General features: G+C 41.5%; 4 protein-coding genes across 4 annotated transcripts; all 4 read right to left on the bottom strand.

Annotated features, from left to right (window-relative positions):
• Positions 1-3,735: 3,735 nt before the first annotated feature.
• On the bottom strand, positions 3,736-18,051 carry LOC132230215 (histidine-rich glycoprotein-like). Its single transcript, XM_059687324.1, has 7 exons — positions 17,780-18,051; positions 15,616-15,732; positions 11,892-11,982; positions 10,596-10,762; positions 7,914-7,994; positions 6,061-6,162; positions 3,736-4,865 (listed from the first exon to the last, which is right to left on the bottom strand). The coding sequence occupies exons 1-7, from the start codon at positions 17,969-17,971 to the stop codon at positions 4,059-4,061; spliced, it is 1,557 nt and encodes a 518-aa protein (XP_059543307.1). The 5' UTR covers positions 17,972-18,051; the 3' UTR covers positions 3,736-4,058.
• A 10,889-nt stretch (positions 18,052-28,940) lies between these two features.
• LOC132230207 (fetuin-B-like) lies at positions 28,941-45,152 on the bottom strand. Its single transcript, XM_059687306.1, has 7 exons — positions 44,840-45,152; positions 44,403-44,513; positions 42,089-42,176; positions 40,067-40,230; positions 39,231-39,332; positions 30,225-30,308; positions 28,941-29,288 (listed from the first exon to the last, which is right to left on the bottom strand). The coding sequence occupies exons 1-7, from the start codon at positions 45,062-45,064 to the stop codon at positions 29,001-29,003; spliced, it is 1,062 nt and encodes a 353-aa protein (XP_059543289.1). The 5' UTR covers positions 45,065-45,152; the 3' UTR covers positions 28,941-29,000.
• A 12,328-nt stretch (positions 45,153-57,480) lies between these two features.
• Positions 57,481-83,066, bottom strand: LOC132230205 (fetuin-B-like). The gene is made up of 8 exons (XM_059687304.1): positions 82,867-83,066; positions 77,010-77,235; positions 76,578-76,688; positions 74,256-74,343; positions 72,234-72,397; positions 71,397-71,498; positions 58,833-58,916; positions 57,481-57,896 (listed from the first exon to the last, which is right to left on the bottom strand). The coding sequence occupies exons 2-8, from the start codon at positions 77,232-77,234 to the stop codon at positions 57,609-57,611; spliced, it is 1,062 nt and encodes a 353-aa protein (XP_059543287.1). The 5' UTR covers position 77,235; positions 82,867-83,066; the 3' UTR covers positions 57,481-57,608.
• Positions 83,067-88,875: 5,809 nt separating this feature from the next.
• Positions 88,876-118,569, bottom strand: LOC132230206 (fetuin-B-like). Its single transcript, XM_059687305.1, has 7 exons — positions 118,278-118,569; positions 117,841-117,951; positions 115,210-115,297; positions 112,924-113,087; positions 112,090-112,191; positions 90,215-90,298; positions 88,876-89,336 (listed from the first exon to the last, which is right to left on the bottom strand). Exons 1-7 carry the CDS (start codon positions 118,500-118,502, stop codon positions 89,007-89,009), a joined length of 1,104 nt encoding a protein of 367 aa, XP_059543288.1. The 5' UTR covers positions 118,503-118,569; the 3' UTR covers positions 88,876-89,006.
• Positions 118,570-124,951: the final 6,382 nt, after the last annotated feature.

The following is a 124,951-nucleotide window of genomic DNA, read 5'->3' as shown; positions in this document are numbered from 1 at the left end:
TATGAAGGTCACTGCATGTGACAACAATGCAACCATGAGCAGACACCTTTCAATAAAATTTCTTTGCACTTGGAGAGCACATGCACAGGGACATAGTGAATGCAGGGAGTCTCACACTGGACATTGGCATGACTGAAAATAAAAAATGGGCATCCTATCTGGTCTCTGGCCAAGCCAGCCTCCCTCCACTCAACTGGATCCATTGTAGAAAGGAAAATGTTCCCAGGGTGGAGGAGACAGGAGAGAAACTTAAGGAGAAAGGGTTTGAGTGAAGCCTGTTTACTCTGTCCTTCCTTCTTGTTTCTGGTTTGGTGGACTTTATAGGGGTCTTTCATTCGCCAAGCCTAACTGACCTTTCAGATAAAGTTAGACTATTCAGGGAGAGGAAGTCTAGCGATAGGTTGAAGAGATGGGCTAGTAGATGTTTGCCTCAAGTCTTACCCTCTTCCCCCCAAGAAGATGTTTGGCTTCTTTGTTGTTGGTGATCAGGTACCTAGCTTGGCAAGCAAATCTCCCTGAGAACCCCTGGAAAAGAGGGATCAATGGAAGCTGAATGATGGCCTTGTAGCAGAGTGGCAGGAACATGAGCTTGGCAGTAGGCCCAACCTTGATTCCCATCCAGCTCTGTTACTTAACTGCTATGTGATCCTGAGCAAATCAGGGTCATATAGCCTTTCTGAAGCTCCATTTCTCATCTGGAAAAGTGAGATATCATAATATCTTATGAGGTTTTCTGAGGAGTAATGAGATAATATATGTGCAGAGCCTAATAATTACTTCATATAAATTATATCTAATATTAAGGCTGTTTGCTTAAGAATCCCTGACTTACTGAAGCAGTTTCAGATGTGTGATGATGGCAGAAGGTAGGTTCTAGTGTGTGTGTGGCAGGAGATGTAGGAAATGAAACTAAGGTTGAAAAAGACTTGGATAAGTTCTTAGACTTGGAAGAAAGAGGGACCTGCAAAGATGGAGAAGCTGAGGGTGGGAGAGGGAGGTGATGACTGATGTGCAAGATCCAGGAGAGTTGGAAAGGAGCACAGGGCTGATCAGGGTGGGTGTTTCAAGTTAAGATTCAGAAACAGGACTTGCCAGTGTATACAGGTGACATAATAAACAGGAAAGCATGTGACTTTGGAGGAGGCTGATTTGGGTTCTAATCCCAGGCTCAATTTACTGACTATAACAAACACTTTTTAGCTATCATGTAATAAAACAAATCTAGAAAAGGAGCAATCAAGGGTATCTGTCTAAATCTCGAGTACAATGTAAGCTCCCTAGAGTAGGGATTGTTTCTTACCCCATTATTCAGCTGCAGCAACTGTGTTTGCATATTATAAATGCATTTAGTGGACATGAATTAAGAACATTCAATCCCATTTTTTTACAGGTACTATTTTCAATAACTCAAGCAATATTTGTGAAAGTACTTTATAAATTAAAAAAAAACACTAGTGAAATGCTTCTGTGAGTTATTGAGCTATGTATTTTTTTTTTTTTTGGTCTTCTTGGATTTCACCTTTCTTTACTCTCTTATGAGGTTTTCTGAGGAGTAGTGAGATAATATATGTGCAGAGCCTAATAATTACTCTCTGTCTTACTCTCTGTCTAAGCAGCCAACCCTGTGTTCACGCCTCTGGAGGAACGTGATTCTGCAGAGCAAACATTTGGCTGGAGACTCCCTGATTGTTTACACCTGGTGACCATTCTGACTGACTGTTGTACCTGCTCTGTTGGTCAGCGCTGGTGTCATTTGGGTTATTAAATATTTTGGGTATCATTGTGTGATTTCAAGAAATGACATCTAGTTTTACTCTATGGAGAAAAGGGAAATGGGCTGTCACCGTCACCCTTTTTTACAAAAGGAAAATGTGGCCCAAAGAGGTTTAATGACTTTCTTAGTATCTCATAATCAATAAATTGTAGGACTGGGATTATAACCCAAATGGGCCTTCTTCAAAGTCACATGATTTTCTATTTATTATACTGCCTGAATCCATTGCCACATTCCAGTTTTATTAAGAAACTAGAGGCCCAATGCATGAAAATTCATGCACTGGAGGGGGTCCCTCAGCCAAGCCTGCCCCCTTTCACAGTCCGGGAATCCTCAGGGGCAGGAGGTGACCCGGCAATCAGGGGAAGGTGATGCCCCCATCACACATCTGCTGATGCCACTGCCGGCAGCACAAGCCTCAGCTGATCCTGGTTACCTGAGCCTCAGGCAGCCCTGGGCAGCTGGGAGGCTGCCATCTGAGGCTTGCCTGTGCCTCAGGCTGGCCCTGGGCAGCTGAGGGGCTGAGAGGACTGGGCACTGCCATCTTGTGGCTGTGAGCACCACCATCTTTGCAACAGTGTGAGGGTCAATTAGCATATTCCCTCTTTATTAGATAGGATAATTGACATTCATCACTGTATAAGGTTAAGGTGTTCCACATGATGCTTTGATTTATATATCTTTTGAAGTGATTACAATAGGTTTAGTTAACATTGTCTCATATAGATATGATAAAAACAAAAGTTTTCTTCTTGTGATGAGAACTCTTAGGATCTACTATCTGAGCATCTTTCCTGTATATCATGCAGCAGTGTTAACTATAGCCACCATTCTGTAAATTTCACCTTAGTCCTCACTTCTCTTAACACTGGAAGTTTGCATCTTTTGATCACCTATTTGATCACCTCCAGGTCCTGTTTCTGAGTCTTCACTTGAAGCATGCACTGTAATCAGCCTTGGACTCCTTTCCACTCCTCCTGGACCATGCACATCAGTCATCTCCCACCCTCAGCTGCATCTTGTGGGTCCCTCTTTCTTCCCAGCCCAATACCTTAACCAAGCCTCTTTCACCCTTAGTTTTTTCTTTCTTTCTCTGCCTTCCCCCATTAAAATCTACCTGCTCCCACCACCAAACACCTGAACTGCTTCAATAAGTCAGATAGAGACAATCCAAAGTTTTATTAGCTCGAGTCTAAATGCTTGAATCTGGTTTGCGAAGAAGGGAAAAGAAAGAAAATTCAAATGTGACAAGAGTCCTCTGGCATCAAAAATGAATAAAGAAAACTTTCTGAGACTAGAAAAGCCCCTAACATGGGAGAAGATATGAGAAGAACAAAGGAGTCTGGGGGTCTAAGGGCAGAGGACACCTCTGCCATGCTTTCTAGACATGTAGCCTAAAAGACAGCAAGATACCAGAGGGAGATGAATATGGTGTTCTTTGCAGTCATGTTCATCAGTAGTCTTAGAGAGACTCCTGCATCCCCAGTTTGATTCAGAAGAAGCAGATACACTAGACCCAAAGAGTGATGTGAGCAGGGTAGTAAGCATCCCTTAGTAGAGGGACCTGGGGAACCAGTGAGGAAGAATCAGACCATCTCATGCCCACCACCCAAACACCTGGGACTATGTGAGAATCTTGAGCTGTGGCATAACTTTGTGTGGGGAGGAGCAGGGTGGGGAAACTCTAAGAGGACTGAGGTTAAGTTTTCTATTATCCCAGCAGGATGGCAACTTGAAATATAAATTAATGTTTTGAAATTAAAGTGATATTTTTGGGGCACTTGAATTTATGGTCATGATTCATGCCTATAAACTTCTTCAAAAATTATATCCTGAGCTTTGTTTGCTTTATAATTAAATTTAGAACTTATTTCTCCAAAATAAAGAGGATTTAGAGAACTAGAAATAAGAAGTAGGAGAGAATTTGGATCACTTTTATAAGAACAATCCTTTATATGATAATACATACTTTCTTAGTGTGCCCAGCTACAGCATAAGTACTAGAGAGGAATGATGCTAAAATTAAAGGAGTTTAGCCCAGAAAGTAAAGAAATTCTGAGGATCAAAAATTTGTCTTGAGTGGTATAGTAGCCAGTGAGAGAATTAACTTTTGACTTGGGAAACTGAGATTTTGTCCTCTCCTCTCCATTTTTCTTGTTCTTCTCACGTCATCTCCTTCCCTACCCACATTTTGTCCTATTCTGAATATGAAAGTTAAGATTACAATAACATAATGTTGCACTTATCATTGGTTACATTTTATTTATGGTTATAATTCAGAACATTACTCATTTTTCAAGGATTTCAGATTTCTTTCTGGAAATGTCTCTCCAAAAAACTTTGAAACATGTGAAAATTCACTGTTGAACATCCCTGGACATAATTCAGAGGCTGATTGAGGGAAGGGCTGAATTTTTGGCTTTAGAGGATGGTTGTGGTTTGGCAATGAGAAGCTGGGAAAATTGGCCTCAGGAAGAGGAAGAACTTCACCTTTCTTTAATGGAGGGAGTCGGTAAACATATCCAATTTGTCTCCATTTTAAGGGAAAGTGTCCTTTGCCTGGACCTTTTTCTTCTGAGTTCCTATGTGGTGGGCCATGGCCCCAGTGATGGTGATCTTGGGGACCTTGCCTATGGGGCGGTGGGTCACAAGGTCCATGGTCATGAAAACCATGGTCATCAGGATGCTGTCCATGGGGATGGTGTCCGTGGGGATGGTGTCCATGGTGACGATGTCTATGGTGTTGGTGTCCATGAGGATGATGATCATGAGGATGGTGTCCATGGGATTGGTGCTCACTGGAACTATGATTATGAGGGGGTGCATGTGTGTCATTGATGTGAAAATGGAGGTGATGACATCTTGAAGGAGGCAGTTGTAAAGGAGCTCCTGCTTGAAGTGGTGGTCTGTCTGAGTGATTTTTGTCGTCCAGAGGAGGTGGGCATCGAGGTTTATGTGGCTTATGGGGATGGAGGTTATCCCTGGATCTACTGTGTGTAAATGGAGGCTTGCCACCAGATGAATGCCCGTGGCCTCCAGAATGGAGGAGATGGTCCAAATGGGGTTGTACATCACTGATGTTTCTATGTTCCTGGTGAAGGACAGAGAAAAGTGAATATCATCATGTAAAGAAGAAATTAGATGTTTAACTTGATTTAATTCAACTAAATCCATACTTTTGGATTGCAGAAATAAATTTTAAAAGTAGTATATAAAAAAGGGTTCTCAAATTTTTATCGAGGCAAGTTGGCATTTAAAGTACAAACAAAAATCATCATCTACCTCCATCATTTCACAATAGCAATAATATTTTATAACAACAGTCAGAAAGATAATCTCAAAGTAAAGGATGGTTCTTTTATATGTAATATGTTATACCACAAACAATTTTCTTATTATCTTTATTTTTCTCATTTCCATTTAAAGTGATAAAATTGTATTACTGAATGGTACTTATCTATAGATCAACATTTGGAAAAGTAGTGCCTTATAATTTAGGCTCTCAACAGAGTTCTGTGACTCTACGTTATAAGTATCTCTTACTCCTAAAAGATGAGCACTTCACCTCTTCACTATCCTCATTCAGATTTAATATTTTTAAAAAAATCTGTGCAGCCATGCCCATGGTGATAAACCTGCCCACCCTTTTTGGTTTGTCACATGGATGTTTGAATTATCTTTTTCTGATACAAAAAATACTGTGAAGAATATTTGTGTGTAGAATAAAAGTTTCTACACACTGATATTCTCATAAAATATTGTTTTATATTTTATTTTACATATCTTTATATAATAAATTTGACACTAATTCATTCCCCTTAGATTCTGTGCCTAATAATAAAACTAGATTATTAAGTCAGCACTGGAGTCCTTGCTACAAGAATCATTTTCAAATTCAGTAAAGGTTCATTAAATTGGTCATGATTTTACTTTTATGCCAAATCTTACACTTTCCCAATTTTTGGAAAAAGTGTCACACTTCTGGTGTCTTACCAGGAATTGCACTCCTATCCCCAAGGGATATTCTCTACTCCCCCCTCAAACTATCTTATCTTTCTCTCTCTCTCTCTCTCTCTCTCTCTCTCTCTCTCTCTCTCTCTCTCTCTTTCTCTCTCACACACACACACACACACACACACACACACACACACACACACACACACCCACGCACATGCACACGCACACGCACACGCGCACACAGAGCCATAAGAATAAAATACACTATGTGTATGAAAACATTACTTAGTCTGGCACTGCTCATGACAAAGGTTGCTTAGGCAACCCACCTTACGGTCAAAGACTTCACAGTTTGTATCAACCTCTATTGGGGTTTCCAAGTCAGAGGCTCCTACATCATAGGACAAAACTGATCTGCAGAATCCAAAGACCTGTAAATAAGAGAGACACCTGTTAGTATATGTGTATTTGTGTGTATGTGTGCAGGGGGTGTGAAGATGTCCAGCAAGAGTTGTGAACTTCCAGACATTCTGGAAAGGAAGGAGAGCTCTAGAAAAATCAAGTTAATATCATCAATATCTCCACCAGTTATTTAACAGTATTTCCTAATCAACATTTTGGGAAAATTACAAGTTCCTAAGATTTTCATTACTGCTGTGGTTCTCTTCCATGACTGGAAACTATCACTGGGTTTCCCCATGTGTGGTAGTTGGGAATATTATGTCATTGATACCTTCATGTTAGACCAACTCTACTGCACTGAAGACATGAATGAGTTGCCTGTGTCTAGAGAAAAAGAAGAGTGGTGTAGATGAGAGATTTGTACAACTTTAACCAAGCACCTTGGAGGAAAGTCTTGGAAAGAAGGGAGCCATTATAAAAACGGGTTTGCACAGACCCTGTCATAGAGACTGTCTTCTGGCCCTACCCTAAGTTCAGAGGCTACACTTGGCTGGCACCCCTCTGCCCCAGAGATCCTTAAACCCAGCTGTCAAAGTTACAAGAAGAAAACTCATTTTTTTGAGGAGACTGTTAAGCAGTAAGATTTTGAGTACAACCCTTTCCAGTTTGGTTCAGTGGATAGAGCATTGGCCTGTGGACCAAAGGGTCCCAGGTGCAATTCTGGTCGAGAGCACTATCTTGGTTGCAGACTCCTCCCCAGCCCCAAGCCCTGGTCGGGGCTTGTTCAAGAGGCAGCCAATCAATGTGTTTCTCTCACATCAACGTCTCTCTCCGTCTTTCTCTCTCTTTCACTCTCCCTAAAAATCAAAGGAAAAATATCCTTGAGCAAGGATTAACAAAAAACAACAACAACAAAAAGGTTTTGAGTATAGGTTTAGAGTCAGAAACCCTATGCTAGTCCTAGCTTCATCATGTACTAGTTCTATGAGATTTAGGTAAGTTGCATAAAATTTCTGAAACTTAGTCTTTATTTCTAAAATGAGTTCAGTACTATCTACCCTCAGGTTGTGGGAGGGCTCAATTAAATGAGATTATGCTATAAAACATGTAGCATTAAGCTCCTCTTCTCCAGCCTCCATGTTTCTGCACTGAGTTTGTGTTCTCCACACCACTATAGTTAAGGGTTTGTTGGGGTCAATGGGATTATCACAGGGATCCAATAAAGCAATAATATATGGAAGTGGTTTGTAAACTATAGGTTGCTATACAAATGCTGCATATCATTCATAACACTTCCTGCAGGCACATGAGTATCAGTTTATACATGAGTACAGGGAAATCCCATTGGACTGAGCATCTTGGTTGTGAACATTAGGCAAGACCCTTACTTTACTGAGTCCATTACCTTCACAATTGTCAAATATGCTCACTGTGAAGAGTGAATGAGATGAAGTGAATGAAAGCACCCATGAGTATATGTTCTTAATACATTCTAGTTATTAGTTTTAGCTAAGTCTTTAATCTTAATGAGTTAAAAAAAAAAAAACCTCATTTTTAAGTTTAGGTATATATCATGTATATTTTTAAAATAATATTCTCAGTTTTATCGCCATGCCTCAGTTTCCCCATAGGTAAATCTGGAATAAAATGCTATCTAGTTCATAGGGTGGTGGTGGGGGTAATAGGCTAACATATGGGTAAAGCCCTTACAAGGGTATCTGGCACATAGTAAGTAGCCTGCAAATGTTACTAGTGTTTCACACTAATCTATTATACTCACATTATAGTGCCTGTGAAAATGGTGACTGGAGCAGTTCCTCACAGAGAAATCAATATAGTAATTGGTTCTTCTCCCTCCTCTCTAGAACAAATAAGAACAAAGTAGTGTCAGGAACATATTTTTAAAAGCCAGTAGATACCTGCTATCCATAATACTGTAAAGGCACTATCAGGATTCACCAATATGTGCCATTTTTCTTATTGTCTCTGCCTTTTTAAAATTTATCAAGTGATAAGATGAATATTATTTGATTGAAAAGGCTCAGATAATGCAGACACAATCAAGCATAGTGTGAAAAGTCATTCTTCCTGCATCTCAGCGTCTTCCTCTCAGAGGTACCACCATCATTCATTTGATGTGTTTTTCCTTCTAGCCTTTTCCTAAATATGTTGTGTATATACACATATATCTAATTGTTTAATATAAAGGGGATCATAGTCTAAGTATTGGTCCATAACCTGCTTTTTCCCTTGGCAATATATCTTGAAACTCTTCCCAAAGCGTATAGGTCCAAAACATTCTGTTTAGTACGTAATTGCATTGTATTTATCCCATTGCTTGTATTCACCACAATCTATTTCACTTTGTGGTTTCAAAATACAAGACAACATAAACTAGCTGTTCCATAAGACTGCTATGGGTGGGAGGCACTTGAGAGCCTGGATGGGGAAGGACTGTCTGGCTCTAGCCATACTACTGGGTGTGGTGAGGTAGTTTCTCTAAGCCTCAGTTTTCCATCATAATACAAGGAGGTTAGGACTAGATGATTTTAATGACTCATAACCCTACCATGCTCTTCTGCATTTTGCTCTTTTTTTGTTTTGGTTTCCCCCTTCTCTGATGATATCACACTCCCCACAACTCCAAAAATTAAAAAAAAAAATGCAGGAGGGCAGTTTCATGGTATCTGCTGCCTGTCTCTTAAAACTGCAACAGGGATCTCAATTTAAAAAAGCAGCTGGCGGAATATCAAGGTGTGGGGGAGAGGGAGGAGACATATGTAATACTCTTTGTAATACTTTAATTAATAAAACAAAAATTTTTTTTTAAAAAGCAGCTGGCGGCTGGCACCAGCAGCCCAAGGGAGGAGGCAAGAAGGGTTGGTCAAGAGGGAAGGATAACAAAGGGGTTCAAGAAATTATTTGGGGTGATGGATATGTTCACTATCTTAAGTGTGGTGTTGTATTCATTGGCATATACATGTGTTAGAATTGTCAAATGTTATACTATAACTAAATATGTGCTGTTTGTTGCATGTCAATTACACCTCAGTAAAGTTGCTGTTGTATTAAAATAAACAAATAAACAAACAAAGCAGCTTGTTTTTGTCTTTCTCTGTCTGGCTTCTTTCACTTAGCTTTGTACCCTCTACATTGTCACAAATAGTAAGATTTAATTCCTTTTTATGCTGAGTAACATTTTTTAATCTGTATATATAAAGAGCCAGGGGCCATCGCAACCGAACGAATGACCGAACGGACAACCGACCAGGCTGTGTGGGGTGACAAGGCCGGCAGGGCGGGCAGTGAGGGAAGACCAAACAACTGAACAAGCAGGCTGCATGGGGCAACCAGGCCAGAAGGGGGGTTAGTGAGGGATGACCAAATGACTGAACACCAGGCTGCGTGCAGTGACCAGGCCGGTAGGGGGTTAGTGAGAAACGTCCAAATGACTGAACAGCAGTCTGGGTGGGGTGACCAGGCTGGCAGGGGGGATAGTGAGGGGTGACCAGGCTGGCAGAGGGGGGCAGTAAGGGGCGACCCAGCTGGCAGGGGGCACAGTTGGCAGCAACCAGGCCAGCAAGGGGGGGGTGGACAGTGAGGGATGACCAGGCCGGCAGAGGGGGGCTATTTGGGGGCAACCAGGCCAGCGGGGGGTGGGGGGAACAGTTGGAAGCGATCAGGTTGGCAGGGGGGTGCAGTTAAGGGCATCTAGACCAGCAGAGGGGGGCAGTGGGTGAGACCAGTTAGGAAGGAGGGCAGTTGAGAGTGACCAGGACAGTAGGGGGAGGCAGTTGGGGGTGACAAGGCCTGCAAGTGGGGCAGTTAGGGTTGACCAGGCCAGTGGTGGGAGGCAGTTGGTGGTGACCAGGTTGGCAAGGGGGCCAGTTGGGGGTGACCAGGCCAGCAGGCAGAGGTGGATAGGGGTGATCAGGCTGGCAGGGGGGCCAGTAAGGGTAATCAGGCAGGCAGGCAGGAGAGAAATAAGGAGCCAGCGGTCCTGGATTGTGAGAGAAATGTTTGACTTCTGGTTTAGGATCCTCAGGATCGGGTCTAAACCAGCAGTCAGACATCCCCCGAGGGGTCCCGAATTGGAGAGAGTGCAGGCTGGGCTGAGGGGACCACCCCCCCCCCATGCAAAAATTTCGTGCACTGGGCCTCTAGTAAATATACAATACATATTCTTTATCTAATCATCTATTGATAGGCACTTAGATTGCTTCCATATCTTGTCTATTGTAAATAATGCTGCAGTGAATTTAAGGATGCATGTATCTTCTTAAATTTGTGTACACTTGAAACTAATATTATATTGAATGTTACCTATAAGTTAAAAATTATAATAATAAAAATCATCTGGCTCAAGGAGGCCAGTGGGGAGAGAGTCAATGCAACTGAATTTGTGCCTATGAGATTGGAGACTGGGCCCTCAGACTCCAGCTGGATATTAGTGGAAACTCACGCCTCTGCCGACTCTCTCCACTTGGTCCACTCTGAAAGAGCCAAAGTCACCATTCTCCTTTTTGTACATCTCAAGGACTTTCTCTGCTTGTTTTCTGTAGACCTCAGTCTCCTCAAAGAAATCCAAGAGTACAGGGCTGTCTTTAGTATTGGCCAATGCAGAAAAGACTGGAGAAAGAAGATGGTAGTTTTGTGGCTAAATAGCATTGTCAATGCTGTGACATAATACATATATGCATGATGGAATCAATAACAATAGCTCCTGTATTACAGATGGGTGAATTGAGGGTTGGAGAGGCCAAGAAACTTGTTCCAGCAAATCAGCTAATCAACAGAAGAGCTAAACTTAATCCAGATCCTTCTGATGCTCAAGTCTCGGTTGTTACCCTATTCAGATGCCCTGACCCCATCATTCATAAAGTGTGAATATTTTAATGAACTCTTCCTACCTCTGCCAAGGAGAGAGAGTATCATTAAAGTGAAGTCTTGCCCAGAAATAGAAGATACAGCTCAGTCTTCTTTAAGGCAAACTCCTGAAGTTGCTGGCTGCTGAATTTTTGTATATTGAATTATGAGGAAATTTGTTATTTTTAAAGGAACTCTGTGATAATTCTCTTGGGGAAAGTACATAATAAGAACATAAACTTTAGATTTAACACTGGTAGGGCAGGTTGAGGTTCACCATATTTGGGGTGTTTTATGAGGCCAAGTAATTTAATCTCTTTGAACATCTTTTAACTCTAAAATAGAAAGTCTCATAATCTTCATAGTCTTGTAATGAGATTAAATGAGACTTCTGTGTAAACTGTAGCATTAATACATAAGTTTTACATGTTGAAGTAAATATATTGCTAAATTCTTTGAAAGTGTACTACACAGAGCATCATATTTAATTCTAACAAAGACCCAAAGAGCTAATACTATTATTAGTTTTATTTTACACATTCCTCATGTTAAGTAACTTTCCCTCAAGACCATGCAACTAGTAAATTATGAGACTGGGATTCAAATTCAAGCCAATCTGACCCCAGACAGAGCCCATGTTCTCTATAATGATGCTCTACTGCCTTATGTAGCTTTCTATTTTTTATATATTTAATTTTTTGTAAAGTGTATCAATAACAGGGGGAAACCCTCTTGTGACTCTTTACAGGAGAGTGAGTAATAATGAAGTCCTTGAGCATAGGTAGGGACCATTTTTTAATATGTATATCATAGTATTATATGTTAAATACCACTGTATGATTGAATTCTATATCAATCTAGAATTAAGTAGTATTTTAACAGATTATCATACCAGAGCTTGTGGTGCAGTTGAAGTCATTCACTCTAAGGTCCTGAAATTCACTCAAATGTGTTGTAGCTATTACCTTACACTGTCCAATCACCTGTAAGAAAGAGAAGTTTATCATTGTGTACTGCTTTCTTCAGGTTGAATATGAAGACACAAAAAAGTGATGCAACATACGTTATTATCCTTTAAAATTTATTTGTGGTTTCTCAACAAATCCTCTCTCTTTTTTTTAATAAGTCTTTATTGTTCAGATTATTACAGTTGTTCCTCTTTGTTCTCCCCATAGCTCCCCTCCACCCGGTTCCCACCACACCCCATGCCCTTAACCCCCCACACTTATCCTTATCCATAGGTGTTCGATTTTTGTCCAGTCTCTTCCTGCCCCCCTCACACCCCCGTACCCCCGAGAATTGTCAGTCCACTACCTTTCTATGCCCCTGATTCTATTCTATTCACCAGTTTATTCTCTTCATCATATTTTTTATTCTCTTGATTTTTAGATTCACTTGTTGATAGATATGTATTTGTTGTCACTTTGTTGTTCATAATTTTTATCTTTGCCTTTTTCTTCTTCTTTCTATTCTTAAAGAATACCCTTCAGCATTTCATATAATACTGGTTTGGCGGTGATGATCTCCTTTAGCTTTTTCTTATCTGTGAAGCTCTTTATCTGACCTTCAATTCTAAATGACATATTTGCTGGGTAGATTAATTTTGGTTGTAGGTTCTTGCTATTCATCACTTTGAATATTTCTTGCCACTCCCTACTGGCCTGCATAGTTTCTGTTGAGAAATCAGCTGACAATCATATGGGTACTCCCTTGTAGGTAACTAACTGTTTTTCTCTTGCTGCTTTTAAGATTCTCTCTTTGTCTTTAGCCTTTGGCATTTTAATTATGATGTGTCTTGGTGTGGTCCTCTTTGGATTCCTTTTGTTTGGGGTTCTCTGCGCTTCCTGAATTTGTAAATCTATGTCTTTCACCAGGTAGGGGAAGTTTTCTGTCATTATTTCTTCAAATAGATTTTCAATATCTTACTCTCACTCTTCTTCTGGCACCCCCATAATTTGGATATTGGTATGCTTGAAGTTGTCCCAGAGGCTCCTTACACTATCTTCATATTTTTGGATTCTTTTTTCTTTTAGCTTTTCTGGTTGGGTGTTTTTTTGCTTCTTCATATTTCAAATCTTTGACTTGATTCTTGGGATCCTCTTGTCTGCTGTTGGATCTCTGTATATTATTTTTTATTTCAGTAAAAGTGTATGCTTAATTTCTAATTGGTGCTTTTTCATATCCTTGAGGGTCTCACTAAATTTCTCCAAGGTTTCTAGAAGATTCTTGAGTAACCTGATAACCGTGGTTTTGAACTCTGTATGCAGTAGTTTGCTTTCCTCCATTTCTTTCATTTGTGACATGTTTCTTTGTCTCCGCCTTTTGGCTGCTTCCCTGTGTTAATAGAGTGGCTTTGTGTGCTAGGTGTCCTATAGGGCCCATTGGCCCAGCCTCCCTAGTCACCTGACATAGATGCTCTTGGTGCACCCCTTTGTGGGTCGTGTGCACAGTCTTGTTGTATTTAAGCCTTGATTGCTGTTGGTATCACTGGGAGGAATTGACCTCCAGACCAATTGCCTGTGAGAACCAGTTGTGTCTACAATAGGAAAACTGCTGTGCTGGAAACACCCTTATGGGGCTGGACTTGCTTCAGTGGGGCTTTGGTGCTCACTGAGTCTGCCCCCTGAGTGTGTCTCTTATGGTTCTGAAGAGTTGTAATCTGGATGGTCTCACTCTGACCACTGGGTAGACTGGCTCTTAGATTTCCAAGGAGTTGCAAAGGAAGCCACTGCCTGAGGCCACCCACCAGGAGCTACAGAGAGATCTGCAGATTCCTCCTCTTTGTTTGGGGTTTGGAGGTGCCCAGATGAGCAGCTGTGAAGCAATGCAGGCTGCTGACAAGCCCTAGGCCTTATTTTGGAAGCTCTTGTGTTCTTTGACCCAGCTTCAGTTTGTTAGGTTTTAGGTTGCAAAAGGCCAGGCCATTTATATGCAAAATCCTCTGTACACAGCTTGGGTGGGGTTGTAAATTGGGTGGGGCAGGGTCTCAGGGAATCCTGGGGCAGTGCAAACAGCAATGGTTGCTCATCGCCCCTGCCCCAGATAGGTCCCTGGGTCTCTGTGTCCCATGGCCTGGTGCAGGAACAATGAACGCTGTGAGCACCTCTGAGAGAAAGCCACCCTTGAGTTCTGGCCCAATGCCAGACAGTCCAGTTTCTCCCCGTATGAGTCTGGGTCCACAGAGTCTCACCCGGAACTGGAGTTCAGAGCAGTTGGGGACTTGTATCTCCCTCCCAATTGAAAAAGACCACAGCATACCCAGTTGCCATCCCATTTCTCAGCCTCCGTACCTCTGCTATTCCGCACCTCTACACTCCTACCAGTCTAGATGCGCTTTTCTCTTTCCCTCTAGTTGTAGGACTTCCACTCAGCCAGCCTCCCCATGGTTCTGGATGATACCCATTTTGTCTTTTAGTTGTAGTTTTGATGTGGTTGTGCGAGGCAGCAAGTTCAGGTGTTTACCTATGCTGCCATCTTGGTTCCTCCCCAATCTTTCTATTCCTGTAGCACAATCATGGAATGTTATTGCAACTGCTCTTGAAGAATAACAAGGAATGATGCCTTAGTTGCCCAGCAAGGTGGTACTCTGCCCTGAAGAATTGTTGAAGTTAGAAATGCGAGCAGAGGCAGTTGAAAGCAGAGCTTCTAAGTGTTGTCATTTTCTAGTTGTGTGGCGTTGAACAAGTTATTTAACGTCTCTTAACCTCAAGTTACTCCTCTGTAAAATGTGACTAGTAATAACCTCCCTGCAGGGTTGTTGTGAAAATTAGTGCCTGGAACCTGGATGATGCTCAATAATGCCAGTGTGAATTAATGGAGGCTGTCCAGGCAGCATGGCACGCTGGTGGAAATGCGTCATTCAGGTACTAAGAGGCACGGCCGCTGCTCATCCCCCTCAACAATTCCTCCTTCAAACCTATGTTTTCTTAATCTCTTTCTGTGAGTTAATAACATAGGCACCCAAAACCCTCATGGGAACCACAGAGAAACTGTTTAAACAGATCATGGCCATATCTCAAACATTTTTCAAGAAGCAATAAATGCTAAAATTTCTAGGTATGTAAGTACCTTATTTTCTGGAACTAAAATCTTAGATCTGTGCTTTTTCATCTTTGTGTTCTCCTCTAGTGGCAGACAGCCTGGGATCAGATTACCCATGTGTAAAGCAGCACAAGATCCCATTCCTCATGATAATTGCAATTAATCCCTTTTGGCCACTCCTGGTCATGGGACCAGTCTTCATAGGACACAATTACAAGTTCATAGGTTCTAGACCCATAAACTATCAGGGCCAGATAGGACCTTATAGTTTATCTACTCCAAACTCCTCCTCTTATTTTACAGCTGAGGAGATGGACATTTAGCAACATTTGGTGATTTGCACAAGGTTATAGCTGATCATGCTATAACAAGCCCCACTGAGATATCTTGAACTGGGTTTCTAGGTATGGCTCTCAAGAAAATATTACTCAAAGTCGACATACTCTTCATGAGTCAAAAGACAAAAACTGGTCTTCGTCTTCCTCTTTTGCTGTGGCATATAGCTACCCTCAGAAAACAGAGTAGACAGAAGTCAAGAATAATAAAATGAGGAGAAAGGTATCATGTTTACTTACTATATCAAATAGATATCTAGAAATATTTGGCTCACAGACATCCCAGTGTTTTCTGGATTGGACTGGACAGTCAGATTCTTTCACATCTAAGACTAGATAATAGACATCTGTGGATTCCTGAAAAATTCCAAGAAAGCAACAGTTGAGTAACACATGGAAGCCCAGTATGTTTTCATTAGAAACAATCTCTTGATTTCTTAAACAGAATTTCTGTTCCTTCCCAAATAATTGCAGATGTCTACTTTTGTGTCATTTCATCTGTTTATTTGAATAAATAGCTTGAAAAAGTTACTTCCAAATGTTCTTTTTAACTGGTCATGATGTTGCTTCTGTTAATGAGTTTTAAAAAACAATCACTAAATAGCACCATTTGTTTGGGCAGAGATTTTGAAGAAATTATAACTGATGACAGCCACATCATGAGCTCCAATCTGTGTGCACAATTGTGTCCTCTCACCCAGCTCTTTCCTGAACTTGGACTTCTTGCCTTAATTTCAACTTGCCCAAACCTAAAATCAGCTCTTCTCTTAAAAACCAGCTACCTCTCTCAATTTAACTTGCCTTTTGTCAATGACACCATTAATTATTTCTTGCCTTAGTCGGCTTTAAAAAAATGTGACATCAGCTTTGATTTCTTCCTTTGCTTTTGCTATACAATCACCAGGCCTTGAATGGTCTTTCTTTAAAATATCTCATGTTTTTTTCATTCTCATTGCCATAAATTCCACCACCTTGGTCTCTCTTCATTTCCTCATTCCTGAACACATCATATAGCTTTCTAGTTCAAGCCCATGCCACTTGCATCCATCTCTCCAGGTACACTGTGCTCCCTGCTCCCACCCATAGGTAGTCCTGGGCCAATTCATCCTGTGTCCTATAATGTGGCAGAGATCCTGGACTGGGACTAGTAGTCACTAAGTTGCTAGTTGAATCCCGAGTCCCTGCACTCATTCTCTGCAACCTGTAGAGCCTCCATATCTAATACTTTAAGAAGCATCAAGTTATCTGTTTGTCCTCTGTGATGCTCTATTGTCTGACCTCCCTGATTTTAGTGGTTCCTCCAAAGGGTAGGTTATTTTGGGGAGTGGTGAAGAGAGGCCTCCCTCCTTAATCTCTATCAAGCCCTCAAATCTATTCAAAGTAAGTATATAATCTATGTCAGTAATTTTCAATATTTTCATCTCATGGCACATATACACTAATTACTGAAATTCTGTGGCATATATATATATATATATATATATATATATATATATATATATATTTGCTGATCTGACAAAAAAGAAAATAGGTATAATTTTGATTCATTCACATTGTATGGCTTTGGTATGTGGGCTGTTGCCCTTTTTCCATTTGACAATCTAAGGAATAAGAGGTCAGTGCCCTTGACTAAATAATCAGGCATTTCATGTTTTAAAAATTCCTGTGGCACACTGGTTGAAAATTGCTGATCAAAGTGAGGACAGTAGGCTTGCTTTGCATCAGGATAAGTCTACATTATTTCTTCCACCCTGCTTGCTGTGCAAATCTCACATAGAACTTCCGGAATTCCCCTGCTTGTGTCTAATTACTCTCTAATACTCTCCTGCCTGATTTCTTACCCACATAGAGGTGGTATTCCTGGAATTTCCCTGGAATCCCTTTAATCCAGCCCATCTTCCTGTTCAAATCCTGCTTCATTTGGATTTTCCAAATGAAGCAGTCTTTCATTCAATGGTAATAGATCTCCTTTCATTAGATTGTCCAGCATCTATAATACTCGGTCACTTAAATATATCCTACCTTACACAGTGTGTGTGTGTGTGTGTGTGTGCGTGCGTGTGTGTGTGTGTGTGTGTGTGTGTGTATGAGCTGATTCTTATTTTCTTAAGGGCAAGGCTTACAGTTCATTCTGATTTTTCTCTTATAACACTTTGCATTTGATTGCACTCAACGTCAGTGCTTGTAAGTATTCACAGATTGATTCATAGTTAAGAACATACTAATAACAGACATTAGTTTTTTTTAAAAAAAATAAGTACATTCTAGAGCAGCAGAAGAAACCAAACAGAAAACCCTGACCAAGGCCATTCCATTGTGCAAAGCAGTAGGTTTAGTGGCTAGCGCCACACTTGCCCCAGGTGCATGGTTTCCCAACTTAGCTATGCCATTGGCAATTCCTTACCGCTTTGTCCAGGTGGGCATCAGCGACCCGCAGCAACTGAAAAAGGTAGCCATTCGAACGTTCTTTATTGATCAGGTCTAGAGCTTTCCCAGCCAGGAGCTCAGTAGCATTGCAGTCTATGGGACTCACAGCATAGGAATACCTAAGTGTGATCCAAAGGATGGAAAGCTGAGCTGCAGTAAATGTCTTCATTTTGTTAAAATGGGAAAACCATCCTTTGCTATGGTATACCACAGCAGAGAATTTTATACAGACTTTTTAAACACACACAGACACACACACATACTATTGATTAATCAGTCTTTATAGATTTTTGTTGTGTAAACTGTTTGTTCACCTTGACCCCCAGGTTAAAATCTCAATCAACATGCTGTAAATGATTAATGGGTCCTGGGAACAGAAAGTTGAGACATGCCTCTGATGAGTGGGTGAAACTGTGAGCTGCAAAAAACTGGATATTTCTAGTAGGTACCAGGTCCAAAGTGTTTTTGCCCATAAGCACTGCCTCATTCATTGTTGTGGGGGGGTAGGGTAAGCAGTAAAGTAACTTTCCTCCATCTGGTGGTCTATCTCAGCCAGGGATTGCCACCATCGGTCTCCTTGTTGGATTATAGCACTAGAAGTCTTTAGCAGAAAACAGCCATATTATTTAAGGGAGGACCTGAGTTCAGGTAGAATAAAATGATTAAGAGGCTGTTGCTTTGTAGTCAGAACTGAATTTCAACTCTGTTGTTACCCTCTTCCTGTGTGATGCTGGGTAAGCTATGAAATGGCTGAGTTTTTGTTTCCTCCTGTATAAAATGGGGATTAATGCCTCCTGGCAAGATTGTTTTGATAATTTAATAAGAAAACATATGAACTAAATAATGCAATTCTTGACACAGATTCAGGTGCTGAATAAATGATGCTATTGACAATTTTTTTTGTTATTATTATTATTACTAGGGGCCCGGTGCACGAAATTCGTGCACTGGGTGTGTGTGGGGGGGGGGGAGTGTCCCTCAGCCCAGCCTGCCCCCTCTCACATACTGGGAGCCCTCAGGCGTTGACCCCCATCACCCTCCAATGGCAGGATCGGCCCCTTGCCCAGGCCTGATGCCTCCGCCAGAGGTGTCAGGCTTGGACAGGGGACCCCCATCTCCCCCTGATCACTGGCTCTGGCCCCGGCCCAGGCCTGAGGCCTCTGGCCCAGGAATCATGCCTGGGCAGGGGACCCCCATCTCCCTCTGATCGCTTGCTCCACCCCCCGCCCAAGCCTGACGCCTCTGACCCAGGCTTCAGGCCTGGGCAAGGGGACCATCATATCCCCCCAGTCCCCGGCTCAGCCCCCCGCCCAGGCCTGATGCCTCGGCCAGAGGAGTTGACCCTCATCGCCCTCCGATCACCAATCACCAGAGCGGCCCCTTGACCAGGCCTGAGGCCTCCGGCAGAGGTGTCAGGCCTGGGCAGGTGACCCCCAGCTCCCCGCGGTTGCAGGCTCCACCCCTGCCCAGGCCTAACGCCTCTGGCCTAGGCGTCCGGCCCAGGCAGCGGGGACCCACAGCTGCAGCAGCCCCGCGATCGTGGGCTTCGCTTTAGGCCCAGGCAAGGGACCCCTAGCTCCCGGGACTGCCAGCTTCGACCGTGCCCAGCTCCCATCGCTGGCTCCACCCTACTTCCTGCTATCACTGGCCAGGGCGGCAAAGGCGCCTGATTCTCCGATCATGGCTGGGGGGCAGGGCAAAGGCGGCCCCAGGGCCGCCTTTACCCTGCCCCCCAGCTCTTAGCTCCCCCCTGGGTTTCCGATCACTGTCAGTGGCAGGGGGCTTCTTCCTGCTTTCCCTTTCGCCTCCCTGCATTGTGCCTACATATGCAAATTAACCGCCATCTTGCCTATCTTAGTTGGCAGTTAATTTGCATATAGCCCTGATTAGCCAATGAAAAGGGTATCGTCGTACGCCAATTACCATTTTTCTCTTTTATTAGATAGGACTAGAAGCCCCATGCACAAAAAATTGTGCACTGGCGGGTGTGGGGGCAGGGGGGGTCTCAGCCCAATCTGTGCCCTCTCACAGTCTGGGACCCCTCAGGAGATAACCACCTGCTGGCTTAGGCCCGCTCCCCTGGTGGCAGATGGCAGGCCCAATCCCGCGGTGTCTGCCCCATCTCCCCCGGTCACAGATGGCAGGCCCCATCCCACGCTGGGGCTGGCGGCGGCTCGGCGTCGAGCTGAGGTCTCTGTGGATGTTCAGGCTCCAAAAGCGTAGGTTTTCTTTCTTGGTTTTGTTTTTACTTCTTGAAATTGAAATGTGTTAAAAAAAAATTTCTGCACCTTTTCGGGCCCAGGGACCCTGCCATGCACCAGCTGTCCTTTCCCAGCTCGGTGCTCCTCCGAGCTTTTCACAGAGGGGCAACCATTTAGGTTGCAGGGTGCATTGAGAGAAGCCCAGCTTTCTGAAAGCGAGTGTTTGATTTGGGGATTTGTGGTCTGGCTGAGGAGACCCCAGGGCCCACTCAGAACAGTGGGGGCAGCCACAGTGAGTGACCAAAGAAACCAGAGAAAAGTTAGGAGACAATAAATGGTTTGATTTCTAATTCCGCACGTGGCAGGAGCCGAGGTGCTCCCTGGATTTTCCAGGGAGAGAGTGAGCGAGTGAGTGTCCACTGCCCCTCACACAGCTGGCCACTTGGAGTGTGACTTTCGCCAGCAAGGGCGTGGACTCGGCCACCTGGGCCTTGTTCCCGCCTTTGCAGATGCATGTGTGTGTGTGTGTGTGGAGTGGAGAGAGGCAATTAGGACCAGGAGGCGGGTGCGTGCTCTGGGGGTCACGAAGTCAGTGAGGCCTAGGTGCACCAGATACGCAGGGGCCGCCACCCAGCTCTTGGGGCCAGCAGGGAGCCGCGGTGGCCACCTGCCCTCGGGGTAGCTGGGAGCCAGTGCTGCTCCGCAGCACTCTGCTTTCTCCACCCCAGGAGGCGCTATTTGTCAAACTTGGCCGCCTTGGCAGGAGGCGCCTGCCTGCATGTTCTCACCAGGAGAATTGTTCCTTTTGCAGTCCTTGGATCTGGGCTCAGGAACCTTAGCCTCACAGAATGATGGGAAGGGGGCGGGGCGGGTTGTGTGTGTGTGTAAAGAAAAGGGGTCTGGGACCCATCAGTGTCTGCGTTTTACCTGTGATTCCCGCCAGGCCTCCCACCTTCCAGGGCAGGAGAAAGGAGGCCGCTGGTGCTCCCCACGCATTTGGGGCACATTGCCCAGTTACTTGCCTCTCAGTGCGAGCAGGACTCCGGCCTGGCTTGGGTTCAGTCACCACATGTCTCCGGAGGGCCTCTTGGCCATCATCTTGGTGCAGAGAGTGAAGGTGCCTTCCCTGGGCCTGACAAACCCACTGGAACCTGGCCTCCCCACCTTTGTGCGAAACTTCACAGGTTGGGGTGGCCCTTGCTTGCCCGGCCCACAGGCAGTATGACCCCGCGATGCAAGGCAAAGCCCAGGAGCACTTGGGGCCCGCGTCACTGACCCAGGGCGGGCAGGGTTTGCCAGTGTGTGGCTGTTCCACCTTCTCCTGCGATTCACTGCACTTTCCAGGTGCCTCCTCCTGGGATTTCCCTATTCTCAGGCTCTTCTGGCACCTACGGCCTCCTTCCCTCCAGGGCCCGAGGTCGGTCCGGCTAAGGGTTTGGGGTTCTTCCTCTGGCCTCCGCCTGTGCTTGGCGCCTACCCGGACCCCAGGCGGGAGCCAGGCTGGAGGCCGGTAGCCACGGGGTATGAGCGTGACCCCAGTACGGAGGACATGGGGGCGGGCCGAGCCTGCAGCTCCGCACTGGCCAGAAGAGCATGAACTGCCAGCCTTAGGCGCATTGGCTTGCACCGGTTCTGAGCACTCCCAGTGGCCTGGCCACGCAGCCTGGGCCTGAAGCCACCAGCCCTTGGAGGGCCCCGTGCCTGTCCGCGCACCCCTGGCCCGGGCTTCTCCTCACAGTAAATGCACTTTATTACACTTTGGAAGGCTGGTAGGACGCTCGCAGATTCCTCGGGCTCTGCTGTAAGCAGAAAGGGGTGCCCAGGAGTGGGCCCCCTGTCTCTGGTGGGTGGGCGAGGCTCGGGCGAGGGGATGGACACTGCTTGCCTTCGCCCCAGCCCCGCCTGCCCCCAGGTCACACACAGGAGTGGGCCCGGTGTCTCCGGTGGGCGGGTGAGGGCTCCAGCAGGCAATCAGCAATTGCTTTGCCTGAGCCTCTGCCCCCAGGTCGCACATGGGGGCCTGGATGGCGGCTTGCACTGTCCTGCCCTGCCTGCAGTGTACAAATTAGCTGCCATCTTTGTTGGCGGTTAACCGCCATCTTAGTTGGCAGTTAATTTGCATATCTCGCTGATTAGCCAATGGGAAGCATATCAGAGGTACGGTTAATTATCCTTTTTGTCTTTTATTAGATAGGATTGTGCCTGAGAAGAAGTTGAGGACACCAGCTATCATTCCAGTTCTCCATGGCTCTTAAAACATGCCAAAAATATTGGTTCCTGTGGAAGAGAACTGTGGTGAGGGTAGAAGTCAAGCCATTTGATGCCCACCCATCCCAGAGAAGGAGTGAGAGGTATTAATACACCATTGGGAGAGGAGCTCAGCATTGGGGCACAGAGCTGGGATTAAACTGATCCCTCAGCCCTATTCCTCCAAAGAAACCAATATACCTATATGGATCCTTTATACCAGGAGAATTCAGGAACATCAGGCCAGAGAGAATCAGCCCAGATTCCCTTCCCACTTAGACAGCATCTCCCTCCCTGCTCTCTCCTCTGTAGTGAGTGTCTATAAGTGTCCACAGCAATGGTGCTCAGCCTTAGCTACAATCACCTGAGGAGTTTTGAAAAGTCCTTATGTCCAGGCCTCCCCTGAGAGCAATTCAACCAGGATCTCTGGGTATTAAGCCCAGACATTGGTAGTTTTGAAACTCTAATATGATTCAAATGTGCAGTCAAGGTTGAGAACTACAGGGGCTCCAGACAGAACCTGGAAGGAGTTCAAAGAAAGAGAGAAAGGGCTGGGTTTACCATACAAAAAGCAGACCACACTTCCCCAGAGTCACAGATTGGCTTAGGGAGTCCTAAAAGTGGAAGAGACACATTTTAACTGTTGTTTGATATCAAACTTTTAATATTAACAACACTACTGTTTAAATACCCAAACAGTACCACCCCAGCACAACTTACAATGACAGGAATAGTATGAAATCTGGCCAAGGTGTTATTAAGGGGCTCTCACAAAGGTGAGTTGGGGGAATGTTATTGATTAAAACAAAAACTGTTTTATGCTTCAATGAATTGAGTTCCTTCATTAAGTCTTTCAATTATTGCTGAATTGGTTATGTTCAATATGGAGAGCCCTGGTAAAACCAAATGCTGGTGAAGGGAAAGGGATGGGACAGGGGAAAGCCACCAAGGATGAGAATAAGCTTTTCCTGCAGTACTGTTTTGCTAAGACTTAGGTGTACTCATGAGAGCCATGCCTTGTCTTCCCCTTGCTTTATTGAATCTTAGATACAGACATAATGCTAGTGATGCCATCCAGTTTCTGGGGTAGCTTCAAATGAGACAGACATCTCAGGGAGCCGGTGAGAGTGCTAGGGTGTCAATGGTCAGAAGGAGACAGAATGATGGTGAGTGGGAGAGATAGTCTGTCCTGGTGAACTGTCTGATCTAGTGTTGTGGCAGAATGCCCTGGACACCAATCAGCCAGCACTCCGAGGGAGGAAAGTATACACTTTATTTCACAGATCTGCTACTCCAGGGTTATTCTGCACCCAAAGTCTGAACTGAACTTGTGGGGAGACTCTGACCTATATATCTCCTCCTGTGACAGGAACCTGAGTGTCCCCGCAGCTCTGCCCAAATCAGTCTTGGCAGGGCCTTGGGATCATGCTCCACAGCTCTACCCAAGTCAGCCAGAGTGGGGAAGTAAGACTACAGTTTTAACCAGATGCTAAAATGGGTTGCAAGCCCCCCTCCACTATATTCCTTTTCACTAGGAAGTGACGTTTAGCCTTGGTGAAGCTTCTTACTGGCTTTGGGAAAGCTTCCTGGCAGTCCTGAGCCAGAGAATGGCCAATGATGTGGAATGGAGAGGGGACTAGTGACTTTTCACAAGATGGTTATCAGGGCAGCTGGGGGTAGATAAATCTTCACCTCCATGTATTCTTTCTGGCATGCAGGGTTTTCCTGGGTGTCCTGGCTATAGGATCAGAAAAGTCAGGAACAGAATTTTTATTCTTTTTATTGTTGTTAATCCTCATCCAAGGATATTTTTCCATTGAGTTTTAGAGAGTGTGGAAGGGAGGGGGAGAGAGAGAAACATCGATGTCAGAAAGACATATAAATTGGTTGCCTCCCACACTCCCACATGAGCCCTGGATTGAGCCTGCAACCAAGGTACATGCCCTTGACCGGAATTGAACCCAGGACCCTTCAGTCCATGGGCCAATGCTCTATCCACTGACCAAAACCTGCCAGGGCCAGAATTTTTATTCTTTAAAGCTTGCTTCCCCCCCTTCCCACTATGGTTGAGTGTTTACTTACAACCTCTATTTTTGAAGGGTATTACTAGAAGCCACTTAAGGTTTATAAATGTGGAAAATACAAAAGTATAAAGAAAAACTCACTTCTAATTCTACTATGATGAGAAAAATCATGAACAATTATATATTGCTTTATGGACTTTTTCTATTTAAATATCTATAATATATGTGCTTTTACATTATTGGGATTATTCTGAACATACAGGTATTGTTTTCCTCGACTGGATTGAATGCTTATTACAACCTCTATTTTTGAGGGGTATTACTAGAAGCCATATAAGCTTTATAAATGTTGAGGTTTGTTTGGATTTTTTAAATAAGGTTTTATTTTCAAATTTGAGTTATTTCAATTGTACAATTTTTAGTTGTAAATATAATCTCTATACAAAGTTAAAAGAACACAGGATATTATAAAATATGTAAAATAAATCTTTGTTATCCCTCATTCTTTTTTAAAAATATTTTTATTTATTCATGAGAGAGAGAGAGAGAGAGAGAGAGAGAGAGAGAGAGAGAGAGAGAAACATTGATTTGTTGTTCCATTTAGTTATGTATCCATCGGTTGCTTTTTGTGTGTACCCTGATCTGGGATTGAACTCACAACCTTGGTGTATTGGGACAATGCTCTAATCAACAGAACTACCTGTCCAGGGATTATCCTACCTATCATTCTTCAAACCTTTTCCCAAGGGAAACACTTTTTTTAAAAAGTTAAGGAACATTTCTGAAAGCACGTTTTTATTGATTTTAGAGAGAGAGGAAGGGAGAGGGAGAGAGAGATAGAAACTTCAACTTTAAACAATAAAGAATTTTTAAAAAGAAAGAAAAGAAACATCAACATTGATTGACTGCAGAAATAAATAGCATAGAGACTAAAAAACAATACAAAAAAATCAATGAAACCAAGAGTTGGTTCTTTGAAAGGATAAACAAAATTGATGAACCATTAGCTAGACTCATCAAGAAACAAAGACAGAGGACCCAAATAAATAAAATCAGAAACAAAACTGGAGAAGTAACCACTGACACCACAGAAATACAAAGGATTGTAAGAAAATACTATGAATAACTATATGCCAACAAACTGGACATAGGGGACAAAATGGACAACTTCCTAGAAAAATATAATCTCCCAAAACTGAATCAGAAGGAATCAGAAAACCTGAATAGGGCAATAACAACTGATGAAATGGGAACAGTAATCAAAAAACTCCCACCAAAAAAAACCCAGGTCCACATGTCTTCACAGGGAAGTTTTACCAAACATTCAAAGAACTATCACCTATACTCCTCAAACTATTTCAGAAAATCCAAGACGAAGGAACACTTCCAAACTCTTTTTATGAGGCCAGAATTATCCTAATTCTAAAACCAGATAAAGACACTACAAAGAAAGCAAATTACAGGCCAATATCCCCAATGAACATAGATACTGAAACCCTCAACAAAATATTATCAAATCGCATCCAGCAATGTATTAAAAAGATCATACACCATGATAAAGTGGGGTTTATTCCAGGGAGGCAAGGCTGGTACAATATTCGCAAATCAATAAATGTGAAACATCACATAAACAAATTGAAAGACAAAAATCATATGATATATCAATAGACGCAGAAAAAGCATTCGACAAAATCCAACACCCATTTTTGATAAAAAACTCTTAGCAAAGTGGGAATAAATGGAGCATATCTACATGATAAAGGCCATATATGAAAAGCCTACAGCCAACATCATATTCAATGGGCAAAAACTAAAACTGTTTCCCTAAGAACAGGAACAAGACAGGGATGCCCACTTTTACCACTGCTGTTTGACATAGTATTAGAAGTACTAGCCATAGCAATCAGACAAAAAGAAGAAATAAAAGGCATCCAAATTAGAAAAGAAGTAAAACTGTCATTATTAACAGATGACATAATATTGTTCATAGAAAACTCTAAAGACTCTATCAAAAACTACTAGACTTAATAAATGACTTCGGCAATGTAGCAGGATACAAAATTAACACCCATAAATCTATGGCTTTTTTATACACCAATAATGAACTCACAGAAAGAGAAACTAAAAAAGAAATCCCATTTACCATTGCAACAAAAAAACTAAGATACCTACAAATAAACTTAACTAAGGAGGTAAAAGACCTGTACTTGGAAAACTACAGGACACTGAAAAAAAAGATAGAGGAAGACATAAACAAATGAAAGAATATACCGTGTTGTTGGATTGGTAGAATCAACATCATTAAAATGTCCATACTACCCAAAACAATCTACAAATTCAATGCAATCCCCATTAAAAAACCAAAGGCATATTTCACAGGCCTAGAAAAAACTCTCCAAAAATTCATCTGGAATAATAAAAAATCCCCAATAGCTGCAGCAATCCTGAGAAAGAAGAACAAAGTTGGAGGGATCACAATGCCAGATATCAAGTTATATTACAAAGCCACTGTTTTCAAAACTGTGTGGTGCTGGCATAAGAGCAGACATATAGACCAATGGAACAGAACAGAGAACCCAGAAATTGACCCGAGCTATTACCTAGTATGCTCAATTAATATTTGACAAAAGAGGCAAGAGCATACAATGGAATCAAGACAGTCTCTTCAATAAATGATGTTGGGGAAATTGGACAGATACATACAAAAAAAATGAAACTAGACCACCAACTTATACCATACACAAAAATAAACTCAAAATGGATTAAGGACTTAAACAAAAAACAGGAATCCATAAAAATCTTAGAAGAATCCATAGGCAAAAAAAATAGCAGACATATGTCATAGCAATATCTTTTACCGATACAGCTCCTAGGATAACGGAAACTAAGGAGAAAATAAACAAATGGGACTACATCAAAATTAAAAGCTCTTCACAGCAAAAGAAACCAACAAGAAAGCCCACTGCATGGGAGAACATATTTGCCAATGTTATCTTTGATAAATTACAGGGAACTTATACAACTTAACAAAAGGAAGACAAACAATCCAATCAAAAAATGGGCAAAGGACCTAAATAGACATTTTTCAAAAGAGGACATACAGAAGGCCAAGAGACATATGGAAACATGTGCAAAGTCACTAATCATTGAGAGCTATAACACAAAACAACAATGAGGTACCATCTCACACCTGTCAGAATGGCTATCATCAATAAAACAAAAAGTGCTGGCAAGGATGTGGAGAAAAAAGAACCCTTATGCACTTCTGGTGGGAATGCAGACTGGTGCAGCCACTGTGGAAAACAGTATGGAGTTTCCTCAAAAAAAAAAAAGGAACTGCCATTTGACCCAGTAATCCCACTTCTAGGAATATATCCCAAGGAATCAGAAACACTATCAGAAAGGATATATGCACCCCTACATATGTTCATAGCAGCACAATTTATAATAGCTAAGATTTTACACACAGCCTAAGTGCCCATCAGCAGATGAGTGGATTAAAAAACAGTGGTACATCTACACAATGGAATACTATGCTGTGGTAAAAAAAAAGAAGGAAGTCCTACCATTTGCAACAGCATGGATGGAGCTAGAGAGCATTATGCTAAGTGAAATAAGCCAGTTGGAGAAAGATAAATATGACATGATCTCACTCATTTGTGGAATATAATGAACAACATAAACTGATGCACAAAACTAGAGACATAGATGAATCAAACTGATTGTCCAACCTCAGAGGGAAGGTTGGGGAGGGGGTGGTTAGAGATCAACCAAAGGACTTGTATGCATGCATATGAGCATAACCAATGGACACAGACAGTAAGGGAATGGGGGCATGTGCTGGGGGATGGAAGCAGCCAGGGAGAAGGCAATGGGGGGAAAAGGAGACTTATGTAATACTTTAAACAATAAAGAATTTAAATTTAAAAAAAGGTATATGTGTGTGCCTATCTGTATCATATAAACACAAAATACATATACATAATATTATATGTTGTCTACATCTCTTTATATATTTTTAAGGGGGGAAATTGGGAATGAATGTTATTTGGGCTCTTAATTTATTCTCTGAGCAAAACTATTAAATAAGCTAGAAAACTCCCGAACTTGGGAACACTATGTGATTCTCTCCAGGTTTAGCCACAGGCAACTGTTTCTTCCTTCTACCCCCATTGCTAAGTGACTTTATCAAGTTCTGGGCTCAGAGACTATTTATACAGGTAAGAAAAAGAAAGTCCACCTTCAGGGTGAAGGCTGTGCAGACAATATCTGACCAATATTTAGTGTTGAAATAATTATGGAGTAGAAGGAGCATGAAACTATGTGATGAAACTCAGTCTCTTGGTGTCCTTCAATTTTTATCTCATTTTGATCAAAAGAATAACACTATGTTCTTGCTCAGATAGAGGAGGGCATTCCTAAGTATGACAGGTCCTGCATCAGAGACACTTGGCTAAAAGTCAGTAATCATTACAAAGGGAAAGGTGGAGGACATACGAGGCAAGTATTCATGGATTGATATCTTGGATGTCTCAGAAGACATGCAGCTCAGTGTACAAGTGGAGGGTGTGGTCTCATTTCCACTTCCAGTCAAAATGATGAGTCCAAGAAGAGTCAAAAAGACACACTTTATTAGCTATTCTCTATTTCCAAATCCTGTCTTCCTTCCCCACTACCTCTCACCCCCTCAGGGCACCACATTCCCATGGAATCCTCTATGTGGTTCTCATGGTGGGAGAAGAATAGGGTCACTCCTGGAGGCTTTTCCAGGACACTCAGCAGAGCGTTGTTCTTCTTTGGGAAAAGGTAGGACAAACAGCTTCTTAATCATAGGCCCATGGAAGAGGAAGGAAACATTGAGGGGTTCTCCCTGGGGATTTGTGGTTAGATCCAGGTGCACAGGGAAGGCCTCAGCAGGATCCGTTTCCTGAGATTCTTCATCATCCAGCTCAGGAAGGTACTGGACAGATCCGCTTAGCACATCTTTGGAGGGTGAGTGCGTGGATTCGTTTTTCTGGTAAAACAAAAATTTTCTGGTAAACAGCAAATTTTCTCCTTCTAGGGGTGGGAGCCTTAAATAAAAATGCTTTTAATAAGGGAATGTTCTCTAGGGAAATCTCTTCTGTGGCTGGTTTGTTTTATGCCTTTCTGATGGAATGTTTCAAGGGGAGTCAGCTAAAGGGATGGGCCTCTGATTAAAGGGTTATAAAGCAAAACAGATAAAGGCCAGGAGGAACCAGGAGTGGTAGAAGCTTGATAGCAAGCTTGATCCAGAGGACTTAAATGGCTTATTCAAAGTCCCTAGTGGGCTGTCTCCCTGCTCCTAGTGTGACAGCAATAGCACCATTACTAATTGTTTATGCTTTGCCAGGCCCAATACAGCACCCTTTATCCAGGTCTTCTCACTAATTTCTCACAAGAAACTGAATGAGGTAAGCATTGAAAGCCCATTCATAGATGAGGCAACCATGACTCAGAGAGGTAAGAATTTTCCCATGGTCACCTAGCTCATAGGTAGCAGAGCAGGACTGGAACCCAGGTGGCCTCTCTCAACCACCCTTTCAACTATATCAGGCTGTCTCATATTAAGTGCTCAATAAATACTTCTGGAATGGGACCAACTATTTCCATGGAAACAACTTCTTCCATCAGTTCAGGGTAAGGGTCTTTGGGACATTGAATTTAAGTTCTTAGGGCCTGCGCCATCTAAGCTCAGAGGTCCCTATTTATGAAAGTCTTAATTATTCTGCAGGAACTCATTGGGACTAAAACAAAGAGTGACAGGTCTTTAACTAGCTAGCCTATAGGTGTGACCTCAGGGCAGCCTAAATAAAAGGGTGATCATGGATCTTAGGAAAATAAAATGAGAGGATGAGGTAGGGAGAATTAAAACATAGATATTCGGCTTTTTTTCTTCCGAGAAAGATAAACAATTAGAATGAAAAAATACCTGTGATTGAAAGAAGTCACAATTTATTTTGACAAGCTTTTCGTGAAGTCTTCGAATCAGAGAACCTCTGCAAATACCAACAGGCTTAAAATTTAAAAAAAGAGAGAGAGAAGATACAAAATTGTTTAAGTTTTACAATTATCAATGATCATAAATGGAAATCAACTTGCTTTCTGCCTGTGTGGACAAACAGCCAAACAACATTTATATGCTACTACCATGCAATAGGTAGGTTCTGAGCCAATTATCTCTAGACTAGTCACATGGTGCATGGATTTGTGCACACTGAAAGAAAATTAATTAGAAGGTAGCTGGCAGGGTGGGACTGAATAAGATGGGCCGAACACACCCTGGAGCCAACTTCCTGTGGTTCTTCCCTGGCCAGCTGCAGCTGGGTTGGCACCATGGTTTGAAAGTCTGCGGAGTGAGTGGGGTCCCTCTCTGCCAGCTGGGGTCCCTTGGCCTGGCCTGTGGGGATTGGGCCAAAACTGGCTCTTTAACTTCCCCTGAGGGGTTCTGGAGTACAAGAGGGCACTCTGCAAAGTTGCTGTTGTACAGGGTGTGGAACGCAATAGCAAGTGTGCAATAAACCAGATTTGGGGCTGACAGTTCCCCAGCAACAACATAACCCACAGCCAAAGGTGGAATCATGCAGCCCCACGAGGAATTGGGTTCCCTCCTCTTTGGTTTCAGAGTGCATCACCCAAGAACCACTGCTGCCAAGTCACTGCAGCTTGGCAACTCCTGCATACAGTGTCTGCCCCCTGGTGGTCAGTGAGCATCATAGCAACCAGTTGGATGGAGTGAGGAACAGTTAGCATATTAGCCTTTTATATATATAGACTAGAGGCCCGGTGCACAAAAATTTGTGCACTTCTGGGGGGGTGTCCCTCAGCCCCACTTGTGCCCTCTCACAGTCTGGGACCATTCAGGAGATAAAGACTTGCTGGCTTAGGCCCGCTCCCGGGTGGCAGAGGGCAGGCTCAATTCCTAGGTGCAGCCCCTGGTCAGGCTCAAAGCAGGGCCGATTGGGGAGTTGGAGCACCGTCTCCTGTCATGCACAGAGCAGGGAAGATTGGGAGGTTGTAATGCCACCCTCAGTCACGCTCAGGTAGGGCCGATTGGGGGATTGGGGCACTGCCCCCTGTCACACTCATGGCAGGGTCGATGGGGAGGTTGCGGCACCACCCCCTTTCATGCACAGAGTAGGGCCGATAGGGGAGTTGGGGCACTGCCCCCTGTCACCCACAGAGCAGGGCCAATCAGGGGTTCGGGCACTCCCCTCTGTCACACTCAGGGCAGGGCCGATGGGGAGGTTGTGGCTCCACCCCATCACACACAGAGCAGGGCCCATGGGGGGTTGGGATGCCGCACCCTGTCACACACAGAGCAGGGCTGATCAGGGGGGTTGGGGAGCTCCCCCATCAGGCACAGAGCAGGGCCAATCAGGGTGTTGGGGCACCTTCCCCGTCACAAACAGAGCAGAGTGGATAGGGAGGTTGTGGCCCCACCCCCTGTCACACACAGTGCTGCGGGGCGATCAGGGGGTTTGGGTGCTGCGCCCTGTCACACTGCTCCAGGGGCCAGGAGGCCTCACAGCTCCACTGATCCCAGTACTGGGAGGCCTCATGGCTCCGCTTGACACTGGTGCAGTGAGGCCACGCTGCTAAGCTGATCCTGGTGCTAGGAGGCCTCGCTGCTCCACTGATCCCAGTGCTGGGAGGCTCCGCTGATCCTAGTGCCAGGAGGCCTCGCGGCTCCGCTGATCCCAGGTGTAAACACAAATAAAGGAGTCTAAGAAACAAAGAAGTACTGCCTGCTTGAAAATCAGGACTATGGCTTACAACACAGAGGAGCAGTGGAACGCAGGGAACTTCAATACTGTCCTGACTATCTGATAGGAAACTGGTGTGCCAAACAGGACAGTAGAGGAAGTGAATGACCTTCACTATTGCACATTTTTATTGTAACATCTTTTCCTTAGAAAACTATTTTTTTCTTTTTTTCTCACTTGATTTTACCCTTTAAATTATTATATTTTTATTTTTAATCAGTATTATTACTACTACTATTTTACTTTTTTTAAAAGTGTCATTTTATTTTCTCTTTATTTTATTTTATTTTGGCACTAGGGGCCCGGTGCACGAAATTCGTGCGCTGGGTGTGTGTGGCGGGGGAGTGTCCCTCAGCCCAGCCTGCCCCCTCTCACATACTGGGAGCCCTCAGGCATTGACCCCCATCACCCTCCAATCGCAGGATCAGCCCCTTGCCCAGGCCTGACGCTGCTGGCCTAGGCATCCGGCCCGGGCAGCGGGGACCTGCAGTGGCAGCGGGGGGTGCCACAATAGCATGGGCTCTGCCCCTGCCCCTGCAGGATGCCTCTGGCTGAGGCGTCTGGCCCGGGCAGTGGGGACCCACAGCTGCAGCTGCCCCGCGATCGTGGGCTTCGCTTTAGGCCCAGGCAAGGGACCCCTAGCTCCTGGGACTGCCAGCTTCGACCGTGCCCAGCTCCCATTGCTGGCTCCACCCCTACTTTCTGCTATCACTGGCCAGGGCGGCAAAGGCACCTAATTCTCCGATCATGGCTTGGGGGCAGGGCAAAGGCGGCCCCAGGGCCGCCTTTGCCCTGCCCCCCAGCTCTTAGCTCCCCCCTGGGTTTCTGATCACTGTCAGTGGCAGGGGGCTTCTTCCTGCTTTCCCTTTCGCCTCCCTGCATTGTGCCTACATATGCAAATTAACCGCCATCTCGTTGGCAGTTAACTGCCAATCTTAGTTGGCAGTTAACTGCCAATCTTAGTTGGCAGTTAATTTGCATATAACCCTGATTAGCCAATGAAAACAGTAGCGTCATACACCAATTACCATTTTTCTCTTTTATTAGTGTAGATTAGTGTTGTGCATTCTATTTTCATTTTTTCTTTAGCATCATTTTGCTCTATCTTTATGCCAACACTCTCTTCCTCACTTTTCCCTTTTTGTTGTCCTGTTTCTCTTACCCTATTCCTGCTTTAGATTATCCCTATTCCTTCTCTTTTCCCTGTTTTTTCACGCTACTTATATATCTAATGTTTGATCCCCTGCTCTACGTCCATACATACCTCTCTCTTTTCTTCACTAACCAATTTTTTTTCTCTCTTCCCTTTTTTTGTGTGTTTTATGTTGTTGTTATTGTTTTTTGTCTTGTTTTGTTCTAGGTTTTTTGTTTTATTTTGTTTTGTTTTGCCTTGCTTTCTCTCTGTCCTATTGTTGTTGTTTGCTTGATTGTTGATTAGATTGGTTTTTTTGGTGCTTGTTTGTGAGATTGTTTCTCTTTTTTGTGTTTTTTGTTTTTGTTTTTGTTTGTTTTTTGCTTCCGTTTTTCCTTTCCTTGCTTGTTATTAGTTGTTGTTTGTAGTTTGCATTCATCTCTTGGTGTTTGTTGTTTACATTTTTTTAGGATTAATGGTTGTTCTATTGGAGTTTTCTCCCCACATAAATAGTTTTTTCCCCTCCTTCTTTATTATTCTCTTTCTTTTTCTCTCTTACTTTTTTCCTTTTCTCAATATAATTTTTGCCCTTTTTTTTCTTATCCCCTAATTCTCTTTACTCTGGTGGTCACCTTTATTTGGGGTTAGTACTATCGTGAATACATTTGTGTTCAGTGCCTTGTGAATTATGCGTTGTTGTGTTGTATTTTGTGCCTTTCAATCAATGCTGGAGAGAGAGATCTACATAACCAGATACCCAGAGAAGAGAGATCATGGGGCGACAAAGAAACAGCCCACATATGAAAGAAAAGGTGACATAACCAGAAAAAGAGGTAAACGAAATGGAGGCAACGGAGGCAAGCAACCTGTCAGAGAAAGAATTCAGAGAAATGTTCATAAGGTCACTGAAAAGAATGGAAGACAAATTCAACAATATGTTTAAGGACCAAGAAGAAATAAAGAACCAAGAAGAAATGAAAAATGACATCGCTGCTATAAAGAACTCAATAGAAAGCATCAACAGTAGACTAGAAGAAGCAGAGAACAAAATCAGTGAGGTAGAAGACAAGGTAGAAAAAAATATCCAAACAGAGCAGCATCTAGAAAACAAAACTTAAAAACAGGAGGAGAGCCTAAGGGAACTTTGGGACAACAGGAAACAAAACAACATCGCATAATAGGGGTACCAGAAGGAGAGGAAACTGAGCAAGGAATAGAAAACCTGTTTGAAGAAATAATGACAGAAAACTTCCCTGATATCAGGAAGAAAAAACTCATACAAATCCAAGAAGCTCACAGAGTCCCAAACAAAAGATTAACAAAACCAAGAGCTGGTTCTTTGAAAGGGTAAACAAGATTGATGAACTTCTAGCCACACTCACCAAGAAGCAAAGAGAGAGGAGCCAAATAAACAAAATCAGAAATGAAAGAGGTGAAATAACAACCAATCCCACAGAAATACAAACAATTATGAAAAAATACTATGAACAACACTATTTCAACAAAAAGGACAACCTAGATGAAATGGACATATTCTTAGAAAAATAGAAGCTCCCAAAACTCAACCAAGAAGAATCAAAAAACCTGAATAGGCTGGTAACTACTGAAGAAATTGAAACAGTGATCAAAAGTCTTCCAGCAAACAAAAGCCCTGGTCTGGACAGCATTAGAGGAGAGTTCTAAGAAGCATTCAAAGAAGAACTAAAACCTATCCTCCTCAGACTATTCCAAAAAATTTAAGAGGAAGGAATACTTCCAAATTCTTTCTATGAAGCCAGAATTACCCTAATCTCAAAACCAGATCAAGACACCACAAGAAAAGAGAACTACAGGCCAATATCCTTGATGAACATAGATGCTAAAATCCTCAACAAAATTCTAGCAAATTGGATTCAGCAATACATTAGAAAGATCATACACCATGATCAAGTGGGATTTATTCCAGGGATGCAAGAATGGTACAATATCTGCAAATCAATAAATGTGATATATCGCATAAACAAACTGAGAGACAAAAATCACATAATCATATCAATTGATGAAGAAAAAGCATTTGACAAAATCCAATACCCTTTCTTGATAAAAACTCTTAGCAAAGTGAAATAGAGGGATCACACCTCAACATAATAAAAGCCCTATATGAGAACCAAGATGGCGGCATAAGGTACAAACCTGTACGTGCTGCCCCCCACAACAACATTTAAACCACAACTATAAGACAAAACAGCTATCATCCAGAACCACGGGAAAGCTGACCAAGTGGAAGTTCTACAACTAGAAGGAAAGAAAAAAGCACATTGAGACCGAGTAGGAGGTAGAGGCACCAAGAACACAGGTACGGAGGTGCACGCGAGGCTGCTGCACCTGTGTGCGGGGTTTCTTTCAATCGGAAGGGGATACAAGCTCTTGAATGCACTGAACTCATTTATGGCGAGACTCTGGGGTCCCAGGTTCCTACGGGGAGAAACAGGATTGTCTTGCAGCTGGTCCGAGGGCGACCATAAATTCTTTCATTGTTATTGTTATCATGTTAATTGTTAACTGTAAACTATCCTGTACCCACCTAAGTAAAAAGAGTATAATTGTTGACATTAACTATCTTGTACCCAACTAAGTAAAAGAAGTATGTATCTATAAATTTACTTTTACTTTTTTTCAGTCTCAGAGGTTCCCTCCCCCACAGCTTTGCTTTCTCCCACCTCCCTAATCTAACAGCAATGGATTTTATGTAACCCACTTACATCTCCTCCTTTGATTGTAATGTATAAAACAAAGTGAAAAACTGCCATTCTCCTGAGCATTATCCAAATCTCTTGAGACTCTGCTTCTCAGGAATTGTGGACAGTTTGACTTAAATAAACTCACAAAAATTCTTTACAGGTTTGAATGCTTTCACGTTAACACTCTTCTCAGAAAAAAATCACTCTCGGCTCCTTCACCTTTTCTTTATTTAAAAAATAAAATAATTTTGTTTTTTATTTCACATGTAATAGTTATTTAGAATATGGATAAACAGAATGAAAATAAAAAGACCTATAATTGCACAGAAAGATACGATTTCTTTTCTTCTAATCTTTTTTCATGTGCATATATATCCTTTTTCTTCTAGAAAATAGGATTATAACTTATATATTATTTATAACCCCCTGTTGTCAGTTAATAATATGTTGTGAAAATCCTTTTATGGCATTGAATAGTCTTCTATGATCTTTTTAAAAATATGTTTTTATTGATTTTAGAGAGAGAGGAAGGGAGAGGAAGAGATAGAAACATAGATGAGAGAGAAACTTCATCATCATTTGGCTACCTCCTACACACCCCCTGCTGGGGTTTGAGCCTGCAATTGGGCATGTGCCCTGATCAGAAATCAAACCCACCATCTTCTGGTTCATGGATTGACGCTCAACCACTGAGCCACAACGGCCAGGCTTCTATGATCTTTATAATGATTACCTAGTATTCCTCTGTTATTTAACAAGCTCTCTTTTGTTAGAAACTAAATTGTATCTCATTTGTTTTGTTTAAACATTGAAGCTATATCTTTTTATATATACCTAGTTAACTTCTTAAGATAAGTTACTGGAAGAGAAATTTTAGAGTCACAGAGGATAGACATTTTCAAGTGTAAATAGAATATGATAATAAAATGTTGCCTCAATTTTTAAAGAATTTTAAGAATACAGTATTCACATTGAATTTACTAAAATGTGTCTGAAGAGAGTGCCTGAATATTATTCTATCACCCATCTCCAGACTATATGAAGAGAAGATTAGAAATTCTTCAGAGCAGGAAAAATCCATTAATGTGGAAAGTTCTTGGAGAATGGTGCTTCAACCCTTCCCTTCTCCTCTTCATCACCAAATCACATAGGGAAAGGGCTCTGAGAGAACCTTCTGGAGAGACTGCAGGTACTGGTACCAAGTAGAGCCAGGCCCCTCCCACTCAGCCTGGGATTTGCTGAGCTATCATATTTCCTAGGCCTATTTGGAAACCCAAATATCCATCAACTGATGAATTAATAATATGTGGTATATCCCTACAATTAAATATTATTTGATAATTAAAATAAATGAAGCACTGATACATTCTACAAAATGGGTAAACCTTAAAAATGTTATGTTATTAATGTTTATTGCATTTAACATTATTATATTTAAGATTGTTTTTCTTGAAATATTAACATTTATTGCATGTAAAACAGTAATAAAAATAAAATAAAATTAAACTTAAATTAAAAAATAAAAATTGTTATGTTAAGTGAAAGAAGACAGATTCAAAAGGTCATACAGTATGTTTCCAATATATGAAATGTTCAGATAAAGGTAAAGACAGAGAGATAGAAATAGATTAGTGGCTTCCATGAGCGTGAGTAAAGGCCTAAGGAGACTGATTGCTAATGGGTATGGAGTTTCTTTGGAAACTGATGAAAATATTCTAAAATTAGATACTGATGGTGCTGGCACAACTCTGAGAATACACTAAAATGTCACTAAATTGTATAGGTTAAAAGGGTGAATTTAATGGTGTGTGAATTATGTCTTAACAAAGCTGTTATCCTATCTAATAAAAGACAAAATGGGTAATTGACCATACCTTCGCTATGCTTCCCATTGGCTAATCAGGGTGATATGCAAATTAACCGCCAACAAAGATGGGGGCCGGCAGCCACGCAGCTGAAGCGAGCAGGAGGCTTGTTTGCTCCAGTGATGGAGGAAGTCAAGGTTCCCTGCCAGCTGTGGCCCAGCTTGGAGCTCCAAAAGCAACAAAGTTTCAATTATAGAAGCTAAACAAACCCCAGATACCTGCTTTCAGCAGGCTGTGGCCACAGCGCTGGAGCGAGCATTAGCTCAGTGACGGCAACAATGTTTCAATTATAAACGTAAATAAATCCCAGAATTAAAAAAAAAGAAAACGGCCCTCAGCCCCTCACCCAGACTGGCCAGGCACCCCAGTGGGGACCCCCACCCTAAAGGGGGTGTGGCCAGCCTGACAACAGCCATCAGCCCCTCACCCAGGCTGACCAGACACCCAAGCGGGACCCCCACCCTGATCCAGGACACCCTTCAGGGCAAACCAGCCGGCCCCCACCTGTGCACCAGGCCTCTATCCTATATAGTAAAAGGGTAATATGCAAACTGACCCTAACAGCAGAAAGACTGGGAATGACTGGTCACTATGACACACACTGACCACCAGGGGGCACTCAATGCAAGAGCTGCTCTCTGGTGGTCAGTGCGCTCCCACATGGGAGAGCTCTGCTCAGCCAAACCAGGCTGATGGCTGCCAGTACAGCAGTGGTGGTGGGAGCCTCTCCTGCCTCCTCAGCAGCGCTAAGGATGTCTGACTGCAGCTTAGGTCTGCTCCCCGCTGGCAAGTAGACATCCCCGAGGGCTGCCAGGATGCCAGAGGGATGTCTGATTGCCAGCTTAGGCCCAATCCCCTGGGGAGCAGGCCTCAGCCAACAGATGGTCATCTCCTGAGAGGTCCCAGACTGTGAGAGGGCACAGGCCGGGCACAGGTTTTTATGCACTGGGCCTCTAGTTATAAATAAGTAAATAAATGGAGAAAAGACTTTGAGGCATTTTGTCCAATTGTGTTACAACACATTGTGCCAACTGGCATTCCCACCAGGTATGTCAGATGGCTTCAAGTCACCCTCATCATCTTAGATGCATTCTTTCAAAGACATCCTGTTTGACTTTTTCCTTCTTAAAGAGTGGCCTAAGGAATAAAACTGTATTCTAAATGTAACTGGATTTGTTCAGATATAAGTAGGACCACAATCAACCACTGAGAAGGTTTCTCTATATTTTACAGCATCTATGATCTTTTACTGCAAAGGCATAACAATGCTGATGAAGATTGTATTTGCAATAAAATATTATTGCATCTGAGCCACCAAAACCTCTAATTACTCAGTTACTCCTTGAGGAGAAGAAAAGTGTCTTTGACAGCTCATACATCATTTGTGCTCAATCATACTTATAGATGATCTGGGAACACAAATCTTAAATTAGGAAAACATTCAGGAATACTCACCCCAGAGTCAGTGGGCTGATATCCAGAACTGTTGGCTTCCGTTTTGATATATGGTGACTCTTTGATTAAATATTCCACAAAGTAAAAGGGGCCAAACATCCACTGGTATGACACAAGAGTTGAGAAATAAAAATCAAACCTCTCTATGTAGAGAAACAACTGAGGTTTGGCAGCATTATATTTATAGAAATCATACATTCTCCGAGTCATTGTCAACACAGGTCTCCTGTTGTCCCTGTAATTCCCACCATGATCAAATCCCCTATTATGATTTTGTTATTTAGAAAACATCATAATCAGCATTCCTTTCTTCCCTTTTAGGGATTTGAATGGGTTCTAAAAACCTTCCCTTGGGTGAGCTTAATTTCTTAAAGCAGTTTTGTTTTTCAATTAGTATTTCTTTATATGATAGATATCAACATAATTCAAATACAGATGAGCCTCCATTTCTCCTAATCCACAAAACTCAACATCCACTCCAGACCTTAACATGGAGCAGAAGCTGACCTGCTAAATGAGATCCATGGTCAATCAGATATGAGAATGTAGCAGAAAATAGTGAACCTGGGTAGAATAAACCAAGGAGACTCTGAGTCCATTTCCATTCATACCTTAAAGGCATTGAGGTAAAATCAAATCCCACAACTCTTGTGGAAATTTCATGGAATAACTTAGAAACTGAAACATAATTGATTGAATGTGCTTCAGGTCTACCAAAGCAGGGAGTAAAGATTGGATTATAACCAAAGAAGTGCCTTAATATTCTCCTCTCAGTTTAGAAATCGATAGCAACAGTCATGAGACATTGTTGGTGTAACTGGGAATTTCCACCTCACCTGGCTAGAAGCCCAGGTGACTTTGACAAGAGAATATTGCCCTGATTTGCTGTCCTCATTGAATTTTGCAAGCGTCTCAGTGGCAGTTTCCAGAACATTGGGATCTGACAAGCTATTGGGGGATGGGCAGTCGGGACACATTCTCCAAACCTTTCTTCGAGAAACTGTTGATGACAAAGAGAGTAGTTTAAAAATAAAGCTCCTTAATGGTTTTTAATCCTATAAATCATATGACCACAGCAGAAGCAGAGATTAAATAAAAAAAGATATTCAGGTTCGGCAAGGAAAAAGCATTATCTGGAATGAAAATTAGTTATCAGCAGTGAGTTTTCTGCAATGAGCATGCATTCCTTTAATAATGTATTAAAAAATCTAAGCAAAATTTTTTTTTACCTAACACAAATGTATTTATGCTAGGAATTTTGTTCAAAACACATATGTGTTTATATTGACACAAAAAACGTCCCCCCTATTAGTAGCTCAATACCTTCTATCATTATTGCCTCTGTAAACCAGCTGAGTATCTTAAAAGGTTGGGATCTTATTATTGGTATGTCTTATTCATTTCTTAGTCTCCAACACCTAAGATAATGTAAGTGCTTTGCAAATGCTTACTGAGTGACTGAATGAGTGACATGTTAAAGGTGCAAGCACTCTCTCTCTCTGATTCAAAAATGCAAGTCACCCAGAAATTGGCCAACTTATTGTATGATTGGCAAGAATAATCATTCTAATGGTACAGCCAAAATTTCTGACTGGGGGTTACAAAACTAGTGTGAAAGTCAGGGTAGGAATTTCTCTGCAAGTTATTACAGAGCAAAACAGTTGATCAGTCATGTATTTATATGAGTGTATTTGGCTATTCTTAGGGGGAGTTACATCCACAGTTTGTCACTCATGGAACCAACCCTATGTGTCACTTTCTGACCTCCCATACCTCTGGTACCTGTGACTTTTGAGTCCTGATCTGCTTTACTAGTTGTTGTTTTCTAATTTAAGTAAGTCTCATCTTCTCAACCAGGAAGCTTCAACTGTGGCTAATACAACATTTGTTCTGTTGCCTTGTCCCTCAAAGGAACCAACAGCAGTGTTATGACCTGGAGCTTGTTAGAAATGCAGACTCTCGGGCCCCACCACAGACCTGTGGAATGAGAGTCTGTACTCGAACAAGATCCACCAGGGGAGTCACATGCACATAGTAGTGTGACAAGTAGCCATATCCAATTTCCCTATGCCTTAGATGCTTGCCTTCCAAAGAGAAGGATCCAGAATGAATACATATACATATTTGAAATGTCATTAGTTTCATCCTCATTCTTAGTTCATTTGCTCAACAATATTATGGACTCCTTACACTTGTTAGGAACTTGGGGAAGGCTGTAGCAGGAAGAACGAAGGTATAAAATATTCTGCATGAAATAAGATAGAAGACTTCAAATCAAGGCAGTGCATGGTCTGTGCTCCATGAGTAGTTAGGTTAAAGTTTCATAGGAATGAGAGCAGGAGAGTTTGTTCCTTTCCTGAATAGAGAACATTATAGAGAACATTGGCAGTGGACCTTAAACAATAAATATGAGTTACAAGGGTGTGGGTACCAGGGAAGGGCAACTTCAGCGAGGGAAAGGTACAAGCAAGATGCAGAGATTGGAAAGTGCAATGTGTATTCAGAAAAGAGTGGGATTTTCAGTTGAATGAAGTACAAAGGTGATATCGTCAGGGAAGTAATGGCAGAGATAGCTAGAAAGATAGCCTGGGGATCAGTGTAGAGATGATCCCATTTATGTCAGACTAAAAATTTAGGATTTAATTCAATATTCATGAATAAAACTATTGCAGGTAATTTAGGAAGGCTAATTATGGGAAGAAGAGCAGCGCAAATTAAATTTTACAGGGGAGGCAAGTATCAGATACATTAAGAACCTGGCCTTGGTATGAATAGGAAATAAGAACAGGAGCATAGCCCTGCTTAATTCACTTTTTTCATCTTTCATTGAAATAAACAAAATAAGAGCACTCTCTTACCTGGGCGAAGAGTACAGTTATAAGCAGGTAAATAAAGAATTCTTAGTGGCCTGTTCACATAATATAATGCTTTGCATTTGCCATAAACCTGGAACCAACAAACATATTTTATGACATCATGGTACAAACTCTGACTTTTTAAAATACCCCCCAAAATGAAATTGGACTTTTTATTTTTAAATATATTTTTATTTCTTTCAGAGAGGAAGGGAGAGGGAGAGAGAGCTAGAAACATTGATTGACTGCCTCCTGCATGCCCCATACTGGGGATCGAGCCTGCAACCCTTGACATCTGCCCTGACCAGGAGTTAAACCATGACCTCCTGGTTCATAAGTCGATGCTCAAGCACTGAGCTATACCAGCCAGGCTGCACATTTTCTTTTTAAATAATAAAAATTTAAGGTCAATTTTGGTGGCTTTGAGAGTGAGAAACTGCCAGGGGGTAGTTTCAAACAATTTAAACTTCTCCTGGGACACAGCTATACTATATTTCCCAGCTTCCCTCCCAATTAGGTGTGTGTGTATAACTGAGTTCTAACCATGAAAAGGTGAGCAGAAGTGGCTGCAATCACTTCCAGGATGGCTCATGAAGATCTCCTATGTGCCATCTGTCCACCATGCTTTTTCTATTTCTATAGCTTGATGTAGATGAGCATGCTGACCACAGAAGCCGTTAGTTGAATGTGGCAGAGTCTAGAGCCACAATGTGGAAGGAATCTGGGTCTCCAAATCATTCCTGGAGGAAAGCCTCCTCTTGAATATGAATTTCTGTTTGAATTTATATGAATAAGAAATAAACTTCTATCATGTTGGAATCAGTATATACTTTTTGGGCATGTGTTTTAGCAGTTAGTGTCATCTTAATAACTATAATTTATAACAGGGTAAATGAGACTCCCAGAAACACCTCTTTAAAATTATATAGATGCAATTTTACAAATTTGGTTACATGATTAGAAAAGATATATTGATCAAATAGTTTACTTCTAAACACAATCATGTACTCAAAAGTGTCATATCAATAAATGGAAATGACTCAGGATAATTGAGAACAAATAAAAATTATTATTTCCAAGCCTCTTCAATGGTCATCTTTAAAAGGATCAATTCTCAGGCCCTTTAGGTCCTATGATTCCAGAAAATTCTTCCACAGCACCTCTGAGAGCTTCAACTGTAAGCCTTTCCATTCCCCAGCCTCAAACTTCATATTTGTATTCATTAAAACAAAAAAAGCAAAAAACAAACAAAAAACCCAAACAAATAAAAAGCTCTTCCTTTACTGCTTCCACAGTCTTCCTTAAACACACATCCAGAGCACTACAGCTCAGACCTTCTTCTCACAAGTTAAACACAGGCTTTCAGCCTACAGAAGGGTCCTGGAAGTAGGAAACAATTTGGGGATCACGACCCCAATGGGATTCTCAGAAATTCCCTCAAATTAAACTCTGTTTTTTCTAATAGAATTGGAATAACCACAGGGTCACCATTGTCAAGAGATTATAAAAAAGGATATTTAAAAGATGGCCAGGGCCCCCCGGCCCACAAGGCTCAGTGGTTGAGCGTTGTTGACCTATGAACCAGGAGGTCCCGGTTCAATTCCCAGACAGGGCACATGCCCAGGATTTTGGCTCTAACCCCAGTGTGGAATATGCAGGAGGAACCCAGTGTCAGATGTGCAGGAGGCAGCCAATCAATGATTTTCTCTAATCACTGATGTTCCTATTTCTTTCTCACTCTCCCTTCCTCTCTGAAATCAATAAACATACACTGAGTGGCCCGATTATTATGACCACCCCTCAGTACAATGAATTGAATTAGATATGCAAATAATAATAAAACCTTGAGAGTATTTGCTTAGAAAGTTTTCAATATTCAGTATTTTTGGAAGTGTCAATGAAGTACTGATGGGATGGTGATAATAATCTGGCTGGTCATAATAATCTGGCCACTCAGTGTATATTTTTAAAAAAATAAAATATGGCCAGAGACATAGAAACATAGAACAAACTGATGAATCTCAGAGGGAAGGCAGGGCTAGGTAGGTGGTGGGAAGAGATTAACCAAAGAACTTATATGCATATATGCATAACCCATGGACACAGACAATAGTATGGAAAAGGCCTTGAGCAGGGGGCAGGGGCAGACTAGAGTGGGTAAATGGGGCGGGGGGTGGGGGGAATGAGACATCTGTAATACTTTCAACAATAAAGATAAATTTTAAAAATAAAAGATGGCACACAATGAGCAATCTTCACCCTGTAGACAGAGGACACCCTGTTTCTCCCCTAAAGTTCCTGGGATACAAACACTTACCTGTTGATGCAGGAGCCTCTCCTCACAGTCCCTCCACGGCTTCTTGCTGAGCACATGGCAGGTAGTATGCAGTACGTCCAGTGTGAAATAGAACAGAGATCCCAGACCCTCCTGTGGGAAGGGGTGAAAAAATGTACCACAGACCACATGAAGCAGAAACCCCTAAAGACAGGTCAAAAATGTTTCTGATTTATGGCGGAACCAGTGGCTATCATATTTTTGATGATGTCTTATAGACTATGGGACACTGGACAAGTGTCAGAGTAAGATACTATTAGCACTTGTTCCTGTTAACAGTAAAAGCATGTAGTACAACCCAGCAGAGGGGAGCAGAGACTTCTCAGCAGGTCTCCAAGTTGGAAAGCATCTGCCAATATTTGTCCCTGGCCTATGCAGCTTGTGCAAACACCTGTCCCAGGTAGGGGATTGTCACTTGCCTGTCTGTGTTCTTGGACAGCGCTCACTCGGTTGAGGCTCAGCACATAGCCTTCCTTTAGGTCGTTATTGATGTCCTGCAGGACAGATGCGGCCATAGCCAGCACATCTGCATCATTGCAGCCACGAAGGAGGAAAGGCAAGTGGCTGGGGACCTTCAGGGGCACAGATGTAGTGGTGCAGCTCACGGCCAAGGTGCAGAGCACCAGGAGTAGGAGTAGACCCATTCTGTGGGGAACAAGACCAGGATGGTTCAGTATGTGGAGCTGCAAGGATGGGATACTTATAGGTCTCTGTAAGGCCAATTTGAGTTGTTTTGTAATCACAATCTGAACCTTGGACCAGAATTTAATACACAATGTCCCATTTTATCTCCTTGAACTCTAAATGTGGATTTCCATGAGTCAGCACTTTGGATGGGATTTGCCAATGACTTAATCTTAGACAGCTGAGCAAACTCATATTCATGGGTACACATAAGCAAAATTACGTAACCTAAACCTTTCCCTAGAAATCATAATAAACACTCAGGTCAAGGCTCCTAAGAGGTCATGATTGGATTCTGGTTTGCCTCCTTGGTTCCAAATGAATCAGAATATACAAACTGTTTTATTCTCCCATTTCTCCTAGCACCTTCCCTCCAGCTGATGTCTTTGGCCACACCAATAATTACCCCAGGCTTGGAGCCTGGGGTCACTGTCCATGATACCAATTGTATTAGTTGAATTCACACTTACTGCCTGGCCTTCCATGTTCACCATTCTTTTTAGATCAGGAAAAAAGGCTCTAACCCCACATCACCTATATGAAAGACCAATGAGATTCCTAAATCCCTTTGAAGATCTGGCTAGAAAGTGGTCTATGTAGATATTTTAAAACAAAGACTTCATTTAAGTAAAAAGAAAATAAAAAAGGGAGAGTGCCGGGGTCCAACCCCAGCAGGTCCAGGGGTCCCCAAAGGTGTGGATGGAGTCGGCAAAGAAGGAAGGACACGGAGACAGTTTTCAGTTGATCAGCAGCCTAGCCAGGATCTCCAGCCAGGATCTCCAGCCAAGTTCTGGTCTGGATCTCCAGAGTGGTTCTGCTGGTTCTCCAGCCAGGTTCTGTAGCCAAGTTCCCTCGCTAGGTTCTCCAGCCAGGTTCAGTCACCAGGTTCTAGTCAGGTTCTCTTGCCATATTTCTGTAGTCAGGTTCAGTCCAGGATCTTTTGCCATGTTCTCTCCAGCTAAGTTCTTCTGTCTCTAGAGAACATTCTGTGTAGGTTCTGTGCCTAGGTTCTGTCTCCTAAGTTCTGTGTTCTAAGTTCTGTGTCTTGCTGTCTTGTTACATCTGTATTTATACCAGTTGATTCAATCCTGTCAATCTCTATTACAAAGGTTAGGGCGTTTCTTATCTCCATTCCAGGGAGTAAAGATTATGTAGCTTAAGCATGATTGTTCGTAGTTAAAGTGATAAATTACCCGCCTGGCACTTAGTTGAGGGGTTTTATTCCCTCCCTAACTTCAGGGGAAAATCCCTACCTGGGGAAACAACCTTTCTCAGAGAGGAGACCTTGGTTAAAACACATAGTGCCAAGAAGGTGAGCAAACACTTTAAGAACAGTATGCCATATATGCCAGGTCCTTTGAAACAGCAAGGATGGATCGGCTCCCGGCAGGAGAGGAATGGTATATCAATAGTTCCTGCATCATATGGCAAACTTTTTCTTCCTTTTATGGAGCTGTGTGGAAGCAAACTCATAAGGAAACTGAAACCTAATAGTATTGTTAAGAGATAGACAATGATTGACAGATAGGCTGAAATGTAAATTCCCCAAGGTTGGGACTCTTGCTTTTCTCTTTTAGCTTCTGCTTGGGGTTCAGGAAGTTTCTACTGATTGGAACTGTACAAAGCACAAATATCTTTTAAAACCCTATTAAAAAAAACCCACAGGGAGCCACTGAGAACTCTGGGATCTAATCCTGAAGCTGGGCTCCCCAACAAAGAACACCAGTGGAGGAGGGTACCCACATAACATCTATCTGTGAAAAGCAGTGGGAGTGGAAGCTGAAAGTTTGGGCACCCTCTTAAAGGGTCAATGCACAAAAATTCCCTGTGGAGCCACCCACCTGGTGTTCTGACAGAGGGAGGGTGAAGCAGACTGGAGCTGTGAGAGCAGAACCCAGGACTGGGGACTCAGGGATAGAGCTCAGAAGGCAGACACCCCAAGTTTCCTGGGATGAGTCATTCCCTCACACAGCAGAGGATATCTTTCCCACATAGACATCTGCCTTGCCTGGATGGAAGACAGTCAACTCACCCTATTGGAAAACGCCTTGCCCTGAGGCCACTTAAGAGATTAAAAGTAACCATTAGCCTCCAGGCAGAAGCAACTGCCCCACCCTGTTGAAAAAAAACTCTTGCCACACCTTAGCACAATTGCCAAGGGGCAATTCACTTCAGAATCTTATTAGTCTGTAGACCAGTGGTTCTCAACCTTGGCTGCACAGTAGAATCACCTGGGAATCTTTTCTTTATTATGGGGTGGGGCCACAACATTAGTAACCAAAAAACAGAATTTCCAGAGGATGAGGCCCAGAAATCAGGATTTTAAAAAGATTCCCAGGTGATTCTAATGTGCATCCAGGGTTGAGAACCACTGCTGTAGACAGAGGCGATCTCTAGAGGCTTTGCATCTTTGCCTGATCCAATTTGTCAGAAACAGCCTTTAACAGTGTCCTACACTAGAGATTGAGAGGTGTAGAGGCTCTACCTAATACACAGTCACAAACCCAAACAGACAACCAAAATGAGGAAACAAAGAAACAACCCAAAATGAAAGAACTAGCAAATTCTCCAGCAGAAAAGATAAATGAAGCAGAGATAAGAAATTTATCTGAAACAGAGTTCAGAGTAATGATGTTAAAAATGCTCAACAGTATGAAAAAATATATAGTAACTATGAAAAAAGAACAGTCGGAGATAAATAATGACATAACAAATAAAGAACACGGTGGAAGGAATACACAGCAGATTAAGGGAGGTTGGGGATTCAATCAGCGAATTAGAAGACAGAGTTGGAAATATCACTCAATTAGAGAACCAAAAAGAAGAAGAAAAAACAACTAAAAAACAGGAGGACAGCTTAAGGGAGTTGTGGGACAATGTGAAACGTAGCAATATCAGAATGGCAGGTGTGCCAGAAGAAGCAGAAAGGGAGAAAGGAATAGGGAAGGTGTTTGAAGAAATAATGGTAGAAAACTTCCCTAACCTGGTAAAGGAAACATCACACAAGTTCAGGAGGCACAGAGAACCCCAAACGAGAAGAACCAAAATAGACCCATGCCCAGACACATCATAATTAAAATACCAAAAATTAAAGACAAAGAGAGAATCTTAAAGGCAGCAAGAGAAAACTGTTACCTACAAAGGAGTTCCCATAAGGCTGACACCTGGTTTCGCATCAGAAACTCTACAGGCCAGAGGGAATGGCATAAAGTACTCAAGGTAATGGAAAGCAAGGATCTGAGAACAAGATTACTATATCCAGCAAGGCTATCATTCAAAATAGATGGTCAAATAAAGAGCTTCCCAGACAAAAAAAAAAAAAAAAAGGCTAGAGGAGTTCATCACCACCAAGCCAGCATTATAAGAAATGCTAAAGAGATTGCTGTAAGGGATTGCTGAGAAGAAAAAACTGAGAGAGAAACCTAGCCATACAGAATTAAAATGGCTATACTAGTAAATAAGTACCTCTCAATAATAACCCTAAAAGTAAGTGGTTTAAATGCTCTAATCAAAATTTGTAGGGTAGCAGAATGGATGCAAAAACATGACCCAACTATAGGCTGTCTATAAGAGACCCACCTCAAAGCAAAAGACATGCACAGGATGAAAGTTAAGGGATGGAAAAAAATTTTTCCATGCAAATGGAAAAGAAAAAAAAGCTGGAGTAGCAATACTCATATCTGACAAAATAGGCTTTGAAAGAATCATGCTAAGTGCAATAAGCCAGTCGGAGAAAGATAAATATCATATGATCTCTCTCAATTGTGGAATTTAATGAACAACATAAACTGATGAACAAAAATAGAGCCAGAGGTGTAAAAATATCCTAGAATATAATAGAAGTAATCCTGTTACTTGCAGATTTTTAATATTTACTACACTTGGGTATGCTATAACATTTAGCTTCCTATCCATAAAACAGCAGTACTCCCAATATACGTACACATACACACACAGAGTTACACTCACTTGTAGAAAGAAGGGGACATATTTCGTCTTTCCCTGTGGTTTCCAACCACATTCAAAAAGTGAAAAGCAACAGATGAAATTAATTGTAATATTTTGCTTAACCTGATGTACTGAAAACATTATCATTTCAATCTGTAATTAATATAAAAATATGAATAAGCCTTAGCCGGTTGGGCTCAGTGGATAGAGTATCAGCCTGCAGACTGAAGTGTCCCAGGTTTGATTCCAGTCAGGGCCACCTACCTTGTTTGCAGGCTCAATTCCCAGCCCCAGTTGGGGTGCATAGGAGAGGCAACCAATAAATGTGTCTCTCTCACATTGCTGTTTCCCTTTGTCTCTCCTCCTTCTTTCCACTCTCTCCAAACATTAACGAGAAAATATCCTCAGGTGAGGATTAACAACAACTATATATATATATATGAGAAAGTTTACATTCTTTGTTTCATACTACCACATACCACAATTTGTTCTAGTCTCATTTATGGTGGTCCATAGTCACAGGTGGCCACCCGATGAGACTGCAGAGGCTCCTCCCTGTCAAAGGAAGGCAGCAGGAGCCCCTTCTCCTGAGGCTGCTTGCTATAAGGACTGGCCATGGAAAAAACAATGCCAGGTGCTTGGCACAGCCCTGGCACACAGGACACCTGGAGACGATGTCTGCCATCACTGCTCTGACTGCTCCTGTGGTCCTTACCTTGTCTCCCACAGTGCAGATCCCAAGTGGCTCTGCTGGCCGCCTTTCCCCAGTCTACCTGAATGGAGTCAGAGTAGGAAAAGCAGGGATTTGATTTTCCTCCTGTCTGGTGTGATTCAGGCAAGCGATTTAGGATTGGTTTCAGAACAGCACAGGTCAGCCATGTGAGGCATTGTTTGCTGCAGAGCTGGGTGGGTGTGGTACTTGGGATTAGGTCTCTGGGGAGTTAGAAATATAGGAATGAAGTCTTGACCTGAGATGGTGGGGTGTGTACTTAGGAAAGTTGTGCAGCAGCCACAGCTCCAAAATATCAGGCTGGCTCTGACCTGGTTAGAAATGATCTCTGCAGCTGGTTTGTTTTTCTCTCTCTTTCCCTTTCTCCTTTATCTTTCTTCCTTCCACATCCTGAATGAACATCTATTCACTATGCTGCCAAGGCCCAGTGTTCCAAATATAATAAATAACACTGATGAATTCTCAGTATGTGCCCAGCCTAGTGCTAAAGCCTGTCTTCCTTCTCTCATTTAAGGTCCACAACCAACCCAGAGCTGTAGGGTACCACTGTTGTTCCCATTTTATAGATGAGGAAAACTGAGGAGCAGTGAGGTTAAGTAGCTTGCCCAAGGTCTTATAGCCAGGGTTAGTGTCTAGCCTATATGGCTTCTGAGAGGAAGGCCTAGTTCTTGCCCTCAATGAGTGAGTACCAAGAAAGCAACAGGGGGAGAAACTAGCTATGCTGTGGAAGTCAGTTCTCAGAAGAACTGGAGCTTGAGGGATGAATAGGAGTATGCCTGATGAGCAAGGCAGGGAGGGTAAACAGGGATGTGGGAGCAGGAGAAATAAAATCAATAAATGTGAATTACATAGTTTACCTTCTGTCCTGTCAATCCTTCTCACTGTCTCCTATATAAACTGGATGGTATTTGTCATTGCCAATCCACCCAGTAGCCTCAGGCCTCTTTTGGCAGTCTGTCTCCTAAAGTATCCTACATCTGGATACTCTTACTTTTATCAATCATATTTAGGTAATGTATGAAAAATATGAGAATATTTAGAGTGCATTTTTTAGTGTCAACAATATTCCTAGGATGCCATGGATGCATGGCTTAGTTGGTTGGAGCTTTGTTCTGTAAATCAGAGGGTTGCAGGTTTGATTTCCAGTCAGGGCATGTGCAGTAGGCAACCCATTAATCTCTCTCTCTCTCTCTCTCTTTCTCTCTCTCTCTCTCTCTCTCTCTCTCTCTCTCTCTCTCTCTCAATAAAAACATATCCTCAGTGAGGAGATATATATATATAATTTTTTTTTCTTTTTCCTTCAGGAAAATCTACCTTATAACATCAAAAGTGGGATTTGTTCCAAGAATCCCTGTGGTGGTGTGGTCTAAAGTGGAGACTATGGGCTCAAATAAACCTGGGTTAGAATTCCAGCTCTACCACTCATCAGCTGTGTGACAAAAAGGCTTCTCACTCTCTCTGAATCTCAGCTTCCTCATTGATAAATTGAGGCCACAGAGAATCCATAGGATGGATGTGAGGGTAAGATGGGATCCCACACAAAAGTTCCTGGAACACAGTTTGCCTTCAGCATCTCACCAAAGAGAATCTAATAGAAAGAATCTAAAAGATAAGAGGAGATGGAAAGACAGGTAGGATCTCCACAGATATGTCTCATACTCACATTCGTGAAGGAGGGTGGAGGCCACAGTCCTGGTTTATGAAGAGATGCCCAGGATGTCAGGCTTTCCTGAGAATGCAGGGTCACTCAGACTAACCCTATGCACAAGCAACTTATGTATAAACCAGAAGCTTGGTGACTTATTTACACTGGGGAGGGAATGCCTCTCCAGTGTCTCCGCAGCCAGGCTGGACAAGTTCTTCCTCTCAGATCACCCTTTTATATCCAGCAATCAGGCTTCATGGTCACTTCAGAACACCAGGCAACAATGCACTTGACTGAGCCGCAACCTTCATTAGTGGCTTCCATTGCCAGGCATACACCCTGGTTTCTGCATGACAGGTGGGGTCCTCAGCAGAGGTCGGAGCTTTAATCAGGGGCAGTCTCTTTCTGAAGAGCTGCCCAGCACCTGGATCAGACCTGGGCACTTCCCAAGTTACCTCATCAGCACCTTCAGAAGCCAACTCAGAGGGTGTGGCCTCCCTTCAGATGGCTTCCTTCACCCAGAGGTACTGGTTCTCATGGGTTTCACTCCCAATGGGCGGATTTATTGTTAAATTCTACTCTAACCGATACTGCCCATACATGAGAAAGGGAAGCAGCAGTGCCAAGAGTCTACTGCGTGCCAGCACTGCTGAGTCCAGGTACCTACACTTAATCCCCATGATGTCTTGTTGGGAGGTATCTTCATTCCCATTTGATGACTGTGGCACACAAATCAATGTGTGCTTTCTAATACCCCCAGTGTGGCAAAATCTGCCAAACTAACAACCAGAACGTGATGGTATGACCTGTTCTCATGGAGGGCTGCAGCCCTGGCACATTTTCTTTCAGGGGAAGCTCAGCTATGAGCACAAAGAGACAATTATCAACTCAGCCTGTCTGCAGTGCATTAGAGGCAGGAATGAGGGCTCTGTCCTCCAAGATGTAACACCTCAATTATGCCTGTTGCTGGTAATTTCCACTTATCAACTGAACTGAGCAATTCCAGAATACCTAGCATAGAAATAATAATTATATAGCCCAGGCTGCAAGGCTCAGTGATTGAGCAAGGTTTGATTCCTGGTCAGGGCATATGCCCAGGTTGCAGGCTTGATCCCTAGTGTGGGTTCTGCAGGAGACATATCAATTGTTCTCTCACTCATTGATGTTACTATCTCTCTTGCCCTTTCCTTTCCTTTCTTAAATCAATAAAAATATTTTTTACAAATAACATATTTGAATGGGTAAAATTTCTTTTAGAAAGACAAAGAATTCCAGACCAGCCCCTGTGGCTCAGTGGTTGAGTGTCAACCCATGAAACAAGAGGTCACATTTAGATTCCTGGTCAGGGCACAAGGCCTGGGTTTCGGGCTGGATCCCCAGATTTGGGTATGCAGGAGGCAGCTGGTCAATGATGTTCCTCTCTCATTGATATTTCTAACTCTCACTCTCCCATCTTCTCTTGCTAAAAATCAACAAAAACATTGTTAAAATGAGAAAGGCAAAGACTTCCGTATTAACTTAAAAACAAAATTAATGTATTACATTTTCAAGAATAATGTCTTGTAATATAAAAGATAAAGTTAGATTACACATAACCGATGATCAAAACTATATAAAGCAAATATAAACAGAAAAAGGATCTAGAGTATTAATATTGGACAAAGAAAAATTCAGGGTAACAAAAAATCTCATGATGGTAGTAAAGAAGATAATTTTATTTTTATAAAGATATAGTCTAGAACAGCCGTGGGCAAACTACGGCCCGCGGGCTGGATCCGGCCCGTTTGAAATGAATAAAACTAAAAAAAAAAGGACCATACCCTTGTATGTAATTATGTTTACTTTGAATTTATATTAGTTCACACAAACACTCCATCCATGCTTTTGTTCCGGCCCTCCGGTCCAGTTTAAGAACCCATTGTGGCCCTCGAGTCAAAAAGTTTGCCCACCCCTGGTCTAGAAGCAAGAAGTTAAAATACATAAAGCAGAAATTAGATATATATGTGTAGAAATAGATTAAAATAATGGTGGTGGAATATTTTTATATACAGCTATAAATTTAAGATAGACCAGCCCTACTTTGGGAGGAAAAACCAAGATGGCGGCATAGGTAAACACCGGAGATTGCTGCTTAGCACAACCACTTCAAGAATACAACTAAAAGACGGAACAGACATCATCCAGAACCACAGGAAGACTGGCTGAGTGGAAATTCTACAACTAGAAGGAAAGAGAAAAGCATACAAAGACTCAGAGGAAGCGCAGTGCGGAAGTAAAATACTAAGGTGCAGAAGTGCATGCGGAGTGGGCTGGCGGCTGAGGGCACGGTTGTCGTTTTCAATCGGGAGGGAGTCTCAGGCTCTAGCGACCCAGACTCATACGGGAGAAGCGGGACTGTCTGGCATCAGTTGGAACTCGAGGACAGCTTTCTCACCGAGGGGCTTACAGCAATTACCGGGACATTGAGAAACAAAGCCTCTGAGGGCAGGACTGAGAGTAGCCATAACTGTTAGCCCCACCCTGTTGATCCCCTGGGACCCACCCTGCCTAAGCCCTGCAGGGAGGCTTTTGCTGGATAGCCTCAGGCAAAGGCTAGATTAGCACCTACCTAGATATCCAGGAGCCAGGAAGCCCAGAGGTCAGAGTGGGACATTCCAGTTTGCAGCTCCATGGAAACATAAAGGACACACTCAGGGGGCAGACTCAGTGAGCACCAAAGCCCCAATGAAGCAAGTCTTGCCCAAATGGATGTCTCCAGCACAGTTCTCCCACTGCAGACACAGCTGATTCTCACAGCCAATTGGCCTGGAGGCCAATTCCTCCCAGTGATACCTACAACAATCAAGGCTTAACTACAACAAGGCTGTGCACAAAGACCACAAGGGGGTGCACCAAGAGTGTCCTCCTCAGGTAATTGGGGAGGCTGAACCACTGGGCCCTAGAGGACACTTAGCACAGAAAACCACTGTATCAACACAGGGAAGCATAAAAAATGCAGAGACAAAGAAAAATGACACAAATCACAGAAATGGAGGAAAGCAAACTACTGGATATAGAGTTCAAAACCACACTTTTAAGGTCTTTCAATAATTCTCTAGAAACTGCCGATAAACTTAATTAGATCTACAAGAAAACTAATGAGACCCTCAAGGTTGTGATAAAGAACCAACTAGAAATTAAGCATACACTGACTGAAATAAAGGATATTATACAGACTCCCAGCAGCAGACTAGAGGATTGCAAGAATGAAGTCAACAATTTGAAATACGAAGAAGCAAAAAACACCCAACCAGAAAAGCAAAATGAAAAAAGAATCCGAAAATACGAAGATAGCATAAGGAGCCTCTGGGACAGCTTCAAGTGTACCAACATCCAAATTATTTGGGTGCCAGAAGAAGAGAGAGAGCAAGATATTGAAAACCTATTTGAAGAAATAATGACAGAAAACTTCCCCCAAATGGTGAAAGAAATAGACTTACAAGTCCAGGAAGCACAGAGAACTCCAAACAAAAGGAATCCAAAGAGGACCACACCAAGACACATCATAATTAAAATGCCAAGAGCAAAAGACAAAGAGAGAATCTTAAAAGCAGCAAGAGAAAGAAAGTTAGTTACCTACAAGGGAGTACCCATACAAATGTCAGCTGATTTCTCAACAGAAACTTTGCAGGCCAGAAGGGAGTGGCAAGAGACATTCAAAGTGATGAATGCCAAGAACCTACAACCAAGATTACTTTATCCAGCAAAGCTATCATTCAGAATTGAAGGTCAGAAAAAGAGCTTCACAGATAAGAAAAAGCTAAAGGAGTTCATCACCACCAAACCAGTATTATATGAAATGCTAAAAGGTATCCTTTAAGAAGAGGAAGAAGAAAAAAAAGGTAAAGATACAAATTTTGAACAATAAATACACATCTATCAACAAGTGAATCTGAAAATCAAGTGAACAATCTGATGAACAGAATGAACTGGTGATTATAATAGAATCAGGGGCATAGAAAGGGAGTGGACTGACTATTCTTGCGGGGAAAAGGGGTGCTGGGGATGCAGGAAGAGACTGGACAAAAATCATTCACCTATGGTTGAGGACAGCAGATGGGGAGTGAGGGAGGAGGGTTGGGTGGGAACTGGGTGGAGGGGAGTGATGGGGGGAAAAAAGAGGAACAAATGTAATAATCTGAACAATAAAGATTTGATTAAAAAAATTTTTAAAAAAGAATTTTCTAGAAACCTCTGATAAATTTAGTGAGACCCTCAAGAAATCTAGTGAGACTCTCGAGGATATGAAAAAGGACCAACTAGAAATTAAGCATACACTGACTGAAATAAAGAATATTATACAGAGTTCCATCAGCAGACTGGAGGATCGCAAGAATCAAGCCAAAGATTTGAAATATGAAGAAGCAAAAAAACACCCAACCGGAAAAACAAAAAGAAAATAGAATCCAAAAATATGAAGATAGTGTAAGGAGCCACTGGGACAACTTCAAGGGTACCAACATCCGAATTGTGGGGGTGCCAGAAGAAGAGAGAGAGCAAGATATTGAAAACCTATTTGAAGAAATAATGACAGAAAACTTCCCCTACCTGGTGAAAGAAATAGACTTACAAGTCCAGGAAGCACAGAGAACCCCAAACAAAAGGAATCCAAAGAGGACCACACCAAGACACATCATAATTAAAATGCCAAGAGCAAAGGACAAAGAGAGAATCTTAAAAGCAGCAAGAGAAAAACATTCCGTTATCTACAAGGGCATACCCATATGACTGTCAGCTGATTTCTCAACAGAAACTATGCAGGCCAGAAGGGAGTGGCAAGAAACATTCAAAGTGATGAAAGCAAGAACCTACAACCAAGATTACATTACACAGCAAAGCTATCATTCAGAATTGAAGGTCAGATAAAGAGCTTCACAGATAAGAAAAAGCTAAAGGAGTTCATCACCACCAAACCAGTATTATATGAAATGCTGAAAGGTATCCTTTAAGAAGAGGAAGAAGAAGAAAAAGGTAAAGAAACAAATTATGAACAACAAATACACATCTATCAACAAGTGAATCTAAAAATCAAGTGAATAAATAATCTGATGAACAGAATAAACTGGTGAATATAATAGAATCAGGGGCATAGAAAGGGAGTGGACTGGCTATTCTTGGAGGGGGAGGGAATGGGGTGTGTGGGTGCGGGAAGAGACTGGACAAAAATCTTACACCTATGGATGAGGACAGTGGAGAGGGGGGGTGGGCAGAGGGTGCGGTAGGAACTGGGTGGAGGGGAGCTATGAGGGAAAAAAAGAGGAACAACTGTAATAATCTGAACACTAAAGATTTAATTTTAAAAAAAGAATTTAAATTAAAAAAAAGTATATGTGTATGCCTATCTGTATCATATATAAACACAATATACATATACATATACATGTACATAATATTATATGTTTTCTACATCTCTTTATATATTTTTAAGGGGGAAAATTGGGAATGAATGTTATTTGGGCTCTTAATTTATTCTCTGATCAAAACTATTAAATAAGCTAGAAAACTCCCAAACTTGGGAACACTATGTGATTCTCTCCAGGCTTAGCCACAGGCAACTGTTTCTTCCTTCTACCCCCATTGCTAAGTGACTTTATCAAGTTCTGGGCTAGGAGACTATTTATACAGGTAAGAAAAAGAAAGTCCACCTTTAGGTTGAAGGCTGTGCAGACAATATCTGACCAATATTTAGTGTTGAAATAATTATGGAGTAGAAGGAGCATGAAACTATGTGATGAATCTCAGTCTCTCGGTGTCCTTCAATTTTTATCTCATTTTGATCAAAAGAATAACAATATGTTCTTGCTCAGATAGAGGAGGGCATTCCTAAGTATGACAGGTCCTGCATCAGAGACACTTGGCTAAAAGTCAGTAATCGTTACAAAGGGAAAGGTGGAGGACATACGAGGCAAGTATTCGTGGATTGATATCTTGGATGGCTCAGAAGGCATGCAGCTCAGTGTACAAGCGGAGGGTGTGGTCTCATTTCCAATTCTAGCAAAAATGATGAGTCCAAGAAGAGTCAAAAAGACACACTTTATTAGCTATTCTCTATGTTCAAATCCTCTGTCTCTCTGTCTCCCTTCCCCACTACCACTCATCTCCTGCAGGGCAGAACATCCTCATGGAATCCTCTATGTGGTTCTCATGGTGGGAGAAGAATAGGGTCGCTCCTGGAGGCTTTTCCAGGACACTGAGCAGAGCGTTGTTCTTCTTTGGGGAAAGGTAGGACAAACAGCTTCTTAATCATAGGCCCATGGAAGAGGAAGGAAACATTGAGGGGTTCTCCCTGGGGATTTGTGGTTAGATCCAGGTGCACAGGGAAGGCCTCAGCAGGATCTGTTTCCTGAGATTCTTCATCATCCAGCTCAGGAAGGTACTGGACAGATCCGCTTAGCACATCTTTGGAGGGTGAGTGCATGGATTTGTTTTTCTGGTAAAACAAAAATTTTCTGGTAAACAGCAAATTTTCTCCTTCTAGGGGTGGGAGCCTTAAATAAAAATGCTTTCAATAAGGGAATGTTCTCTAGGGAAATCTCTTCTGTGGCTGGTTTATTTTATGCCTTTCTGATGGAATGTTTCAAGGGGAGTCAGCTAGAGGGATGGGCCTCTGGTTAAAGGGTTATAAAGCAAAACAGATAAGGGCCAGGAGGAACCAGGAGTGGTAGAAGCTTGATAGCAAGCTTGATCCAGAGGACTTAAATGGCTTATTCAAAGTCCCTAGTGGGCTGTCTCCCTGCTCCTAGTGTGACAGCAATAGCACCATTACTAATTGTTTAGGCTCTGCCAGGCCCAATACAGCACCCTTTATCCAGGTCTTCTCACTAATTTCTCACAAGAAACTGAATGAGGTAAGCATTGGAAGCCCATTCATAGATGAGGCAACCATGACTCAGAGAGGTAAGAATTTTCCCATGGTCACCTAGCTCATAGGTAGCAGAGCAGGACTGGAACCCAGGTGGCCTCTCTCAACCACCCTTTCAACTATATCAGGCTGTCTCATATTAAGTGCTCAATAAATACTTCTGGAATGGGACCAACTATTTCCATGGAAACAACTTCTTCCATCAGTTCAGGGTAAGGGTCTTTGGGACATTGAATTTAAGTTCTCAAGGCCTGCGCCACCTAAGCTCAGAGCTCCCTATTTATGAAAGTCTTAATTATTCTGCAGGAACTCATTGGGACTAAAACAAAGAGTGACAGGTCTTTAACTAGCTAGCCTATGGGTGTGACCTCAGGGCAGCCTAAATAAAAGGATGATCATGGATCTTGGGAAAATAAAATGAGAGGATGAGGTAGGGAGAATTAAAACATAGATATTCTGCTTTTTTTCTTCCGAGAAAGATAAACAATTAGAATGAAAAAATACCTGTGATTGAAAGAAGTCACAATTTATATCAACAAGCTTTTCGTTAAATCTTCGACTCAGAGAACCTCTGCAAATACCAACAGGCTAAAAAAAGAGAGAGAGAGAGAGAGAGAAGATACAAAATTGTTTGAGTTTTACAATTATCAATGATCGTAAATGGAAATCAACTTGCTTTCTGCCTGTGTGGACAAACAGCCAAACAACATTTATATGCTACTACCATGCAATAGGTAGGTTCTGAGCCAATTATGTCTAGACTAGTCACATGGTGCATGGATTCGTGCACACTGAAAGAAAATTAATTAGAAGGTAGCTGGCAGGGTGGAACTGAACAAGATGGGCCAGACATGACCTGGAGCCAACTTCCTGTGGTTCTTCCCTGGCCAGCTGCAGCTGGGGTGGCACCATGGCTTGAAAGTCTGAATAATGAGTGGGGTCCCTCTGCCAGCTGGGGTCCCTTGGCCTGACCTGTGGGGATTGGGCCAAAACTGGCTCTCTAACTTCCCCTGAGGGGTTCTGGAGTACAAGAGGGCACTCTGCAAAGTTGCTGTTGTACAGGGTGTGGAACGCAATAGCAAGTGTGCAGTAAACCAGGTTTGGGGCTGACAGTTCCCCAGCAACAACATAACCCACAGCCAAAGGTGGAATCATGCAGCCCCACGAGGAATTGTGCTCCCTCCTCTTTGGTTTCAGAGTGCATCACCCAAGAACCACTGCTGCCAAGTCACTGCAGCTTGGCAGCTCCTGCATACAGTGTCTGCCCCCTGGTGGTCAGTGAGCATCATAGCAACCAGTTGGATGGAGTGAGGAACAGTTAGCCTATTAGCCTTTTATATATATAGACTAGAGGCCCGGTACACAAAAATTTGTGCACTTCTGGGGTGGGGGGGTGTCCCTCAGCCCCACTTGTGCCCTCTCACAGTCTGGGACCACTCGGGAGATAACGACCTGCTGGCTTCGGCCCGCTTCCGGGTGGCAGAGGGCAGGCTCAATCCCTAGGTGCAGCCCCTGGTCAGGCTCAGAGCAGGGCCGATTGGGGAGTTGGAGCACCGTCGCCTGTCATGCACAGAGCAGGGAAGATTGGGAGGTTGTAATGCCACCCTCAGTCATGCTCAGGATAGGGCCGATTGGGGGCTTGGGGCACCACCCCCTGTCACACTCATGGCAGGGTCGATGGGGAGGTTGCGGCACCACCCCCTGTCATGCACAGAGTAGGGCCGATAGGGTAGTTGATGCACTGCCCCCTGTCATGCACAGAGCAGGGCCGATAAGGGGGTTGGGGAGCTCCCCCCTGTCATGCACAGAGCAGAGCCAATCAGGGGGTTGGGGAGCTCCCCCCTGTCATGCACAGAGTAGGGCCGATAGGGGAGTTGGGGCACTGCCCCCTGTCACCCACAGAGCAGGGCCGGTCAGGGGGTTCAGGCACTCCCCCCGGTCACACTCAGGGCAGGGCCAATGGGGAGGTTGTGGCTTCACCCCATCACACACAGAGCAGGGCCCATGGGGGGTTGGGATGCCGCACCCTGTCACACACAGAGCAGGGCTGATCAGGGGGGTTGGGGAGCTCCCCCCATCAGGCACAGAGCAGGGCCAATCAGGGTGTTGGGGCACCTTCCCCGTCACAAACAGAGCAGGGCGGATAGGGAGGTTGTGGCCCCGCCCTCTGTCACACACAGAGCCGCAGGGCGATCAGGGGGTTTGGGCGCTGCCCCCTGTCACACTGTTCCAGGGGCCAGAAGGCCTCGCGGCTCCACTGATCCCAGTGCTGGGAGTCTCCGCTGATCCCGGTGCCGGGAGGCCTCACGGCTCCACTGATCTCAGGTGTAAACACAAATAAAGGAGTCTAAGAAACAAAGAAGTACTGCCTGCTTAAAAATCAGGACTATGGCTTACAACACAGAGGAGCAGTGGAATGCAGGGAATGTCAATACTGTCCTGACTACCTGACAGGAAACTGGTGTGCCAAACAGGACAGTAGAGGAAGTGAATGACCTTCACTATTGCACATTTTTATTTTAACATCTTTTCCTTAGAAAACTATTTTTTTCTTTTTTTCCTCACTTGATTTTACCCTTTTAATTATTATATTTTTATTTTTAATCAGTATTATTACTACTACTATTTTACTTTTTTTTAAGTGTCATTTTATTTTCTCTTTATTTTATTTTATTTTGGCATTAGTGTTGTGCATTCTTTTTTCATTTTTTCTTTAGCATCATTTTGCTCATTCTTTATGCCAACACTCTCTTCCTCACTTTTCCCTTTTTGTTGTCCTGTTTCTCTGACCCTATTCCTGCTTTAGATTATCCCTATTCCTTCTCTTTTCCCTGTTTTTTCACCCTACTTATATATCTAATGTTTGATCCCCTGCTCTAAGTCCATACATACCTCTCTCTTTACTTCACTAACCAATTATTTTTCTCTCTTCCCTTTTTTTGTGTGGTTTATGTTGTTGTTATTGTTTTTTTGTCTTGTTTTGTTCTAGGTTTTTTGTTTTATTTTGTTTTGTTTTGCCTTGCTTTCTCTCTGTCCTATTGTTGTTATTTGCTTGATTGTTGATTAGATTGGTTTTTTTGGTGCTTGTTTGTGAGATTGTTTCTCTTTTTTGTGTTTTTTATTTTTGTTTTTGTTTGTCTTTTGCTTCCGTTTTTCCTTTCCTCGCTTGTTATTAGTTGTTGTTTGTAGTTTGTATTCATCTCTTGGTGTTTGTTGTTTACATTTTTTTAGGATTAATGGTTGTTCTATTGGAGTTTTCTCCCCACATAAATAGTTTTTTCCCCTCCTTCTTTATTATTCTCTTTCTTTTTCTCTCTTACTTTTTTCCTCTTCTCAATATAATTTTTGCACTCCTTTTTTTTTTTCTTATCCCCTAATTCTCTTTACTCTAGCGGTCACCTTTATTTGGGGTTAGTACTATCGTGAATACATTTGTGTTCAGTGCCTTGTGAATTATGTGTTGTTGTGTTGTATTTTGTGCCTTTCAATCAATGCTGGAGAGAGAGATCTACATAACCAGATACCCAGAGAAGAGAGATCATGTGGCGACAAAGAAACAGCCCGCTGCTCCAACCAAAAGACATCAACTGGCTGAATGGATAAAAAAACATGACTCATACATCTGCTCTCTACAAGAGACCCACCTCATTAGAAGGGACTCACACAGACTGAAAGTGAAGGGATGGAAAAATATCTTTCAGGCAAATGGAAAGGAAAAGAAAGCTGGGGTATCAATACTTATATTGGACAAAATAGACCTCAAAGTGAAGGCCATAACAAGAGATAAGGAAGGCCACTTCATAATACTAAAGGGATCAATACAACAAGAAGATATAACTCTGGTAAACATATATGCACCCAATGCAGGAGCACCCAAATTTATAAGAAAAACTCCTGGAAGATATCAAAGGAGAGATTGACAACAATACAATCATAGTAGGGGACTTTAATACACCACTGACATCACTGGATAAGTCCTCTAGAAAAACAATCAGCAAAGAAACAGCAATCCTAAATGACTCACTAGATCAGATGGACTTAATAGACATCTTCAGAACACTTCACCCCAAAGCCACGGAATATACATTCCACTCTGATGCTCATGAGACATATTCAAAAATAGACCACATATTGGGTAACAAGCAAAGTCTCCCCAAATTCAAGAAGATAGAAATCATAAAAAGCATCTTCTCAGACCACAAGGGCATAATATCAGAAATAAACTACAATAAAAACAACCCCAAATACTCAAACACTTGGAAGCTGAATAGCATGTTATTAAATATTGATTGGGTTAACGATGAGATCAAAGAAGAAATTAAAAACATCCTGGAAACTAATGACAATGAAAACACAACAATCCAAAACCTATGGGACACAATGAAAGCAGTCCTGAGAGGGAAGTTTATAGCTCTACAGGCCTATCTCAAAACACAAGAAAAAATGGTAGTAAATCATCTAACTCTACAACTCAAAGAATTAGAAAGACAGCAACAAGAAAACCCCAGAGTGAGCAGAAGGAAGGAGATAATAAAGATTAGAGCAGAAATAAATGACATAGAGACCAAAAAAAACAATACAGAAAATCAATGAAACCAAGAGCTGGTTCTTTGAAAGGATAAACAAGATTGACAAACCTCTAGCCAGACTCACCAAGAAGCAAAGAGAGAGGACCCAAATAAACAAAATCAGAAACGATAGAGGCAAAATAACAACAGATCCCACAGAAATACAAACGATTGTTAAAAAATACTATGGACAGCTCTACTCCAACAAACTAGACAACCTGGAGGAAATGGACAAATTCCTAGAAAAATACAACATTCCAAAACTCAATCAGGAAGAATCTAAAAATCTCAATAGGCCAATAAATATGGAAGAAATTGAAGCAGTCATCAAAAAGCTTCCAGCAAACAAAAGCCCAGGACCAGACGGCTTCACAGGGGAGTTTTACCAAACATTCAAGGAAGAACTAAAACCTATCCTCCTCAGACTACTACAAAAAATTCAAGAGGAAGGAACACTTCCAAGCTCATTCTATGAAGCCAGCATCACCCTAATACCAAAACCAGGTAAAGACAACACAATGAAAGAGAATTACAGGCCAATATCCCTCATGAACATAGATGCCAAAATCCTCAACAAAATCTTAGCAAATCGGATCCAGCAGTACATCAGAAAGATCATACACCATGACCAAGTAGGATTTATCCCAGGGATGCAAGGATGGTACAATATCCGCAAATCGATAAATGTGATACATCACATAAACAAACTGAAAAAATAAAACCACATGGTCATATCAATTGATGCAGAAAAAGCATTTGACAAAATTCAACACCCATTTTTGATAAAAACTCTCAGCAAGGCGAGAGTAGAAGGATCATACTTCAACATAATAAAAGCCATATATGACAGGCCCACAGCCAACATCATACTCAATAGACAAAAACTAACACCATTTCCCCTAAGAACAGGAACAAGACAGGGATGCCCACTATCACCACTCCTGTTCAACATAGTACTGGAAGTATTAGCCATCGCAATTAGGCAAGAAGAAGAAATAAAAGGCATCCAAATTGGAAAAGAGGAAGTAAAACTGTCCTTATTTGCGGATGATATGATATTATACATACAAAACCCTAGAGACTCCATCAAAAAGCTACTAGACTTAATACATGAATTTGGCAATGTAGCAGGATACAAAATTAACCCCAAGAAATCTGAGGCATTTCTATACACCAATAGTGAACTTTCAGAAAGAGAGATTATAAAAACAATCCCATTCAGCATCGCACCAAAAAAATTAAGCTACCTAGGAATAAACTTAACTAAAGAGGTAAAAGACCTCTACTCAGAAAACTACAGGACATTGAAAAAAGAGATAGAGGAAGACATAAACAGATGGAAGAACATACCGTGTTCATGGATTGGTAGAATCAACATCATTAAAATGTCCATACTACCCAAAGCAATCTATAAATTCAATGCACTTCCCATTAAAATATCAACAGCATACTTCACAGATCTAGAACGAACTCTCCAAAAATTCATCTGGAATAAAAAAAAGTCCCCAAATAGCTGCAGAAATCCTGAGAAAGAACCAAGTAGGGGGGATCTCAATACCAGATATCAAGATGTATTACAAAGCCACTGTTCTCAAAACTGCCTGGTACTGGCACAAGAACAGGCATATAGATCAATGGAATAGAATAGAGAGCTCAGAAATCGGCCCGAACCAATATGCTCAATTAATATTTGACAAAGGAGGCAAGAACATACAATGGAGCCAAGATAGTCTCTTCAATAAATGGTGTTGGGAAAATTGGACAGATATATGCAAGAAAATGAAACTAGATCACCAACTTACACCATACATAAAAATAAACTCAAAATGGATAAAGGACTTAAATGTACGACAGGAAACCATAAAAATTCTAGAAGAATCCAAAGGCAACAAAATCTCAGACATATGCCAAAGCAATTTCTTCACTGATACAGCTCCTAGGGCACTTGAAACTAAAGAGAAACTGAACAAATGGGACTACATCAAAATAAAAAGCTTCTGCACAGCAAAAGAAACCATCAACAAAACAACATGAAAACCCACTGCGTGGGAAAACATATTTGCCAATGTCATATCTGATAAGGGCCTAATCTCCAAAATTTATAGGGAACTCATACAACTTAACAAAAGGAAAATAAACAATCCAATCAAAAAATGGGCAAAGGACTTAAATAGACACCTTTCAAAAGAGGACATTCAGAAAGCCAACAGACATATGAAAACATGCTCAAAGTCACTAATCATCTGAGAGATGCAAATCAAAACAGCAATGAGGTACCATCTCACATCTGTCAGATTGGCTATCACCAAAAAATCAACAAACAACAAGTGCTGGAGAGGATGTGGAGAAAAAGGAACACTTGTGCACTGCTGGTGGGAATGCAGACTCGTGCAGCCACTATGGAAGACAGTACGGAGTTTCCTCAAAAAACTACAAATGGAACTCCCATTTGACCCTGTGATCCCACTTCTAGGAATATATCCCAAGAAACCAGAAACGCCAACCAGAAAGGATATATGCACCCATATGTTCATAGCAGCACAATTCACCATAGCTAGGATCTGGAAACAGCCTAAGTGCCCATCAGTAGATGAATGGATTAGAAAACCGTGGTACATCTACACAATGGAATACTATGCTGCTGTAAAAAAGAAGGAACTCTTACCATTTGCAACGGCATGGATGGAACTGGAGAGCATTATGCTAAGTGAAATAAGCCAGTCAATGAAGGAAAAATACCACATGATCTCACTCATTCATGGATAATAGAGACCATTATAAACTTTTGAACAATAATAGATACAGAGGCAGAGCTGCCTCAAACAGATTGTCAAACTGCAGCGGGAAGGCCGGGGAGGGGTGGGGGGCAGGAGGGAGGGGGTAAGAGATCAACCAAAGGACTTGTATGCATGCATATAAGCATAACCAATGGACATAAGACACTGGGGGGTAGGGGAGGCCAGGGGATTGTCAAGGGCAGGGGAAAAAAAGGGACACATATGTAATACCCTTTGTAATACTGTAAGCAATAAAAAAATAAAAAGAAAAAAAGAACTGTAGAACTCTCCAAGCCCAGAGAAGTTGCTACTAATTGGAGAGTTGAATGTGCATTAGGTTGAATGAATCTGGGTGCAAAAAAAAAAAAAGTTATAATTTGATAATATAATCTTGCCTAATAAAGCAAATTAACATCAAAAAAAAAAGAAACATCCCGCATATGAAAGAAAAGGAGACATCACCAGAAAAAGAGGTAAACGAAATGGAGGCAATGGAGGCCAGCAACCTGTCAGAGAAAGAATTCAGAGAAATGTTCATTAGGTCACTGAAAAGAATGGAAGACAAATTCAACAGTATGTGTAAGGACCAAGAAGAAATGAAGAACCAAGAAGAAATGAAAAATGACATCGCTGCTATAAAGAACTCAATAGAAAGCATCAACAGTAGACTAGAAGAAGCAGAGGACAAAATCAGTGAGGTAGAAGACAAGGTAGAAAAAAATATCCAAACAGAGCAGCATCTAGAAAACAAAACTTAAAAACAGGAGGAGAGCCTAAGGGAACTTTGGGACAACAGGAAACAAAACAACATCACATAATAGGGGTACCAGAAGGAGAGGAAACTGAGCAAGGAATAGAAAACCTGTTTGAAGAAATAATGACAGAAAACTTCCCTGATATCAGGAAGAAAAAACTCATACAAATCCAAGAAGCTCACAGAGTCCCAAACAAAAGATTAACAAAACCAAGAGCTGGTTCTTTGAAAGGGTAAACAAGATTGATGAACTTCCAGCCAGGCTCACCAAGAAGCAAAGAGAGAGGAGCCAAATAAACAGAATCAAAAATGAAAGAGTTGAAATAACAACAAATCCCACTGAAATACAAACAATTATGAAAAAATACTATGAACAACTCTATTTCAACAAAAAGGACAACCTAGACGAAATGGACATATTCTTAGAAAAATAGAAGCTCCCAAAACTCAACCAAGAAGAATCAAAAAACCTGAATAGGCCGATAACTACTGAAGAAATTGAAACAGTGATCAAAATGCTTCCAGCAAACAAAAGCCCTGGTCTGGACAGCTTTACAGGAGAGTTCTAAGAAGCATTCAAAGAAGAACTAAAACCTATCCTCCTCAGACTATTCGAAAAAATTTAAGAGGAAGGCATACTTCCAAATTCTTTCTATGAAGCCAGCATTACCCTAATCTCAAAACCAGATCAAGACACCACAAGAAAAGAGAACTGCAGGCCAATATCCTTGATGAACATAGATGCTAAAATCCTCAACAAAATTCTAGCAAATTGGATTCAGCAATACATTAGAAAGATCATACACCATGATCAAGTGGAATTTATTCCAGGGATGCAAGAATGGTACAATATCTGCAAATCAATAAATGTGATATATCGCATAAACAAACTGAGAGACAAAAATCACATAATCATATCAATTGATGCAGAAAAAGCATTTGACAAAATCCAATAACCTTTCTTGATAAAAACTCTTAGCAAAGTGAAATAGAGGGATCACACCTCAACATAATAAAAGCCCTATATGAAAACCAAGATGGTGGCATAAGGTACAAACCTGTACGTCTGCCCCCCACAACAACATTTAAACCACAACTATAAGACAAAACAGCTATCATCCAGAACCACGGGAAAGCTGACTGAGTGGAAGTTCTACAACTAGAAGGAAAGAAAAAAGCACATTGAGACCAATTAGGAGGTAGAGGCACCAAGAACACAGGTACGGAGGTGCACGCAAGGCTGCTGCACCTGTGTGCGGGGTTTCTTTCAATCGGAAGGGGATACAAGCTCTTGAATGCACTGAACTCATTTACAGCGAGACTCTGGGGTCCCAGGTTCCTACCAGGAGAAACAGGACTGTCTTGCAGCTGGTCAGAAAGCGACCATAAATTCTTTCATTGTTATTGTTATCATGTTAATTATTAACTGTTAACTATCCTGTACCCACCTAAGTAAAAAAAAGTATAATTGTTGACATTAACTATCTTGTACCCAACTAAGTAAAAGAAGTATTATCTATCAATTTACTTTTACTTTTTATTCAGTCTCAGAGGTTCCCTCCCCCACAGCTTTGCTTTCTCCCACCTCCCTAATCTATCACCAATGGATTTTATGTAAACCACTTACATCTCCTCCTTTGATTGTAATGTATAAAACAAAGTGAAAAACTGCCATTCTCCTGAGCATTATCCAAATCTCTTGAGACTCTGCTTCTCAGGAATTGTGGACAGTTTGGCTTAAATAAACTCACAAAAATTCTTTACAGGTTTGAATGCTTTCACGTTAACACTCTTCTCAGAAAAAAATCACTCTTGGCTCCTTCACCTTTTCTTTATTTAAAAGATAAAATAAGTTTGTTTTCTTATTACACATGTAATAGTTATTTAGAATATGGATAAACAGAATGAAAATAAAAAGACCTATAATTGCACAGAAAGATATGATTTCTTTTCTTCTAATCTTTTTTTCCTGTGCATATATATATATAGTTTTTCTTCTAGAAAATAGGATTATAACTTACATATTATTTATAACCCCCTTTTGTCAGTTAATAATATGTTGTGAAAATCCTTTTATGGCATTGAATAGTCTTCTATGATCTTTTTAAAAATATGTTTTTATTGATTTAAGAGAGAGAGAGGAAGGGAGAGGAAGAGATAGAAACATAGATGAGAGAGAAACTTCATCATCATTTGGCTACCTCCTACACACCCCCTGCTGGGGTTTGAGCCTGCAATTGGGCATGTGCCCTGATCAGAAATCAAACCCACCATCTTCTGGTTCATGGATTGATGCTCAACCACTGAGCCACACCGACCAGGCTTCTATGATCTTTATAATGATTACCTAGTATTTCTCTGTTATTTAACAAGCTCTATTTTGTTAGAAACTAAATTGTATCTCATTTGTTTTGTTTAAACATTGAAGCTATATCTTTTTATATATACCTAGTTAACTTCTTAAGATAAGTTACTGGAAGAGAAATTTTAGAGTCACAGAGGATAGACATTTTCAAGTATAAATAGAATATTATAATAAAATGTTGCCTCAATTTCTAAAGAATTTTAAGAATACAGTATTCACATTGAATTTACTAAAATGTGTCTAAAGAGAGTGCCTGAATATTATTCTATCACCCATCTTCCAGACTATATGAAGAGAAGATTAGAAATTCTTCAGAGCGGGAAAAATCCATTAATGTGGAAAGTACTTGGGGAATGGTGCTTCAGCCCTTCCCTTCTCCTCTTCATCACCAAATCACACAGAGAAAGGGCTCTGTGTGAACCTGCTGGAGAGACTGCAGGTACTGGTACCCAGTAGAGCCAGGCCCCTCCCACTCAGCCTGGGATTTGCTGAGCTATCATATTTCCTAGGCCTATTTGGAAACCCAAATATCCATCAACTGATGAATTAATAATATGTGGTATATCCCTACAATTAAATATTATTTGATAATTAAAAGAAATGAAGCAGTGATACATTCTACAAAATGGGTAAACCTTAAAAATGTTATGTTATTAATGTTTATTGCATTTAACATTATTATATTTAAGATTGTTTTTCTTGAAATATTAACATTTATTGCATGTAAAACAGTAATAAAAATAAAATAAAATTAAACTTAAATTAAAAAAATGAAAATTGTTATGTTAAGTGAAAGAAGACAGATTCAAAAGGCCATACAGTATGTTTCCAATATATGAAATGTTCAGATAAAGGTAAAGTCACAGAGATAGAAATAGATTAGTGGCTTCCATGAGCGTGGGTAAAGGACTAAGGAGACTGATTACTAATGGGTATGGAGTTTCTTTGGAAACTGATGAAAATATTCTAAAATTAGATACTGATGGTGCTGGCACAACTCTGAGAATACACTAAAATGTCACTAAATTGTATAGGTTAAAAGGGTGAATTTAATGGTGTGTGAATTATGTCTTAACAAAGCTGTTATCCTACCTAATAAAAGACAAAATGGGTAATTGACCATACCTTCGCTATGCTTCCCATTGGCTAATCAGGATGATATGCAAATTAACCGCCAACAAAGATGGGAGCCGGTAGCCACGCAGCTGAAGCGAGCAGGAGGCTTGCTTGCTCCAGTGATGGAGGAAGTCAAGGTTCCCCGCCAGCTGCGGCCCAGCTTGGAGCTCCGAAAGCAACAAAGTTTCAATTATAGAAGCTAAACAAACCCCAGATACCTGCTTTCAGCAGGCTGTAGCCACAGCGCTGGAGCGAGCATTAGCTCAGTGACGGCAACAAAGTTTCAATTATAAACGTAAATAAATCCCAGAATAAAAAATAGAAAACGGCCCTAAGCCCCTCACCCAGACTGGCCAGGCACCCCAGTGGGGACCCCCACCCTAAAGGGGGTGTGGCCAGCCTGACAACAGCCATCAGTCCCTCACCCAGGCTGGCCAGACACCCAAGCGGGACCCCCACCCTGATCCAGGACACCCTTCAGGGCAAACCAGCCGGCCCCCACCTGTGGACCAGGCCTCTATCCTATATAGTAAAAGGGTAATATGCAAACTGACCCTAACAGCAGAAAGACTGGGAATGACTGGTCACTATGACACACACTGACCACCAGGGGGCAGACACTCAATGCAAGAGCTGCTCTCTGGTGGTCAGTGCGCTCCCACATGGGGGAGCTCTGCTCAGCCAAGCCAGGCTGATGGCTGCCAGTACAGCAGTGGTGGTGGGAGCCTCTCCTGCCTCCTCGGCAGCACTAAGGATGTCTGACTGCAGCTTGGGTCTGCTCCCCGCTGGCAAGTGGACATCGCCGAGGGCTGCCAGGCTGCCAGAGGGATGTATGATTGCCAGCTTAGGCCCAATCCCCTAGGGAACAGGCCAAAGCCAGCAGGTGGTCATCCCCCGAGGGGTCCCAGACTGCGAGAGGGCACAGGCCGGGCTGAAGGATGCCCCCCCGCCCCGAGTGCAAAGATTTTTATGCACTGGGCCTCTAGTTATAAATTAATAAATAAATAAATGGAGAAAAGACTTTGAGGCATTTTGTCCAATTGTGTTGCAACACATTGTGCCAACTGGCATTCCCACCAGGTATGTCAGATGGCTTCAAGTCACCCTCATCATCTTAGATGCATTCTTTCAAAGACATCCTGTTTGACTTTTTCCTTCTTAAAGAGTGGCCTAAGGAATAAAACCGTATTCTAAATGTAACTGGATTTGTTCAGATATAAGTAGGACCACAATCAACCACTGAGAAGGTTTCTCTATATTTTAAAGCCTCTATGATCTTTTTCTGCAAAGGCATAACATTGCTGATGAAGATTGTATTTGCAATAAAATATTATTGCATCTGAGCCACCACAACCTCTAATTACTCAGTTACTCCTTGAGGAGAAGAAAAGTGTCTTTGACAGCTCATACATCATTTGTGCTCAATCATACTTATAGATAATCTGGGAACACAAATCTTAAATTAGGAAAACATTCAGGAATACTCACCCCAGAGTCAGTGGGCTGATATCCAGAACTGCTGGCTTCCGTTTTGATATATGGTGACTCTTTGATTAAATATTCCACAAAGTAGGAGGGGCCAAACACCCACTGGTATGACACAAGAGTTGAGAAATAAAAATTAAACCTCTCGATGTAGAGAAACAACTGAGGTTTGGCAGCATTATATTTATAGAAATCATACATTCTCTGAGTCATTGTCAACACAGGTCTCCTGTTGTCCCTGTAATTGCCACCATGATCAAAGCCCCTATTATGATTTTGTTATTTAGAAAACATCATAATCAGCATTCCTTTCTTCCCTTTTAGGGATTTGAATGGGTTCTAATAACCTTCCCTTGGGTGAGCTTAATTTTCTTCAAGCAGTTTTGTTTTTAGATTAGTATTTCTTTATATGATAGATATCAACATAATTCAAATGCAGATGAGCCTCCATTTCTCCTAATCCACAAAACTCAACATCCACTCCAGGCCTTAACATGGAGCAGAAGCTGACCTGTTAAATGAGATCCATGGTCAATTAGATATGAGAATGTACTAGTAAATAGTGAACCTGGGGAGAATAAACCAAGGAGACTCTGAGCCCATTTCCATTCATACCTTAAAGGCATTGAGGTAAAATCAAATCGCACAACTCTTGTGGAAATTTCATGGAATAACTTAGAAACTGAAACATAATTGATTGAATGTGCTTCAGGTCTACCAAAGCAGGGAGTAAAGATTGGATTATGACCAAAGAAGTGCCTTAATATTCTCCTCTCAGTTTAGAAATCGATAGCAACAGTCATGAGACATTGTTGGTGTAACTGGGCATTTCCACCTCACCTGACTAGAAGCCCGGGTGACTTTGACAAGAGAATATTGCCCTGATTTGCTGTCCTCATTGAATTTTGCAAGCGTCTCAGTGGCAGTTTCCAGAACATTGGGATCTGACAAGTTAGTGGGGGGTGGGCAGTCGGGACACATTCTCTGAATCTTTCTTCGAGAAACTGTTGATGACAAAGAGAGTAGTTTAAAAATAAAGCTCCTTAATGGTTTTTAATCCTATAAATCATATAACCACAGCAGAATCAGAGATTAAATTTAAAAAGATATTCAGTTTTGGCAAGGAAAAAGCATTATCTGGAATGAAAATTAGTTATCAGCAGTGAGTTTTCTGCAATGAGCATGCATTCCTTTAATAATGTATAAAAAAATCTAAGCAAAATTTTTTTTCACCTAACACAAATGTATTTATGCTAGGAATTTTGTTCAAAACACATATGTGTTTATATTGACACAAAAATCTTCCCCCCTATTAGTAGCTCAATACTTTCTATCATTATTTCCTCTGTAAACCAGTCAAGTATCTTAAAAGGTTGGGATCTTATTATTGGTATGTCTTATTCCTTTTTTAGTCTCCAACACCTAAGATAATGCAAGTGCTTTGCAAATGCTTACTAAGTGACTGAATGAGTGACATATTAAAGGTGCAAGCACTGTCTCTCTCTGATTCAAAAATGCAAGTCACCCAGAAATTGGCCAACTTATTGTATGATTGGCTAGAATAATCATTCTAATGGTACAGCCAAAATTTCTGACTGGGGGTTACAAAACTAGTGTGAAAGTCAGGGTAGGAACTTCTCTGCAAGTTATTACAGAGCAAAACAGTTGATCAGTCATGTATTTATATGAGTGTATTTGGCTATTCTTTGGGGGAGTTACATCCACAGTTTGTCACTCGTGGCACCAACCCTATGTGTCACTTTCTGACCTCCCATACCTCTGGTACCTGTGACTTTTGAGTCCTGATCTGTTTTACTAGTTGTTGTTTTCTAATTTAAGTAAGACTCATCTTCTCAACCAGGAAGCTTCAACTGTGGCTAATACAACATTTGTTCTGTTGCTTTGTCCCTCAAAGGAACCAGCAACAGTGTTATGACCTGGAGCTTGTTAGAAATGCAGACTCTCAGGCCCCACCACAGACCTGTGGAATGAGAGTCTGTACTTGAACAAGATCCACCAGGGGAGTCACATGCACATAATAGTTTGACAAGAAGCCATATCCAACTTTCCCATGCCTTGGATGCTTGCTTTCCAAAGAGAAGGATCCAGAATGAATACATGTGCATATTTGAAATGTCATTAGATTCATCCTCATTCTTAGTTCATTTGTTCAACAATATTATGGACTCCTTACACTTGTAAGGGACTTGGGGGAGGCTGTAGCAGGAAGAAAGAAAGTATAAAATATTCTGCATGAAATAAGATAGAAGACTTCAAATCAAGGCAGTGCATGGCCTGTGCTCCATGAGTAGTTAGGTTAAAGTTTCATAGGAATGAGATCAGGAGAGTTTGTTCCTTTCCTGAATAGAGAACACTATAGAGAACATTGGGAGTGGACCTTAAAGAATAAATATGAGTTACAAGGGTGTGGGTACCAGGGGAGGGCATCTTCAGCGAGGGAAAGGTACAAGCAAGATGCAGAGATTGGAAAGTGCAATGTGTATTCAGAAAAGAGTGGGATTTTCAGTTGAATGAAGTATAAAGGTGATATAGTCAGGGAGGTAATGGCAGAGATAGCTAGAAAGGGAGCCTGGGGACCAGTGTAGAGATGACCCCATTTATGTCAGACTAAAAATTTAGGATTTAATTCAATATTCATGAATAAAACTATTGCAGGTGATTTAGGAAGACTAATTATGGGAAGAAGAGCAGTGCAAGTTGAATTTCACAGGGGAGGCAAGTATCAGATATATTAATAACCTAGCCTTGGTATGAATGGGAAATAAGAACAGGAGCATAGCCCTGCTTAATTCACTTTTTCGATCTTTCATTAAAATAAACAAAATAAGAGCACTCTCTTACCTGGGCGAAGAGTACAGTTATAAGCAGGTAAATAAAGAATTCTTAGTGGCCTGTTCACATAATATAATGCTTTGCATTTGCCATAAACCTGGAACCAACAAACATATTTTATGACATCATGGTACAAACTCTGACTTTTTAAAATACCCCCCAAAATGAAATTGGACTTTTTATTTTTAAATATATTTTTATTTCTTTCAGAGAGGAAGGGAGAGGGAGAGAGAGATAGAAATATTGATTGACTGCCTCCTGCACGCCCCATACTGGAGATCGAGCCTGCAACCCTTGGCATGTGCCCTGACCAGGAGTCAAACCATGACCTCCTGGTTCATAAGTCAAAGCTCAAGCACTGAGCCATACCAGCCAGGCTGCACATTTTATATTTAAATAATGAAAATTTAAGGTCAATTTTGGTGGCTTTGAGAGTGAGAAACTGCCAGGGGGTAGTTTCAAACAATTTAAACTTCTCCTGGGACACAGCTATACTATATTTCCCAGCTTCCCTCCCAATTAGGTGTGACTGTGTATAACTGAGTTCTAACCACCAAAAGGTGAGCAGAAGTGGCTGTAACCACTTCCAGGATGGCTCATGAAGATCTCCTATGTGCCATTTGTCCTCCATGCTTTTTCTATTTCTATAGCTTGATGTAGATGAGCATGGTGACCACAGAAGCCATTACTTGAAGGTGGCAGAGTCTAGAGCCACAATGTGGAAGGAATCTGGGTCTCCAAATCATTCCTGGAGGAAAGCTTCCTCTTGAATAAGAATTTCTGTTTGAATTTATATGAATAAGAAATAAACTTCTATCATGTTGGAATCAGTATATACTTTTTGGGCATGTGTTTTAGCAGCTAGTGTAACCTTGATAAATATAATTTACAACAGGGTAAATGAGACTCCCAGAAACACCTCTTTAAAATCAGATAGATGCAATTTTACAAATTTGGTTACATGATTAGAAAAGATGTATTGATGGACTAGTTTACTTCTAAACACAATCATGTACTCAAAAGTGTCATATCAATAAATGGGAATAACTCAGGATAATTGAGAACAAATAAAAATTATTATTTCCAAGCCTCTTCAATGGTCATCTTTAAAAGGATCAATTCTCAGGCCCTTTAGGTCCTGATTCCAGAAAATTCTTCCACAGCACCTCTGAGAGCTTCAACTGTAAGCCTTTCCATTCCCCAGCCTCAAACTTCATATTAGTATTTATTAAAACAAAAAAAGCTAAAAACAAACAAACAAAAAACCCAAACAAAAAAAAGCTCTCCCTTTACTGCTTCCACAATCTTCCTTAAACAAACATCCAGAGCACTACAGCTCAGACCTTCTTCTCACAATTTAAACACAGGCTTAGAGCCTACAGAAGGGTCTTAGAAGTAGGAAACAATTTGGGGATCACAACCCCAATGGGACTCTCATAAATTCCCCCAAATTAAACTCTGTTTTTTCTAATAGAATTGGAATAACCACAGGGTAACCATTGTCAAGAGATTATAAAGAAGGATATTTAAAAGATGGCCAGGGCCCCCCGGCCCACAAGGCTCAGTGGTTGAGCGTTGTTGACCTATGAACCAGGAGGTCCCGGTTCAATTCCCAGACAGGGCACATGCCCAGGATTTTGGCTCTATCCCCAGTGTGGAATATGCAGGAGAAACCCAGTGTCAGATGTGCAGGAGGCAGCCAATCAATGATTCTCTCTAATCACTGATGTTCCTATTTCTTTCTTTCTCTCCCTTCCTCTCTGAAATCAATAAAAATACACTGAGTGGCCAGATTATTATGACCACCCCTCAGTACAATGAAGTGAATTAGCTATGCAAATAATAATAAAACCTTGAGAGTATTTGCTTAGAAAGTTTTCAATATTCAGTATTTTTGGAAGTGTCAATGAAGTACTGATGGGGTGGTGATAATAATCTGGCTGGTCATAATAATGGGCCAACTCAGTGTATATTTTAAAAAAATAAAATATGGCCAGAGACATAGAAACAAAGAACAAACTGATGAATCTCAGAGGGAAGGCAGGGCTAGGTAGGTGGTGGGAAGAGATTAACCAAAGAACTTATATGCATATATGCATAACCCATGGACACAGACAATAGTGTGGTAAAGGCCTTGGGCAGGGGGCAGGGGGCAGGGGCAGGCTAGAGGGGTAAATGGGGAAGGAGGTGGCAGGAATGAGACATCTGTAATACTTTCAACAATAAAGATAAATTTTAAAAATAAAAGATGGCACACAATGAGCAATCTTCACCCTGTAGACAGAGGACACCCTGTTTCTCCCCTAAAGTTCCTGGGATACAAACACTTACCTGTTCATGCAGGTGCCTCTCCTCACAGTCCTTCCACGGCTTCTTGCTGAGCACATGGCAGGTAGTATGCAGTACGTCCAGTGTGAAATAGAACAGAGATCCCAGACCATCCTGTGGGAAGGGGTGAAAAAATGTACCACAGCCCACATGAAGCAGAAACCCCTAAAGACAGGTCAAAAATGTTTCTGATTTATGGCGGAACCAGTGGCTATCATATTTTTGATGATGTCTTATAGACTATGGGACACTATTAGCACTTGTTCCTGTTAAGAGTAAAAGCATGTAGTACAACCCAGCAGAGGGGAGCAGAGACTTCTCAGCAGGTCTCCAACTTGGAAAGCACCTGCCAACATGTGTCCCTGGATGTCTACCCCCTGGCTGGTCTATGCAGCTTGTGCAAACACCTGTCCCAGGTAGGGGATTGTCACTTGCCTGTCTGTGTTCTTGGACAGCGCTCACTCGGTTGAGGCTCAGCACATAGCCTTCCTTTAGGTCGTTATTGATGTCCTGCAGAACAGATGCGGCCATAGCCAGCATATCTGCATCATTGCAGCCATGAAGGAGGAAAGGCAAGTGGCTGGGGACCTTCAGGGGCACAGATGTAGTGGTGCAGCTCACGGCCAAGGTGCAGAGCACCAGGAGTCGGAGTAGACCCATTCTGTGGGGAACAAGACCAGGATGGTTCAGTATGTGGAGCTGCAAGGATGGGATACTTATAGGACTCTGTAAGGCCAATTTGAGTTGTTTTGTAATCCCAATCTGAACCTTGGACCAGAATTTAAAACACAATGTCGCATTTTATCTCTTTGAACTCTAAACGTGGATTTCCATGAGTCAGCACTTTGGATGGGATTTGCCAATGTCTTAATCTTAGACAGCTGAGCAAACTTATGTTCATGCGTACACGTAAGCAAAATTACGTAACCTAACCGTTTCCCTAGAAATCATAATAAACACTCAGGTTATGGCTCCTAAGAGGTCATGATTGGATTCTGGTTTGCCTCCTTGGTTCCAAATGAATCAGAATATACAAACTGTTTTATTCTCCCATTTCTCCTAGCACCTTCCCTCCAGCTGATGTCCTGGGCCACACCAATAATTACCCCAGGCTAGGAGCCTGGGGTCACTGTCCATGATACCAATTGTATTAGTTGAATTCACACTTACTGCCTGGCTTTCTATGTTCACCATTCTTTTTAGATCAGGAAAAAAGGCTCTAACCCCACATCACCTATATGAAAGACCAATGAGATTCCTAAATCCCTTTGAGGATCTGGCTAGAAAGTGGACTATGTAGATATTTTAAAACAAAGACTTCATTTAAGTAAAAAATATATATATAAAAGGGAGAGGAATGGTATATCAATAGTTCCTGCATCATATGCCAAACTTTTTCTTCCTTTTATGGAGCTGTGTGGAAGCAAACTCATAAGGAAACTGAAACCTAATAGTAATGTTAAGAGATAGACAATGATTGACAGGTAGGCTAGAATGTAAATCCCTCAAGGTTGGGACTCTTGCTTTTCTCTTTCAGCTTCTGCTTGGGGTTCAGGAAGTTTCTACTGATTGGAACTGTACAAAGCACAAATATCTTTTAAAACCCTATTTAAAAAAAAAAAAACCCACAGGGAGCCACTGAGAACTCTGGGATCTAATCCTGAAGCTGGGCTCCCCAGCAGAGAGCACCAGTGGAGGAGGGTACCCACATAACATCTATCTGTGAAAAGCAGTGGGAGTGGCAGCTGAAAGTTTGGGCACCCTCTTAAAGGGTCAATGCACAAAAATTCCCAGTGGAGCCACCCACCTGGTGCTCTGACAGAGGGAGGGTGAAGCGGACTGGAGCTGTGAGAGCAGAACCCAGGACTGGGGACTCAGGGGATAGAGCTCAGAAGGCAGACACCCCAAGTTTCCTGGGCTGAGTCATTCCCTCACACAGCAGAGGACATCTTTCCCACATAGACATCAGCCTTGCCTGGGTGGAAGACAGTCAACTCACCCTATTAGAAAACACCTTGCCCTGAGGACACTTAAGAGATTAAAAGTAACAATTAGCCTCCAGGCAGAAGCAACTGCCCCACCCTGTTGAAAAAAAACTCTTGCCACACCTGAGCACAATTGCCTAGGAGCAATTCACTTCAGAATCTTATTAGTCTGTAGACCAGTGGTTCTCAACCTTGGCTGCACATTAGAATCACCTGGGAATCTTTTCTTTATTATGGGGTGGGGCCACAACATTAGTAACCAAAAAACAGAATTTCCGGAGGATGAGGCCCAGAAATCAGGATTTTAAAAAGATTCCCAGGTGATTCTAATGTGCAGCCAGGATTGAGAACCACTGCTGTAGACAGAGGCGGTCTCTGGAGGCTTTGCATCTTTGCCTGATCCAATTTGTCAGAAACAGCCTTTAACACTGTCCTACACTAGAGATTGAGAGGTGTAGAGGCTCTACCTAATACACAGTCACAAACCCAAACAGACAACCAAAATGAGGAAACAAAGAAACAACCCAAAATGAAAGAACTAGCAAATTCTCCAGCAGAAAAGATGAATGAAGCAGAGATAAGAAATTTTTCTGAAACAGAGTTCAGAGTAATGATGTTAAAAATGCTCAACAGTATGAAAAAAAGATATAGTAACTATGAAAAAAGAACAGTCGGAGATAAATAATGACATAACAAATAAAGAACATGTTGGAAGGAATACACAGCAGATTAAGGAAAGTTGGGGATCAAAATGGTGAATTAAGACACAGTTGGAAATATCACTCAATTAGAGAACCAAAAAGAAGAAAAAAAAACAACTAAAAAACAGGAGGACAGCTTAAGGGATCTGTCGGACAATGTGAAACGTAGCAATATCAGAATGGCAGGTGTGCCAGAAGAAGCAGAAAGGGAGAAAAGAATAGGGAAGGTGTTTGAAGAAATAATGGTAGAAAACTTCCCTAACCTGGTAAAGGAAACATCACATGAGTTCAGGAGGCACAGAGAACCCAAAACAAGAAGAACCAAAACAGACCCATGCCCAGACACATCATAATTAAAATACCAAAAATTAAAGACAAAGAGAGAATCTTAAAGGCAGCAAGAGAAAACTGTTACCTACAAAGGAGTTCCCATAAGGCTGACACCTGGTTTCGCATCAGAAACTCTACAGGCCAGAGGGAATGGCATGAAGTACTCAAGATAGTGGAAAGCAAGGATCTGAGAACAAGATTTCTATATCCAGCAAGGCTATCATTCAAAATAGATGGTCAAATAAAGAGCTTCCCAGACAAAAAAAAAAAAAAAAGGCTAGAGGAGTTCATCACCACCAAGCCAGCATTATAAGAAATGCTAAAGAGATTGCTGTAAGGGATTGCTGAGAAGAAAAAACTGAGAGAGAAACCTAGCCATACAGAATTAAAATGGCTATACTAGTAAATAAGTACCTCTCAATAATAACCCTAAAAGTAAGTGGATTAAATGCTCTAATCAAAAGGTGTAGGGTAGCAGAATGGATGCAAAAACATGACCCAACTATATGCTGTCTATAAGAGACCCACCTCAAAGCAAAAGACATGCACAGGATGAAAGTTAAGGGATGGAAAAAAATTTTCCATGCAAATGGAAAAGAAAAAAAAGCTGGAGTAGCAATACTCATATCCGACAAAATAGGCTTTGAAAGAATCACGCTAAGTGAAATAAGCCAGTCCAAGAAAGTAAATATCATTTGATCTCTCTCAATTGTGGAATTTAATGAACAACATAAACTGATGAACAAAAATAGAGCCAGAGGTGTAAAAATATCCTAGAATATAATAGAAGTAATCCTGTTATTTGCAGATTTTTAATATTTACTACACTTGGGTATGCTATAACATTTAGCTTCCTATCCATAAAACAGCAGTACTCCCAATATACATACACATACACACACAGAGTTACACTCACTTGTAGAAAGAAGGGGACATATTTCGTCTTTCCCTGTGGTTTCCAACCACATTCAAAAAGTGAAAAGCAACAGATAAAATTAATTGTAATATTTTGCTTAACCTGATGTATTGAAAACCTTATCATTTCAATCTGTAATTAATATAAAAATATGAATAAGCCTTAGCCAGTTTGGCTCAGTGTATAGAGCATCATCCTGCGGACTGAAGTGTCCCAGGTTTGATTCCAGTAAGGGCCACCTACCTTGTTTGCAGGCTCAATTCCCAGCCCCAGTTGGGGTGTGTAGGAGAGGCAACCAATCAATGTGTCTCTCTCACATTGCTGTTTCCCTTTGTCTCTCCTCCTTCTTTCCACTCTCTCTAAACATTAACGAGAAAATATCCTCAGGTGAGGATTACCAACAACTATATATATATATATGAAAGTTTACATTTTTTGTTTCATACTACCACATACCACAATTTGTTCTAGTCTCATTTATGGTGGTCCATAGTCACAGGTGACCACCCGATGAGACTGCACAGACTCCTCCCTGTCAAAGGAAGGCAGCAGGAGCCCTTCTCCTGAGGCTGCTTGCTATAAGGACTGGCCACAGAAAAAACAATGCCAGGTGCTTGGCACAGCCCTGGCACACAGGACACCTGGAGACGATGTCTGCCATCACTGCTCTGACTGCTCCTGTGGTCCTTACCTTGTCTCCCACAGTGCAGATCCCAAGTGGCTCTGCTGGCCGCCTTTCCCCAGTCTACCTGAATGGAGTCAGATTAGGAGAAGCAGGGATTTGATTTTCCTCCTGGCAGGTGTGATTCAGGGCAGCGATTTAGGATTGGTTTCAGAACAGCACAGGTCAGCCACGTGAGTCATTGTTTGCTGCAGAGCTGGGTGGGTGTGGTACTTGGGATTAGGTCTCTGGGGAGTTAGAAATACAGGAATGAAGTCTTGACCTGAGATGGTGGGGTGTGTACTTAGGAAAGTTGTGCAGCAGCCACAGCTCCAAAATATCAGGCTGGCTCTGACCTGGTTAGAAATGATCTCTGCAGCTGGTTTGTTTTTCTCTCTCTTTCCCTTTCTCCTTTATCTTTCTTCCTTCCACATCCTGAATGAACATCTACTCACTATGCTGCCAAGGCCCAGTGTTACAAATATAATAAATAACACTGATGAATTCTCAGTATGTGCCCAGCCTTGTGCTAAAGCCTGTCTTCCTTCTCTCATTTAAGGTCCACAACCAACCCAGAGCTGTAGGGTACCACTGTTATTCCCATTTTATAGATGAGGAAAACTGAGGAGCAGTGAGGTTAAGTAGCTTGCCCAAGGTCTTATAGCCAGGGTTAGTGTCTAGCCTATATGGCTTCTGAGAGGAAGACCTAGTTCTTGCCCTCAATGAGTGAGTACCAAGAAAACAACAGGGGGAGAAACTAGCTATGCTGGGGAAGTCAGTTCTCAGAAGAGGTTACATTCTATCTGGAGCTTGAGGGATGAATAGGAGTATGCCTGATGAGCAAGGCAGGGAGGGTAACCAGGGAAGTGGGAGCAGGAGAAATAAAATCAATAAATGTGAATTACATAGTTTACCTTCTGTCCTGTCAATCCTTCTCACTGTCTGATATATAAACTGGATGGTATTTGTCACTGCCAATCCACCCAGTAGCCTCAGGCCTCTTTTGGCAGTCTGTCTCCTAAAGTATCCTACATCTGGATACTCTTACTTTTATCAATCATATTTAGGTAATGTATGAAAAATATGAGAATATTTAGAGTGCATTTTTTAGTGTCAACAATATTCCTAGTATGCCATGGATGCATGGCTTAGTTGGTTGGAGCTTTGTTCTGTACATCAGAGGGTTGCAGGTTCGATTTCCAGTCAGGGCACGTGCAGTAGGCAATCCATTAATATCTCTCTCTCTCTCTCTCTCTCTCTCTCTCTCTCTCTCTCTCTCTCTAAAAACATATCCTCAGTGAGGAGATATATATATAAATTTTTTTTTCTTTTTCCTTCGGGAAAATCTACCTTATAACATCAAAAGTGGGATTTGTTCCAAGAATCCCTGTGGTGGTGTGGTCTAAAGCGGAGACTATGGGCTCAAATAAACCTGGGTTAGAATCCCAGCTCTACCACTCATCAGCTGTGTGACAAAAAGGCTTCTCACTCTCTCTGAATCTCAGCTTCCTCATTGATAAATTGAGGCCACAGAGAATCCATAGGATGGATGTGAGGGTAAGATGGGATCCCACACAAAAGTTCCTGGAACACAGTTTGCCTTCAACATCTCACCAAAGAGAATCTAATAGAAAGAATCTAAAAGATAAGAGGAGATGGGAAGACAGGTAGGATCTCCACAGATATGTCTCATACTCACATTCGTGAAGGAGGGTGGAGGCCGCAGTGCTGGTTTATGAAGAGATGCCCAGGATGTCAGGCTTTCCTGAGAATGCAGGGTCACTCAGACTAACCCTATGCACAAGCAACTTATGTATAAACCAGAAGCCTGGTGACTTATTTACACTGGGGAGGGAATGCCTCTCCAGTGTCTCCGGAGCCAGGCTGGACAAGTTCTTCCTCTCAGATCACCCTTTTATATCCAGCAATCAGGCTTCATGGTCACTTCAGATCACTAGGCAACAATGCACTTGGCTGAGCCGCAACCTTCATTAGTGGCTTCCACTGCCAGGCATACACCCTGGTTTCTGCATGACAGGTGGGGTCCTCAGCAGAGGTCAGAGCTTTAATCAGGGGCAGTCTCTTTCTGAAGAGCTGCCCAGCACCTGGATCAGACCTGGGCACTTCCCAAGTTACCTCATCAGCACCTTCAGAAGCCAACTCAGAGGGTGTGGCCTCCCTTCAGATGGCTTCCTTCACCCAGAGGTACTGGTTCTCATGGGTTTCACTCCCAATGGGCGGATTTATTGTTAAATTCTACTCTAACCGATACTGCCCATACATGAGAAAGGGAAGCAGCAGTGCCAAGAGTCTACTGCGTGCCAGCACTGCTGAGTCCAGGTACCTACACTTAATCCCCATGATGTCTTGTTGGGAGGTATCTTCATTCCCATTTGATGACTGTGGCACACAAAGCAATGTGTGCTTTCTAATACCCCCAGTGTGGCAACATCTGCCAAACTAACAACCAGAACGTGATGGTATGACCTGTTCTTCTGGAGGGTTGCAGCTCTGGCACATTTTCTTTCAGGGGAAGCTCAGCTATGAGCACGAAGAGACAATTATCAACTAAGCCTGTCTGCAGTGCATTAGAGGCAGGAATGAGGGCTCTGTCCTCCAAGATGTAACACCTCAATTATGCCTGTTGCTGGTAATTTCCACTTATCAACTGAACTGAGCAATTCCAGAATACCTAGCATAGAAATAATAATTATATAGCCCAGGCTGCAAGGCTCAGTGATTGAGCAAGGTTTGATTCCTGGTCAGGGCATATGCCCAGGTTTCAGGCTTGATCCCTAGTGTGGGTTCTGCAGGAGACATCTGATCAATGGTTATCTCACTCATTGATGTTTCTATCTCTCTTGCCCTTTCCTTTCCTTTCTTAAATCAATAAAAATATTTTTTACAAATAACATATTTGAATGGGTAAAATTTCTTTTAGAAAGACAAAGAATTCCAGACCACCCCGTGTGGCTCAGTGGTTGAGTGTCAACCCAGGAAACAAGAGGTCACATTTAGATTCCTGGTCAGGGCACAAGGCCTGGGTTTTGGGCTGGATCCCCAGATTTGGGTATGCAGGAGGCAGCTGGTCAATGATGTTCCTCTCTCATTGATATTTCTAACTCTCACTCTCCCATCCTCTCTTTCTAAAAATCAACAAAAACATTGTTAAAATGAGAAAGGCAAAGACTTCCGTATTAACTTAAAAACAAAATTAATGTATTACATTTTCAAGAATAATGTCTTGTAATATAAAAGATAAAGGTAGATTACACATAACCGATGATCAAAACTATATAAAGCAAATATAAACAGAAAAAGGATCTAGAGTATTAATATTGGACAAAGAAAAATTCAGGGTAACAAAAAATCTCATGATGGTAGTAAAGAAGATAATTTTATTTTTATAAAGATATAGTCTAGAACAGCCGTGGGCAAACTACGGCCCGCGGGCTGCATCCGGGCCATTTGAAATGAATAAAACTAAAAAAAAAGGACCATACCCTTTTATGTAATTATGTTTACTTTGAATTTATATTAGTTCACACAAACACTCCATCCATGCTTTTGTTCCGGCCCTCCGGTCCAGTTTAAGAACCCATTGTGGCCCTAGAGTCAAAAAGTTTGCCCACCCCTGGTCTAGAAGCTAGAAGTTAAAATACATAAAGCAGAAATTAGATATATATGTGTAGAAATAGATTATAATAATGGTGGTGGAAAATTTTTATATACAGCTATAAATTTAAGATAGACCAGACCTACTTTGGGAGGAAAAACCAAGATGGCGACATAGGTAAACACCGGAGATTGCTGCTTAGCACAACCACTTCAAGAATACAACTAAAAGACAGAACAGACATCATCCAGAACCACAGGAAGACTGGCTGAGTGGAAATTCTACAACTAGAAGGAAAGAGAAAAGCATACAAAGACTCAGAGGAAGCGCAGTGCGGAAGTAAAATACTAAGGTGCAGAAGTGCATGCGGAGTGGGCTGGCGGCTGAGGGCACGGTTGTTGTTTTCAATCGGGAGGTAGTCTCAGGCTCTAGGGACCCAGACTCATACGGGAGAAGCGGGACTGTCTGGCATCAGTCGGAACTCGAGGACAGCTTTCTCACCGAGGGGCTTACAGCAATTACCGGGACATTGAGAAACAAAGCCTCTGAGGGCAGGACTGAGAGTGGCCATAACTGCAAGCCCCGCCCTGTTGATCCCCTGGGACCCACCCTGCCCAAGCCCTGCAGGGAGGCTTTTGCTGGATAGCCTCAGGCAAAGGCTAGATTAGCACCTCCCTAGATATCCAGGAGCCAGGAAGCCCAGAGGTCAGAGTGGGACATTCCACTTTGCAGCTCCATGGAAACATAAAGGACACACTCAGGGGGCAGACTCAGTGAGCACCAAAGCCCCATTGAAGCAAGTCTTGCCCCAGATGGGTGTCTCCAGCACAGAAGTTCTCCCACGGCAGACACAGCTGATTCTCACAGCCAATTGGCCTGGAGGCCAATTCCTCCCAGTGATACCTACAACAATCAAGGCTTAACTACAACAAGACTGTGCACAAAGACCACAAGGGGGTGCACCAAGAGTGTCCTCCTCAGGTAATTGGGGAGGCTGAACTACTGGGCCCTAGAGGACACTTAGCACAGAAAACCACTGTATCAACACAGGGAAGCATAAAAAATGCAGAGACAAAGAAAAATGACACAAATGACAGAAATGGAGGAAAGCAAACTACTGGATATAGAGTACAAAACCACACTTTTAAGGTCTTTCAATAATTCTCTAGAAACTGCCGATAAACTTAATGAGATCTACAAGAAATCTAATGAGACCCTCAAGGTTGTGATAAAGAACCAACTAGAAACTAAGCATACACTGACTGAAATAAAGAATATTATACAAACTCCCAGCAGCAGACTAGAGGCTTGCAAGAATGAAGTCAACAATTTGAAATACGAAGAAGCAAAAAACACCCAACCAGAAAAGCAAAATGAAAAAAGAATCCGAAAATACGAAGACAGCATAAGGAGCCTCTGGGACAGCTTCCAGCACACCAACATCTGAATTATGGGTGTGCCAGAAGAAGAGAGAGAGCTAGATATTGAAAACCTATTTGAAGAAATCATGACAGAAAACTTCCTCTACCTGGTGAAAGAAATAGACTTACAAGTCCAGGAAGCACAGAGAACTCCAAACAAAAGGAATCCAAAGAGGACCACACCAAGACACATAATTAAAATGCCAAGAGCAAAAGACAAAGAGAGAATCTTAAAAGCAGCAAGAGAAAGAAAGTTAGTTACCTACAAGGGAGTACCCATACAAATGTCAGCTGATTTCTCAACAGAAACTTTGCAGGCCAGAAGGGAGTGGCAAGAGACATTCAAAGTGATGAATGCCAAGAACCTACAACCAAGATTACTTTATCCAGCAAAGCTATCATTCAGAATTGAAGGTCAGATAAAGAGCTTCACAGATAAGAAAAAGCTAAAGGAGTTCATCACCACCAAACCAGTATTATATGAAATTCTAAAAGGTATCCTTTAAGAAGAGGAAGAAGAAAAAAAAGGTAAAGATACAAATTTTGAACAATAAATACACATCTATCAACAAGTGAATCTGAAAATCAAGTGAACAATCTGATGAACAGAATGAACTAGTGATTATAATAGAATCACGGGCATAGAAAGGGAGTGGACTGACTATTCTTGCGGGGAAAAGGGGTGCTGGGGATGCAGGAAGAGACTGGACAAAAATCATTCACCTATGGTTGAGGACAGCGGATGGGGTGTGAGGGAGGAGGGTTGGGTGGGAACTGGGTGGAGGGGAGTTATGGGGGGAAAAAAGAGGAACAAATGTAATAATCTGAACAATAAAGATTTGATTTAAAAAATTTTAAAAAAAGAATTTTCTAGAAACCTCTGATAAATTTAGTGAGACCCTCAAGAAATCTAGTGAGACCCTCGAGGATATGAAAAAGGACCAACTAGAAATTAAGCATACACTGACTGAAATAAAGAATATTATACAGAGTTCCATCAGCAGACTGGAGGATCTCAAGAATCAAGCCAAAGATTTGAAATATGAAGAAGCAAAAAAACACCCAACCGGAAAAACAAAAAGTAAAAAGAATCCAAAAATATGAAGATAGTGTAAGGAGCCTCTGGGACAACTTCAAGGGTACCAACATCCGAATTGTGGGGGTGCCAGAAGAAGAGAGAGAGCAAGATATTGAAAACCTATTTGAAGAAATAATGACAGAAAACTTCCCCTACCTGGTGAAAGAAATAGACTTACAAGTCCAGAAAGCACAGAGAACCCCAAACAAAAGGAATCCAAAGAGGACCACACCAAGACACATCATAATTCAAATGCCAAGAGCAAAGGACAAAGAGAGAATCTTAAAAGCAGCAAGAGAAAAACATTCAGTTACCTACAAAGGCATACCCATATGACTGTCAGCTGATTTCTCAACAGAAACTATGCAGGCCAGAAGGGAGTGGCAAGAAATATTCAAAGTGATGAATAGCAAGAACCTACAACCAAGATTACATTACACAGCAAAGCTATCATTCAGAATTGAAGGTCAGATAAAGAGCTTCACAGATAAGAAAAAGCTAAAGGAGTTCATCACCACCAAACCAGTATTATATGAAATGCTGAAAGGTATCCTTTAAGAAGAGGAAGAAGAAGAAAAAGGTAAAGATACAAATTATGAACAACAAATACACATCTATCAACAAGTGAATCTAAAAATCAAGTGAATAAATAATCTGATGAACAGAATAAACTGGTGAATATAATAGAATCAGGGGCATAGAAAGGGAGTAGACTGACTATTTTGGGGAGGGGGGAGAGGGAAAGGGGTGTGTGGGTGTGGGAAGAGACTGGACAAAAATCTTACACCTATGGATGAGGACAGTGGAGAGGTAGGGGTGGGCAGAGGGTGTGATAGGAACCGGGTGGAGGGGAGCTATGAGGGAAAAAAAGAGGAACAACTGTAATAATCTGAACACTAAAGATTTAATTTTAAAAAAAGAATTTAAATTAAAAAAAGGTATATGTGTATGCCTATCTGTATCATATATAAACACAATATACATATACATATACATGTACATAATATTATATGTTTTCTACATCTCTTTATATTATTTGGGCTCTTAATTTATTCTCTGAGCAAAACTATTAAATAAGCTAGAAAACTCCCAAACTTGGGAACACTATCTGATTCTCTCCAGGCTTAGCCACGGGCAACTGTTTCTTCCTTCTACCCCCATTGCTAAGTGACTTTATCAAGTTCTGGGCTAGGAGACTATTTATACAGGTAAGAAAAAGAAAGTCCACCTTTAGGTTGAAGGCTGTGCAGACAATATCTGACCAATATTTAGTGTTGAAATAATTATGGAGTAGAAGGAGGATGAAACTATGTGATGAATCTCAGTCTCTCGGTGTCCTTCAATTTTTATCTCATTTTGATCAAAAGAATAACAATATGTTCTTGCTCAGATAGAGGAGGGCATTCCTAAGTATGACAGGTCCTGCATCAGAGACACTTGGCTAAAAGTCAGTAATCATTACAAAGGGAAAGGTGGAGGACATACGAGGCAAGTATTCGTGGATTGATATCTTGGATGGCTCAGAAGGCATGCAGCTCAGTGTACAAGTGGAGGGTGTGGTCTCATTTCCACTTCCAGCCAAAATGATGAGTCAAGAAGAGTCAAAAAGACACATTTTATTAGCTATTCTCTATTTCCAAGTCCTCTGTCTCTCTGTCTCCCTTCCCCACTACCACTCATCTCCTGCAGGGCAGAACATCCTCATGGAATCCTCTATGTGGTTCTCATGGTGGGAGAAGAATAGGGTTGCTCCTGGAGGCTTTTCCAGGACACTGAGCAGAGCGTTGTTCTTCTTTGGGGAAAGGTAGGACAAATAGCTTCTTAATCATAGGCCCATGGAAGAGGAAGGAAACATTGAGGGGTTCTCCCTGGGGATTTGTGGTTAGATCCAGGTGCACAGGGAAGGCCTCAGCAGGATCCATTTCCTGAGATTCTTCATCATCCAGCTCATGAAGGTACTGGACAGATCCGCTTAGCACATCTTTGGAGGGTGAGTGCGTAGGTTTTTTGTTTCTCTGGTAAACAGTGAATTTTCTCCTTCTAGGGGTGGGAGCCTAAAATAAAAATGCTTTCAATAAGGGAATGTTTTCTAGGGAAATCTCTTCTGTGGCTGGTACCAGGCTAAGCTGTTCTATGCCTTTCTGATGGAATGTTTCAAGGGGAGTCAGCTAGAGGGATGGGCCTTTGGTTAAAAGGGTTGTAAAGCAAAACAGATAAGGGCCAGGAGGAACCAGGAGTGGTAGAAGCTTGATAGCAAGCTTGATCCAGAGGACTTAAATGGCATATTCAAAGTCCCTTGTGGGCTGTCTCCCTGCCAGCAATAGCACCATTACTAATTGTTTAGGCTCTGCCAGGCCCAATACAGCACCCTTTATCCAGGTCTTCTCACTAATTTCTCACAAGAAACTGAATGAGGTAAGCATTGGAAGCCCATTCATAGATGAGGCAACCATGACTCAGAGAGGTAAGAATTTTCCCATGGTCACCTAGCTCATAGGTAGCAGAGCAGGACTGGAACCCAGGTGGCCTCTCTCAACCACCTTTCAACCATATCAAGCTGTCTCATATTAAGTGCTCAATAAATACTTCTGGAATGGGACCAACTATTTCCATGGAAACAACTTCTTCCATCACTTCAGGGTAAGGGTCTTTGGGACACTGCATTTAAGTTCTCAGGGCCTGAGCCATCCAAGCTCAGAGGTCCCTACTTATGAATGTCTTAATTATTCTGCAGGAAGTCATTGGGACTAAAACAAAGAGTGACAGGTCTTTAACTAGCTAGCCTATGGGTGTGACCTCAGGGCAGCCTAAATAAAATGGTGATCAGGAATCTTAGGAAAATAAAATGAGAGGATGAGGTAGGGAGAGTTAAAACATAGATATTCGGCTTTTTTTCTTCACAGAAAGACAAACAATTAGAATGAAAAAATACCTGTGATTGAAAGAAGTCACAATTTATATTGACAAGCTTTACTTCAAATCTTCGACGCAGAGTACCTCTGCAAATACCAACAGGCTAAAAAGAGAGAGAGAGAGAGAGAGAGAGAGAGAGAGAGAGAGAGAGAGAGAGAGAGAAGATACAAAATTGTTTGAGTTTTACAATTATCAATGATCATAAATGGAAATCAACTTGCTTTCTGCCTGAGTGCACAAACAGCCAAACAACATTTATATGCTACTACCATGCAATAGGTAGGTTCTGAGCCAATTATGTCTAGACTAGTCACATGGTGCATGGATTCGTGCACACTGAAAGAAAATTAATTAGAAGGTAGCTGGCAGGGTGGAACTGAACAAAATGGGCCAAAAATGCCCTGGAGCCAACTTCCTGTGGTTCTTCCCTGGCCAGCTGCAGCTGGGGTGGCACCATGGCTTGAAAGTCTGAGGAATGAGTGGAGTCCCTCCACCAGGTGCAGTCCCTTGGCCTGGCCTGCAGGGATTGGATCAAAACTGGCTCTCTAACTTCCCCTGAGGGGTTCTGGAGTGCAAGAGGGCACTCTGCAAAGTTGCTGTTGTACAGAGTGTGGAATGCAAAAGCAAGTGTTCAGTAAACCAGATTTGGGGCTGACAGTTCCCCAGTACCAACATAACCCACAACCAAAGGTGGAATCACACAGCCCCACGAGGAATTTGGTTCCCTCCTCTTTGGTTTCAGAGTGCATCACCCAAGAACCACTGCTGCCAAGTCACTGCAGCTTGGCAGCTCCTGCACACAGTGTCTGCCCCCTGGTGGTCAGTGAGCATCACAACGGCCAGTTGGACAAAGGGAGGAACACTTAGCATATTAGCCTTTTATATATATATAGATTATTGCCGGGAGCCGGTCCATGCTTGCTGTTTCAAGGGACCTGGCATATATGGCATACTGTTAATATGTTTGCTCACCTTCTTGGCAATATGTGTTTTAACCAAGGTCTATGAGAAAGGTTGTTTCCCCAGATAGGGATTTTCCCCTGAAGTTAGGGAAGGAATAAAACCCCTCAACTAAGTGCCAGGCGGGTAATTAATCACTTTAACTACGAACAATCATGCTTAAGCTACATAATCTTTACTCCCTGGAATGGAGATAAGAAACGCCCTAACCTTTGTAATAGAGATTGACAGGATTGAATCAACTGGTATAAATACAGATGTAACAAGACAGAAAGAGACAGAACTCAGAACACAGAACCTACACTCAGAACCTAGGCACAGAACCTATACAGAACGTTCTCTAGAGACAGAAGAACTTCGCTGGAGAGAACATGGCAAAAGATCTTGGACAGAAACTGGCCTCAGAACCTAGAGACAGAACCTAGCGAGAGAACATGGCAAAAGATCGTGGACTGAACCTGACTACAGAAATTGGCAAGAGAACCTGACTAGAACCTGGTAACTGAACATGGCTGGAGAACCTAGCAAGAGAACATGGACATAGAACCTGGCTGGAGATCCTAAGCAGAACTTCTCTGGAGATCCAGACCAGAACTTGGCTGGAGATCCTGGCTAGGCTGCTGATCAACTGAACACTGTCTCCATGTCCTTCCTTCTTCGCCGACTCCGTCCACACCTTTGGGGACCCCTGGACCCGCTGGGGTTGGACCCCGGCAGATTATCTCTCCAGATAACCACCTAAACAAGTCTAAATTGCCTCCAATGATGGAAAATTTAAAATTTCTTGAGGAGGAGGAGGAGAAAGAAGGCTGCCAACGTGAAGGTAGACTGCAAGATAGTTTGTGAGTAAAAGAATGAAAGGAGAGTGTGTGGACATATGTGGAGTGTATATTTGTGGGTGAGGAACAGCTGTACTCCAAGGGACTGTTGGGGACGAAGGCCCAGGCTCCCCTGAACGACAGCCTCCACTGCTGCTGAAATCTCTCCCAGAGCAACCAGCTGTGCCGCGGAGACCACACCATCTTGAAGGGGAGAGTGGCTATTATGAGAAGCCTATACATCCCAGGACTCTACAACCACAACACCCAGGGACCAGCTGCAAACTCAGGTACACTGGATCTCAGGCACGAATACAAGGACTCGGGTGAGCTCTGCACCTTCTTATGGAAAGGTCAGAATTCGCCTAGGGAAAGGTAAGGACTGTGATCCAGGTTGGAGAGAGAAATGTGCACAAAGGAATCTAGAGGTTCAGGAGAAGTCTGCACCCCACAAAATCCGCGGCCGTTGGGGCTAGCATGATCCGTGAATGTGGAAGGGGATCCGCAGGGCTGCTGGCAGAAGGGAACTCTAAAAATTAACCCATAGCTGAACTGGGCACAAAAAGTCAGCCTGAAATTTTACCAGTGTTCCAGCTGCTTAGTACCAGGGGGAAAAAGACATGCACAGAGACGTTCACAGCGTTGCGCACAGTGCCAGAGGGTAAAAGTTGAAAGTTCACACACTTACTCTGGCCCTTTTTTTCTCTTTAAATCCTTGCTTTTGATTACTAAGCCAAATACATAGGATTACTGGATTAGGGACACTCTAAGACAGCGGTTCTCAACCTGTGGGTTGCGACCCCTTTGGCGGTCGAATAACCCTTACACAGGAGTCACCTAAGACCATCCTGCATATCAGATATTTACATTACAATTCATAACAGTAGCAATATTACAGTTATGAAGTAGCAACGAAAATAATTTTATGGTTGGGTCACAACATGAGGAACTGTATTTAAAAGGGCCAGAAGTTTGAGAACCACTGCTCTAAGAGGTTGCAGGGGAAAGTTGTTTTTGTGGAACCTGGGGATCAGAGAGGGGAGTAACGATCAGAGAACCAAATCTTGGGCAGTCCAATCTTCCAAATCAGTATTAAGTGCCACAGGGAAAACAAAATCTAAATACTGGCTAGAGAGGACTTATAGCCCCAGAGGTCAATCCAGAAACACTGCCAGCCAGGGGTTGAATCACAAATTGACTCTTATGTAAACACAAATAAAGGAGCATAAGAAACAAAGAAATACTGCCTGCTTGAAAATCAGGACTGTGGCTTACAACACAGAGGAGCAGTGGAATGCAGGGAACTTCAATACTTTCCTGACTACCTGACAGGAAACTGATGCGCCAAACAGGACAGTAGTGGAAGTGAATGACCTTCACTACTGCACATTTTTATTTTTTCATCTTTCACTTAGGAAACGAATTTTTTTTCTTTTTCCCTCACTTGATTTTACCTTTATAATTACTATAATTTTATTTTTAATCACTATTATTACTACTACTATTTTACCTTTTTTAAAAAGTGTCATTTTATTTTCTCTTTATTTTATTCTATATTGGCATTAGTGCTGTGCATTCTAATTTTCATTTTTCCTTTAGCATAATTTTGCTCTATCTCAACTTTACCTTTATCCAACACTCTCTACCTCACTTTCCCCTTTTGTTGTCCTGTTTCTCTTACCCTATTCCTGCTTTAGATTATCGCTATTCCTTCTTTTTACCCCATTAAAAATTCACCCTACTTATATATCTAATTTCTGATCCCCTGCTCTAAGTCCATACATACTTCTCTGTTTTCTTTCTTCACTAGCCAAATTTTTTTCTCTCTTCCCTTTCTTTCGTGGTTGTTATTGTTTTTTTGTTTTGTTTTGTTCTAGGTTTTTTGTTTTATTTTGTTTTGTTTTGCCTTGCTTTCTCTCTGTCCTATTGTTGTTGTTTGCTTGATTATTGATTAGATTGGGGGTTTTTGTGCTTGTTTGTGGATATTGTTTCTTTTTTAAGTTTTTTGTTTCTGTTTGTTTTTTGCTTCTGTTTTTCCTCTCCTTTCTTGTTATTAGCTTTTGTTTGTAGTTTGCATTCATCTCTGGGTGTTTGTTGTTTGCATTTTTTGGGATTAGTGGTTGTTCCATTGGAGTTTTCTCCCCACATAAATAGTTTTGTTCCCTCCTTCTTTATTATTCTCTTTTTTTGTCTCTCTTACTTTATTTCCTTTTCTCAATATAATTTTGAACTCTTTTTTTTTCTTCTCCCCTAATTTTCTTTACTCTGGTGTTCACCTTTATTTGGGGTTATTACTATGAATACATTTGTGTTCAGTGCCTTGTGCATTGTGTATGTTGTGTTGTATTTTGTGCCTTTCAATGAATACAGGAGAAAGAGATCTACATAACCAGATACCCAGAGGAGAGAGATCATGGGGAGACAAAGAAACAGCCCACAAATAAAAGTAAAGAAGACATCACCAGAAAAAGAGGTAAACAAAATGGAGGCAAGCAATATGTCAGAGAAAGAATTTAGAGAAATGGTCATAAGGTGGATGAAAAGAATGGAAGACAAATTCAACAATATGTGTAAGAACAAAGAGGAAATGAAGAAGAACCAAGAAGAAATGAAAAATGACATTGCTGCTATAAAGAGCTCAATAAAAAGCATCAACAGTAGACTAGAAGAAGCAGAGGACCACATCAGTGAACTAGAAGACAAGGTAGGAAACAAATACCCAAACAGAGCAGCATCTAGGAAAAAAAAAACTTAAAAAACAAGAGGAGAGCCCAAGGGACAACACGAAACAAAATAACCTTCACATAATAGGGGTGCCAGAAGGATAGGAAACTTAGCAGGAGTAGAAAACCTGTTTGAAGAAATAATGACAGAAAACATCCCTGATATAGGGAAGAAAAAACTCACACAAATCCAAGAAGCTCACAGAGTCTCAAACAAAATGAACCCCAAAAGACTGACACCAAGGCACATTATAATTAAATTGGTAAACACCAATGACAAAGTAAGAATCTTAAAAGCGGCCAGAGAGAGACAGAAAGTTACCTACACAGGATCCCCCATCAGACTAGCGACTGATTTCTCAACAGAAACACATCAGGCCAGAAGAGAATGGAATGAAATATACAAAGTCATGCAAAAGAAGGGTCTGAATCCAAGAATACCATACCCAGCAAGGTTATCAATCAAAATTGAAGGGGAAATCAGGATCTTCCCAGACAAAAAAGGAATAAGGGAGTATATTACCACCAAACCAGCAATGCAAGAAATGCTAAAGGGTCTGCTGTAAAAAGAAGAAATAGGAAGCGAAGAAGGAACACAGGCATAAACAATAAAAATGGTGAAAAACAAGTACCTATCAATAATAACTTTCAATGTAAATGGATTAAATGCCCCAATCAAAAGACATAGGGTAACTGAGTGGATAAGAAAACATGACCCATATATCTGCTATCTACAGGAAACCCACCTCAGAAAAAAGGACTCACACAGACTGATAGTGAAGGGATGGAAAAAGATTATTCAGGAGAATGAAAATGAATAAAAAGCTGGGGTTGCAATACTTATATCTGACAAATTAGATCTCAAGGTGAAGGACATAACAAGTGATTAGGAAGGCCACTTCATAACACTAATGGGAACAATCCAACATGAAGAAATAACTCTGGTAAACATATACGCACCCAATACAGGAGCACCCAAATGCATAAAAAAAACTTCTGGAGGATATCAAGGGAGAGATTGACAGCAATAGAGTCATAGTAGGGGACTTTAATACCACACTATCACCATTGGACAAATCCTCTAAACCAGTGGTTCTCAACCTTCCTAATGCCGTGACCCTTTAATACAGTTCCTCATGTTGTGGTGACCCCCAATTTCATTGTTACAAATTTAACATAATTAAAGCATAGTGATTAATCACAAAAACAATATGTAATTATATATGTGTTTTCTGTTAGTTTTAGGCGACCCTTGTGAAAGGGTCGTTCAACCCCCACAGGGATCACAACCCACATGTTGAGAACCACTGACCTAGATGAAATGGACATATTCTTAGAAAAATAGAAGCTCCCAAAATTCAACCAAGAAGAATCAAAAAACCTGAATAGGCCGATAACTACTGAAGAAATTGAAACAGTGATCAAAAGTCTTCCAGCAAACAAAAGCCCTGGTCCGGACAGCTTTACATGGGAGTTCTGCCAAGCATGCAAAGAAGAACTAAAACCTATCCTCCTCAGACTATTCGAAAAAATTTAAGAGGAAGGCACATTTCCAAGCTCTTTCTATGAAGCCAGCATTACTCTAATCTCAAAACCAGATAAAGACACCACAAAAAAAGAGAACTACAGGCCAATATCCTTGATGAACATAGATGCTAAAATCCTCAACAAAATTCTAGAAAATCAGATTCAGCAATACATTAGAAAGATCATACACCATGACCAAGTGGGATTTATTCCAGGGATGCAAGGATGGTACAATATCTGCAAATCAATAAATGTAATATATCACATAAACAAACTGAGAGACAAAAATCACTTAATTATATTAATTGATGCAGAAAAGCATTTGACAAAATCCAACACCATTTCTCTATAAAAACTCTCAGCAAAGTGAAAATAGAGGGATCATACCTCAACATAATAAAAGCCCTATATAACAAATTTACAGCCAACATCATACTCAATGGGCAAAAACTAAACCCATTTCCCCTAAGAATAGGACCAAGACAGGGATGCCCACTTTCACCACTCCTGTTCGACATAGTACTAGAAGTACCAGCCATAGAGAACAGACAAGAAGAAATAAAAGGCATTCAAATTGTAAAAGAAGAAGTAAAACTGTCCATATTTGCAGATGACATGATACTATACATAAAAAACCCCAAAGACTCCATCAAAAAACTACTAGACCTAATAAATGAATTTGGCAATGTAGCAGGATACAAAGTTAACATCCAGAAATCTATGGCCTTTTTATACACCAATAATGAACTCACAGAAAGAGAAACTAAAAAGCAATCCCATTTACCATTGCACAAAAAACAATTCAGATACCTAGGAAAAAACTTAACCAAGGACATAAAAGACCTGTACTTGGAAAACTACAGGACATTGAAAAAAAGATAGAGGAAGACATAAACAAATGGAAGAACATACCATGTTCATGGGTTGGTAGAATCAACATCATTAAAATGTCCATACTACCTAAAGCAGGGGTCCTCAAACTATGGCCCGTGGGTCACATGCAGCCCACCGAAAACATTTATCCGGCTCGCTGGGTGTTTTTGCTGCCGCTGCTTGTCCTGCTTAGCAGCTGACTTATCCCAGGCCTGCAGTGCGCATGTGTGGAATGTCTGAGGGACAGTGAACTGGCCCCCTGTTTAAAAAGTTTGAGGACCTCTGACCTAAAGCGATCTATAGATTCAATGCAATACCTATTAAAATACCAATGGCATATTTCAAAGATCTAGAACAAACTCTCCAAAAATTCATCTGGAATAAAAAGAGACCCCAAATAGCCACAGCTGTCCTGAGAAAGAAGAACAAAGTTGGAAGGATCACAATACCAGACATCAAACTATATTACCAAGCCATGGTTCTCAAAACTGCTTGGTACTGACACAAGAACAGACATATAGATCAATGAAACAGAATAGAGGACCTAGAAATTGATCCAAGCCATTATACTCAATATTTGACAAAGGAGGCAAGAAAATACAATGGAGTCAAAACAGCCTCTATAATAAATGGTGCAGGAAAATTTGGTCAGATACATGCAAAGAAATGAAACTAGATCACCACTTACACCATACACAAAAACAAACTCAAAATGGCTAAAGGACTTGAATGGAAGACGGGAAACCATAAAAATCCTACAAGACTCCATAGGCAGAAAAACTGCAGATATATGTCATATCAATATCTTTACAGATACAGATCCTAGAGCGGGAGAGACTAAGGAGAAAATAAACAAATGAGATTACATCAAAATAAAAAGCTCTGCACAGCAAAAGAAACCATCAACAAAACAACAAGAAAGCCACAGCATGGGAGAACATATTTGCCAATATTATCACCGATAACAGTTTAATTTCCAACATTTACAGGGAACTCATACAACTTAACAAAAGGAAGATAAACCAATTAAAAAATGAGCAAAGGACCTAAACAGACACTTTTCGAAAGAGGACAGTCAGAAAGCCAAGAGACACATGAAAACATGCTCAAAGTCACTAGTTATCTGAGAGATGCAAATCAAAACAAAAATGAGGTATCACCTCACACCTGTCAGAATGGCTATCATCAACAAATCAACAAATGACATGTGCTGAAGAGGATGCAGAGAAAAAGGAACCCTCCTTCACTGCTGGTGGGAATACAGACTGGTACAGCCATTGTGGAAAACAGTATGCCACTTCCTCCAAAATTTAAAAATGGAACTTCCATTTGACCCAGTCATACCACTTCTAGGAATATATCCAAAAAAACAGAAACACCAATCAGAAAGGATATATGCACCTCTATGTTAATAGCAGCACAATTTACAATAGCTAAGATTTGGAAAGCCTAAGTAGCCTACAGCAGATGAGTGGATTGAAAAAAACAGTGGTACATCTACACAATGGAAAACTACACTGCCATAAAAAAGAAGGAATTCTTACCATTTGCAGCAGCATGAATGGAACTGGAGAGCATTACGCTAAGTGAAATAAGCCAAGCAGTGAAAGAAAATACCACATGATTTCACTCATTTATGGATAATAAAGAACATTATAATCTGATGAACAAAAAGATAGATACAGAGGCAGAGAAGCATCAAACAGACTGTCAAATTACAGCAGGAAGGCTGGGGAGTATTGGCGGGGCGGGGGAGGTAAGATATCAACCGAAGGACTTGTATGCATGCATATAAGCATAACCAATGGACACAAGACACTGGGAGGGACAGGGGGTGAGGGCATTGGGGGGGGGGAGGCCTGGGAAAGGTCAATGGGGGGGACAAAAAAGGAGACATATGTAGTACTATTTGTAATACTTTAAACAATAAATAAAATTTAAAAATAAAACTTCTTGAGGAACAAACTTTATTAGAAAATTCTTTATACAAAGTGGAAATCTGTGTCTATAGACTGTGTATCTCTTGGCCTTATTTCTACCCTTGGGTTGAAAGGACAAAGCCGAAACATACTCCCCTCCCTCTCCCCTATCTTGCCTTGTAGGGCTGGGCCCTCAGCCCAAGCCCCCTTCTTTTCTGAGTGACCACAAGAATGCCAGTATTGACCTAACTCCCCCAACCACCACCTGAATGGACCAATGAAGCTCCAGGAATGCAGCTAAGGTCCTGATAAGGCTATAGTGGGGGACAGCCCAAGCCTCAGAATGTGCTGGTCACTTCCTGACCTTTCTGCTGTAAGACCCTGATGAAAAACCCTGACCTAAATGACCAATCTCTATAACCCATGTCACTCCCTAAGCCCACCCAACTAACTAGTCCTATATAACCTTTGTTCTCCTGGGACACGCTCTCTCGCCTTACCGCTGCATCGGACAGAGGCTGGGAGCCAAACCTAGGTTTGATTAATAAGATTAATAAAGACTCCTTGCTTTTGCATCGGAAGAGGCTCCCTGGTGGTGTATTATTGGGGACCCCGAATTCTGGGCATAACAGGGTCACTTAAATAACTTGTTCTCAACTCTCATATAGAGCAGCCCTTTATGTATGTTTCATCTGAGTTAACTCTTGTGGATGAAAGGGGCCACATGCTAATCTGACAAGCTCAGGGAAGGCCTGCATGGCGGTCTTGCAAACTCAAAGACCTAAAGTAAGCACAAAGGATGGTCTGAAATTAAAACATTAACTAAAGGCAGTTTATAGTGGGTAGTCATGTCCTAGGCCAGTGATGGCGAACCTTTTGAACTCAGTGTGTCAGCATTTTGAAAAACCCTAACTTAACTCTGGTGCCATGTCACATATAGAAATTTTTTGATATTTGCAACCATAGTAAAACAAAGATTTATATTTTTGATATTTATTTTATATATTTAAATGCCATTTAACAAAGAAAAATCAACCAAAAAAATGAGTTTGTGTGTCATAGGTTCACCATCACTTTCCTAGGCCAATATCTTTCCTGACAAAGGTCAATCTTTACCTTAACTGAGCTTATTGTCTTTTTGCATTTAAGATAACCTACCTAAAATGTCAGGGTAACTTGTATCTTCCCCTTTTCTGGACCCCTCAGGGCACAACCAAATGTTTACAATTATCAATGGGATAATTGTAAGGACAGAGACCATAAATTCTTTCATTGTTATTGTTATCATGTTAATTGTTAACTGTAAACTATCCTGTACCCACCTAAGTACAAAAAAGTATACTTTTTGACATTAACTATCCTGTACCCAACTAAGTAAAAGAAGTATGTATCTATCAATTTACTTTTACTTTTTATTCAATCTCAGAGGTTCCCTCCCCCACAGCTTTGCTTTCTCCCACCTCCCTAATCTATCACCAATGGATTTTATGTAAACCACTTACATCTCCTCCTTTGATTGTAATGTATAAAACAAAGTGAAAAACTGCCATTCTCCTGAGCATTATCCAAAACCTTTGAGATTCTGCTTCTCAGGAAATGTGGACAGTTTGACTTAAATAAACTCACAAAAATTCTTTACAAGTTTGAATGCTTTCACGTTAACACTATTCTCAGAAAAAAAACCACTCTCGGCTCCTTCAACTTTTCTTTATTTAAAAAATAAAATAATTTTGTTTTCTTATTACACATGTAATAGTTATTTAGAATATGGATAAACAGAACGAAAATAAAAAGACCTATAATTGCACAGAAAGATATGATTTCTTTTCTTCTAATCTTTTTTTCCTGTGCATATATATAGTTTTTCTTCTAGAAAATAGGATTATAACTTACATATTATTTATAACCCCCTTTTGTCAGTTAATAATATGTTGTGAAAATCCTTTTATGGCATTGAATAGTCTTCTATGATCTTTTTAAAAATATGTTTTTATTGATTTTAGAGAGAGAGGAAGGGAGAGGAAGAGATAGAAACATAGATGAGAGAGAAACTTCATCATCATTTGGCTACCTCCTACACACCCCCTGCTGGGGTTTGAGCCTGCAATTGGGCATGTGCCCTGATCAGAAATCAAACCCACCATCTTCTGGTTCATGGATTGATGCTCAACCACTGAGCCACACCGACCAGGCTTCTATGATCTTTATAATGATTACCTAGTATTTCTCTGTTATTTAACAAGCTCTCTTTTGTTAGACACTAAATTGTATCTCATTTGTTTTGTTTAAACATTGAAGCTATATCTTTTTTTTATATACCTAGTTAACTTCTTAGGGTAAATTACTGGAAGAGAAATTTTAGAGTCACAGAGGATAGACATTTTCAAGTATAAATAGAATATTATAATAAAATGTTGCCTCAATTTCTAAAGAATTTTAAGAATACAGTATTCACATTGAATTTACTAAAATGTGTCTAAAGAGAATGCCTGAATATTACTCTATCACCCATCTCCAGACTATTTGAAGATAAGATTAGAAATTCTTCAGAGCGGGAAAAATCCATTAATGTGGAAAGTACTTGGGGAATGGTGCTTCAGCCCTTCCCTTCTCCTCTTCACCACCAAGTCACACAGAGAAAGGGCTCTGAGTGAACCTGCTGGAGAGACTGCAGGTACTGGTACCAAGTAGAGCCGGGCCCCTCCCACTCAGCCTGGGATTTGCTGAGCTATCATATTTCCTAGGCCTACGTGGTGCTGAAATTAAAGCAGACCACAAAAAGGGAGTTTGAAGGCATGCTTGATGTGTGAATCCTAGAGTTTAGGGACATATGAGCTATGGAGATAGGGATTTGTTTCTCTCTTAGAACATTCTAAGAGAGGATCTTGGTAAAGCAGCCTACCATGGTAAGAAGAAAGGGCAGCAAGGGAAGCCTGTTTCCACTGTCTGAGATAGTAAAAATCTGTGAAGTTTACATGGGACAAGCAAATGTCATATGTAGTATTCTTTTGAATGTGCCCACCTGAAGGGACTTTCAAATACAGGGCATTTAATAGTAAAATTTTGTGGGGGCTCTAAGAAGGGACAGTTCCAAGGAGCCAGCTGGAGAATACATCATCCTACTAGGAAAAGACCTCTGGATGAACTCACAGCTGTACAATCTGAGAGAACCAACACTGGAGCCTGTTTCATAGAAAGCCAGTGTAGACCAAGAGAAAACTACAACTGTAGGTTTAGTTGTGTAAAAAAACTTGGTACTCTCTTCTCTACTCCTCTCTCATTGTTCTTTGAACTTGGAAGATCCAGACTTAAGCAAAAGATTGCAGGAGGAAAAGAAAAAATGAAAGGACAGACTTTGATCCCTTCCTCACATCAGGTCTTAAGCTCTAGGTCAGGCTTGAGCTACAGAATGGGAAAACTTTGTATTAAATGTGAGATTTCTTGTTGTTTCAGAATTGACTGAACAGTCAATACCTGAAAGTGAATCTTAATTACCTAAGTGAAATTGTTTCTCTTTTTGAGTTTTTATCAAAAATGGGTGTTGAATTTTGTCAAATGCTTTTTCTGCATCAATTGATATGACCATGTGGTTTTTTTCTTTCAATTTGTTTATGTGATGTATCACGTTTATTGATTTGCGGATATTGTACCATCCTTGCATCCCTGGGATAAATCCTACTTGGTCATGGTGTATGATCTTTCTGATGTACTGCTGGATCCGATTTGCTAAGATTTTGTTGAGGATTTTGGCATCTATGTTCATGAGGGATATTGGCCTGTAATTCTCTTTCATTGTGTTGTCTTTACCTGGTTTTGGTATTAGGGTGATGCTGGCTTCATAGAATGAGCTTGGAAGTGTTCCTTCCTCTTGAATTTTTTGTAGTAGTCTGAGGAGGATAGGTTTTAGTTCTTCCTTGAATGTTTGGTAAAACTCCCCTGTGAAGCCGTCTGGTCCTGGGCTTTTGTTTGATGGAAGCTTTTTGATGACTGCTTCAATTTCTTCCATAGTTATTGTGTTTCTCTTTTTGAAAATAATCAGATAGCTAGGAGATCTGCCCAAGAAGTCATTGACAAGTGGGAAAAAGAGATTCCACAAAATAGGCTGAAGATGTTTTCCCAATTATTCCTTGACAAAATTGAGAATATTCAATTGACTGGTTGCAAAAGGCTTTTGAGAAACACACATAGGTTGAAAGTAAAAAGATGGAAAAAACTCACACTGTAAACAGTAACCAAAAGAGAGCTGGAATGATTATACAAATATTAGGCAAAATTGACTTTAAGACAAAAATTGTTACTAGAGAGAAGGAAAAACATTTTATAATGATAAAAAGTCAATTTATTAGAAAAACATGACAACTATACATATATATGACCTTCAACAAAGCCCCAAAGTACATTAGCCAAAACTAACAGATTCAAGGAAGATGTAGAAAATTCAACAGTAACAGTTTGAAACCTCACTTTCAATAATGGATAGAACAACTATGCAGAATATTAACAAGGAAACAGAAATTTTACACCACACTATAAACCAACTAACCCTGACAATTACCAAATGCTTCACCTAACAACAGCAAAATACACATTCTTCTCAAGTGTACATGGAACATTCTCCAGGATATTCCTTATTATAAACCATAAATTAAACTTTAGTAAATTTAAGAATTAAGATCATTCAAAGTACATTCTCCAACCACAATGAAATGTTTTTAGAAACAGAATAACAGAAGAAAATTAGGGAATTTCATATATATATAGAAATTAAGTAGCATACTTCTAAATAACCAATTTGTCAAAGAAGCTATCACAATGAAAATTGGAAAATACTTTCAGATGGATGGAAACAAAAACACAATGTACACAACTTGTTGAGAAGCTAAAAAATTCCTTCAAAAATAATTTATAGATGTAAAAAAGAGCCCTGGCCAGTTGGTTGAGCATCTTTCCAGGTATTCAAAGGTCGCTGGTTCGATTCCCACTCAGAAAACATACCCAGGTTATGGGTTTGATCCCCAGTAAGGATGTTTCTCTCTCTCTCTCTTTCTTCTCCCTTCCCTTCCTCTCTAAAATAAACAAAAATATATTTTTTGTAAAAAAGAAAAGAGAAAAAGATTACAAATCAATAACCTAAGCTCTACCTTAGAAAACTAGAAAAAGTAGAATAAAATAAGCCCAATGCAAACACAAAGAAGGCAAAAATCAAGAATAGAGAGGAAATAAACTAGGTGATAAAAAATAACACAAAGAAAATAAACAAAACTGAAAGTTGACTCCTTGAAAAGATCAATAAAATTGACAAAGCCCTAGACTGACCCCCCAAAAAAGACTCAAAATACTAAAATTAGAATTAAAGAGGGAACATTATTTCAGATCCTTCAAAAATAAAAAGGGAATACTGTAAACAACTATACTGGCAAATTAGATAACTTAGAAAAAATAGACAAATTCCTAGGAAGATACAAGCTACCAAAATCCACTAAAGAAGAAATCAAAAAATCTGAATAGACATAAGAGATTGAATTATTAGTCCAAAAAAAACTTCCCACAAAGAATAGCTCAGGCCCAGATGGCTTTATTGGTGAATTCTACCAAACAGTTGAAGAAGAATGAATACCAACAAACTCTTCCAAAATAAAATAGGAGAAAATTTTCAACTCATTCTATGAGGCCAATGTTAAACTCATATTTAAAATAGGGCAGAGACAACACAAAAATAAACTATAGATCAGTATCTCCTATGAATATAGATGAAAATCTTTTTTAAAATACTGACAAATGGAATTCAGCAACATCTAAAAAGTATTGTACACTATGATCAATTGGGATTCATTCCCAAAGTGCAAGACTGTATTAATATAGAAAAATCAATCATTGCTATATATAATACTAATAGATTAAAAGGGGGGAAATCAAATGATTGTCTCATTAACACAGAAAAAGCATTTGACAAACTTTAACACTCTCTCTTGATAAAAATATTCAACAAACTAACAATAGAAGAAAACTTTCTCAACTTGATAAACAGTATCTATGAAAAACCTAGTCAACATCATATTAAATAATGAAATACTGAATCCTTCCCTCCCTAAAAACAGGAATAAGATAAGGATATCTGTTCTCCCCACCTCTATTTAACATTGCACTGGAAGTTCTAGCCAGGAATATTAGTCAAATCAATGAATAAAGGCATGCAGATTGGAAAGGAAGAAGTAAACTATTTCTATTTGCAGATGACATGATCTTGCACATATATAGAAAATCTTAAGGAATCTATTGGAAAACTATTAGAACTAATAAATGAGTTTGGCAAGGTTGCAAGATACAGATCAATATATAAAAATCAATTTTATGTCTATAAACTTGCTATGAATAATCCAAAAATAAAATTAAGAAGACAAATATATGTTGGTAGCATCAAAGAGAATAAGATATTTAGGTGTACAAATAAATACAAGTCTTATACACAGAAAACTACAACACATTGTTGAAAAAAATTAAGTTCTAAAAAAATGGAAAGACATCCATATTCATAGATTGGAAGACTTAATATTTTTAAGATGACAATACTTCCCATATTGATCTACAGATTCAATGCAACCAATCCCTCTCAAATAACCAACTCCGTTTTCTTTTAATCCTTACCCAAGGACATATTTTTATTGATTTGAGAGAGAGAGAGAAAAGGAGAGAGAGAGAAGCATTTACATGAGAGAGAAACATTGATCAATTGCCTCCTGTAAACACTCTAACTGGGGATCAAACTCACAATGTACTAGTAGGTATGTGCCCTGACAAGGAATCGAACTTGCAACCTTTTGGTATACATGATGATGCTCCAGCCAACTGAGCTACACAAGCCAGGGCTCCAATTGCCTTTTTAAAAATAAAAACTAACAAGCTGATCCTAAAATTGTTGTAAGAATTCAAGGAATCTAGAATACCCAAACCAATCTTGAATGAGAGCAAGGAGGACTCACATTTCCCAATGTTAAAACTTACTACAAAGCTATAATATTTAAGATAGAGTGGTAGTGGTGTAAGAATAGATATATAGATCAGTGGAATAAAATTGAGAGTATAGAAATAAACCCTTATACTTATGGTCAATTGATCTTCTTAAAGTATGCAAGACAATTAAATGGGGGAAGAAATAGTCCTTTCAACAAATAGTGCTGGGACACCTGGATATCCACATGCAAAAGAATAAAGTTGAGTCTCCTACCTCTCATCATATACAAAAATTAACTAAAATTGGGTCATAGATAAGAGATAAAACTATAAAACCATTGGCTGAATCCATAGGAGTAAATAAATCTTACTGATTTTGGATTAGGCAATGGTGTTTTAAGTATGACATCAAAAGCACATTCAACAAAAGAAAAAATATACAACTACAACTTCATCAAAATTAAAGACTTTGTACTTCAAAAAACATCATCGAGGAAATGAAAAGACAATCCAGACAACGGAAAAAATATTTGAGAACCACATATCTGATGAGGAGATTGTATACAGAATATGCACAGAACTCTTACACATCAACTATAAAAAATAAATAGGCCAATTTTAAAATGGACAAAGGATTTGAATAGATTTCTCCAAAGAACATATACAATTGTACAGTAAGCACATTGAAAAGATCCTCAACATCATTAGCCATGAGGAAAATGCAAATAACAACCAAAATAAAATATTACCTCATACCCAGTAAGATGGCTATAATAAAAAGACAGATAATAATAATAAGCATTGGCATGTGTGTAGAGAAATTAAACCCTCCTACATTGCTGATGGGTTTATAAAACTGGTGCAGTCACTTTTCACAATTAGTCAAAAGGTTAAACATAGAGTTCTCATATGACCCAGCAATCCCAGTCCAAGGTATATACCCAAGAGAAATGAAAACATATGTATCCATAAAAACTTGTACAGAAATGTTCATAGCAACATTATTCATAATAGCTCAAATGAGGAAACCCAAATATGCATCAACTGATGAATCAATAATATGTGGTATATACCTACAATTAAATATTATTTGATAATTAAAAGAAATGAAGCACTCATACATTCTACAAAATGGATAAACCTTAAAAATGTTATGTTAGCCCTAACCGGTTTGGCTCAGTGGATATAGTGTCGGACTGTGGACTGAAGGTCCCAGGTTAGATTCCGGTCAAGGGCATGTACCTTGGTTGTGGGCACATTCCCAGCGGGGGTGGGGGGGTTGCAGGAGGCAGCTGGTAGATGTTTCTCTCTCATCGATGTTTCTAACTCTCTATCCCTCTCCCTTCCTCCTTGAAAAAAATCAATAAAATATATTTTTTTTAAAAATGTTAAGTGGGAGGAACTAAGATGGCGGCATAGATAAACACCGGGAAATTGCTGCCTCCCACAACAATTGAAAAATACCACAAAAGGACAGAGTGGACATCATCCAGAAATACAGGAATGCTGGCTGAGTGTAAATTCTACAACTAGGAGGAAAGAAAAGCACACTGAGAGCCAGAGGAGCTGCGGAGGTTAAGTACAGAGGTACGGCGGCTTGCGCGCGCGGAAACGGGGTGGCACCTGAGGACGCGGCTATCTTTTTGAATCCAGAGGGAGTCACAAGCTCCCGACTGCTCTGAACTCCGGTTCCGGGAAGTCTCTGGGGACCCAGGACTCATACGGGAAAAAGCTGGGCTGTCTGGCAGCGGGCGAACTTGAGGGCGGCTTTCCCTCAGAGGTGCTTGCAGCAATTATCGGGTCACTGAGACGCGCGACTCCTTAGGGCTGGGCTGAGAATCAGCCATAGCTGCTTGCTCCGCCCTTTGATTCCCTGAGACCCCGCCCCACCCAGGCTGCGGCAGAGTCTTTTGCATGTGAATGTACCTAACTGCAGCTGGGCTAGGCAGACCCAGAACTTCCAAGAGAAGGCCCAAGGCCCCGCAGCGGCTTGCATTGCTTCACAGCTGAGCCTCTTCGTGGCTCCTGCTGTGTGGGCTCAGGCAGAGGCTGAATTAGCACCTCCTTAGATCCAGGAGCCACTGTACCCAGTGGTCAGAGGGGGACCATCCAGATTGCAACTCCTCAGATCCATAAGGGACACAGTCAGGAAGCAGACTAAGTGAGCACCAAAGCCCCACTGAAGCAAGTCTTGCCCCAGAAGGGTGTCTTCAGCACAGAAGTTCTCCCACTTCAGACACAGCTGATTCTCACAGCCAATTGACCTGGAGGTCAATTCCTCCCAGTGATCCTGCAACAACCAAGGCATAACTACAACAAGACTGTGCACAAAGCCCACAAGGGGGTGCACCAAGAGTGTCCACCTCAGGCAACTGGGGAGGCTGAGCCACTGGGCCCTACAGGACACCTGGCACACAGGGCCACTCTATCAACACAGGGAAGCAGCCAAAATGCGGAGACAAAGAAACAGGTCACAAATGGCAGAAATGGAGGAAAGCGAACGACTGGATATAGAGTTCAAGGCCATGTTTATAAGGTTTTTTAAGAATTTTATGGAAACCGCCGATAAATTTAATGAATCCCTCAATAAGTATAGTGAGACCCTGGAGGACATGAAAAAGGACCAACTAGAAATTAAGCATACACTGACTGAAATAAAGAATAATTTACAGAGATCCAACAGCAGACAAGAGGATCCCAAGAATCAAGTCAAAGATTTGAAATACAAAGAAACAAAAAATACCCAATTGAAAAAGAAAAAAGAAAAGAGATTCCAAAAATATGATGATAGTGTAAGGAACCTCTGGGACAACTTCAAGCGTACCAACATCAGAATTATAGGGGTACCCAGAAGGAGAGAGAGGGCAAGATATTGAAAACCTATTTGAAGAAATAATGACAGAAAACTTCCCCTACCTGGTGAAAGAAATGGACTTACAAGTCCAGGAAGCGCAGAGAACCCCAAACAAAAGGAATCCAAAGAGGACCACACCAAGACACATCATAATTAAAATGCCAAGAGCAAAAGATAAAGATAGAATCTTAAAAGCAGCAAGAGAAAGACAGTCAGTTACCTACAAGGGAGTACCCATACGACTGTCAGCTGATTTCTCAACAGAAACCATGCAGGCCAGAAGAGAGTGGCAGGAAATATTCAAAGTGATGAATAGCAAGAACCTGCAACCAAGATTACTTTATCCAGCAAAGCTATCATTCAGAATAGAAGGTCAGATAAAGAGCTTCACAGATAAGAAAAAGCTAAAGGAGTTCATCACCACCAAACCAGCATTATATGAAATGCTGAAAGGTATTCTTTAAGAAGAGGAAGAAAAAAAAAGGAACTCTTACCATTTGCCACAGCGTGGATGGAACTGGAGAGCGGATAAATACCACAGGATCTCACTCATTTGTGGAATATAATGAACAACATAAACTGATGAACAAGGACTGATCCAGAGACGGAGAGGCATTGTTTGGACTGTCGGGCCTTGGAGGGAAGGTAGGGGAGGGTGGGGGTAAGGGGGAAAGATCAACCAAAGGACTTATATGCAAGCATATAGGCCTAACCAATGGACACGGACAACCGGGGGGTGAGGGTATGAGCGGGGGGGGGGGGGGGGAGGTAGAGGGTAACGTGGGGACAAGGACACATATGTAATATCTTAATCAATAAAAAATATATTAAAAAAAAAAATAAAGGTCCCGGAACATAATAGGTGCTCGAAAAAAAAAAATGTTAAGTGAAAGAAGACAGATTGAAAAGGCCATACAGTATGATTCCTTTATATGAAATGTTCAGATAAAGGTAAAGTCACAGAGATAGCAAATAGATTAGTGGATTCCATGGGCATGGGTAAAGGACTAAGGAGAGTGATTGCTAATGGGTATGGAGTTTCTTTGAAAACTGATGAAAATATTCTAAAATTAAATACTGTTGGTGGTGGCACAACTCTGAGAATACACTAAAATGTCACTAAATTGTATAGGTTAAAAGGGTGAATTTAATGGTGTATGAATTATGTCTTAATAAAGCTGTTATTATAAATTAGAGGCCCGGTGCACAAAAATTTGTGTACTCGGGGGGTAGAGATGGTACCTCAGCCAGGCCTGTGCCCTCTAGCAGTCTGGGACCCCTCGGGAGATAACGACCTGCTGGCTTAGGCCTGCTCCCAGTGGCAGAGGGCAGGCCCAATCCCTAGGTGCAGCCCTTGGTTAGGCTCAGAACAGGGCTGATTGGGGAGTTGGGGCGCCGCCCCCTGTCATGCACAGAGCAGGGCAGATCAGGAGGTTGCGATGCCACCCTCAGTCATGCTAAGGGTAGGGCCGATTGGGGGGTTGGGGCATCGCCCCCTGTCACACTCAAGGCAGGGTCGATGGGGAGGTTGCGGCGCCACCCCCTGTCATGCACAGAGCAGTGCCGATCAGGGGGTTGAGGTGCTGCCCCCTGTCACTCACAGAGGAGGGCCCATCGGGGGGGTTGGGGCTCCATACCCTCTCACTCACAGAGCAGGGTCGATCAGGGGGTTGGGAAGCTCCCCCCTGTCACGCACAGAGCAGGGCCAATCAGGGGGTTGAGGAGCTCCCCCCTGTCAATCACAGAGTAGGGCCAATAGTGGAGTTGGGGCACCGCCCCCTGTCACACACAGAGCAGGGCGGATCAGGGGGTTGGGGCGCCACACCCTGTCACACTCAGGGCAGGGCCGATGGGGAGGTTATAGCTCTACCCTATCACACACAGAGCAGGGCCCGTGGGGGGTGGAGGGAGTTGAGACACCGCAACCTGTCACACACAGAGCAGGGCTGATCAGGGCTTTGGGGTGCCTTCCCCTGTCACGAACAGAGCAAGGCAGATAGGGAGGTTGTGGCCCCGCCCACTGTCACACACAGAGCCAAAGGGCGATCAGGGGGTTTGGGCGCTGCCCCCTGTCACACTGATCCCGGTGCCGGTGATCCCGGTGCTGGGAGGCATATTACCCTTTTACTATATAGAATAGAGGCCTGGTGCATGGGTTGGGGCTGGCTGGTTTGCCCTGAAGGGTGTCCTGGATCAGGGTGGGTGTCCCGCTTGGGTGCCTGGCAGCCTGGGTGAGGGGCTCATGGCTGTTTGCAGCTGGTCACACACCCTTCAGGGTGGGGGTCCCCACAGGGGTGCCTGGCCAGGCTGGGTGAGGGGCTGCAGGCTGTTTTCAGGCTAGCGGGTGACTGAAGTTCCCAACCGCTCCTTTTTTTCTTTTTTCTTTTATTCTGGGCCAGCTTTAGCTCTGAGGCTTGGCTCCAGCTCTGAGGCCTCGGCTGCTGAAAGCAGGTATCTGGTTTGTTTGGGTTCTATAATTGAAACACTGTTTCAACTCCAGCTCTGAGATCCCGGCTGGCAGAAAGCAGGTTTCTGGGGTTTTGTTTAGCTTCTATATTTGTTACAATGTTTCAAACTGCAAGCTCAGAGGCCGGCAAGGCAGGCGGGGAATGTTGCAGTCCTCCGTCACTGAAGCAAGCAAGCCTCATGTTCGCTTCAAGCTGCCTGGCTGCCAGCCGCCATCTTGGCTGGCAGGTAATTTGCATATTGTCCTGATTAGCCAATGGGAAGTGTAGTGGAGGTATAGCTAATTACCATGTTTCTCTTTTATTAGATAGGATAAGTAAATAAATGGGAAAAGACTTTGAGGCATTTTGTCCAATTGTGTTACAACATGTTGTGCCAACTGGCATTCCCACCAGGTATGTCAGATGGCTTCAAGGCACCCTCTTAATCTTGGATGAATTCTTTCAAAGACATCCTGTTTGACTTTGTCCTTCTTAAAGAGTGGCCCAAGGAATAAAACTGTATTCTAAATGTAACTGGATTTGTTCAGATATAAGTAGGACCACAATCAACCACTGAGAAGGTTTCTCTATATTTTACAGCATCTATGATCTTTTACTGCAAAGGCATAACATTGCAGATGAAAATTGCATTTACAATAAAATATTATTGCATCTGAGCCACCTCAACCTCTAATTAGTCAGTTACTCCTTGAGGAGAAGAAAAGTGTCTTTGACAGCTCATACATAATTTATGCTCAATCATACTTATAGATGATCTGGGAACACAAATCTTAAATTATGAAGACATTCAGGAATACTCACCCCATAGTGAGTGGGCTGATATCCACAACTGCTGGCTTCCGTTTTGATACATGGTGACTCTTTGATTAAATATTCCACAAAGTAGGAGAGGCCATACATCCACTGGTATGAGACAAGAGTTGAGAAATAAAAATCAAACCTCTCTATGTAGAGAAACAACTGAGGTTTGGCAGCATTATATTTATAGAAATCGTACATTCCCTGAGTCATTGTCAACACAGGTCTCCTGTTGTCCCTGTAATTCCCACCATGATCAAACACCCTATTATGATTTTGTTATTTAGAAAACATAATCAGCATTCCTTTCTTCCCTTTTAGGGATTTGAATGGGTTCTAATAACCTTCCCTTGGGTGAGCTTAATTTTCTTCAAGCAGTTTTGTTTTTAGATTAGTATTTCTTTATATGATAGATATCAACATAATTCAAATACAGATGAGCCTCCATTTCTCCTAATCCACAAAACTCAACATCCACTCCAGGCCTTAACATGGAGCAGAAGCTGACCTGCTAAATGAGATCCATGGTCAATCAGATATGAGAATGTAGCAGAAAATAGTGAACCTGGGTAGAATAAACCAAGGAGACTCTGAGTCCATTTCCATTCATGCCTTAAAGGCAATGAGGTAAAATAAAATCTCACAACTCTTGTGGAAATTTTATGGAATAACTTAGAAACTGAAACATAATTGATTGAATGTGCTTCAGGTCTACCAAAGCAGGGAGTAAAGATTGGATTATGACCAAAGAAGTGCCTTAATATTCTCCTCTCAGTTTAGAAATCAATAGCAACAGTCATGAGACATTGTTGGTGTAACTGGGCATTTCCACCTCACCTGGTTAGAAGCTTTGGTGACTTTGACAAGAGAATATTGCCCTGATTCACTGTCCTTGTTGAAACTTGCAAGCGTCTCAGTGGCAGTCTCCAGAACTTCGGGATCTGACAAGTTAGTGGGGGATGGGCAGTCGGGACACATTCTCCAAATCTTTCTTCGAGAAACTGTTGATGCCAAAGAGAGTAGTTTAAAAATAAAGCTCCTTAATTGTTTTTAATCCTATAAATCATATGACCACAGCAGAAGCAGAGATTAAATTAAAAAAGATATTCGGTTTTGGCAAGGATGGCGTGGAAAAGGCATTATCTGGAATGAAAGTTAGCTATCAGCAGTGAGTTTTCTGCAATGAGCATGCATTCCTTCAATAATGTACTGAAAAATCTAAGCAAAATTTATTTTTACCTAACACAAATGTATTTATGCTCAGAATTTTGTTCAAAACACATATGTGTTTATATTGATACAAAAACCTTCCCCCCTATTAGTAGCTCAATACCTTCTATCATTATTGCCTCTGTAAACCAGCTGAGTATCTTAAAAGGTTGGGATCTTATTATTGGTATGTCTTATTCATTTCTTAGTCTCCAACACCTAAGATAATGTAAGTGCTTTGCAAATGCTCATTGAGTGAATAAATGAGTGACATGTTAAAGGTGAAAGCACTCTCTCTCTCTGATTCAAAAATGTAAGTCAGGCAGAAATTGGCCAACTCATTGTATGATTGGCTAGAATAATCATTCTAATGGTACAGGCAGAATTTCTGACTGGGGGTTACAAAACTAGTGTGAAAGTTAGGGTAGGAACTTCTCTGCAAGTTTTTATAGAGCAAAACAGTTGATGAATCGTGCATTTATATGAGTGTATTTAGCTATTCTTTGGGGGAGTTACATCCACAGTTTGTCACTCGTGGCACCAACCCTATGTGTCACTTTCTTTTTTTTTTTTTTTAAATATATTTTATTGATTTTTCACAGAGAGGAAGGGAGAGAGATAGAGAGTTAGAAACATCGATGAGAGGGAAACATCGATCAGCTGCCTCCTGCACATCTCCTACTGGGGATGTGCACGCAACCCAGGTACATGCCCTTGACCGGATTCGAACCCAGGACCTCTCAGTCCACAGGCCGACGCTCTATCCACTGAGCCAAACCAGTTTCGGCAATGTGTCACTTTCTGACCTCCCATACCTCTGGTACCTGTGACTTTTGAGTCCTGATCTGTTTTACTAGTTGTTGTTTTCTAATTTAAGTAAGTCTCATCTTCTCAACCAGGAAGCTTCAACTGTGGCTAATACAACATTTGTTCTGTTGCCTTGTCCCTCAAAGGAACCAACAGCAGTGTTATGACCTGGAGCTTGTTAGAAATGCAGACTCTCGGGCCCCACCACAGATCTGTGGAATGAAAGTCTGTACTCGAACAAGATCCACCAGGGGAGTCACATGCACATATCCAAGTAGCCATATCCAATTTGACAAGTAGCCATATCCAATTTTCCTATGCCTTGGATGCTTGCTTTCCAAAGAGAATGATCCAGAATGAATACATATGCATATTTGAAATGTCATTAGTTTCATCCTCATTCTTAGTTCATTTGCTCAACAATATTATGGACTCCTTACACTTGTAAGGGACTTGGGGGAGGCTGTAGCAGGAAGAACGAAGGTATAAAATATTCTGCATGAAATAAGATAGAAGACTTCAAATCAAGGCAGTGCATGGTCTGTGCTCCATGAGTGGTTAGATTTAAGTTTCATAGGATGAGAGCAGGAGAGTTTGTTCCTTTCCTGAATAGAGAACACTATAGAGAACACTGGCAGTGGACCTTAAAGAATAAATATGAGTTACAAGGGTGTGGGTACCAGGGGAGGGCATCCTCAGCGAGGGAAAGGTACAAGCAAGATGCAGAGATTGGAAAGTGCAATGTGTATTCAGAAAAGAGTGGGATTTTCAGTTGAATGAAGTACAAAGGTGATATAGTCAGGGAGGTAATGGCAGAGATAGCTAGAAAGGGAGCCTGGGGACCAGTGTAGAGATGATCCCATTTATGTCAGACTAAAAATTTAGGATTTAATTCAATATTCATGAATAAAACTATTGCAGGTAATTTAGGAAGACTAATTATGGGAAGAAGAGCAGTGCAAGTTGAATTTCACAGGGGAGGCAAGTATCAGATACATTAAGAACCTGGCCTTGGTATGAATAGGAAATAAGAACAGGAGCATAGCCCTGCTTAATTCACTTTTTTCATCTTTCATTAAAATAAACAAAATAAGAGCGCTCTCTTACCTGGGCGAAGAGTACAGTTATAAGCAAGTAAATAAAGAATTCTTAGTGGCATGTTCATATAATATAATGCTTTGCATTTGCCATAAACCTGGAACCAACAAACATATTTTATGACATCATGGTACAAACTCTGACTTTTTAAAATACCCCCCAAAATGAAATTGGACTTTTTATTTTTAAATATATTTTTATTTCTTTCAGAGAGGAAGGGAGAGGGAGAGAGAGATAGAAATATTGATTGACTGCCTCCTGCATGCCCCCTACTGGGGATCGAGCCTGCAACCCTTGACATCTGCCCTGACCAGGAGTTAAACCATGACCTCCTGGTTCATAAGTCGATGCTCAAGCACTGAGCCATACCAGCCAGGCTGCACATTTTCTTTTTAAATAATGAAAAATTTAAGGTCAATTTTGGTGGCTTTGAGAGTGAGAAACTGCCAGGGGGTAGTTTCAAACAATTTAAACTTCTCCTGGGACACAGCTATACTATATTTCCCAGCTTCCCTCCCAATTAGGTGTGACTGTGTATAACTGAGTTCTAACCACAAAAAGGTGAGCAGAAGTGGCTGTAACCACTTCCAGGATGGCTCATGAAGATCTCCTATGTGCCATCTGTCCACCATGCTTTTTCTATTTCTATAGCTTGATGTAGATGAGCATGGTGACCACAGAAGCCATTAGTTGAAGGTGGCAGAGTCTAGAGCCACATGTGGAAGGAACCCGGGTCTCCAAGTCATTCCTAGAGGAAAGCCTCCTCTTGAATAAGAATTTCTGTTTTGAATTTATATGAATAAGAAATAAACTTCTATCATGTTGGAATCAGTATATACTTTTTGGACATGTGTTTTAGCAGCTAGTGTAACCTTGATAAATATAATTTACAACAGGGTAAATGAGACTCCCAGAAACACCTCTTTAAAATCAGATATAAACTGATTAACAAAAATAGGTACAGAGGCAGAGCAGCATTGAACAGACTGTCAAACTACAGTGGGAAGCCCAGGGAGGGTTGGGAGGGGTGGGAGGGGTGGGTAAGAGATCAACTGAAGGACTTGTATGCATGCATATAAGCATAACCAATGGACACAAGACACTGGGGGGTAAGGGAGGCCAGGGGGATGTCAAGGGGGAGGGGGGGTGCAGAAGGAGACATATGTAATGCTCTTTGTAATACTTTAGGCAATCAAAAAAATTTAAAAAAAAGAAATATGAAAAAAAATCAGATAGATGCAGTTTGACAAATCTGGTTACATGATAAGAAAAGACATCTTGATCAAATAGCTTACTTCTAAACACAATCATGTACTCAAAAGTGTCATATCAATAAATGGAAATAACTCAGGATAATTGAGAACAAATAAAAATTATTATTTCCAAGCCTCTTCAATGGTCATCTTTAAAAGGATCAATTCTCAGGCCCTTTAGGTCCTATGATTCCAGAAAATTCTTCCACAGCACCTCTGAGAGCTTCAACTGTAAGCCTTTCCATTCCCCAGCCTCAAACTTCATATTAGTATTCATTAAAACAAAAAAAGCAAAAAACAAACAAACAAAAAACCCAAACAAATAAAAAGCTCTTCCTTTACTGCTTCCACAGTCTTCCTTAAACACACATCCAGAGCACTACAGCTCAGACCTTCTTCTCACAATTTAAACACAGGCTTAGAGCCTACAGAAGGGTCTTGGAACTAGGAAACAATTTGGGGATCACAACCCCAGTGGGACTCTCATAAATTCCCCCAAATTAAACTCTGTTTTTTCTAATAGAATTGGAATAACCACAGGGTCACCACTGTCAAGAGATTATAAAGAAGGATATTTAAAAGATGGCCAGGGCCCCGCCCTGCCCACATGGTTCAGTGGTTGAGTGTTGACCTATGAACCAGGAGGTCACAGTTCAATTCCTAGACAGGGCATATGCCCAGGTTTTGGACTCTATCCCCAGTGTGGAATATGCAGGAGAAACCCAGTGTCAGATGTGCAGGAGGCAGCCAATCAATGATTCTCTCTAATCACTGATGTTCCTATTTCTTTCTCCCTCTCCCCTCCTCTCTGAAATCAATAAACATACACTGAGTGGCCCGATTATTATGACCACCCCTCAGTACAATGAATTGAATTAGATATGCAAATAATAATAAAACCTTGAGAGTATTTGCTTAGAAAGTTTTCAATATTCAGTATTTTTGGAAGTGTCAATAAAGTACTGATGGGGTGATGATAATAATCCGGCTGGTCATAATAATCTGGGCACTCAGTGTATATTTAAAAAAAAATAAAATATGGCCAGAGACATAGACACATGGAACAAACTGATGAATCTCAGAGGGAAGGCAGGGCTAGGTAGGTGGTGGGAAGAGATTAACCAAAGAACTTATATGCATATATGCATAACCCATGGACACAGACAATAGTGTGGTAAAGGCCTTGGGCAGGGGGCAGGGGGCAGGGGGCAGGGGCAGACTAGAGAGGGTAAATGGGGTGGGGGTGGGGGGAATGAGACATCTGTAATACTTTCAACAATAAAGATAAATTTTAAAAATAAAAGATGGCACACAATGAGTAATCTTCACCCTGTAGACAGAGGACACCCTGTTTCTCCCCTAAAGTTCCTGGGATACAAACACTTACCTGTTCATGCAGGAGCCTCTCCTCACAGTCCCACCATGGCTTCTTGCTGAGCACATGGCAGGTAGTATCCAGTACGTCCAGTGTGAAATAGAACAGAGATCCCAGACCCTCCTGTGGGAAGGGGTGAAAAAATGTACCACAGCCCACATGAAGCAGAAACCCCTAAAGACAGGTCAAAAATGTTTCTGATTTATGGCGGAACCAGTGGCTATCATATTTTTGATGATGTCTTATAGACTATGGGACACTGGACAAGTGTCAGAGTAAGATACTATTAGCACTTGTTCCTGTTAACAGTAAAAGCATGTAGTACAACCCAGCAGAGGGGAGCAGAGACTTCTCAGCAGGTCTCCAAGTTGGAAAGCATCTGCCAATATTTGTCCCTGGCCTATGCAGCTTGTGCAAACACCTGTCCCAGGTAGGGGATTGTCACTTGCCTGTCTGTGTTCTTGGACAGCGCTCACTCGGTTGAGGCTCAGCACATAGCCTTCCTTTAGGTCGTTATTGATGTCCTGCAGGACAGATGATGCCATAGCCAGCATATCTGCATCATTGCAGCCACGAAGGAGGAAAGGCAAGTGGCTGGGGACCTTCAGGGGCACAGATGTAGTGGTGCAGCTCACGGCCAAGGTGCAGAGCACCAGGAGTCGGAGTAGACCCATTCTGTGGGGAACAAGACCAGGATGGTTCAGTATGTGGAGCTGCAAGGATGGGATACTTATAGGTCTCTGTAAGGCCAAATTGAGTTGTTTTATAATCACAATCTGAACCTTGGACCAGAATTTAAAACACAATGTCCCATTTTATCTCCTTGAACTCTAAATGTGGATTTCCATGAGTCAGCACTTTGGATGGGATTTGCCAATGTCTTAATCTTAGACAGCTGAGCAAACTCATATTCATGCGTACATGTAAGCAAAATTACGTATCCTAAACCTTTCCCTAGAAATCATAATAAACACTCAGGTTAAGGCTCCTAAGAGGTCATGATTGGATTCTGGTTTGCCTCCTTGGTTCCAAATGAATCAGAATATACAAACTGTCCTATTCTCCCATTTCCCCTAGCACCTTCCCTCCAGCTGATGTCCTGGGCCACACCAATAATTACTCCAGGCTTGGAGCCTGGGGTCATGGTTTATGGTACCAATTGTAGTAGTTGAATTCATACTTCTTGCCTAGCCTTCCATGTTCACCATTCTTGTTAGATCAGGAAAAAAGGCTCTAACCCAGGGGTGGGCAAACTTTTTGACTTGAGGGCCACAATTGGTTCTTAAACTGGACAGGAGGGCCGGAACAAAAGCATGGATGGAGTGTTTGTGTGAACTAATATAAATTCAAAGTAAACATCATTACATAAAAGGGTACGGTCTTTTTTTTATTATTTCAATAGTTTTATTCATTTCAAACATTTTAACAAGAAGAATGTAAACACTAATTATTATAATTTGAAACTTCAAAAAATGGAGGAATCATAGCACAATAACATACCTTATATTGAAGATGGCAAAGGCAAAATAAAATTGCCTAACAAAGGAAAGGTACAAAAGCCTTTCAAATTAAACTTAAATATAATAAAATAATTTAAAACTAAAACAAATAGAAAAGAACAAAATGTGTAAACAGTAAATTAAACATTTTCTTTAGTGCAACTTCCAAATTATGCCCGGGCCGTAGATGTAGATGGCAATGTAGACTGGGTTGAAAGGTTTTTGGTCTTTAAAACATCAACTTCAGTGGGAACAGTGTTGTTGGTCTCCTTTTTTAGCTAATGCATCAATGTCTGGAGTTAGTTTTGTTGTGGCTATTCTCAGGATAGATCTGAGGTGTTCGTCAGTTAAGCTGGATCTGTGAGGGGCTTTGTTGATGTTCATGACGCTAAATGTCTGCTCACAAACATAGGTTGACCCAAACAGCACCGTATCTTCTGTGCCATCCTCCAGATGTTTGGAAAAGTGGCTTCATTAAGTGAAGCATAAAAGTCTCTTAGTTCAAGAGAGCTGAATTTCTCCTTTAGGACAAAGTCAGACTGAAGATCGATGAGTTCCAGTTGCACCTCTTCTGGTGCTGTTTCAGGGTTTTGTGACAAAGGACAGGCCACCAGTTGAAGTGGCTGGTCAATTTTTTCAACATCAGAAAACCGACGACAGAATTCTACATGCAGGTCATCCAGTGATTTGCTGTATTTCTTCACGTTTTGGATGGTCTCCTTCTGTGTGGCTAGTGTGGCAAAATGAGTGAAGACTTTGAAATTTGTCTGGAAAAGAAAATCAGCTTTGATTTAAAGGCTTTCACATTAGTGTACATGTCATGTACATACTGATCTTTTCCCTGTAGCTTCACATTTAGCTCATTCAAATGTGAAAATATATCTACAGCAAATGCAAAGTCACACAGCCAATTCTTGTCACTCAGCTCAGTAAATTTGTCAGACTTCCCCTTTAATTTCAAAAATGCACCAATCTCTTCTTTGAGCTCCCACACTCGTTGGAAAACTTTGCCCAAACTCAACCAGCGGACACGAGAGTGGTAAAGTAAGTCATGGTGATTCCCATCAGTTAATAAACTGACGGTGCTCAAGTCCCTTTGCTCAAATGAAATTAACAAGCTTTACGACTGGATTAACAACATGATTAAGTTGTAATATAGACTTGCACAATGATTCCTGGTGAATAATACAGTGAAGAAAAATAACATCTTGGTTAGGGTTCTCCTCTTTCACTTTATCCTGAATTCTTTTTAGCAGTCCAACATTTTTTCCAGTTAAATTTGGAGATCCATCTGTCGTGACATTAGCAAGTTTACTCCATGGTAGCTTCATTTTCTCGATGACAGTAGACACCCGGTCATACAAGTCCTGTCCCCGTGTTTTTCCTTTCAGTGGCTCCATGGCTAAAAACTCCTCCGTAATTTCAAAATTGTCACTAATCCCTCCGATAAGAATTAAGAGCTGAGCAGTGTCCTTTACGTCATTACTTTCATCCAATGCTAGTGAATTAAAACTTAAAGAACTCTGCCTTACTATTTAACTTGCTGGCCAAGTCTTCATCAATCAGTTCCACTCGACAAGTCACTGTCCTGCGCGATAAGCTGAGTTTTTCAAACTTGCCTTTGCTCTCTGGACACAAGAGACCTGCTGTCTCTATCATACATTCTTTCAAAAACTCGCCTTCAGAGAGAGGTTTGCTAGCTTTTGCTAATTTGAATGATAGCATAAAACTTGCTTTGGTAGTTGTCTCTTGAATTGCAGTTTGTCTGTGAAAGACATTTTGCTGAGCCTGTAATTTAGCCATCAACCTCTGTGCAGTAGCCTCCCGTTCTTGAGGTGACTGCTTGCTAGCATAGTTGCCATGCTTTGTGGCAAAGTGACAGCTGAGATTGTACTCTTTGAAGACTGCAAGTGTTTCCTGGCATATCAGACATACTGGCATTGATCGGACTTCGGTGAAAAAATATTTTGTTGTCTACTCCCTCTTAAACACTTGGCATTCACTGTCCACTTTCCTTTTCTTTGGTCCACTCATGTTTAATATTGGGCTAAAACCAACAGTACTGTTCTTTTATTAAATTCTTTACTAAAATAAGACAGTAAAGTATAAAAACAAGTGATTAAATTTGCTCTACTATAACATTTTTGGTCTTCTAAAGAATATATATATAACAAAATCATCTGAAAAAGTTCAGACATGGGACAGAGGCACACCCTGACCATAGAGAACAACCCCTTTCCTCCATAGGAAACCTGTGTATCTTTCACACAGGCCCTTTGTTTATGGTAACACACATAGCTGCACATTGCTGTGTCTTCCAGACACACTTGTATGGGAGGTGCTAAGGCAGTGCAAAACATGGGTAACCAGTAGTTACCACTATCACTTCCGTTACTGGCAAAAAACAGCTGCAGTGCACATAGTGTGAAAGAGCCCATTATCAATGTCAGATTGCATCCACTGGACTCTATAAAAACAACCAAGTGCCACTTTTAAATGCCCATTGCAACAGTTTTTCTTAGTAAAAGCTGGAAATGGCAGGATATTTATATATATACCCCTACTGTGACAGCCTGGCAGAGCATTACAAAGGAGAAAACCCAGCATCTGGTGATGTCCATAAGTACAAGACTTCAGGCTGTCATTACCAGGAAAGGGTTTCATCCAAGTATTAGATATGAACATTTGATTTTCAGTTTTTCATTTGTCCAATTACTTCTGAAACCCTGAAATTAAGCGATTTTGTAATAAAATCTTTAGTTCATCACATTTCTATACAATCTTTTTGTTCAACCCACTGAATTAGGGTTCGTTCACACTAGCCGTGCTGCCGTTGCAGTGTGGTGCAGTACTGCAATGCAGCGCAGCTAGGGTTAATGCAGGGTACACAGGTTTCCATCATGTTTGCGTTGATGCTAATGTGCAGTGGTGCATGTTAACACAAATGCCCTGTAGCACGCATTTTTACAGCTGAAAGTCTTTATTGTTTTATTAACAAGTCATTGTGATGTACAGAATGTGGGAACAGGAAAAAATTGTGTTTGAGTAGAGCTCTTAATCTTACCTCAGAAAGGCTCTGATACTGTGCTCTCCAGGGGCGTGTCTACCTATATCACCACGATAACGTGTCTACGCATTCCCAGGGTGATGTCAGGAGACGCGTCCGCGTGCATTACAAGGAGCCTCTGGAAGATTGAGAGGTTGTTCCTTCTATTGAATGGGTGGATATAAATCCGCCCACTCAGAAGAAGGAGCTGCGGCCGTGTTTCCGATGTTGCCATGTTAACACTGCTGCTGGTGAAGGAGCGGAGGGGAGAGCAAGAGAACCCTCTGCTCTTTCGGCTCCGCGGGCCTGATTGAACAGCCGAACGGGGCAGGATCCAGCCTCGGGCCGTAGGTTGCCCAAGGCTGCTCTAACCCCACATCACCTACATGAAAGACCAATGAGATTCCTGAAGCCCTTTGGGGATCTGGCTAGGAAGTGGTCTATGTAGATTTTTTAAAACAAGGACTTCATTTAAGTAAAAAAAAAAGTGTGTATATCAATAGTTCATGCATCATATGCCAAATTTTTTCTTCCTTTTATGGAGCTGTGTGGAAGCAAACTCATAAGGGAACTGAAACCTAATAGTATTGTTAAGAGGTAGACAATGATTGACAGGTAGGCTGGAATGTAAATCCCTCAAGGTTGGGACTCTTGTTTTTCTCTTTCAGCTTCTGCTTGGGGTTCAGGAAGTTTCTACTGATTGGAACTGTACAAAACACAAATATCTTTTAAAACTTCCTTTTAAAAAAACCCACAGGGAATGCCGGGGTTCATGTCCCAGCATCAAGAAGGGTTCAGGAATCTGGAAAAGGTGCTGCGCGTAGATGACATAGGAATCCTGAGACTAATTAAGAGTCCGGAGATGAGTTAAAGGCATTGGGGGTCAGAGGACCTTCAGCTAAAGGAACTGAAGAGTGCCTCCTTGTCTAGGACCCTTGCTTTTATTAATTTGTCCTAAGGCAAGGTGGAGATAATACACCTCAAAGGGCAAGGTTTCAAAGTGTACAGAGTCCATTGTCAGAATGGGGGAATAGCCTACGGCTGTTCAGGTGTTTGGCCAGTAGGAGGCAATAACATGTAAATTAAGATGCCCTTTAACTGTCTGGCAGCCACAATCAGTTTCCTATTCAGGTTTGGGGAAATGCCTTTAGCCATTCCCAACAGGTGACTATATGTGTGACTCAACCCTGTTGAGTCCCCAAGTCTCCTCAACCTTTTGATGAAACTCTTGAAATTATGACATGCTGGAATTGGTTCCCAGCAAGGGAGCCACTGAGAACTCTGGGATCTAATCCTGAAGCTGGGCTCCCCAGCAGAGAACACCAAAGGAGAAGGGTACCCACATCACCATCTAGCTGTGAAAAGCAGTGGGGTGCTGTCTGCTAGGGAGTGGCAGCTGAAGGGTTGGGCACCCTCCTAAAGGGCCAATGCACAAAAATTCCCAGTGGAGCCACCCACCTGGTGCTCTGACAGAGGGAGGGTGAAGCGGACTGGAGCTGTGAGAGCAAAACCCAGGACTGAGGACTTGGGGGATAGAGCTCAGAAGGCAGACAGCCCAAGTTTCCTGGGCTGAGTCATTCCCTCACACAGCAGAGGACATCTTTCCCACACAAACATCTGCCTTGCCTGTGTAGAAGACAGTCAACACACCCTATTGCAGTGGTTCCCAACCTTGGCTGCACATTAGAAATCACCTGGGAATCTTTTTAAAATCCTGATTTCTGGGCCTCATCCTCTGGAAATCTGTTTCTTTGTTATGGGTTGGGGCCACAACATTAGTAACAAACAGAATTTCCAGAGGATGAGGCCCAGAAATCAGGATTTTAAAAAGATTCCCAGGTGATTCTAATGTGCAGCCAAGGTTAAGAACCACTGCCCTATTGGAAAACACCCTTTCCTGAGGCCATTTAAGAGATTGAAAGTAACAATTAGCCTCCAGGCAGAAGCAACTGCCCCACCCTGTTGAAAAAACTCTTGCCACACCTGAGCACAATTGCCTGCGGGCAATTCACTTCAGAATCCTATTAGTCTGTGCAGTAGACAGAGGCGGTCTCTGGAGGCTTTGTGTCTTTGCCTGACCCAGTTTGTCAGAAACAGCGTTAACACTATCCTACAGTAGAGATTGAGAGGTGTAGAGGCTCTACCTAATACACAGTCACAAACCCAAACAGACAAGCAAAATGAGGAAACAAAGAAACACCCCCAAATGAAAGAACTAGCAAATTCTCCAGAAGAAAAGATAAATGAAGCAGAGATAAGAAATTTATCTGAAATAGAGTTCAGAGTAATGATGTTAAAAATGCTCAACAGTATGAAAAAAAGATATAGTAACTATGAAAAAAAATAGTCCAAGATAAAGAATGACATAACACTAATAAAGAACACGTTGGAAGGAATACACAGCAGATTAAGGGAAGTTGGGGATCAAAATGGTGAATTATAAGACAGAGTTGGAAATATCACTCAATTAGAGAACCAAAAAGAAAACAAAACAATTAAAAATCAGGAGGAAAGCTTAAGGGAGCTGTGGGACAATGTGAAACGTAACAATATTAGAATAGAAGGTGTGCCAGAAGAG

Source organism: Myotis daubentonii, chromosome 3, assembly GCF_963259705.1.
Source record: "Myotis daubentonii chromosome 3, mMyoDau2.1, whole genome shotgun sequence".
In the NCBI taxonomy this organism is placed as follows: domain Eukaryota; kingdom Metazoa; phylum Chordata; class Mammalia; order Chiroptera; family Vespertilionidae; genus Myotis; species Myotis daubentonii.
This window is presented reverse-complemented; position numbering and strand designations above follow the sequence as displayed.

What these genes read in the sequence shown, in the direction of transcription:
- LOC132230207 (XM_059687306.1), bottom strand. Translation starts at nt 45,064, where the DNA reads ATGGGTCTACTCCTACTCCTGGTGCTCTGCACCTTGGCCGTGAGCTGC. An exon ending in TCACCTGGGCTTCTAGCCAG is followed by an intron (nt 39,333 to 40,066) that starts GTGAGGTGGAAA and finishes GTGTCATACCAG; the next exon opens with TGGATGTTTGGCCCCTTTTA. An exon ending in ATCAGCCCACTGACTCTGGG is followed by an intron (nt 30,309 to 39,230) that starts GTGAGTATTCCT and finishes TTAAATTTTAAG; the next exon opens with CCTGTTGGTATTTGCAGAGG.
- LOC132230215 (XM_059687324.1), bottom strand. Translation starts at nt 17,971, where the DNA reads ATGAAGACATTTACTGCAGCTCAGCTTTCCATCCTTTGGATCACACTT. An exon ending in TGGAGAGAGTCGGCAGAGGC is followed by an intron (nt 7,995 to 10,595) that starts GTGAGTTTCCAC and finishes TATTTGTTCTAG; the next exon opens with AGAGGAGGGAGAAGAACCAA. An exon ending in GTGAAGTCTTTGACCGTAAG is followed by an intron (nt 4,866 to 6,060) that starts GTGGGTTGCCTA and finishes GTCCTTCACCAG; the next exon opens with GAACATAGAAACATCAGTGA.
- LOC132230205 (XM_059687304.1), bottom strand. Translation starts at nt 77,234, where the DNA reads ATGGGTCTACTCCGACTCCTGGTGCTCTGCACCTTGGCCGTGAGCTGC. An exon ending in CTGTCCAAGAACACAGACAG is followed by an intron (nt 76,689 to 77,009) that starts GCAAGTGACAAT and finishes CCCTTCCCACAG; the next exon opens with GATGGTCTGGGATCTCTGTT. An exon ending in ATCAGCCCACTGACTCTGGG is followed by an intron (nt 58,917 to 71,396) that starts GTGAGTATTCCT and finishes CTCTTTTTTTAG; the next exon opens with CCTGTTGGTATTTGCAGAGG.
- LOC132230206 (XM_059687305.1), bottom strand. Translation starts at nt 118,502, where the DNA reads ATGGGTCTACTCCGACTCCTGGTGCTCTGCACCTTGGCCGTGAGCTGC. An exon ending in TCACCAAAGCTTCTAACCAG is followed by an intron (nt 112,192 to 112,923) that starts GTGAGGTGGAAA and finishes GTCTCATACCAG; the next exon opens with TGGATGTATGGCCTCTCCTA. An exon ending in ATCAGCCCACTCACTATGGG is followed by an intron (nt 90,299 to 112,089) that starts GTGAGTATTCCT and finishes CTCTCTTTTTAG; the next exon opens with CCTGTTGGTATTTGCAGAGG.